General features: G+C 37.1%; 3 protein-coding genes and 1 long non-coding RNA gene across 6 annotated transcripts in view; 2 read left to right on the top strand and 2 right to left on the bottom strand.

Annotated features, from left to right (window-relative positions):
• Positions 1-14,682: 14,682 nt before the first annotated feature.
• On the top strand, positions 14,683-87,584 carry opn7b (opsin 7, group member b). Its single transcript, XM_008413897.3, has 7 exons — positions 14,683-15,911; positions 52,473-52,650; positions 68,166-68,253; positions 68,343-68,505; positions 70,728-70,855; positions 77,681-78,015; positions 78,109-87,584. Exons 2-7 carry the CDS (start codon positions 52,624-52,626, stop codon positions 78,607-78,609), a joined length of 1,242 nt encoding a protein of 413 aa, XP_008412119.1. The 5' UTR covers positions 14,683-15,911; positions 52,473-52,623; the 3' UTR covers positions 78,610-87,584.
• Positions 63,615-66,762, bottom strand: LOC145552250 (uncharacterized). 2 transcript variants are annotated; one of them, XR_014088229.1, is made up of 5 exons: positions 65,810-66,762; positions 65,051-65,125; positions 64,357-64,563; positions 63,940-64,270; positions 63,615-63,697 (listed from the first exon to the last, which is right to left on the bottom strand). It is a non-coding gene; the product is annotated as an uncharacterized LOC145552250 (long non-coding RNA). The 2 variants fall into 2 exon arrangements; XR_014088228.1 differs by having other exon boundaries at positions 65,051-66,762.
• A 34,429-nt stretch (positions 87,585-122,013) lies between the features above and the next one.
• On the bottom strand, positions 122,014-130,468 carry spata2 (spermatogenesis associated 2). Of its 2 annotated transcripts, none has more exons than XM_008413895.2 (3): positions 130,335-130,468; positions 128,541-129,345; positions 122,014-127,550 (listed from the first exon to the last, which is right to left on the bottom strand). In XM_008413895.2, exons 2-3 carry the CDS (start codon positions 128,883-128,885, stop codon positions 126,201-126,203), a joined length of 1,695 nt encoding a protein of 564 aa, XP_008412117.1. In that variant the 5' UTR covers positions 128,886-129,345; positions 130,335-130,468; the 3' UTR covers positions 122,014-126,200. The 2 variants fall into 2 exon arrangements, with proteins under 2 accessions (XP_008412117.1, XP_008412118.1); XM_008413896.2 differs by having other exon boundaries at positions 130,257-130,345.
• Positions 130,469-131,647: 1,179 nt separating this feature from the next.
• rnf114 (ring finger protein 114) overlaps positions 131,648-136,089 on the top strand; it is a 7,494-nt gene continuing 3,052 nt past the window's right edge. Inside the window, exons 1-3 of the mRNA XM_008413894.2 lie at positions 131,648-131,836; positions 132,391-132,541; positions 132,732-132,838. Coding sequence (XP_008412116.1) covers positions 131,700-131,836; positions 132,391-132,541; positions 132,732-132,838 — 395 coding nt within the window. The 5' untranslated portion in view covers positions 131,648-131,699. The remainder of the gene's footprint in view (positions 131,837-132,390; positions 132,542-132,731; positions 132,839-136,089) is intronic.

Raw genomic sequence — 136,089 nt, 5'->3', positions numbered from 1 at the left:
TATTTATAAAGCACTTTAAAACAGCCATAGCTGATACAAAGTGTTGTACATTGAAACACAGCATAACAAAAAAAATAAAATACAATAAAAACTCTTACAGTTTAAAAACAAACAAACATACAATTTAAAACTAGATCCTGTTGGAGTTGAAAGCCAAATAAAATAGATGTGTTTTAAGACGAGCTTTAAAAGTCAGACAAAGAAAGATGAGCTTAGGCAACAGCACTCGCTGCAACGACAGAGCCAGAGAAAATGAAAACACATGAACAAAAGAAACTGAAACAAGATATCACGATAGACCACTTAAACTGTTGGTTTCATCTCGTTCACGGGAACGAATGTAAACTAAATATCAGGCTGTGTGAGCATTCGAATGAAGGAAACACATTACATTTAATAAAGGGAATGCTAATAAACCGAATCTTGCAGGCCTTGTTACAGATTGTTGGCTCAATCGCCTCCTGGCATAAGGATTTTGTTGCTAAACACTAAAAAGTGAAGGCTTTTGTAAAACCAGAGAGAGCTGAAAAAAAGGAAACACATTTTCACACAAAAAGAAACAGAAACAGTGCTCTTGTAAACACCGCAAATATTCACATGTGCCATGGCAACAAAGCTTGTATAATTACAGCAGTGTTGCATAACTATGCCAGTGCTGTCAGAGAAAATTGTTTGGCTGCGGCAGAGAATTTGGCCCAATGTTTCTTTGAACCACTCTCAATCATTTTGGCTCAAAGATTCAGGAACAATGTTTGTGCCGAACAAGGCGAAAGGGCTCTTTTCACGGAGGAACATTCTGTTCAATCAGGGCAAATTGCATGTTTTTAACTTAATCACTATTTGATTTTCACCATCGCTTAGAATAAGGTAATAAAACAGCTACACAACACAATAGCTCCCGAAATCCCCACCAAACAATAAAAATTACAATATTAGCCTTTTGGTTGCAGCTTGATTGCTTTAGTTTTAAAACGGGATAAAATGAGGCTGAATACCTGTGGAGAGTGCAACACAGTAGCGTCTTGTAGCAGAGCACGCATCAGGATCTGATTAGCCAGACTCTGCTAAAGGCAGTTGTGTGGTTAAGTGCTGTGAATTGGCTCAGTTTGTCCTTGTTGCAAAAATAATAAATTAAGGTTTATTCCGTAAAGCATTTTTTTGAGATGTTCTGTTGAGAAAAATGATTATTTTTAGTGTTTAACTGAGTTTAATATTTTTTGAACGAATTTCTTAATCTTGAACAGGTTTGTGTTAGTGATTTAAAACCCAAAGAACTATTGCTGGGTTAAGTATTTAAAGTACAAAGGAGAATAGAGATCTGCAGGAGAATTTCGGCTCAGACCCCTGGGGTCTTATCATTAAAGACAGGAGGTCATAAAATTAACATATGCAGGAAGGTGGAGGACAGTATCACTTGAATTACTGTGAGAAAGGGAACTTTGGTCGGTTCACGTAACCAGGATGAGAAGTCTTCCAGAACTAACATCTGACATGGTGCAAAAACTGAATATAACATAAAATGTTTTAAATCACTAACATTTAATTTGTTAGATATTTTTCTTAGTTATTAATAACATGCTTTGATTGAAAATTGTATTATTGTGTTTTAGAATTAATTTAGTTAATGATGAATGTATTTGAAATGGTATTATTTCTGACTATATTAGAATCAAATGAAAATGTTTTGTTTAGTATTAGAAAAATACTTAGGTTTATGGTGAATGAATGTTTTAATTCTTATTTTGAATATCATATTGGGTTAGAAACAGGAATTGTACTTCATTATTTTCTGTTGATATTATCTATTGCTTTTATTTGATATCAGGACTAAACTTTGAAGATGCTGAGTGCAGAAGAACAAAGTTGGGTTTTTGGAGATAACTTTTCATTTAATTAAAATACAGTATTAAAGGTTTGTTCCTGGCAGAGCAGGAGAGAAACCAGAATTTCACAGCTACCTGTGAGGTTCCTTCATCTGTTTCTCTTTGCCCAGATGGCTGTAGAGCCGCAGGAGGCCGGATAGTGTTATGAAAATAAATTTAAAATAAGTTAGTTTTAAAATTTATTATGACTTGGTTGAAATACTCTAATATAGTTTTAAAAGTTATAACTAATTCTGGCATATTGACCTTTATTTTACCTGTAGTTAAATAGTTTGTCAAGATCTCTGATTTGCCCTTTGTCTGTCTGGGAAACGATCAGTAGGAAGTTCTAGCTTTTCACACTGATCTGTGAAAGCCATAAACCACCAGGAATTCGGAGAGTCTGCTTCCACCTTATTTAACAAAAGGTGTTTGATCTTGTGAACAAATTGCAGGGACTTTCTAAATTCAAAAAGGGTCAGAGATGCCTTCCAGTTGGTCAACTAGAGATACGCCTATTGAATACATTAAAGAGAAAAACGCCTACAGGTTTAAAGTTTGTGCACAAGGAAACGATCAGAAAGCTGATTTATTTACTTCTGCACCAGCTCTTTCTCCAAGGACGTCCTTGATATTTTTCTGTCTTCTTGTCTCAGGTAACAATGTTTATATATGTGTTTCTCCAGTTTCCTGTTCTATCTTGTACTTTCTTATGATTGGATTAAATTCTGTAGTTCTGTGACGTCAACACCCATTGTTGTGTTTCTGTCCCCACACGTGGCCACGCGAGAGAACCCGGAATCAACAGGAAGAATCAGAGTCAGATTTTTTTGCAAAATTTAATTGTATAAAAATTCTTCCTTAACAGTTCCCATCCAGTTCCTGTTTAATGTTTTGGAGCTACAATTTTATCTAATAAATTACAGCTCAGATGTTTTTTATACACTCATAAGCATGAGTGTCATTAATTTTAGGCTTCTAAAAATGCAACGATTATTAGAAACTGAACCAGGCTGAATGACCATAAAACAAAATATTTTAAGATTTTTTTTTAAAAAGATAACTTCACTACGTAAGTTTGGCTCGGTTGCATTTTTTCCATAATCAAAGCGGGTTCACAATTACACATTATCGGATTTAAATGCTCCTCCACTGATGTTTGGTTAGCAAGCAGGCCTTAAATAGCCGTCCTCAAGCTTCAGTGGTTCTGGTTGGAGATTTAAATGCTTTTCTTGGCAGCGTTGGTAGAGTTCATCAAAACTGAATGCTTTTCTGGCACAGATATGGTTTTGAATCACCACAGTCCAAAGCCCAACTCCATCGTATACAGAAAACTGCTTTAACTCCAGCGTAATACACAACGGTGTCCTCTCAGTCCATGGTGATGAAGCAAGGAAGAATCCCCAGATCCAACACCAGCAGGGCATTTTTTTAAACATACAGAAAGTGCTGGTTCCTTTAAATTAGTGCTGAAAATATTTTTTTGTTTATTGCAGCATTTGATCAAACGGTCTGTTTAAAACATTAGGCTCTGTTTTATGTGCATTTTAACATCTTATTATTTTATGCAATGCTTTTATGATTCATTTTTGGTCTTCCTTTTGATGCACTTTGGATTGCTTTGTGTCTGCTTGCCGGCAAGGAGGAGAGGCCCAAAGTTCATCCTCAATGACTGCAGACTGTGAAGGTATTTCTGGTGCAAAACTTTGTGCATTGCAATTGTGACTTTGACGTCACATAGAACGCTGTATTGTATTAGTTGCGTAATTGTAAATTTTCTCCTTTTTCTCAAGCACAAAACATCTCCAGACAGTTCTGCAGATTCTTACGTACAAATACAGAAATTGTTTTCTATGAGTCACACATCAAAACCTCTTACATTCATAGTTTTTGCTCCCATTGATCCAAAGCAAAATGTTCTGAAAATCACAAAGTATGAAACTCATGACTCATAGAACACAATTTCTGAACTTGTACTTAAAAATCTGAAAGGGTGTAACTGTTGTTTTGTATTTGTGGAAGGCTGGAAGAAAAACACAGTAACACAACTCCAACAGCAGCTTCTCTGCGAATTCAAGTTCACATGTATGAATGCAGTTGGTGTACGAAACCAGAAGTTTACATACACAAAGTAAAGAGACATTTTTTTCTCACTGTTTGATATTAAATCTTTAGGTTAGTTAGAATGATCAACATTTATAATTGCTAATTGATACAATCATGACATATGGAATATATCAGAGATTTGTTTTTTAATGTCTTCAAAATGTGAAATTCACAGAATGATTTAAGTCTCTTGAAACAGTAAGGGAAAGCCCATATGATGATGTCATGGATTAATCTGGAGACTTCTGACAGGTTTTCAGATACATTTGAGTAAACTGTTGGCATTCTTGTGGATGTTTTTTTCTTCTTTTTTTAAGGCCATGCCTTAAACACGCTGCTTTCTTGCCAGAATGGAATAGTCAATAGAAATCAGCCAAGATATCAGAAAGAGAATTGTGGAGCTACACCAGTCTAGATCATCCTTGAGAACAATTTCCAGATGACATAGGGTGCTGTGTTCATCTGTTCAGATAAAGTATAGGCATGATAGAAATGTCTAATCATCATACGCCTTAGTAAGATGACAACAATGTTATTATCCACAGGGAAATGTACCAACATGGACTAAAAGGTGCGACTGTGGCTCTGTGGGTAGAGTAGTTGTCTTGCCATCGGAAGGTTATAGGTTTGATTCCAGCTTCCTCCTGCCACGTGTTGATGTGCCCTTGGGCAAGGCATTTAACCCCAAATTGCCTACCGAGCTGCGTATCGGTGTATAAATGTGTGAGCGTTTGTGAGTGCGAAAAGTGCTTTGAGTGGTCAAAAATGATTGGATAAAGCGCTATAAGTTCAGTCCATTTACCATTTTGATTTAAAGGGTGCTTTCCTCTCTATAAAACAAATCTATGCTTAATAATTTCTAGGTGCTTTTCTTGAACAGTGAACATCCACCCATCGACGCCCTGACCTGCAGCAAGCCACCCACAGGCACTAATGAAGTTCTAGATCCATGCAAAGCAGTCCTACCAGAGAGCACCATTCAGTTAGTCCCTCCAAAAAAAAAAAAAATGTTTGGAAACAACCACATATCATGTCATGACTACTTTAGTCCTAAAAATCTTATTGAGACTTTATAGAAACATCCACTGCTAAAGAAACACTGGAAACATTATAAATTTGCAAAATGTATTTTGATCCCCCTGCTCTGCATAAAATGACTCATCATCTGATCTAATCCCATGTTTAATTACAGAGGTAGCACTCCAGTGGTGTGTGAGGTTGGAGCAATAGTAGCTCATCATTACTCACCCACATCATTAAGCAACATCTACAGATCATCTGAAAGGTTCTGTCCCTGGGCCGTTCCATGCCAACTTCTGTTACCTGTTTGCATGCCAAGATTTGTATCTCTGCCTTTCCTGCAGGAACATGACCTTGCTGCTGAATGGTGCCTGCAGGGATGAGAGATGGCTGAGATGAAGAAGAGAATCTCCACATTAAAGAGTCAAGAACCGTAAAAGAAAAGTTCTCAGCATCGTTGCATGTTAGGCTATGATGAGTAAAGCCGGGATCACTTAGTGCCATGCACACACAAAGATGAGAACTGTATGTTTTTGTAAACAAGAAAAAAATGTGCGTCCAACAAGATGAAGCACTACAGAAAGGTTTGCTGCACCAATCAGAGGCACCGTAACACTCCCAGAGAATGGCACAAAAAACACCAAAGGGCACAAATGTTTATTTGTGAGAGGGAATATAGAGAGATGGAGTTTCGACGTCATCGTTTAAACACGGCCACACGGAAACATGAAACTGGTGCTGCGAAAGTTTTCCTCTCCAGAACGTAGTTTCACAAATTGTTTCTGGCCTCCCGAGATGCCAAATCCATGTGGATACTCAGCCTAAGCAACTAAAACGTTTTGAAAAATTCACCTAAACTTTTCTCTGTGTGAACGGGGATTTAGTGTCACCAAACATTTGTATTACCTCTCTTTGCTCTTTTTGATATCCTAAAACTAAATTTACTTCCAAGTCAGGTTCTATATCCATCAAAAATGTCTTCAAGATAATTGTCTTTTTCTAAGTCTACCTTTTGACACAATTTTATATCTAAATCTTGTTTACACAACTCAGATCAATCACAGTGACTGTAATTAACCAAAAATATATATATTTTTTGCTTTCTTTAGCTAAAGTCATAATTAGCAAAAAAGGATGTCATTGAACAGAGATAAAGAGAGAAACTGACACTTTAGTCATGGAAAGAGGCTCTTATTCTTTCATGTGGTTCATCTGAATATGTAGCCTGCCAGTAAATAATAAAATAGTTCTTAGATAATTGTATCTTGCTCATTAAGAAAGTCAAAAACCTTTTATATCTATTGACTTCAAACATTGATTCCTGAATTGTTAAAACTTTGAATGAGGACATGTCTTATTAAATTAAATCACTGCATGTTTTAGAAAAAATAGTAACTCTAAAACACTGCATTAGATAGTTGCTGCTGCCACAATGTCAGATTGTCTTTGCATTTGATACTTAGAGATGCCTCTCTTTTTGAGAGAGGGAGAAATTGAGACAGAGAGAGCCGGAGATTTCTTGTACAGATTTCTGGTTCTGTTTAGTCTTAATACATCCACATATTAAACGAAAATCAGCAGAGGGCAGCGAATAGAAAGGTTTCAAAAGAATGTAGGTGGAAAACTGATATCCAGATAGTTGCTCAACAGAGCAGACATGCTTATTTTGGTGGCTCTTGGCTTGATAGCTGAGCAGTACATCAGTCACTGGAAGGATTACAGCATAACTCAATAGTTTTGTATTACCTGGCAGGTGGGCAGGTGCTGCTCTTTCCACATTTCAGTCTCACAATCATAAAAGTTGAACTCGGACTAAACCATAGGCGGATACGATGAAAGGGATTAAACTTGGAAACACAGGTGCCTATAGGGATTAATGCTTAATTATCCAATATTGAACACAATTTTTTACATTCAGTGAAATGTAGTAATTAACTAAATCACCAATTAGATTGAATTAACAGTTCAGCACATTTGTCTTTGTCATTAATCATCTTTATTTTTGCAGCACCTTTCCAGTGCCGAGGCACGCAGTCACCTACGTGTAAAATATGCTGTCTGGGCACGAATCAAACAAGCTGCAGTTTTTACAGTCATTTTAATACATTTTGAAAGTCGTAAACTGCAAATTGTTTTAAAAAAAATTATAAAATTTTTGACCTTTTCATCCAGCTGTAATAAAAATCTTGAGCTCATCGATGAGGTATTGCTTTTGGCCACCTACCACAGAGTTTGTTTAAAGTGCCTTGCCAGCGTTCATTTTCTTTCATCTTTTCAAAACTGAGACGGAAAGTGCCTCCGAGACAAGGAATAGATTAAGTCAATCTGAAAAAAAACAAACTGAAAAGGGTATTTTCTCTTCACTTTTTGAATTTTTGTCAGGTTCTTTGCCCAGAGATTTTAAGGTTACTTTACAAATCTGGAAGATGAATTGGTGTTTGCAACACCGGTTGACGATACAGGTGGAAAATTAGCAATTTAAGTGATCGAGTGACGCCAGTAATGCCATTCGACCATGAAAGAAGAGTGAAACAGGCAACATAAAGAGTATGCAGCCATGCATGTAATGCAGTTTCTGTACAAACAGGTAACAGAAGCACATGTAACAAAATAAAGATTGCACAGAAGAAAAATTATTACAGAATTCAAATTAGCAATGGGTCTTTCCCTGTCTTGCACAGTTCATAAAATAAGTAATAGAATATCTTAAATAAAAGATTACACAGAAGTTTTGAATAACTCTTAAATACAAAACTCATTCATCCTATCTTTGAAGTATGAGTAACAACACCTTGGCTTTTAGCAAAGATGGATGAGAACGCATATTCAATCTGACCGTCAAACCGACACACCGCTGCATACTGCCAAGTCACACATTGCGCCACATAAGTGTTTGAAAAAAATGAAAAATAAATAAATAAATAAATTGCATAGACAAAGATTTGCTGTGTCTTTCATTGCAAACGAGGTCTTGTGTTTGCAGAGATAATTATGGAGCGATTAGTGGCTTTTTGAACAAACCTGGAGCAAACGTACGCAGTCTGTTTACTCCTGCCCAAGGTCACTGTCTTTGCTTTGTCAAGTTGTAAAACTCAATTAGACATTAATCGCTTCGTTTCTGTTGGCTGAGTAGATAAGCTGCTTCTGAGGGATTTGACTGGAATGGACATGCAAATTCCTCACTGCCATAACTAAAGCATGTGGATTGAGCTTCATCTTTAAATCAAAAAGAAAAGCTCATCTCTTCACAGCACAGAGAGGCTCTCCAGTATCTGTTTATTGAAGTTAGTCATTTCTCCCTCTGCTTTATGCAAATAGGTTGAGGATGAAAATATATATTTTTTTCCATGTTCTGACCTTGCTCATCAAAACCATGCGTTAAAGCTGCTGTAGGTGATTTTTTATAAAAGTATGTCTTTTACATTTGTTAAAACTGTCTCCATGTCATGGTGTTATAATATGAGACAGATACTCTGTGAGAAAAAAATTCTAGCTCCTCTGTCTTCTCCCCATCGCCATCTGCAAAAATGCACCGCTCCCAGGTCAGAAACAACCAATCAAAGCCAGGACTGTGTCAGCACTGTCAATCAAGCTCATGCATGCTGCAGCTGTGCTAATGGTGGAGAAACATGCTGACATTACAGGAAATCTTTTTTTTTCTGCTGTGGTGACAAAAAAAAACAACTTTGGCTTATTTACTGAGGGAAACCCGAACCTGGTAACAGAAGTTTTCTGAGAAGTTGTCTTTTTGAACTCATGAGTCGTTGTCCAAGGTCACACAGCTGCTGTGCCGAAGATGTGAAAAGACCGTCTTCTTTGTTAAGCTGATGGGAAGGCCTGTGTTTACGTAACTGGTGGATATTAAAAAGCGATGTGTCTATTTATTTATTTACTCTTGGATTTGCAGAGAGTCTTAAAGGTCATTTCCTTTTCTTTGACTCTTGAACAAAATAATGACAGGATGCATTCTGTGTTTCTTGATTTGTTCTTAAGTGGAACAGTGTGTCACATTAAAATAAGATAAATTAATAAATCTCCTTATCACTGCCATTATCGGTGGCCATGCTTACCAGCCTGAGTATTCATTGTGTTCTCTGGAGCTGTAGAGCAGCCGAGAAGCATGGTTATTAAAATTACAAAGAAAGGGCACCACCTGATTATCAGAAAATTTACATCACTACCTGATGGAAGGTTGGTCCTTGCAAGCTCCTTGAACAACAACATCTCAAACACTGTGGACAAGCGGACATGGCGTCTGCAATCACAGAGCTGCTCAGTGTGAAGGATGTAATCATGGTGCGCTGGGAGCACATGCAACTTTTGGAGCAGAATGATTTCACAGCCATGGAAGCAGCACATGGTGACACAATGAACACGCAAGGAACAGTGCAGCTCTGATCAACAGTCTGTCAAAGCGAGTTACGATTTTGCGTCGCCCACTGACGATACATGCCATTAGTTTGCAGTGATGTGCGTTTGTTTCTTTGGAGTTTTTTCCTTTTCAAAAACGTTAATGTGTTCTGAGTGTCGTTGCAAGTGACATCATTGGTGCATTGACCACACCTCTCGCATGATCATGGCCTGTCCACACATTTACACATGCAAAAGTGAGGAACACACTGCCAATGGAGACACACCCGACTGGGCTTGGACGAAGCCAGATATGAACCAAATGTGTTAGTTCAACTTCATTTATTGAGGTTGTTCCAATTTAAAGCAAATGTGTTGGCTCAAAAAAATTTTTTAAGGTTGATTCAACTCATTTACTACAGTTGGACCCAATGCAATTTAATAGATCCAGCCCAACTAATTTGCAATGTTTTGGATTGACTTTACTTGATTAAGATGAATGCAAATTTAGTTGATACCAACTTATTTTACAGCGATACCTTCACACTACTTAAGTTGATCCAACTTATAAAAATTAAGTTAGCTCAATAAACATGCTTCATGCTGAAAGAAAGCTATTTAATCTTGTGGAAATACTTTCCATGATTGAATTACATTAACTCATACCTTTTTTAAGTGCTATTAAATTAAGTGTTTTAAGACAGCGCTGGGTGAAAGGATAGAATGAAAACTCAACAATTAGAAAAGGTACAACAGAACTGTATTTTCAAAATCAATTTTCTTTTGCATGTGCAGTGCAGGCACTTTACTACAAAAGGTATAAACTCTTGCCATATGGCAACCCATTTGAACATGCATTTAAGATAGCTTAAATTAATAGTTTAAACAAAACCTTTAAAGTCAGTGTTTAATTAGTAACAAGAAACTTCTAAATAGTTCAGCCTACCACAGTTCTTAAGTGCTAGTGTCCTGCAGAGAAAAACAAATAACACAGCACAAAAACAGCCCTCTCGACTACCAGGAAAAAAAATCACCATTTTTTTTAATTTCACAATCTTTCACCAGCTCTGCGACACCTTGACGCATGTGTTTCGTCCATCATCTCTGGAAGATGGATGGCACCGTAGCGTCTCAGAGCTGCATTTGGCTGTGGTTTCCGTGGAGGAGTGAAGTCATCTTCACTGTCACTTCCGATTCCTGCTTGGGCCCAAGTAATCAACTCCTCACCAAGGAGCAGTTTGAAGTTAAGAAACTTCAGTGGTTTCTTCCCCAGAAACTGGCAGTCACTCTTATCCTGAAGCCATAAGTTGGTGATTGCCAGGTCAAAAAAGTGTAAAACTGCACGCACTGTCCATTTCCGAGTGCGAGAAGCCATGCTGTAGAAACTCAACATTCAGTCAACCAAGTCCAAGCCACCCATGTTGATGTTGTACTCAGCAATTGCCAGTGGCATTGATACCTGGACAAATCTTTTGTCTTTCTTGGACCATCTTCTGCGTGTGTCCTGAGGTTTAATACCATAGGCAGAGGATGCCATGACAACTGGCTTGTTGTCCAACCATTTTATGACAGCAACTTCAGGAGGGCTTCGTCTGACAACCATCTCTGATTCACCATCTTCCCCTTCTTCATCAGACAACTCAATATCTGAGTCTCCATCAATAATTCACAGTAAAATTCTCTCTGCATCTGAGAACGACTCCATTTCTTGTCATTTAAAAAAAAACAGAACAAAATAAAGAAAATAACTTGTGCTTTGTTGGATAGTTTGTTTCTATCCAATTGCAGAACAATTTTCTACAGAACTTCAAAAGTATACTTGAGCTCCTCAAGTATACTTATCTTATTACTATGTCATACTCATCTCAAGTATAGTTTCTGTATACAATCTTACCTTTTTCAAATTAACTAGATCTCCCCGCTTCTCTTGAAAAACCGCCCTTGAAGTTTTCCCAGGCGCAAAACGGTTATGTCGCGTGATCTTCACTTCTTGTGATGCTAGCACATGTTAGCCACTGACTTGAGTACATCAATTACATAGAAACGTGACCAAACATATATGCACAATGCTGCCAGGAAAATTTAGTCTTCTCATAACTGCCGCTGGAGTTTTCACGGCACGCAAAAACGATTATCTCGCGTGGCCTCATGTGATTTCCCATGATCTCGCATGTTCTCACTCGTCTTCGTCTCAAAGACAAAAATCCAGAAAGTAGCTCCAGATGTTACATCTGGAGCAGAAACAGAGTTTAGAAGAGGCTTGAAACAGCATTAGGAGAATTAACCAGAGACACAGAGGGTTAGAGATACCAGTAAGGTTGATACTCAGGCATCAAATGATCGGCAGCCGGCTCCTGTTAAGCTCCTGCTGATGGACTAGTTAAGAGCAGGTGTGCAGGAGCGAACTGCTCAGTCCTGCCCTCCAGTGTAAACACACCACACAAACACAACAAACCCAGATCCCTGCCATCAGTTAAAATACTTTAATCGACAAACTTGCTAAGTTAGTAACAATCAACTACACTACTAGAGAAAAATGAAAGAAGAATGAAAACTAATAAACCACCATAGGTAAAACAGTAAAAATGAATAAATTAGAAAAAAAAAAAAAACAATGATGTCACAGTGCATTTGGGAAAACGTGTTTCTTTTTACAGATCTCTTTGTTCTCTGCAGACCAGTTCTTATTGGCTTGACCCCGACACGTGAACATTAAATGTCAACACCTGTGGTTGGAATTTTGGACACTATAATTTGTACAACAATGAAGATGATACGTTTCTGTATTTTTTTTTTCCAGATAGTTATTTGGAAAGGATTTGATCTGTCAACAACTGATGTAGTTGGAAATCGCTCAGCTGAGAAAACAGATACAAACAATAATCTCCCATGAAAGTGTGGACATTTATTATCAACTCACATAATGGCAGCCTTGAGTCTGCAGCAGGAGGGAACGCCTTCCTTTCAACAGCAGAACCAGACTCAGATTGAACAGTTTTCTGCCACAATCAACTGGGGGTTGAGGCGAGAGGTAAGAAAGAAAAAAAAAAAAAAACAGAAACACTGAGCCAGGAGTACTTTCTGTGTTGAAGAAAAAGTACGTAAAGTAAAATTTGCTTCTACAAAGTTCTCAAATGGGTGAATATAAATGTTTTAACTAATTGTGCCACTATGCTGATTACACCCATATTCCCTTTCTCTCTCAAATATGGAGCTGACAATCCATCACCTCAAATAGTTAATTTATCATAATAGCGTTGTAAAACAATGCTGTCAACATAATATTTTTTTCTTATCTCTGAAATCACACTACATTATGACACCTTTTTGAAGCAGTAAACAGCTGGGCATACGCTGTTGTTCAGAATCAGAACAGTAACATAAGTGGCCCATATCAGCCACTATGAGTCTCTATTGCCACACTGAGTTTCTCTATTCCTAAAACTCTTAATTTCCTCGGCTTTAATACAATAAAGCACAGAATATAGTGAACCACATATTGGAAGGGTTGCTTTTCCCCAACTCATGAATAAGACAATGAGAGGATGAAGCAACAGGGACTCAGTGAGACACAATTTCCAGGAATGAGCATGCCCTGTGCTCAACTATTTAAGCAATTGTATGTCGTTATAGCAACTAAAGCATCTACATAGAGATGATTTAGAGAGGAAATTCATGAAGCACAAATAATGTAATACTAACACAAAATACCTGATGCTACATGCGTTAAAGAATGTCTGTGTTTGAATAAGCATCAGGAAAGATCAGATTGAACTTGTACAACCTGCATGGTCACTTACAAAGACGATGCATTGTTAATCATTGTCTATGAATATGTTATGAAGCTCCTAATATTGTCATTAATTTGTTTTGTGTTTAATTTTTGAATGTCTGGTTGAAACTCAGGAACTGGTTAATTTGATCAAAAAGTAGGCTGGAATGGCTTTTTCAACAACTGAACCGTTACATTCATTCACACAAAGTTCATGTAGGTTCCTATAATGTCAAAGTCAGAACACATCACAGTCTGCTAGGCTGGATGAGAACCTACAAGCTTTTTCCTTCATCTCCATGATGGAATTTTAAAATGACTTATTTCCAGTGCTTTCGTTACTGGTCTCAGGCAGGACTGGAGCGCTCAATTAAAAAAAACAAAACACCCACACCACCAAACATGTTATCGGATGATGTCGGACTGGTAAGAATGACATAATAAATTCTTGATATTTGTGATAATTAGGTTTTCTGGCATTTATTACTTAAAGATCAAATATTGCGGTGATCTATGATTCATGCAAGTTATGTAATTGCAGTTCCTTGCAACTTATGCAGGTCAACAAAAAAAAAAAATCATATTTTGAAACCACAAAACTTCAAATATTTCATTTAATTCTTAATGAACCTTTCTAAACTGTTTTCTTAAAGCATTTTAAACACCTTTTTTCTGACACAAAAAGAGTACTTTAGTAAAACTGGAAAAGCACAATATTGAACTGTTTCACAGTCTTCATTTATGAAGAGAACAGATTGTTTCTTTACAAAAACAAAACAAAAACATAATAGGGGTATGTTAAATGTGTGTAGTATTTAAATAGTATGATAAATTAATGACAAAAACAGGATCAGTTTAAGAAGGACTTATGCAGGAAATGTATCAATAAACAGGTAAAAAAAGACAAATCTTTTGTCTATTAAACCGTTTCTCTGTTGGAATTATGTTTTGTCCCAATATTATAAATTAATTAAAATGTAGCAAAGGATAAACGCAAAGCTGATAAAAGACAATAAAACACAGTTCAGCGCTTAAGTTTTTCCAAGTGAATTTATTTTAACAGTTCTTCCAAGTTTCTGATTAAACAAACACAAAGAAGTGAAAGGAATGCGCCCAGTTTTCATCATTTTGAAAGTAAAATGCATGTTAATAAAAAGAGATGCAATAAAATCCTAGTGCGTCAATATACTTATATAGCCTTCAAGAGTCTCCCAGCGATGAGAACATCAGGGCCAAATTGGGACAGATCTCCGCCCAAGGACACCAAACCATGTTGTCTTGGCACGTACGGCGTTGACGTCACATCTGCATGAGCCAATGCGGCTCACTTGTTTCGCTTTGACAGCTAGAAGAGACTAAGTCGTATTTAAGAGCACAAAAAGCAATACTATGAACATTGTTGTCTTCCAAACATAATGGGATTTTAAGTTTTCATTAGTTTCCAAGCGATCCCGAAATAAGAAGATGGTGGCTTGTAAATATTTGTCACTACCAGTTAAAGCTAACGCTGCACAGCAAAGTTTGTAGCCTTCACTCCAGATCAGCTTTTTCAGCCTAAAACTACATGGAGGGGGCAACGGCTGATAAATAAAGGAGCCGTCCCTGAGTTATTTCCATGGAATCACTTCTGTATTCAGCCTGAAGGTTTACTGATGATTCTGGGAGAATCAAGGTATTGTCGCCAAGACTGAACAGGTGGTCAGGAGTTTGATGCAAAGACAACATAGACAGACTGGAGATAACCGGATGGGAAATGCTGCGTTACTTTTAAACAGCTTTGTCGTGAAAGGTTTCATATTTTACAGTTGTGTGCTCGGCTAGACAAACCAGAACAGAATATATGGGGTGTATTAATTCTTTGATGTAACACACGTCTTCATTCCATTATCTGCCTTTCTGTCTTTCTTTTTTTTTTAATCTTTTTTTTTTATTGTTGCTGGCATTAGATCTTCTGACACAGATTTACCGGTAGTGAATTTACCGGTAGATTCAGATAATCTGCAGAGCAAAGGCACATGCTGCGATGCCTTTGCTGGTGGCAATAAACTGCTTGTTGGCAAAGATTAACAATGACGTTTTGCACTTCAAAGTCTCAATCCCTCCGTGCAGAGAACTCGCCCGGGCATCTTTCTATTCCACCGTTCTCTCCTTGCATCTTTCATTCTGAATCTTTGCCTCGTCAGTGTTTTGTAGTGCCTGATATGCAGCACAATCCTCGCTGAAACCTCATAATAGAAATTAAATCTTATTATAGATGAGAGAAAAAAAAAAACAACAGTTTTTGAAACCACAGCAGTGGGCAACAAAGAGGGCATGAGGTGTGAAGCAAAAAAAATGTGGAGCATGAAGTGCTGAGACTGACAGTGCTGTGTGCTTTAGGTCTGTTTCTGCGAGAGAGGGAGGAGATGCAGTGTGGAGAATTCGTGTGCTGGAAGGAGATTTAAGTGGAGAGCGAGAGCAGAGAGGCAGAGAAGGGACTGGGGCGAGAGTGGGAGCTGAAGACTGAGAGAGAAACAGGCAAGGGGGAAAGAGGAGTAAGGGAGCATCGGAGTCGAGTCTGCTCCCGACCACCGCCTGTCGGATCTCCATGAGTTGACGGGCTGCTGCTGCTGCTGACTGGAGACTGGATCCTTTTGCAGCACACACACCAGAGTTTCTCCGTGGCTATGCGTTCAGCTTCCATTAACCTCTGCTTGCTCCGGCGCTGGCACACGAGTGAAGGTTTGACCAGCTTTGCTCTGGACCTGACTCAATACCCATGAAACCCTGCCAACTCTGGCATACCCTCCCCTCTCATTAAGGTAAGGGAATAAAGACTTTTCTGACTCTTAACTGGTGTTCGAGCAGCATTTGACCTATTCAGTCATTAATCTGCATTTTAATTGAGGAAACTGCTCTAAAACTAGTGAGACGTTTTCTATGCATGCAACATTTGTCAACAAGAAACAAGGCAGTAGTTAGGTCAAGCTGTCACTGTTTTCAATCTTTTCTAATGAATATTAATCACTGACCTCAGAGTTACTCTACATATCGCTGGTTCTTGTGCTTTCACATTTAATACAAGTGAGATTAGCTCCACTCCATGTCTGTTTCCTGCAGGACTTCAATAAATTGTGATGTTTAGATGAGATGTAATGAATGTGTTGGCCCTAGTACCTATATCACAAGCACTCAATATAGGTCACCTGAACCAGATCTTAATTCTGTTTGTTGTGCAGGAGAAACTGATTGAGTTAAAGCCCTGTCCTTTGGAGTCTTATAGCTCTGAGAGACTTGCTTTATGGAAAGTTTAAGGAAAACAAGTTAATGCGCATGCTGAGTCCCTTTTAGTCACTCTGGTTTGTTAGATTTTGCAATGAACATGTTCACAACTGGAATCTCTACAGCACAAACAGACGCCCCACAACCTCCTAAAGCAGCTGCCTAAATATACATGTCTCTGTAACGTGAGCTTTAACTACCAGAAACTAATTCTGTTGCTGCTGTTTTGTTTTATGTTTATGCTCAGTTTGTATTTTTTTAAATGGATCTCTTTCTACACCAGCCTTAACAAGTTAAAGACTATGAAAGAAAGAACACACTCAGTCTAAATTCTAGGATTTTAGTTCTTTTTTTTTAAATCAAACGCATAAAGTCATGGTGTAATAATCTAGTTTTGAATGACTGATGTTTGATCTACAGAGCCTGATGATGATTTTTACATGAAAAGTCTAGAATTGATGGCGTACATCGAGTACTTTTGTAACCATTCTTGTTCAGAATGACATGATCACATTTTATAAATACAACATTAAAGACTTGCTGTATAAAGACTGCCTGAGCTCAAAATATTCTACAGTTTTGAGGCAACTTTCTTAAAGCACTGCACAACACAACTGCAAAGACGTCAGTGAATCAAAAGTAATAACCTTCAAGCTTTTTTGCACTCATAATTAATAAGAGTTAGATGAAATCTGTATTATATGGAGTGCTGATGTAAGGATGAGGATTTCAACTACTTGTGTTGGGGGTATCAAAGAAACGGCATGTATGGTTGCAGCAGATGCACTTTGAGATGTGATCATTTTAAGAGGATGAGCAGCACACGTCAAGTGAAGTTTGGCAGAGCAGACGTCCAAAATATTCTGTATTATGTTCCCAGCTGTAATAATAATTAGACAGGCCGTGTCTAAAATCCAACATTAGGACACCAAGCTTAGCTGTTGCCTGCTGTCATTATTGCTGCGGGGGAAATCTGTAATACCCATTGCTCCACGGCAAATTTATTTTAGAGTCACATGACGGTCAGGACCAGAGTGGGTGCACAGCTGAGAAACTGCATGTCAAAGCAAGAGACAAAGATGCCTTTGTAACATCCAGATTTTTTTCTATTATTATTATTTTAATGAAAAATTGAGAGAAAGCAGGAAAATGTCACAATACCAAAAGTAAATTTTCCTGAAGTGGTTTTGAATTTTCTATATTTTTACCCAATGATCCTCTGGACATATATGGAGGAAAATGTTCATCAGGAGTTCAAATAACTGGACAGAAAAATACCTTTGCCCAAGAAGATTCCTCCACTTTTCCCTCTGTGAAAAGAAAAATAATTTGATTAATTGGAAGCACTTCTGTTCAAGAGAACTCCCACAGTCACTCCGTAAAAACTAAGGGAGCCCTACATCTGTCTTATTATGGTAATGCGGGACACTGAATTATGAAAAAAATGATAATATTCTGCATAAAATGTACATTTAGTTTTTAAAAAGAATAAACTTAGCTGGTGTTTGTTCAGTCTTTTTCACCCTACTGTCTTAAAAAAAACAGTGTATTAGTGATGCAGATAACATGATTATAACCAATTAAGCAGTTAGACTGATTTTGCAGCAGTATACTTGTTTTATTACTGTTTTAAACAAAGCAGTTACATTGTACACCGGGAACTATTCACAGATTGTCACCTGGAAAACAGAGATGTATATTTTCTTAAATAAATCATTTCTTACAAAAAAATCTACCAAAGAAAGGAAGAAGAAATGCAGCAATGTTCAACTGAAGGCATCCTTTTCATCTGGCGAATTGTGATTTTGCTTTTCTAACAATTTTTTAATTTTTTTTGGCAGCCGGCTGCATGTGTCTGTGTGGCAGGGCTCGGTGAAAGTGTCCCTGTGCATGCCTCTGTCTTTTTTATAAAGTAGGCACAGGCATTTTACTTTATATAAATAACCCATGACATAACCCATAAAGACCCACTCTGACACCACAGAGTCAGTGCCTTGCCCAGTATGTTGAAAGGTCTGAACCCACAATTAATCAGGTTTATGGAGCAGCTGAAGGAGAAGTCCCTTTTGAATTGGAAAGGTGATGTTTTATTGGACTCAGTCCACTAGCTAAGCCTGTTTTTGCTGCCTGGTAGTTGCATCGCATCTGTGCCGTTATCTCTTCAGGTAATGCTCCTTTATATTATTTTTTAAAATCCTTTTTACTTTCATTATGGAAAAGGCTTGTATTCTTATTTTCGTTGGAAAAAAAATGGAAGCGTTGTAGGAACGAATAAAGCTCTGATTTATTTTGTAGTAGAATATGGAGAAACATGATTGTACGCAGATTTCAGTGGAAGAGGTCACCGACTTAGCGTGGGAGTGCATAATGAATGGAGGTTTATCATTGTTCCCTTGTGGGCACTTACTCATGCATCTACCTGTTAAATACATACTCAACTTTACACAGAGCAGCAGCAGTCAGCCTATGTTTAAACCAGCTGTACCTCGCACTTCCACCGATTTATTCATATTAACTGGCACAATACGTACTATCTAAGCGTCGCCTTTTATTAAGGAAATAACAGAATGGTTTTAAAGTTGAGAGGAGAGGTCTAAAATTGGAATCAACACCACAGTTGCATAGTAAAACCCTCCAAACCCGTGGACATCTTTTTATCCCAGTAGCTGCATTGCATGTATTGTTTTTTATTCCCAATAGTCAAAGATTTGCTTTGCACTACTTTACAAAAAATAGCAACAAGGGCTATGAAGTAAACCTAAACAAAGACATTTTAATAATCTCAGAAACATTGTTAGGACTGAAGTATTCAAGGTGACATGCTACCAGAGTAAATACTAGACAGGTGTGATTAAAGGTTTTGCATTTGCATATTTGATCCCTTTATTTACTATGTTTCTCTACACTTACAGCAGCCATTGGGTGTTTAAATTATCTTTTTACACAAAGCATGTAGAGGAGATCATCAGAGAACTCGCATCGTTTGTGAAAATAATAGCGATCCCTCTCAGTCTCCAAAAAGAACAATTTAATGTGCCTTGATAAGAACGTAGCTTGATAGTGCTCCATGCAGGCATAAAAATAGGTTAATTAAACTATGAGGGCTCATACAGCTAAAGCTGTATAGTGTTTCAATAAAGTAGAATTTTATTGAAAAATGTATTTATTTCAGTTACTAAGCGAAGCTCATTATTTAGATTAATTATAGACTGGTGTTTTCAAACTTTAATTATGATAATTTTTCCACTTACAGCTGATGAAAATACAACATTTAAGATTAGAACATGAAAGCATTTTAATGCAGAAATATAAGACTAATGAAAATGCAGTTCAAAACCTGCTTTATGCTTGTTATTTTCAATAAGTACTTTCAGCTTGACAAATGAACCTCACATGAACATATAGTATAATTGTATACTGTATACAATGTATAATAGTATACTGTGAACTTTTGGTCAGTTTCCCGTTCTTACTGAAAGACAATGCAGGTGGAGTTAAATAGTTTTTCTCTGTAATTGTACTGAAAATAAAGAGTTTGATTGTGGGATACCAGGTATCTCAGGGTTATAGAAAGGGCATCATGAACAGAGGCTACAGATCTCGATGCAGAGGTCCCTGGTTCGAATCCCAGCCTCGTGCCATTAGCTGCATGTCTTCTATTTTTCTTTCTTCCCCACTTCCTGTTGAGCTACCAGTGAACAGAGGTCACAAGTGCCAAAAAATATTTGAAAATATAGTTTGGTTCACTATATGCATTACATGTCGAGCATAAAACTAAATGTAACAACTTTTTGTAATTCTTAAAACACACATCAAATGCAGATAGCTTATTGTTTGCCCATCTTGCTCCAGTCTGCCCATTTTGCAAAACGGTCAAATTTGCAAACCATATAAATAATATTTGTAATGAAACTCTCTCAATTTAAAATAATCTACTGAAAAAAATAAAATAGTGAAAAAGTTATTTTAAAATTAAGCACACTGGAAAACATAATAATTGATAAATCATTTTTCACCTCTTCCTATGAAGGTTTGTGTTAAAAATCCTTCCCACTTGGATGCCATCTTTGCAGTCTCTGGTTGTGGCTGTATAATAGGGAACAGTACTTCTGCACTGAGGACCCTCAGCAAAGCAAAACTGCTGTTTAACAAAGGAGCCTTGCATTTTAAAACCACTTATCCTCCACGGGGAGAAGAAATTGTACAGTCCATTCACAAACCTGATTGCACCAAATCATCATGATTTCATTTCGTTCTGCCATGATCTCTTTTTCCTACACTGTGTGGTTGAATATGAGGTCAAGCACACAAAGCTGCCATTGAAAAATCATCAGTGTTTTTCCCCCTAACATTGATGATGCTGTAATTTATCATCTTCTGCTGAGACCTCAGAGTTTGGCAAGAGATGTTTGTGCTTTTGTTCTCTTGTCAGTATACTGGCTATATTCTGTTCACCTCTGGGTATGTAGGGAGTGTCCTGCAGTTTTTTGCAAACATATAACTGTGTAAATATATCCTGCAGAAGAAGCGTCAGTCAGAATCTAATCATTTTTTTTTCTTTTTTTCCCACCCTATAGGTCATGGAAATTTCTTTTTTTTCATTTACATTTACTGCTGTCCAATAAAGTCATTGCTATGTATGAATTTCAAAATTTGCTGACATATTTTCTTTTTTTTTTCTTTTTTTTTACAAGTAGGAAACATGTTGGGATCAGTTAAATATCTTGTCAAAAATCTAACGCTCATTTAGTAAAATGCATAAACTATTAATGTTTAATTTATAAATAATATTCAGACTGGAGTCTGGAGCAGACGGCGGGACTCAACATCAGCAGCATTTTAATAACGGGTGATGGATTCTCCATCTATGTGCGGTTTATCCGAACTGGATCCAGTTTTTAACCAGCAAACTGCTGTGTGCGAAGCTTTCACCACATCATTCATTAACCCTGTCACGACTTCATCATGAGGGAAAAGCCTGTTTGCTTCCACACAGGGTGCTAGAACAACACAGTGGAAATACAAATTAACTTTGCTCTTTAGTTAGCATTACACAAGCAAAATGAAAGCGTTGCTCACTGAACAGCGAGTGCCGCGCCGCTGCAGCTCAGTGGGATCCAGCGCTTTTCCTATTCTCAAGTAATTGAAAATACCATGTTGTTAAAAGAAGTGCTTCGCTGCGGGACGTATCTTGTAAAAATAATTAAAGAAGACGCACATTATCTGTGTTGGCTGGAAGAGCCCAGCGTACGGCCGGGAGGCTGTACTTTGGACAGCTTATTGTACCAAAACAGTCTGAAATTAAAGCTGTGATGTTTGCTGTGATAGAAACTTAACTGCTAAATTCCTGTTCAGTTAAATAACAGCAACATAATATGCATGTTTTCACTATGTTATCAGAAATCTGACACTACTGCTCACAACCAAGTGAACATTCATTTAATAACAAATATTGGTATGACAGTCTCATTCAGAGATCTCATGATGTTAAAACGCCTCAATGTGGGAAGAGAAGTCGAGGCGCTTTTACCACAGGCTTACAGCATGTGTAGAGTAATAAGCAAAAGATTTTATTAGGAGACACAGATACGATGAAGTGTGCCCCCTTGAACACCTCACTAGGCATAAGTGGTCATCAGCTGGGGTCCACTAGTCATTAATGCCTTGCTCCTTTAACCCCAATACATCTCCTTGTGGAGGAGAGTCTGGAATCTGTACCTACAACCCCTTTGCTTATTTGGCCCACAACTCCTATCATCTTCAGCTATTCTCTAATGGCTTTCTGACACCCTTTTTTAGCAGCACTCGCAACTAAAATAAGAAGACTTTGCCAGGAATTAATACTATGCAACTGAACCAAATATATGTCTGTATACTCTAATACATATAACACACACACGCACACACACTTATTTACGCATAGAGTCTAAGAAATCTTATCCATGTCATGTCAAATTGCACCAGTAGAAAGGACGTGCAGTATTTATGATTTACAACTTCTGAGTATTCCTTGTTATGAATAGACAGATAAAATATCAAAATGAGGCTGTAAGCAAAAATCCTTTAAATATTCAGATCAGATGATGAAAGTCTGAGAGTAAAGGCAGGGTAAGGAAAGAAATGATGAAACTGTGGCAACAACCCTCGAAGGATGCAAACAATTTGAAGGCAACTATTGATAAACAGTGACAATTCTGCCATAGAAAAACATTCACTAATGATTGTTGATGGTGTACACAAGAGAGATGCATTATTATATATCTTGTGTAAAGTATGAAACAGCATGAAGAGTTTTGGCAGAGATCTACAAAGATTATAAGTTGGAGAGTTAATTTCTTCCAAAAAAAAAAAAAAGGCCCATCAGAAGGCAGGACATTATTGCTTTATTCTTATGTTTGAAATACCTGACTTTATCACAGAATATCATCTGTAGCTAATCATAGAAGATCATAAGAGAGGAGAAAATTCAACTCTTGTGTATGTTAGCTCCTCTAAGTACAGTAAATGTAATTTTCTTGTCATCCAGTGGCAACGTGTTGGAGTAGCTCTGTTACGTTATTTCTGATATGTTTTCTCTAGACTTTTGTTCATAATGTTTTGGTTATTGCCTCATCCAGAACAGTCATTGCATGTTCTGGCTTTCTATCCTGGATTTTGATGCTGTGCAGGTGGAAGGACTATCGGTCTGCTGCCTGCACTTTGAGCAGCTAACACGTCATAAAGCAGTAGTGTCTTCAGTCAGAGGACTCCTGGGATTTGTTGCAAGACTGACTGCTACCAGAAATTCTTCCTCCCCATAGCATCGCCATCTATGTCACTGAAGAAACTTCTTTGGGATAAACATTTTCTTTGTATATAATTTTTCCTAAATATGTTTACCATAGAAGAAAATATATACATCTTCTTATTTGTAAAAGTTTTATGTTGTTCTTAAACTATTCAGTTACACATAGATTGGTGGTTATTTAAAAATTTGGATTTTCTTACAGTAGATAATTATTAAAATTTGGCTTTTTTTAAAATCAGGGACTCTAAAGTTTTAGCTACCCACTGAGACTAAATATGACCTCTTTGGATTGTGAAGTTTCAAAATCCTGCTCAACAAAAAGTAAAAACAGATATCATCAGCCAACTCAGCCAGGTGTGTCAAGATGGCAAGAAAATAGTTACAAAAGGTTTATTATAAGAGATTTTTAAAAATTTGGAAAAGGAAGTGCTGCTCAAGCGAATAAAAGTCAAATGCAAATCTTTCTTAGTACAGCAGAGCTAGTCTAACTACTGAAAATAAAATAACAAAAAAAACCTAAAAATGTAATTAATCCAAACCAGAATCACCACCAAATTTGCACTTATTACATGATTAAAACAGGGGGGGGGGAGGTCTAACGTAGCTTCCTATGTTGTTCAGGATTTAGTTTTAGCACAAACAACGTTTTGACTGTCAGGCCTCAAAGTCTCAATAACCCTCACTAAACACAGACTTTAATAAGCAACAAGGAACAAGCTCCAAATTCAGTCCAAGTCTGTCCCATGAATATGCTTCCCTCAGAGCCTTTTGAAGGTGCAAGGTCTAATCCTCTGCTGTGATTGGTGCCGTGTCCCACAGCTGGTCCAATGGGCTTTCCACAGGAGGGAGGCAGGCCAAAGGCTCCAAACAGCCAAATGTCAGTGTGTGTGTTGCCACGCTCAAATGTGCATGAAGAAAGGCCGCCCCACTTCTTCCAAGGCTAGGTCATTCAATAAATTACAATGTGTAATACTCAGAAATTTCCCTGTTGTGGGACAACAAATGATATTTCAATTCATCTGAAAGATTAAAAGAACCTTTTAAAAATAACAAGCTTTAAGCAGGTATTAAACATGATTTTCAGGCCCCATTTTACCATATATATGGTAAATATATATGGTAAAATATATATTTTACCATATAGACCGATAACATTACATCTTATCGGTCTGATGTAACATTGTAATTTTAAATGTGTTTTCATTTGTTGTAAGCAGACAATCATTATGATAATTTAAAATTCTGACTTAAAAAAAACCTAAAACGTTTGTGTATAATTAACCTGTAGAATGAGCTGGACTCAGTGAACTGAGTTATGAAAATAAAACATTTCAAATTTATTAAGTAGGATTGTTGAACTAAACAAAACACGACCAAAGCCAAAGATGAGAAAGAAATATTTACTAAAAGTGAGAAAATAGATCAAGGAAAACGGAAAGCAGCAGGACACAGAGAACGTAGAATATTAAAATAAAACAGGAACTGCACTCAAGTGAAAAGTCAAAAGTCCAAAACCAAAGCATAAAATGTCACAGAACTTAAGAACAATGGAACAAACACAGCCAGACTGCTTCACTGAGCGAAAATGAAGATTGATTTAAAATATACTTTTCAAAAGAAAAGATCTTTAGGGCCGCTGTTTGTGATCTATGGAAATGTTTTTGCATGAATCACTTGTTCCTCTTTTTGCACATTGAGAACTGCCTCTATCTTTGCATCTCTACTTAATATTTATGGGGAAACCATTTATGAATGAAAAATGTCTAGAAAGATTAATAGCTAACAATTTCAGTCTGGTTCAGGAGAACTGTTAAGCTTCCCAGCTGCAGCTGTGCAGCAGTAGCAGCATCAAAGCAATTTGAACAAAATCTACAGAAATAAGAGCCTGTCCAACACACGTCAGCTCTCACTGCCACTATGTAGTGATTCATTGTTGTTCATGATTTACTCAATGAGTTTTATCATGCTGGTTAAGCTAGGGCTTGACTTTTACTCCATGTGTTTAAAATCATTTTGAGTTCTTTTTAAAATACAACCCATTGTTGAACTTTATCAGAGACATTGTTCTGGTTATATTCTTTCTAAAAGAGACCCACTTTAGAGCTAAAGCTAAATCTATCCAGCTGGCAGAGGGCCAAGCATCACTTTGCTGCCACAGCTCGCATAAAATAGTTTCCTGCAAGTGCAAAGAAGACCTCTACATTAATTATCCTCTCAGCCAACTTTTCAACTTTCACTTTCAGGCTTAATGCATATCGAATGAGACACTTTAACATGGATCTCGTCTCTGCTTTGAAATGTATTAAAGGGCATAGGCATTAATTTTCACATTGACTTAAATATTCACAGTTTTGTCGAATGGAGATGGTTCAGGTTAAGTTTAAGATCAAGGGAACATGGGGCTGAATATGAATCATTTTAATGACTCACTAGGCTAATGTTTGATTTTAACTTTCTCTTAATCCACATATGAATCCTAACTTATTTTAAACACTATTTTGTGCGCAAACCCCATTCAAATCTCCAGCTTGAGACACTGTGGAGGTCTGAGGACAGAAGAGGCTGATGTGTTTGTGAGTTCTAGTTAATGCTGCAGTGTGACAGCAGTGAATATAATTAGACAAACTGGATAAAATGTCCACTGACATGTGACACTAATATGAGATGAATAATGGTGTAGATCATCAGGTTATGAAAGACTTATCAAAACAAAAACATATCCTGGTACTCCTTGAATTATGATGACTGTCAAACAAATACGGTTGAGCGGCATTATTAAAGGGAAAATGAGGGCTGTCATTGAGAAACAGTTCTAAAAGCTAAACAATTTCTTTAAAGAAGCTTCGTTGTGACAGGTTCATGTCATTCTTGTCATTTGGTCTGATCTCACTGAAGTGACACAAACTGCCAGTTTAAAAATAAAAGTGTGACTGCAACAGTATGCTGCCATCCAGACTGAGCAGCTGCCTTCTCCACAACTTTGTTGTAACCAGAGTTGTATGTATTTATGGCTTTGGTTTCCTAAATGGTCAAGGGACTGGTTCTCAATTTTATTATTATTATTATTATTATTATTATTATTATTATTATTATTATTATTATTATTATTTTAAATCCAAGTAAATATGCAATGATGTTTAAAAGTTGCTTGTAATCTTTGCAGTTTGTGACTGAATCAAAGTCTTAGAAGTGGAAGACATCTTTCATTGACACCAAGCTAAGGACAGACATTTATTGGTTTAAGTGCCGTATGTATATGGGTCAATGAGCCAGCGTGATTATCGGATAATGTGGTCATTCTCTCAGGGGTAATGATTCCTGAATGACAAGAAACCAAATGCCAGCCATTTTTCCCATTATCTACTTCATGCCTTTTGTATGAGGATGTCTCTCCCAGCTTAGACGGTATAAACAACTCTAATGTGATATTCTACACAGACATAGAAATCACAAGAAATTTTACAGGGAAGTTCAGTTATAAGGGTAAATTCATCAAATGAATGTCTGAAAAGTGTGACCTGCATATGTACTTTGCCCTGCCGAGTCAATACTTTGTTGAACCATCTTTTTTTTTCCTATCAGTTTTGCACAAGCAGAGACCAAAATTGTTCCTCTATAAATTATAGCAAAACTTAAAAACTGAAACAGAGAACTTGCTCTTTACCCCAACGTTGGATAAATGATCAAAAGGCAATAGATGCATGCATGGAAGGAGTTTTACACTTTTAATTGTTTTAATGTTGTCTAAGATTTTGATTATAGTTTGTGCTTGTTTTGCCTTTCGTTTTCGTAATGTCATCAGGATCAAGCGCTGAATCTACTTCTTCAAGTTTAGGTTTGCATAGTTCCAATTCACAACAAATGTCATCTTAAGGTACTTTTACAAACATGTCATGTGAATTCCATCACACATACATTCAACTTAATTCTATCTATCAAACAATCTAGTTCAGTTCAAATTATTTAAAAATGTTTTTAAAGGAAATCAAACAGATTGCTTCGAGTCATTAAATTACAGCAAAACGAAAATACTTTTTCTTGTTTCATCTTTATAAAGTGCTCATTAGCAGCATCCAATTTACACAAAGAGAAACCTGTGACTGTTTCCAAAAGTAATTTTTTAACAGCTTTCTGATAGACCTGATGCTTTGCAAACACGACAGAGGAAAAGATTTCGATCTCTGCAAATCTATGTGGGACTAAAAAAAAAAGTATCCATGGCAACAAATTCACTGTACACATTTTTCTCTTATTCTTATTTATATTTTAAAACTCCACAAATGGTTGTTTTCATCACTCGCTCCATAACAATGCTCAACGTAATATTCAACATTTAAAAATTTTAACTTTAAAGTGCCTTATGTATTTTACCCGTATTTGTGCACTTGTATTAACTTTGTACTTACTCATTTAAAAACAACTCTTATTTATCCTCCTGACTTTGGCTTTGAAGTTAGCAGAACATGTTTGATCCTTCGGTGTCTCAGCTTCTCATCTCATGACTTTGAGGTTTGAAAGATTACATCGGGTCTGTGTTGCATTCCCTCTGAAACCGAGCCTCTTACGTCTGTCTGATGCAGAGCTTGATTCACTGCCACCTTTCCTTTCTCAACATGTGTAATTACGTCGCTGTGTGTGGTCTGCGGATGGCACAGCAAGAAGTTGTTTAAGGGGTGAAGGAAAATGGATGCCCAGCTCTTCAGGATGACATTTAAAATGGGTAACAAAAGCAGGGTGGAGGCTGGAAAGCGAGGCGAGTGCATCAGGTATTCGGATCACTGTTGTTGTTGATAAAACCGTCAGACTGGGATCAGATTTATGTTGTTCTACAACAACAACTCATGCTGTGTTCCCGCCTTGACCACTGCTATGTGTTTACAACTCTGTAGCATGTCCTGCTGTAAAGAGTAAAAAATAATGCCAAGGTGAGGAAATCTCTGTCGTTGATGCTGCTTTCACTGATTGGTGTGCCGACTTGAAAATGTGTCCCAAGAGTTTGATGAGAAGGTGGATGAGACAAGGTATTTTCATGCGAAGTGCAATGTTGAACTAAGTCAGCAACCTATTTTGTTTCCTGTGGGTAATTCATTTGTTACAATAAGCTAGAGTGTTTGTCTCAACAAATCTTTCACAGAGATTATTTTATTTCCTCTCTTGAACATTAAGTTCATATTAAAATATCCTAAAAACAATGTGAAAACAAAAAAGTCTAAAGAAAGTGTTATAAAGAAACATAATTTTAGTCCTTGTCATCAAAGGAAGATGAGAACGGTTTAAAACTTCAGCTTCATTTTACGTAGGTTCCCGGTTTTGCAAAGTTGTGCATTATATGTAAACTATACTATGATTATTTTTATCAATAAGGGCAAAAACAAGTAAAGATGATCACTAAGAAATACAGTAAAAGCCAGCTAGACCCAATTAGCCACAGGTCTATAGAAACAAGTCCTGAAACTCTCTTTCACACAGATGTTACGCTCTCGGGGGAACAAAATCAGTCTGTCGTCCTAGTTTCATAAGCATGAAGTAACAGACCGTGTGGATGGCTATGCCAAATAAACACAATATATTTGGGTCGAGGAAGCTGTTTGTACAGTCTTCTGACCTCTGACCCCACTCGTGATTATTTGGGAAGTTTCCTGTTGCTGGAACATCCAATCAGTGCTACTTTGTTTCTTGGAATAGCTATTTGCTTGTGAAGTCTGAAAGACTTAAATCACCCTGGGCTTATTTTATTTCCGGTGTTGAACATTAAAATTCATGTTAAAAACTACTGGAAACAAAAAGAGTCTAAATGAAGTGTCACAAAGAAACAGAATACAGGTCATATGTAAAATTTTAAAGATGATTTGCGACTTTGGTCTTCTCTAGTTACATTTCCAACAAAGCAAAGGAAAACGAGATTGGTTTAAAACTTAAGTCTCATGTGAGGTGCTATATAAAAGGCTGTGTGTAAAGTTAGTGTTATATGTACATCTTCTAGCTTATTGCGCATGCAACATCCTCTCTTTATTACATATTACATAGCTGTCCCAGTTTTATTTATTTATTTTTTTCTAATTTAATTATTTGCCCAGTTCTCTAAACAATGCCTGAAGGTTTCAATCTGCTTAATATTTTTTCCACAACTTGGAATTAAACGTAATAATATATTGTTGTTGTTGTTGTTTTTGTCTGAGCAATATGGTTTAGTGCCACTTTAAAGGTTCAACATGTTATTTGGAAAATATCAGGGCAATACAATACAAATTATTTAATACTGCTCTGGTATTCAATTCCCAAGATTATAACTTCACATAGCATTTTTACAGCGTCTTTTACCCGTGCACAAATTTTTAATTAGATTGAAGTCTGATATTTTTAAGCTCATCCTTTGATCATTTGATTATTGCCTTTAAAATATTATTTGTTGTCAATTTAAAAGAGAATTTCCCGTCTTAGTCTAAAATAATTTTTTACTATTCTGCCTGCATTTCAGCCATTGCTAATTTCTTGGTCCTGGAACTAAAAATCATCTTTAAAACTCTCATTTTTCATCTAGGCCTACCTTGGACATTGTTTTATGGTCTCAATAATATTTTTTTGGTTTGTTGCACACACAGTGATTTACTTCATTGGTTCAATAAACAAATCTCGGTTTTATTCAACCCAGTACCTGTAGTACTGAAGAGATTATACTACATCAGTTTATGATGTGTTGACATAGAAATTGTCCCTTGGATCAGTTCATTTTTTTCCCTTCACGGTTTTATTTTAACAGTTAATTAAAAATGAAGGTGTTTTCAGCTTCAACCATATATAGATAAGAGCACAGTTTTCATCTGCTAGTTAAGAGCTCTGAAGCACTGGAGCTCAGGAGCTGCAAGAGGCTATTTGGCTCACGTAAAACTATGAAATATTGGTCTATTTTTTGGTTTTCTCCAATTATTCTATATTCCCATGAAAATACACTGGCCCCACTTTGAAACTCGTGGTAAATTTTAGACATTCTTATGTTTTTTGCAGTTTTTAAACTATACATTTTGTTTTTCTTTATTTATTTATTAGAGGTGTGCCGATCGATCGGCCACCGATCATAATTGGCCAATTATGTGTATGATCGGTGATCGCCGATCACGGTCTCTTGTTGCCAATCACACAAACCGATGACCTGCATCTCCTTTCGCAGCCTGCCTTTGCAGCTGGTCTCCTCTTTCCTTCACACTGCGCAAACCCGCAGCAACAAGCTTCAGAAGCTTGTTGCTGCGGACGAAGCTGCTTCAGACGAAGCTTCGCTTCTGCTCCACCTGGTAGTGACTCTCACACCAAACCTCTGCTTAAAGCTGCAACGTATAACATAAAAAAATACATTTTGCATACGTATTAAAACTTTCGCTGTCCTAACATGAGACAGAAAATCTCTAAAAAAATAATCGATCTCCTCCCTGCTCTGCATAATTACTCCGATCAGTCAGAAACAGCCAATCACAACTAGCAGTAATCAGCTAGCCGCCATGCTATCAGGAAGTTTTCATTCAGTAACTCTGGATTGTTTATTGTAGTGGATCCTGTATTTCCCTTTGAATGCTAAGTTTTATACTTGAATTTTTTGGCAATGTTGAGAGGTTTTATTTTGGCTCTTTGCATTTTTTAGCCTCTTCAGAGCCTTCAGATGTTATCAGTCTGTTAAAGATAGTATTACCGATAGCAGTACAATTTGCACAATGTTTGATTTGTTTAGTTTTCTTGGAAAAAGTTATTAAAACCAGGTTTTTGTCTAAATTAAGGTGAATTTATGGTTCCTTTTTCCACATAATGTAACCGTAGTGCTTATGATTTAAAAAATAATAATTATGTGATCGGTATCGGTGATCGGCCCTCATGGGTGATCGGAATCGGCACACCTTTATTATTTATTTATTTATTTTTTGCCTTTTCTTTTAACATCCAGTTTTACATCTTTCCTAATCAGTTTTATAGCCAAATTCAAAGAAAATATATTCTCACATTAGGATCATGCCACATTCATGCTTCTCTGGAAGCTTAAAAATACCCAAGGTAACTTTCAATTATTGATTTTTTTTCTTTTACAAATGGTGTTGGACATTATAGATAGTTCAGCCATAAACTAATCAAACTAAAGTAACTCTCAAGGTCAGAGAATTGTCCAAATGTCTTTTGGCAAATTCCCAGTAGGTTCCCAAATGACTTTCATTCAGGAATGGCTTCTGTCTCACTAGTTACCCACAAATCCATGACCTGAATGATTAGATGTTGCAGAAGTAAATTGACAGATAAACAATTCCTTCTACGCACAATTAAACTACTTTAGATGGTAATCTGAGAAACAAAAAACTAATATTTATTGTTCAGTTCAGCCAAACCTAAAGAGAGGCAGTCTTATGTAAAATTTACTTTTTTGAGCTTTGCATCATGTCATAATGTTATTCCCACACGTTCCACGTGCGGCTCCTCCATGGAGCTGCAGTTTCCAAGCCAACTTTCAGCCTCACAGAGCACTACTTCCCCCTAACTCCACTCTGCTCCTTCAAACTAGCAGCAGAAATTAGCAAACACCATGGAACTTGAAATGTTGAGTGGTTAATAGAGGAGCACTGGTTTGATGACTTCCTGAAGTCTGACTGTGAGAGAGTTTCTCAAAGAGACAGAGTCTCAATTTCAAGACATTGTTACAAAGTCAGCAATAATCATCATACTTTCATTCTGTACTGATTTAGATTCACTCACCGCAGCATGTCGACTGCTTAAGGGGAAACATGACAAGGGAGTCTGACATTTTCTAGAGAATTCAGCAAAATTTGAACAATTTGCTCTATCCGTAGTCGTCTTGTTTCAGATATGATTCATACTTTCCTCAATAATAGTCAGGACAAAACTGTTTTTTTTCTTTTCTTCAAAAGGTACCATTAAAATGCAGCCAATAAAATTGTCTACTTTGATCAATTTTGATGCTGTCTCACTATGAATGTTATGTTTTCAACTTGTTTATTTTTGCATTTGTTGCAGTTTCATTGGGGACACATCCGCCTGACAAGGTTTAAATGTTTCTTCATCAGACACTTATTTGAAATGGCTTATGATGCATCACTGTGAACGTTTTTAGTTCTGAATGTTTCAAAAATATTTGACCATCTTTACCAACACACTCAAGAAAAATCAAAAACTATTTGCTTTGCTATTACGAAGCACTCTGAAGACTGATGAGAAAAAAAATTAAATATTTTTTTCAGACTGCCTGTCAAAAATAATAATAATAATAATAAAAAAACTTTAACATTGTGAAAACTTAATGTATAAATATACAATTTGTTTGGACTCTGAAGGGTATTAAAAGTGAGCATTGTTATGATTTTGTAAATGACTTTGAAGAACAACAGTCTGAAGGCTGTCAAATTTGGAAGCAAAAACTTCATGAGCAGGACTAGCATCTCCTGATTAGATGCAAATGATGAATGGGGCACTGACAAGGTGCAGAGGGGCTTGAAAGCATAGCAAGCAAAAAAAAAGAAGGAAGGAAGGAAAAAGAAATAAATAGAACATGGAGAGTGTCCTTCAGATAATTATCCAGTAACCTGAAAGCCTTCACCTCGATGATCACACATGGAAGAAAGCAGTTAATTACACTAGTAATACATTTAATTACAAAAGTCCTGACTCTAAAGTCTTATGGTGGCACAGCAGCCTCCTCCACTCCACATCTGCATGCATACGGACATGGCAGGAATTTTACACTGCATGCGGTTCCTGGCACATCTCTGATCATCCTCAAACCAGAAACCTCCAGATTCGCGGCCACTTGCTCTACCAACTGAGCCACTGTCTCCATCACACCCAGATACAATAATCTGCCACTTTATTCGGTATGCCTATTCAATTGCTTGTTAACACACATAGTGAAACAGGAAATTGTATGGCAGAAACTCCTGACTTACAATGAGATGTAACCCTGGATTTTGTCTTCATTAGTCTGAAGACTAATTGAGTCAAATTTGCTTTGACTCAATTAGTACCAGTTTTCATGGTCCTAGAGCTAGAGCTTAATGCAGTGGGAATACAAAAAATGGTAAGAATAACCACAAGCATGAGGTAAGCACTGAAACATCTTTGCATATTCTGCTAATTATGTTGGTTGCAAAATGGACAACCCACACTAAAGTGCACCAAGGCAATAGGATTCAGTCAGACATTTATGTTGCACTCATGTTTAAAACAGAACAAAATCCATAAGAGTCAAAAAAGATGAAGTTCAATAGTAGTTTAATAAAAGATTGAAATCAATGTTGAACAATTGCATATTTATAAACATTTTCTGTTTTTTATTTTCTCTACTACAACTTTTCATCATTTTGTCCTTCTACTTGTAGCGGTATGATAAATTAGTCTGAGGTGCATCCAGACTGTGCATTAGTACTGCTTGAAAATAAGTAAGTAAATATCAAGAAAATGTGTTATGAATGCCTAGAGCCAACTTACAGAAGGGTTCGTCTTTGCAGATGTCGCCCAGTGTATTTTGTTTTTTAAACTTGTACCCAATATTAATGCAGTTATTAATACAAAATGATATCCCTCCCAGTACCAGCAAAGAATACATAATAAAGTGTCCAGTGTTCCTGTCAGGTTGTTACTGACCCTTAAATTTACATCCTTAAGTGAACAAAGACAAAAGACTTTGAACCCAAAGGACAAAAAACATTTCTTGTGGAAAAAGAGTCCACTTTAGGCTTTTTAATTTCAACTTGAGAGATCATAACAGTGAGACGGAGGTCAACTAATCCTTTTCCCTCATACCGTCTTTCTTTAATTCAACCATGCTTTGATCCTGTGTGTCTGAATAAACAAAGAATAAAGAAAATTGTTAATTGGCTGGTTAATTTTACTCACCTACATTTTGCAAACATTCTTGCCATTACTGTATGTATTTTTCTTTTTTTTTTTTGCCTGGAATTCAATGTAAAGGACCAGATTAAAATGCTTTCATGCAGGCAGACATAAAAACAATAATCCCTTCCTACAACACTGCAGTCAGATCATCTAGCAAGAGCTGCTAATAAGAAAAGGGGAAGCCCCATGTGAAATGGCAAAAACAATCAGGGTGTAGTGGGAGTGGTGAGGGGGTTTAATCATTTGTCTTTTATCTCGCTCCCTGTAGCCATGTGATTAACCAACATTAGGATTAGATTGTTTGGTATAAACTCTTTCTTAGTTCAATGAATGAAAGCAGAGACATAATGGCAATCTGCTCAGGATCAAAAATACTCCGCTGTCACGAACAGGACAGACTCTGGAGAAATCTGCGGGTTTTGTCTGACATGTCCACACTTTACTGTGTTTCATGTATATGTTTTTCACTCCTCTAAAATGCAACAGTTTATGTAAATGTAGTCAGAGTAAAAGTTGATGTGAATCAGATAAAGAATGCAAGATTTTACTTTAAATCTGAAAATGTTATTTTAATCTTAATCAATGTATGGTTCTGTGGAAGAAAACTTTAGTAATTTGGAAGAGTTGAGTAGCTACTAGATATTAGGGGTGAAACACTATCCAAAAAAAAAAAATAATAATAGTCATGGTTCGGTACATATTCAGGATTTAAAAATTACAGTTTGGTAAGTTGTCAGTGCATTTTAATGAAGAACAAATAAATAAAAGCATTGCTTTCTTTGCTTTAGTCAGCAGTAAGTAAATAATATTTGTCAGTTTCAGAAATTAATTTGATTTTATTGTGCTCTGAAACTTAAACGACTTGTAGAATGCAATAACTAACTGGAGATTTAGTTGGATTTTATTTTATAGCACAATCAATATGTTACCTTCACTTGTTCTAAAAATGATGTCAAACATAACTTAAATAAATTTAGCTTTGCAATCTGATGTCTTGAAATTGGCTTCTGTCTTTTTAGGAAAGGTCATCAGGGTTTTTTTTTTTTGTTTTGTTTTGTTTTCAGCAGGATAACATTCCTAAACATCTAGCCGAATCACCAAAGAAATGGTCACAAAATCAACCTTCTTTAATGGCCATCTCAGTTCCTTCACACAAATCTGTTAAAATACCTTCGGGGAAAGCTGAAGACATGAGAACATAATGAAAAAAGCCCAAGACAAATTGTGCAAAAAGTAATTGCCAAAGAGCCCTCTCTCTGTGTACTCCAACTTTCTGAGATTATAGGAATTATATGTGCAGTTCTACTGGGACAAGAGGCTTGTGCAAAATATTAATAGCAGTGATACTAAAATACTAACAGTTGTGTCAACAGTGATTTTGTTAAAAAAAATAATTATTTCTTAGCATAACATTTTTCCTTTTTTTTTTAACATAATTTTGTTACCATCTGAAAGGTTTTTGTTGGCACAGGGCAACCTTGCAGTTTAAAAATGACCCCCAATTGGTCTGCGCTGTTCGTATTAACTGGTGGGCTTCAGTAGTTCTGGTTAAAGTTGATTAAGCTTTGAATTTATTGTTCAGAGAAATCTTAGGATTTCCTTCATACTGGGACTACTGGATCTCTATAAACATCTTAGATTATAGAGAAGATGATATCTACCGACGTATCTACATCATCTTCGGTGATGCAGATATCTTGTCTGACAGTGTGGAGAAAGAGCTGTGGAGAAAGAGCTCTGCCAAAAGATCAGAAAGCTGTTGAACAGGGAATTCACCTCCAGCTTGCACTGGGCTGCAGATCCACAACCCCAGGTGAATTTTGCCCTCTATATCTATGGCTCCCTTGATCTTTTCACAGCACTGGTCTTCTGGACTCTTCATAAACTTAAACTTAGTCCTGCCAGCTTTCCCATGTCAACAATTCAACAATAAGATCACCTACACATTCTTTATTTATGTAAAAACATTTTGTCTTTGGAGTAATACAATATCTCTCATTGCTGTGAAAGTATAACGTGATGTTGGACGGCTTATTGTTTCATGCTGTGCCATATCTGTGTTTTATACTGTAATTATATATGAAAATGGTTCTTATTTATATTACAGCATCACAATTCCTTACATCTGAAAATGACTACATTAGAAATGGTGAAAGAATGTCAGTGCTTCATAATTTACATCAACACCTTTATTCAGTACATACTCACACCTACAGCAGTGATCTTCATTAAACCATTTAACTAACACATAGGTTCTGATTATTTTTCTCTGTAATATGAATGTGAATAAGATTGTTTATTTAATTCTTACCAGAGCTAATTGTTCTACGTAAAACAAAATAAGTGTGCTAAATGAATTGGGGGGGGTGGGTGGGAGCCATGCTGCAGCAACTCTGTTGCTCGTTAGTTTTTTGTTGTTAGAATCCTGAACTTTCCCAGATACACGCAGGTCAAAAATGTTAATATAAGGATTTGAATTTAAGTACAAATGAAAACAGGAAAACAAAGTGTGGCTTGCATGTTCTGTAATGAGTTTCAAGAGAAAAATTAGAGAGGGAAATCAAACCTCGTTTTGATAGCAACAGTGGCATAGAAAATTTACAAAATACTTGTTTTATGGAGGAAGAATGAAATATTTAAGAATATATTTTTGTATGCTTTATTGCTATAAAACACAAGAGAGCTGTTATGCGTGACGTGAATTACAAATAGCTTTACAGAACAAAAATAATAATTTGGCAAAAGAAGGACATTGTTGCAGAGAAATTACAGAGTGAAACTATAAAATGCATGCATAAAAAGTTTAAAAAAAGTTAAATCTAGGCATGAGAAAAATGCTCATTTATTGTTTGTTCTTACATGCTCACTGAATGACGGAAAAGGAAAATATTTAGATGTTAAATATGTTTCCAAAGATGAATAAAAGATGGAATAAGCAGATCTAATATTTATCTTACTTTAAGAAGTTCTCCATATAACAAATTATTTTATACAAATAACATACAAACGTGGAAGGATTTGTTGGGTAGCCCTAAATCAGACAGCAGAGAAACCATATTCCAGTGATTCAGACTGGAACTGGTCCATATCAGTGATTTCTGCTGCAGAGAGCCAGCTGCTACTCATCATGTCAAGCACATAACAACGATATGAAAAAAATAATAATTTTCTCAGATGAATATATAAAAGCTTTACTTACTGACTGGTTTAGAGAAACAATTGGCTCATTATGGTCAGTCTTACACAATACTGTCTTACTAGACAACCTTTATGTGATCAGTGTGTTTTGGTTCCTGTAGCAATGGTCAGTTCAGCAGTTCACAGTGAGAAGAGGAACAACTCCACCATTGTTTGCTTTGTGTTTATTCCCTTTTGATGGCATCCTCGTGCAGAGCGGCTGGCCAAATGGTTAATTTGTTGTGTGCTCTTGTGAGATTAGAACAAAGCCTTGATCAGAATTGTTCACTTTTTGCCATTTAACCAGATGACAGGACCCCCGGCTCCGCCTGCAGTTATAAGCTCTTTCTGGATCCACTCAGTGAGTTAACGTGTTTGTGTTTTTTTTTAGGACTTGTGTTCATTCATTTTTATTCTACAAATGCCATCCTTCATTTGAGAGATGTTTCATAAAAAAAATAAAATAAAAAATCTGAAGTTTTCATTTTATTTTGAATAAATTGTCCTCTATCTCATAATTCAAAGTGACAAATACTCTATTTATATTTTCAGGAGAAGAGTGAAAGTGTAGTGACGGACAAGGTGTTTACCACAAGTTGTGGACTAGGTTTAATGTGCTGAATAACTTAATGTGGTTATTCATGTTGTATTTTAATTCACATGTTTAAAGATGCAGAATGTGCTCTTCTCTTATGTTAAGTTCTTGGATTTAATTACTTCAGTTTAAGCGATCATTTAAAATAGAGCTGTCTATAATTATAATTGTGGAGTGAGGCAATTTTCTTCAGATAACTTTGTTCGTGAGCAAAGTGACACAAAATCCAGGGTTACATCTCATTTTCCTGTGTTCCTATTTGACATTTTTTACTTTTAAACCATGACTATAATATCAATTCGATAATGGCGATAATCAGACTCTAATGTCAATTTGTTGTGCATATAGTTGTAGAGGAGCAAACTGAAAGGCAAAAAAAAAGAAGTCAAACAAAAGACAAAGAAAAAGAGACAAAGAAAAAATCTGCCCATCTGAATCTGTTTGTATATGTGGCCTTTTTCCTGTTCCAAATGCATTCAGAGGAGAGAAATTACTTTTCAGTCTGCCTTCAGACAAATCTGAGTGACAGACAGCTTCTTCTTCTAATACTGCAGACAGAACAGATTATTGACTAGACCAGTCATTTGACTGGAAATCCTTGACTGTAGTGCATTTGCTAGAATTGCTCGATATCTTGGTTTCTTGTGTGGATCCCAACCATAGTTTTCTGAAGCAGCATTTTCTTAAGTGTTGTGTCTCTTTTTGGTGATACAAAGTGGTTTTATAATGGGGCAGAAAAAGGTGTCGCTGATGATAAACAGTGCTGCACAGGCTTTGTGGATTGACAGATGTCACTGTGTATTTCTGCATCTTTCTCTTGCAGATGTATTTAAACTGATTGTCATGGATCAGATTAAATGGGAATCCAGCATGATGCGAGGATGTGGCCTGAAGGTATTAAGAAGTTTCCATAATGATATTTTTAACCAAAACTAATTATTTGAGATTAAGTAATTTAATAGAGCGTTTTTCCAGAGTTGGATCTAATGTTTTAACCAGAATCATCTTATTAGATTTCTAAATTGTTTTATCCTTTAACATTTATGAGGGAATAAATACTGCTACGTGAAATAGAGTCTAACAATAATATTGTTAATTTGATCATGGGTTTATTTTTGCATTGTTATTTTTCTTAAAATATGAATGGAAGGGTGGTCAGATAGATATGAGGATTCTAGAATTTGGCCTTTGCTGCATTAACAGTGTGTTAAATGCATCTCCACAGCTGAATGGGCACAGCATATTTAATAAAGTGCTGGTTTTTACATTCGACAGATGACCTTAAACAAGTCTAATGGCTTTCAGAGTGGAGAAATATCACCTTTGTTCAAGCTGTCACACATTCTGTCTCTCTGCTGCAGTCTTGTGACTTTTTAGAGAGATGTAATACAAAATAGGTATTTGGTTGTAACACTTTGCTGAAATGGTCTGTTCTGATTTTGTTTTTAATTTATTGATAAAGTCAAAACTGTTTTAAAACAGTTGGCAGAAAAGATAACTCAATGCAAAGGCTTTGGAGCAACAATGACAGAATTAAAAGTGATTCAGGTTTTACATGTCTTCAGTGTTCATTATGCCGGAATTTACAATCAATCATTTGTTTTATTAAAATTATTTATTTAAACATGTATTTAAATAAAAGTAAAAAAAAAAAAAAAAAGTAATGACCAGCTGTGGTCTTATAAGGGAAATTTGCTTCCAATCACTTTGTGGCTTAGATTTTATAGCGGACAATGGGAGGCTCTGAAGCTGCCCAGTGGCTGCAGAGGAGTGGAGGGCAAAATATGAAGCATTCACATAAAATAAGTGAAAGTTTGTCTCTTCTCAAACCTAGTTCTCAATCTAGTTTCTTTCCTGAACAGGGAGCTGTGACCAAGCTTAAGGTAGTTCCTGAGTTTCACCAATTGGAATTGATACATTTAGCCTGAGACAAAGAAGTGTAAATGTTGCAGGTAACCACAATGGTACAAAAATCTAAAAAGTTGCAGTTTCTTTCTTTGAAATGTGTTCCTTCTATTGAGAAACACTCCTGTAGCAGCCACTCTTTCCTCAAGTGTTAGTGGTGGAGAAGGAATTAGGATGTTATTACATATGAGGCTCATGATGCCTGGAAGCGAACATCCCTGCTGGAAGTAATTTATTGTACTGCAGTCAGCCTTTCCCACAATCTTGATTAAAAATAAAAAATAAAAATCTACTCCTGAAAATGGCTTTTTGCTGTTTGCTTCGGAAACTGACATAAAAAAAAAAGAAAACCTTTGTTTCTTTACCAGCTCCTTCACGAGGGAAGTGCTGCCAAGGGGCCGTTTACAGTCTTTGGATTTATTTATTTTTTTTGTGACTTCCAACACAATTTCATGACCGGTTTTAGGGGTGGATCTAGAAAAATATTTATGGGATGGCAAGAGGGGAACAGGGATTTTTTCAGGGGTGGCAGCATATGCCAGTGTGTGTGTGTATATTAGGGGTTGAACGACTACATTTTTTTTAAGGTCGACTACATCATGATAATAGACGAGTCGATGTCGTCGCGGTGATGTCATAGCGAAGTGAGCGCAAAAACCCTTCACAACTGAGGCTTTATCAGCTATTTTTACTGCAAATATTGACACCGCCTCCCATTCTCCCGCTTTTACTATGTCTATTATGCAGAATTAAAAGCAATAAATACATCATTCTTCGTGAGCAGCGGAGAAAAGTTCGTTGCCAAGGTCGGATCTGACTTTTTTTTTTTTTTTCCACAAACACCGGCTGATACTGATGATCTCTGGATAGCTACTCGTATAGGAGTCAAATTATCACACTGACCACAATGGTGCTTTTGGAACATCACAAGCCAAACATATTATGAACGGATCCCGTTTGGTTACAGTTGAATTCAACGAAGCCAACTGCTGCTTTTCCGCCCGATGCGCAGCAGGAAGCTCTGCTGACAGAGTCGGAACCGACATGCAGACGGTGGCAGAGATCGCCTCTATCAGACCCTCAGGATGAACCTTGGACTTAGTTTCCAGATGCAGTCAAACCATATCTTTATAAGAGCGTAAAGCTGCCAGGTTAGAAGCTTCCATACGCAGGGTGACGCTGATCAGTTGAGGGTAGTTGAGGGATAAAAAAGCCTGACATCTCACATTTAGCTTACACATTTAGCTGTGTAAGCTAAATGTGAGATTGAGACATATATATATATATATATATATATATATATATATATATATATATATATATATATATATATATATATATATATATATATATACAGTCACTTGCTAAATGTGAGATGTTTCAATCTCACATTTAGCTTACACAGACCTAACATTGGACTTAATTTACTTGTTGCAAAATGTTTTCAACTTGCATTGTTTCAAAATGAGCTTCATGAAGCACTGAGGATTGCATACAATTTGTTAGTTAATTATTTTTTGTCTTTCATACTCCTGCTAATTGATATGTATTACTGGATTGGACAGCACCTATAAGTCGCTGTGTGATTCATTGAGTTATGTGCAGAAAACCATTTTATCCCAATGCAGGACGAGCAGAAATCTGTCACAAATATTTGTAGCGCCATCATTTGTTATCAGACGACTTAAACTATAGAGGAGAAAACTGATTTGATAAATTCTCTGTGATACAAATCTATAAACAATTTTGTTTCTGTTCTTTCAAGATGCAAGAAGGGGCAAATTTATTTAATATTCATCAGTCGTTTTATTTCAAATATGCTGTAGGAGCCGTAATTAGATGATTAGTTCAGTTTTTGTCGCTTAACTTTTAGGAATTGCAGCGGCTGCAGTGTGCCACAATAAAGCTGATAAACAGGTGAAGAACCAAACACCACTTCTATTCTGCCCTTTTTCGCTCTGCGTGTCGACTTTACGCAGACCCGTTGCCATGGAAACCGACAGACAACAGCTCAACAAGCTGTTGTCTGTCGGTTGCCGCCGTCCGTATTATTATAGTGGGAGAAACAAAGACGTACGCACCCTGCAGCGGCCCGCCCAACTATAAAGGCGTTTGCCCCGCCCACCAATCAACGGTGCCCGGTGCAGAGTGGGGGAGGGTGGAACACCATCCCACCACAATAACATTGGGTCTGTTACATTATGCTGTCAGGCTTGATGTCGATATTGTCATTATTAATAAGTTTTCGCCTGAGCACAGCAGTGGTTGATTAGCTCATTTAAACACCTGCTCTACTGATGACTTGGTGGGCGGGTTGACCTGTTTTAGTGCCAACGGAACCAAAACACACCGAACTGCGCAGCACATGCTAAGGTTATCAAAGTCAATGGGAGGCTAGCAACAGTTAGGCTAGCATAACTGACCCACTGCTCACTTGTTAAGTGTTTTCTTTAAGTTAAAACTTTTTCCTCACCTGTTAAATCTGAAGCCCTTGTTATCCAATTCATAGGGTTGAATTAACCGCTAAATATTGCGTCCATTTTTCAGATTCTTTGCGTGACTGTGGTATTTTCTGACCACCCATAATGTTCACTCAATGGACATCTGTGGCACACGATAAGTCACGTAATGTCCAGTCCAGTAACATATATCCACCCTATCAATGCTGCTGCCTCATGCTCTGTCCTGGCAATTGCCACCCCAGTAGATCCGCCCCAGACTGGTTCAAATCTGACCCCCAGCAAACAGTGCTGATGCAGATGGCCACCATTTGGAACTTCTTAGGATGAGATTTGTAATGCCAAATGTGTCTTCGTAAATGGAAAGACACAACACAACCTATTTTACTTTTATTAGTTTTATTTTTAATATTATACAGTAACGGGGGCCACAACAATCAATCTTTTTTGTTCTAAAATGGACTTGGGGACATTCATTCATTATAACTAGACTAACAAAATAGAAGACACTCTACTCAAAAAGTTAAGAAAATGTTTTGTGTGAGATTTGACCTGGAGTGCCAAATATTTGAAGACAAGCATGAATGGTGTTTAGAAAGCTTTGATTTCAGCAGTTCTAGTAGCTTTAACCTATCATGACAGATGATAATCACTATATAAAATGGGTTCTTTATTATTGACTATTATCCACCTACTTTATGCACTCACAAAGACGAGCTTTTTAACTCAATGAATACACTGTTACTTCAATGCTCTCATACGTCAAAGCTAGAGATAACATCAAACAACAACCTTGAACTCACCTGACTCAGCAATGTCTTAAAGCTGTTTAGTCTATTACTCTTATAGATGTGATCTCCCCCTTTTGAGTTTGATATATGTATTTGTCATCAGCAGATCAGATTAATGGTAATAAAAGTATCCTATTGGATGTATTTTTTGTTCATTGTGACCAAACAGAAAATGACTTAATTAGATAAATTATAGGTTAGGTTGTGAGAGTCTGAAATTGTTTTAAGGGCAAGTGACTGTGAACTATGTGAACACAATAATTACATCCCCTGATTCTTGACTTGCATCACTCATGGTGGTAGCTCTGTTTCTGATTTGTTCATTTTGTAGACATTGGTTCATAATTTTTTTGGCTGAGGCGTTTCATGTTAAGTTATTCCCTTTGGTTTGAGATGCTGTGCAGCTGGAAGGATTTTTGCTGTTATTAGGGTTAAACAGTTATTTTTAACTTTTGGGGAGTTGCTCCCAGTTTTTTCTTGCAACTGGGAGCAGCTGCATCTCAAGACCTCAAATAACACCTGAACTATGAACCCCAAATCCCACGGGAGTTGAAAAGGAGACTTTATGGATACAGAGCAAAAAGAGAGGGATGAATTTAAAAGAAGCTCTTCCATTGTTCATAGAAGAAAAGAATCATAACCCCAATTTCAATGTCTCTCTTTCTGGCTTTCTGACCATTACTCAAAACGATAAACTTGGCACTTTTTGAGTAATGGTCAAACAACAACAACTGTTTGTTTTCATGAAAGCCTTTTGTGTCTTTCTGATCATATTGTCAGAAAGAGTGCCATACGCAAACAAAATTAATTTAGCACCATTTGCTGACAACTAATGGTGCCATTTAGAACATGTTAAAGTGGAATATTGCCCATGTTACCTGGAAATTGAGCTGGTAGCATGTCATGACAGCCATGATACTCTCATACAGTAAGAGGCTACAGTCCTCTTCAGATTTGTTGCAAAACTGACTGGATCCTTTCTGCCTTCAGCATCACCATCCGCAATGATTCTTTGAAGATACTTGGATGATATATTTTTCCATTTTTGAATACAATTGACTGACTAATTGTTTTTCACCCATTACAGAAATTTGGCCAAAAGACTATCATGGAAACAAACAGTTGTGGATGAACTACAGGGATGCCAAGTGTATTTTTTTAGTTCCCTCAGACTCTGAGATAAGGACTGCAGAGCATCCAGCCAAAAGAGGGTTTTTACACCTAAATTACTGAGAGTCTTCATAATAACTTATTATCAGACTTAGACTTGTAAACCTGTCAAAACGTCATGCTTTTATAGCACACCTTATTCACAGTGCATAAAAAGTGTATATGTGCATGTGTCGAGGCATGGGGATGTGTGCTGTGAGAGTGTGAGGCCTTGCGTTTAGTGTATTGTAAGGAGCATTTTTCCAACAAATGTGTTGTGAGGACCTACTGCTCTTTCTACGGCTCAAAGCCCAGACCCCATAAGAACAGGTGTTATTTTTGGGGCAGGGGTTATGACTAAGATGTGAATTGAGTGTAGCTTAGGTTTAGGTTTAGGCATATACTGGTAATGTTAAGGTCCATGTTTAGGCTTTAGAAATTAATGAAAAGTGAATGGAAGTCAATGCAAAAGTCCCTGTTACAAAAGAAAGATATACTGTGTGCAGCGCATGTGTGTGTTTATCAAGAGAGATCTGGTCATCACTTCAGTGGGTTATAAGATTTCCACATTATAGAGAGAAGCCCAAAGGTCAGCTGAAAAAACTGCAACTTTATTTAGAAAAATGTGTTTATTCTTTCCACAAGTTGCACAGCTGTGTTATTTTTTGTGTTGCTGCAACAAAACGGACTGGTTGATTTAACAGTAAATATCATTTAGGTTTCAGTAAGGCTGAAAGGAGGCATCAAGAGACTCTTCTGTTCTTCAGATAATCTATTTACTTTGCTCCTTTACCAAGTTATCTGATTTAATTATGAATAATTCAGTTTATATTAGCAACAAGAAATAGGATAGAATATGCTGCAATCTAATGTCTAATCAGTACATGTAATTTTTTTTAAGGGTCAGTTCATCTAATTGCTATCTTAGGACTTTTATTCTTTATAGAAGAACCAAAACCTTTTTAATATTTAGTGGAACATTTAATGTGTTATGATTAAGCAACTGAAGAGAAAGTTTCCTTAGCTGCCACTAAGCTAGACTGCTTGAGGTAAAGACTCAGCAAGACAAAAAAGTCGAAAATGAGGCAATATTTCGCATTTATCATTAGCTCAAAGTACAGAGACTATAGTGCACATTCTTCTTATTTTTAAAGCATTATTCAACGATGACATAAATATGAAATGACGGAAAAAGATTAAGAGTATATATGTGGTGCTCAGTGCATCATAGAAACTCCCCGAAGAGCCTGGACGTATAGCAACGTAATTAAAGGATGATTCATTGTCTGAGCCAGCTGTACGCTTTATTGAAAAAGACATCCACTTTACTTTTAATGCTGGATCATCAGGCTACCAAGAAGAGGAAAAGAATGTATGCTACAATAACTCAAACTGTGGAATAAAAACCTCACTAATGAACACTTGAATCTATGACGAGTCAAAAATACCTCTGCTCACTAAGAGTGAAGTGTTCTGTTAGTATTATATAAGGCAGCAAGAGGTCTTCAAGGTTTGATGAAGTGTGTCATGATGGGTTTTAGATGTGCAATGTTGGATCTTCTAAGAAGACAATAATGTAGAAAAATATATTCTTTCAGTGCTGCAGCGGCAGATGGGAGTGATCTTTATAGCCATGTAACTATATTCAGTATTTTGTAAGAAAAAAAAGTACATGTATCCCTATGTACTTCTAAAGTATTGCTGAAGTGAGTGACTCTCTATCTGAAAAAAAAAAAAAAAGAAAAACTATGATTTTATGCCAATAAAAACATTTTAGTTTGTGGTTGTACTGTTTTAAAATCCAAATAACAGCAGGCAATTAACTAGAGATCCCAACTTGAAACACCAAGCCTGTAGAAAAGCCATGGATAATGCCCTCCATTTCCTAAGCATAGCCTAATCCATCAGCAGCATGTAATTATTGTAATTATACTTCCATATTTTACCTGTTTTATCAAAATAAATGGGGAATTTTTAATTGTACAAAGTTCCACTGGCAGAGTACAAATAGACTACCCTTAAAGCATTCAACATCAAAGACTCTTAAACAAAAGCACAGTGTAGCTACAACAGGGAAGTCAGTTGACTCAACCACAACTAAAGATTTTGCCCCTCCTGTCGTCGCTGAAACCCTCAGCTTCAACAAGAGCCTACTAAACAGAGCTGAACAATCATTAGCCTGGGGGCATCTGGTGTCCTACATGTTATAAATGTGTTTCTGTTCCAGCACAACTGATTCAAATATATTTTAAACCAATTCCGTGGATGATTAAATGAATCATAAATTCATTTAAATGCTGGAAATACCCACCTTTGTTAAAAGTTACTCCAAGTAGGCTTTTGTTAATGGTTTATGATGGATTAACTTACGGAGGACATTTTAAGTCATGTTTACTACTACAGTATCACATCCTTGACCGAATCAATCAGTCAAGGATGTCCTGAATGGTGAGATCTATAAGCAACCTTTTATTCTTACTTTGAACCTTCTACTTCTGTAGCTTTTTATTTATTTACCAACCTTGAGTTCACTGAGAGTTGCTTCTTGTTTTTCTTGGTTTCAACGTTAGTGCGCTTATCTAGATTAATGTTAAGAAAGCACCTGTGTGAACACAATACATGCAAATCAACCATAAGGATAAGAAAATATGCATAAGCATAAGACTTCATCTAAATGAGGAAATAAAAGCAAAAAGTTTTTACCTCTGAAGTAATTCAAGTGTGGGCGCTACAGGAATGGGATAATGGATATTGTAATAGTAATACAGTAATATATATGTATGATGCTTCCTAACATCATACATGTAGTGGTGGTGATGGTTGGGATTCAGTCATTAACAACCTTGCAGTCTATGCTAAGCATGAACCTGTTTGAGGCATAAAAGGAGGTTCCTGCAAAAAAGGAATAATGTAGAGAACAATTAATAGTCCTTACTATTTAAAGTCTTATACAAACTTTAAACAGTGCATTTTATGTCAAATGTCTTTCTTAAATTCATTCACCTTGCCACATACAGTGTTGCAAGAGTCTCCTCTTTTTCATTGAAGTGAGAAAGAAGAAGAATAACCATATCTTTCAAATTTTCTGAGCAGCCTTGATCCTGTCCTCAGAATGTTCAGTTTTATAACGGTTTGAAGAACCATTTGGACTTGTGTGCAGAGATGGTTCTTAAAAAGTCCAGAAGTCGTTTTCCCTTGTTTTCAAAACTGGTTAGAAAAGTCTCTATTGGAGCTACTCTGGTAAGCCACCGCTTCTTTACCATGGTTTGCAAATCTGTTCCTTGGTTTATGTATTTTCTTTGAGAGTAGTATGTACACTTCATAAGATTTTTTTTTTACCTCGTCTGATCTTCACTGAGCATCTTCGTTTGGAGTTTCTTCTCCTCTTAGGTTTCTGTTGTCTCAGTTACTGCCATGAATTTCATGTCCCACTTTAAACAGCCTGAACAGCTGCATTTTGTTCAAGTGGGACTGTGTCATCTTCATCAGACACCTTTTTCCACTGCCTTATTTTTGGTGCTGGTGACCGTTTCACATTTTCAGTTCGAGTTTGTAACTGACTGACCAGTGAGTAATAATCAGGCCCCACATCACCTTCTCTTACAGTGATTGTGGATCTTTGGCCATCACTTTTTGGCCATTTCTGTTTTGGCTTACTTAGCAGACCTCCATCATGTTCCATAGGTTCTGTTATCTTTCACATACCAGGTTTGATTTCTTGTTTGCACAATAGTTAGTTCTCCAGCTTAATGTACTTCCTGTTAGCTTAGCTCATGTTTTTTACCTGTATTTCCTGATCATTTACTCCCCTCACCCGTCTCACATAATATTTAAGTTTGAGTATTGCCTTTGTTTGGTGCGGGATTCTTGTGTGTATTGCGTGTTATTTGATGAACGCTCATGTCTTCTCAAGTCAAGTCGAGTCTCTAGGTTTAAATAAATCTACGTTACGCCATGCCTGTCATAATGTTTTGTTTGTGTGGGGTTTTTGTGTTTTATTTTGTGTTCTCCGTCTAGTATGGGTTTATTTCTAGGTTCGAAAGCGTTTGTTATTTGTGTACTGCCGATTTTCCTATGTTCCTTATTGTCCATTAATTAGTGATTTTCTACACCTGTTTTTGAGTTATTTAGGATTGATGCACCGCAGGTTTTGTGCAGCAGTCTCATCTGGGCTTGGTCTGAGTTTGGGTCTGAGTTTTTGTGGGCGCTCTGTTTAAGTCTGAGTTTATTGCATGAGTGTCATCCGGTGAGTCTGTCTTGTAATACTTAACAAAATGAAGATTAAAACAAAATGACGAAAAGGAGAGAGCCTGTTAGTTCTTGTCAGCAACAACCAACACAATTCCTGACAATGCCGCTGTTTGCGTTTTGGCACACCTTTATTTCCTTCGTCACAAAACCTGACAGAAGAATCCTACCAGTACCCAAGCCAAGCAAACGGTTCCTGCGGACCAGGGTGGAAGTCCAGGCATCTCGCTGAGGTGGTGGGTATGACCTTTGGCATGGAGAGGCAGTTGGGAACCTGGAATCTGGTCTCAGGTTTGAGTCGCCTCCTCGTTTGAAAGAGGAGGACTTGAAGGACTTTTTTTTATGAGGACCAGGATGATCTCTTTGCCTGGATCATTCCTTGTCACCAGAAGGGAAGATGTTCTCCTCAACAATCTATGTCTCTCTCGGTTTCTCCGCCCTCTGTGTACCCATCTCACAGTCGTCTCTATGAGCTGAAGGATCATAAATTTATCTATGGGGGAACCAGGCTGGCAATGTGCCCTCCAGGTGTAGGCCCAAGATGCCTAGAGAAACAAGCCGCTCTGATGCTGCATGATCCTCCTGAACCACTGGTCGACGGCATCCCAGGGCCCAAGTGCTGCAGTCACACACAGCAACACTCGCTGGGTCTTCTACTCAGCCAACTGCAGATGCCCTGCACCAGTCCAGCGTGGGTCGGGTAACTCCGGCTCCGAGCTAAATGATGCCATCAACTGCTCCAAGTCATTCTTCACCAATACTGGATTGCCAGCTCAGCAGACTCCCGAAGCCCTGCATCATTCTAGCATGGTTTGGGCTCTGATGTCACACACCTGATCCACATTGCATCAGGTGCTGGCTCTTTTGCACCTCTCTCCATCTCCATGCCCACAGCTAGGATCTGCGAGTCTGCCTTTGTCTCCACGTCGAGCTCCGCACCACCCTAACGCCTTGCTGGCCTCTGGTCCCAACATCTCGCACAATTGTCGCGAGAAACCGTGTGAGGCATAACAGTGTTGAGTTATGGCAATTCCATGTATGTTCTACAGTAATATAATGCTTTAGATATAACAGTCAGTACATTTTTTACTGTACATTTGATAGTGGGTTTTGTTTTTACAGCGTATAATTAAAATTTGTATGAAGGTTAAAAAGTTACACATATTAGGAGCATCATCATACCAATACTGATGTTTATTAAATATACAGTTCTTATTAATATAGTCAGTCCATTGCTAAAAAAGATCTTCATAAACAAATTTTTGTTACCTTTGCCTTTGTTATGTAAATCCCATTTGTGCAAATCTAATAAAGTTGGATGAACATAGGTATGTGCAAAAAGTCTATTATTTAGCTACAGAAGTAAAGATTTAAAAACAATATAATAAAAAGTAGACTGGGGACTAGCTGAATGAAAGGAGAGAACAAGAAAATGAAAGCTGAAGACATGAGATGGTGGTGTGATCAGTGGAGAGATGACTCCACTCCATTTTCTATTTTACTTTGTTATATCAACTTGTTCACTAAAAATCCAAAAAGCTGTAACTCTGATACCAGGACTGGAAGAAGGAAGAAAAAAAACACAATGCAGGCGTTCTGAGAAATGGGAATGTTGTTGATGAAGTGACCTTCTAAGAGGTGATTTGTAACAAGTGTGAAATACAACAGACAGCTGAAATGTTCTGGCTCTGCGGTGAGTGAAAAAACCGCCACTGACTGTCACTGCAAGTAATGACGTCCTTCATACTCACATTTTGAGAGTCTAACTCCCCTGCTGTGTTTTTCAAGTTGTTCCAGCATAGGGCACCTTCCAGATTTTAAATTACTTTCTCAACAACTCTGTGCCTATCTAACTTTCTGCATAACATCTGAGACACGTCTCTCAAGAACAGTGAAGGAATGTATGTATCAGAGTTTACAGTTGAAACCAGAAGTTTACATACACTAAATAAAATTACATATTTTCTCACAATTTGAAGATAAGTCCAAATTTCTCTTGTATTTAAATTTACCACAAATATTTTTATTTGCTAAATGCTGCAATAATTACATAAATGTCAGTGATTTACTTCATCAATGTCTTGAAAATCACATGACAGACATTTCTCCAGTATTTGGTAGCATTGCCTTTCAAATGTACAGTAATAGTTGGCTAAGCTTCTCACAGTTGTTTGCCGAAGTTCTGGTTGCTTTTTGAGTCCCTCACCGCTGAGTGGCTTTCAGCCCATGTCAGTATCGGACATGCTTCACTGTGAATAGTGAAACTATTTTACTAGCTTTAGTCAGCATCTTCACAAGGTCTTTGGGTTTTGCTCTGGGGTTAATTTGCCCATTTTGGACCAAAACACATTTATGTCATTGTTTAACTTGTGCTAATCTTTGTGTGGCAACATCTGATTTTGATGTTAATCCACAAATCTCTGGCATATTATTTTCCTCGTGGCAACATTTTTCAAATAGAGTCTTTGTTACTGACCTAAACAAGAGAAGCTTAGCCTGGTTTAATTTCAGTCATGTCTAGCCCCTGATTGGTCCTAGCTGTCTCTTGTTTACCTGATTATCCCATATATTAACCTCACTTGTGTCTCCTGCTCCCAGCTTGTTATAGTTATCCTATGTCATGTCATAGTTCCTGTGATGGACCGGTGACCTCTCCAAGGTGTACCCCACCTCTTGAACGAAATGTCTCACTGGAGATAGGCACCAGCACCCCTCGCGACCCCACTAGGGTCAAGGGTGTAAGAAAATGGATGGATGGATGGATGGATGGATGGATGGATGGATGGATGGATGGATGGATGGATGGATGGATGGATGGATGGATGGATGGATGGATGGATGGATGGATGGATGGATGGATGGATGGATGTCATAATTTGTGTGATAATCCTGTCGTTGGTCATCATTGTACGTCTTCCTGAGTTTGATGATTTGGTGATCTGATTCCTGACCTGGGTTTCCTGGTGTTGTGAACATTGTGGACATCATTAAACTCATTCCTTCACCTTACCCTGGGTCTTACCGTGCCTAAGTCCTCTTCAACAAACTACACTAAATGACAGAAGATAAAATTCTTTATTCCAAATCTTTCACATTTGTTATATATTCAGTAAAAAAAGAGAGAAAAATAGTCAAGTAAAATAGAAAATGTTTTTAAGAGTCATCTCTCCACTGATCTCACCACCATCTCATGTCTTCAGCTTTCATTTTCTTGTTCTCTCCTTGAGGCTTTCATTCAGCTAGTCCCCAGTCTACTTTTTATTATATTGTTTTTAAATCTTTACTTCTGTAGCTAAATAATAGACTTTTTGCACATACCTATGTTCATCCAACTTTATTAGATTTGCACAAATGGGATTTACATAACTGTTCATATGATCATGCTTCTATGTTTTGCAATTAACTCATAATTCCTTCTTATTTTATTTTGTTAAAATTTTCCCACCATTCAATTAAGAATTAGTATCTCAGCCACCAACATCATCACTTTACAGATATTTTGTTAAATCTTGGTGCAACATTTATTTTGAATTTACTTATATAACCATTATTTTGCCTCAAAGTCCCTTGGGATATGTCTTCTTCGAAAGACATGGCCGAGAGACACACTGGTGTATAGCACCGACAATTAAGTGAGGTCTAGTCATCCAATATCAAGGGACACAAGACAGTGTTAGATCTTTATGTCACAGCTGAACAAAGCTAGACTTTCTTGAATAATTAATCAACTGTGAAAGCAGTTTAAGAATCTGGCAGAGTGCAGAGGCTGAAATGTGGTATTAATAAAGACAATGAAGACGACTAAAGACACATAGCTGGTCTTGCAAACAAGAAAGCAAAGACTGTAATCAGGCAAAAATAAGGAAGGGTTGAGTTCTGCTATTACTTCTGCAGTAGCAGAACTATTTCTACAGAACCCTATTAGTAAGGTGTTAGATCCCTTTTTGCCTTGAGATCTGACATAATTCTTCACAGCACAGATTCATGAAATTGTTGAAAATATGCTTCAGATGTTTTGTTTCATGTTGACATGATAGAATCCTGCAACTGCGTCAAACTTTTGATTCTACATTCATGATGTGAATTCCCTGTTTCACCACTTTCTCAAGGTGCCCAGTTGGACTCCGGAGGCTGTTGCAGAACAGTGAATTAATTTATCTGTTCGGGAAACCAGCTTGAAATTATATGAACATTGAGAAATGGCACACTGTCCTGCCGGAAGCAGCCATCTGAAAATGGGTTCATTGTGGTCATAAAGGAATGGACATGGTCAACAACAACACTCAGGTAGGTAGAAGTGTTTAAATTATACTTATTGTTGTTTATAAAGCTGACAGTGGTGGCACCATTGTAGTCTGTTACTACTTATAGTCCATCTGCTGTAAGATCCTTCAGCGATGGCAATCTGCATAATTTGTAACTAGTGGATGTTTGAGGAGTTGTTGACTTTCTAACTTCTCAAACCAATCTGCCCTATTTTGCACATTAGCTTATTTGAAGTAGCAGCTCACCTGATGCCATCATCCATGTCACTTCTAAAGTTCTGATGCTCTGTCTGAACTTCAGCAAGTCATCTTGACTACATGGCATTGCATAAGTGCATGTAGTTGCTTCAATGTGACTGGCTGATTTGCTATTAGTATTGAGAATTGAGAAGGTGAACCTAATAAAAAAAATGGCAATTTAGTGTATATGAGATGTGAGCATCACTCGTGATGAGTCTATCTATGTTGATGCATAGCTCTTGAATTTGGCATGTCAAATATTTGGACTATTTGACATGCCAAAAAGTCCAAATAAAACATCTTTTGTCACTGCGATTTTGCATTTACTATGCAATTGCCAATATAATAGATGGTGCAGCTCTGGTTCACCACTTAGGTTAAATACAGAAGTCAGCTGTGGCACAGAAATACCTCAGTAACAAAGAGGAAAGTTTATTTCTTTAAATTATGCCTAAACTACCGTGGGATGAAGCTTCAAGCTGGATCTCAAATGCACGGATCAGTTGATGAGCCAAAGGCTCCATGAGGACAAAACAAGCTATTCTGAGATTTTGCATAGAGCTTTGAAAATTTAAATACTGTTCTGTGTGTGAGTTTACTGTGGTATGTTACAATCAAACAATGCTCCTACAGATTAGTATTTGCTTTGTCTTTCAAAAGAATATATTTATATATTTTTCTTTATGTTTTTACAGATGTAAGTATTGATGTTGTAGATGAAATGTGTTTAGTTTCTGTCCAGTCTGCAAATAGATGCTTTTTCCTGCTTGCATGTTGCGGAGAGGTGATTTTAAACAAGGTTTATTAAATGTGAGAGGTTTTGTATTCATTTTACAAGCATGTCTTTTTGTATTTTTTTTTCTTCTGTATTTGTCTTTTTAATTGTTTCCTGTTTTGGGACTTACTATACCTGTTTTCTGGCCTTAAATCAAAACATTTCAGATGTAATCACAGTGTGGCTTTGTTGCTGGTATCTGCAGTGTTCAGGGAAATTATTAAGTACAACAACAGATTACCAAACAACTCAGAGCTCTCAGTCAGGATGTTTAATTCTGTTAAAGTTGTACAGATAAACAGAAAGGGCACCAGAGGCCCTTTACCCTGAGAAAGACAAAAAAGAATAAAGGACTACTTATAACAAACATAAAATTAGAAGCATTCTAAATGTTTTATTAGCATCACATACTCTGAGGGAAAATATTTGAGTTTTTATTTTTTTATTATTGTTATGTTGTGTTTTAATGTACAGCACTTTGTATCAGCTGTGGTTGTTTTTAAAGTGCTTTATAAATAAAGTTGGTATGGTATGGTATGGTATTTAATTGGTAAAGAAGAGTGGGCAAATGCAAAGTCAGAAGTATAGTAAAGAGAAAAGAGGTGTGTGTAACCTCCATAGATTAACACTACTGCTTGATTTGCGTGTTTGTAACATGGCAACAGCTGTGCTGATATATTGACCTGCAGCATCAGCAGTGCATGCAAAAACAACGGGGGAATTTATGTGCTAACAGATTTTAAAGTTCAGTTTCCATGCTGCACTGCTGCGCCATCTAGAATCAATTCCTTTCAGGTATTGCGAGTTGTACTCTATAATAAATTACTCTTTATTTGAATACATTTTTGCATGGTACAATGACCTTTAGAGGGATTTACATACAAATTCTTTCCTAGTTATTCATGACATGCATTACAGGTGAATGACACCCATGACTCTTCACACTGTGGTGATGCCCCGCAGACCGGGTCCCCTGTAGTTCACCATAAAATTCATTTGTGCCTCGTTTTCCCCCTGTCTGTCTGTCTGTCTGTCTGTCTGTCTGTCTGTCTGTCTGTCTGTCTGTCTGTCTTCCCGCTGGTCACTGTCTGTGTTCCCCAGACTAGATTGAAGGATGACTTCAAAACTTCTCAGTTCTGACCCCTGAACACGACCTCTGGAATATGGTATAATCCTGTCCTACTTATTGACAAATCCTATTTTTATTGGAAAGAAGAATGGAAGTACTTCATGACCTTTAGATAGGACATGACCTACAATCTTTTCATGACTCACAGCCCAAAGCGATCACGTCAGAGAATGCAAATTCATTTTTTTACTAAAGCAAATGCGACATTATAATAGCATCATTTATTTTCCTTTGCCTTACAATTAATATTATGTTCTCTAAAAATGTAAAGAAAACCGGTCATGACTGTGTCTGTAACTGCATTAGTTCAATGAATAATTTAATTAGGTACATTTCTATTTAAAATTATGTCAAGAATGCATCACTTGATCTTACAGGAGTAGCTTGATTTTTTTTACTGCATTTCTTTTGAAATTTTGACAGCAGGTAATATCTTACCTTCATTGGGTAATTCTGTTGCTCTCTTCATTTAGCATAAAGCCTTAATATTTGGTCTTGGAGGCTGAACTAATGGTTAGTGTAGAGGGGATAAAGTGGTGCCCTAAGTTTGTAAAATAACCCATCTCAAAAAACCTGAGCTGTTGGTATAAACACCATTTTAAAACCCTGATCATAATTACACTGGCAATGATTACACAAGGAATGGAGGAAGGAGTTGATGCACCACCACTAATCTTCCTATACGAAACACAATCATGATCCTGGACTGTGTGTTATTTTGTTTTTGTTCTTTCTTCTCTCTATTCTTCCCTCTCCTGAGGAATAAATCTCCTCTTTGGACCGGGTTAACCTGCTGTCAGCAGTCACACCTTTTTAAGTGATTGATTTATTACCTGCTGGATTCAGACCTCCTCGCCTCCCCTGTCTCATTGTTTTGTTGGTCAAGGTACTCAAGCCTTTTTCACGTTATGTCCCCATTTAAATTTAACTAATGAATAAACCCCTGTGTAACGCTAGATGTTTTGGGACTCACATTGAGGTACCTCAGTGTTCAACGCCTGCTTCATGAAATCCGGTCATCTCCAGAATATCTACCTGGAGAGTTACCTTTGGCAGAGGAGCTGCTGTATCTTATCTGGTTTTCAAGCAACTTTCCTGCAAGAAAAAGAACAAATGAACAAAATACTTACCTCCCAAAACAGATCTTTTCTTCCCTGATCTACATCATTATTGACCCACCTGAACAAATGCTGCCAACAGGATTCCAGCGCCAGTGCTTTTACCCACAGCATGCAACACTTCATAAAACAAATAAGACTTGTATCCATACACTTACCTGCAAAACCTGAGCCAAATCAACCCCCATGACTCTCTTCTACAGAAAACTGCTGATCGCAATTACTAGAAGCCAAGACTTGTCAGATAACATTTAAAATAAATCACTAATCTCTTACTCTGCTGCTTCTCTTATGTTTTCTGTGACTGAGTGACATAATTAATCAGAATATAACAACCATGTACTCAGCATTAAAAAAGTGTTTGATATTAAAGGGAAGCGGTGTAAAAAAACGAAAACTATTATAGGACAGTTTGACATAGGACACTTTTAAACTTTTGTGGTTGCAAATGGTTGTGTGTTTTAAGGAAGCATTTCACACTAGAAAATCAATGTTGATTCTCCTGCCTCCATTTCCCATGAAAATAATCATCAGTTCTGGGTAAATAAATCTCCCAATGCAAACCTGACAACACCGTAATGGCTCATAAAATAACTTTTGAAGATGCATCTTCTATAGAAAGATGCTATGGTCCTTGCCCCTTATGGACTAGTTATTAGCTTTAGCTTTCAGGAATAACTAACCTGGATTCATACAAAATTAAGATTGGTAGAAAGTTACCTGCTGCAGATAGATTAGTTACTGCTCATAACTTGTTCATTTTTTTTTCTTTCAGCTAATAATGTATGCAGCCGCTCAACGTCATAATCAAAAATCCCAGTGGGGTCACACCAGTCATGGTTTATGATGATTACAGGCCAAATTTAGGTTATTTAAATCTTTGAGGTTCACACAAAATTATCTTTAAAACTATTATTAAGCCATGATTCTACCTCACTAGGTCTGGCTTCATATTTGCAAATTTTGCCTTTGTAAACTTTTGCTCAGGAACTGTTGCACCTTTTGCCAGAAGACAGATTCGGTTCTATGTGTGCCGTAGTTGCAGATAACCTGCTCGACTGTCCTCTAATCATACCGAGAAGACAAAAAGTATGAATAAATATGTTTTCATAGCTCAGTAGTTAAAAAGTGGTTAAAGGTCTAAATGCTTTGTAATTTAAATGAAAATTACAACTCATATCGTTCCTTCAGGCAACACACACACTCTTCAAATATGCATCTGCTAACTTAACAGCTTCTATAATGTGCTGACTGCAAATTGAGAGATTGCTTCTGAAGAATAATGATGATGAAAATCGCATAAAAGCAGGCACACAGTGATAAATTAGGATTTTAAATTGAAGACGACGTATGACAGCTGAATGAAAAATGACTGCAATGAATGATCTGCATTTAGTCACAGAGGCATTAGTATTTGAATAGAATGTCTGAACAGCAGTAGTGAATAGCAAACATATTTAAATCAATAAATCAAGATAAGTTTCATTTTAATAAAAAAAAGTGTAAATTGAAAAAACTTTCATTCATTGTCATTGAACTGAAGCAGAACAATGTAATTTGGAGTTTCATCCTGAATGTTGCTGTGCTGTCAATAAAGGCTTTCATTTCATGTCATTTTTCACTCATGTTTTGGTCATTTCTTGATCAGCTAAGGAACTGATAGGAAGTCAGATGAAAACAACTCATAATGTACAATGATTTATGAACTACCTAAGCAGATTGAATAGACTTATCCAGTCCTATAGGTTTGACATATCAAAACTTTCTTTGAGAGATCACACTTAACGAAACTTAACAATGAAAATCAAAATTGCATCGCAAGTGAATCAAGGAGTGTGCATAGTCATGTTAAACACAGAGTGTTAGATTTAGAGACTCAGTATCACAGAAAGTTTCAGAGATTTTAATCTTTAAAATCTAGGAGTGAGAAACTTCGGAGAATCAATCTTTGTTTTAGATACACAACCATCAATTGTGCTAAGGCATCTCTCACAAAGATATAGTGGGGAACAGAAGTGCAAGCTGGTCATACACTGTTAACTGATCAATTATGTGAGAAAGATGTTAAGATCTGTCAGCATTTTCTACCATGCTGACAGATCCAGGTGTAAGTTAAACCAGCATGGTGATAATGAGAATCCCAAACTGAACCCGAAGCTACTTCTATCCGCCACTATTTCTGTTTTGAAGCTCAGATCCCAGTTCTTTAGTTGACTTTCACCCATGTTTGTGTAAGCATGTAGTTAAAAACAAACCTTAATCTTTAACTATTAACAGATTTGAGCTGCCAAATTGAAGTTGACAGCGATTATAACTGAGTTTTGCAGAAATAAAACCAGGTGCTCCTTTGATTACTAAAATAATTCCTTCACTTATCCATACTTTTACTTTTTCAACATATCTACAAATATCTTGACAACCTTAAAGAGATTTATATATTTGACATAAACTCTGTACTTGTGCAAAAAGATCTGTAGCTGAGATGATAACCATTAACAAGGAAAATAAACTCACTTTCTAACATTCACATAACATTGAAGTTACCTGTTTGCAAAGCGACTTTTCTGTCATAACCATGATGACAAGGAGACCTTTTCGCTCATTAGCTACATTTTGTAAAGAACTTGAGTTGAGATTTTTTTCTTTGAGTGCTTTTAGCTTAAAGTACATTATCTAATTATGACACAATTTAATGAACAAACTATGCTGTGAAGATGATTCTTGTGAAAAAACAGGATACAGCTCAGACATTGTTTTACTCAGCTGTTTTTGCCAACTTGCCAACTGCTATGTTTGAACTGGGGATCTGTAAATTGAAATGTGGGTGTAAACTCATACCCAGGGGGTCTTGAAATATTGCTGTTTTCCAAATATATTCAGTGGAAAAATCACCCTTGTTTTTGATTTTCACAATGGCTTTGCTGTCTTTAGGGTGTTCACTCATCTGTGTGCACTGGTTGGATGCTTTCAGTTCTGCTTTATTGTTCCTCTGTCCCATTTTCCTTGCGGGTAATCTCCATCATTCTGCCTTCAATTCTATGCTTTTGACAGTTTCAGTTATGGGATTTGTCTCATCTCTCACTAGTCTTCTCCTATTTGTTACAGCCTCAAATGATTTTTACAACATCCCTATCTCCCTCAACTTCTCTCTGCAATATTGCCCCTTGCCCTAGGTTCCATTCATATGACAGCAAGGCTTAAGTTGTCACTGGTGTCCTCTCCGATGATTACCCTCAATTCCACAATTCAGCACCGGGTTGACAGCCACTTTATGACTTTCAGCCTCTCTTTGTGCCACTTTTCCCCTCTTGAACAAATCAGCATGAGCATGGGTTCTTCACTTCTCTTGAGCCCTGCCTCACTGCTCCACCTCACACTTATTCAAAGTGTCTCTCTCTAGACTTCATCCTCTCAAACTGTTAATCCAGCCATGCCCTTTGCACCGCTGACACTGCAGAGGGAGGACGAGGGTGCATGAGGGGATGTGGTCAACAGTCACACAAGATGGCAGATAAAGTATTTAAAGTCGTGGTTTCCAAATGTTTTCCGTATCAAACTAGCAAAGTGAGAGCAGAAGAGTACATGCATTATTGTCAGTTAAGGAGTAAATTAAAGCACAAACACATCACTGCTTATATGATGTTGGTAGTCATCCATCCCTTATCCACGCTGACAAAATCCTTACAGGGTCATGGGCATGGACGTCAGTGGATAGTTTATGGCAGGAGAAAACTTAGGCAAACAACTATGCAAACAAACTCATTCCTTTAGGGCAATGTAGAGAGACCAATTACTCTAACATTCATGTTATTGGACAGAGGGAGGAAGCCAGATTACCCAAAGAGAATCCATGCTCAATGCAGAAAAGCCCCCCAGTTTAAATGTGACTAATCTGATTATTTGTTTTTAGTCAGTTGACAGCACTAGTTGAATGTAAAGACCAGGGCGGGGCTATAAATGTTAGTTTCCTGGTTTGGGACCCTAAAAATCTGTGATGATCATAAAGTTTCTCATTATGGTGTTGGTAATGAAACATACTATATCAATTTATTTTTCAGTCTAACAGTGATGAGGCAGTAAAGAATATCATCTCATGTATGTCTGTATGTACGTACATAAAAGGAACAATATTTCTTCTTTGGCATATAAGTGTGAATTGTGTTAATGACCCCAACTTTCAGAAGCAAAAGTTAAATGGGATAGAGAAAAAAATAATGGCTTATTTTTTTATAAGTGTGAAAGCAAACGCTTACAGGTCAGTGTTCATTGCAAGGTTCGCTTATTCTTTCACAGATGAGCCGCTGGATTTTCAAAGAACCGAGTCCAGTCTGTTTTGCTCAGGTAACACTGGGAACCACTTTAGGAGCCACTTAAATAGGCAGACTGACTTCGATTGATAACTTACAAAGTTTCGGATCTGTAGTTACAGATCATCTTAGAATACAATTTTGCACAAATCAGTTATTTTTTCCTTGGTTTCTTTTCCTGTTTGTGGTAAGCATGAATCCCTTTTGATTAAGATGATGGATTGGCTTAAATTACAAGCATCTCCTACGAAGATGCCTTCATGAAAATATGTCATGTGATTGACAGCAGCTGCAAAAAACATGCTGAAGACTGAGGATGTTCCACTGAACAGTAATGTCATGATGTAATTGCATTTTTTATGGATTTTCTGCTAAGGATTTTTAAGTAGGGTGGAATCAAGACTTCATGACAGCAAAGTAGAAATGCAAACTATTCTTTTCAATTTGTTTTGCATATTTATAACTAGTATTATAAATATGCAAAACACATTTGTTTCAAACTGGCTGACAATGCTGTCCAACTGTATTTTACTAGCTAGCCAACTGCTTTGCTTTTTTCAACAGTAATAATGCATCTTTCTCAAGTGGTGCATGTCAGCATTTAAAGATTGATCAGCCCCATTAAGTGGAAACAGAAAAAAAACTGTTACAAATTCTGCACAGCACTTAAAAGAATCTAAAAAAAAAAGGCTTGGTGAATTACAATAACAATATTTACCAGATATTACAGAAATGCATGTGCATAACTATAGTTATTATTGTTACCCTTTGTTTCAACAAGATTCTAATTTATGTTTTATGGGTATTTCCTGGGGCTGCACAGTGGCGCAGTTGGTAGAGCTGTTGCCTTGCAGCAAGAAGGTTCTAGGTTCAATTCCCAGCCCCGGTCTTTCTGCATGGAGTTTGCATGTTCTCCCTGTGCATGCGTGGGTTTTCTCCGGGTACTCTGGTTTCCTCCCACAGTCCAAAAACATGACTGTCAGGTTAATTGGCCTCTCCAAATTGTCCCTAGGTGTGAGTGTGTGTGTGCATGGTTGTTTGTCCTGTGTGTCTCTGTGTTGCCCTGCGACAGGCTGGCGACCTGTCCAGGGTGACCCCGCCTCTCGCCCGAAACGTTAGCTGGAGATGGGTACCAGCAACCCTCCTGACCCCATTAAGGGACAAGGGTGCAAGAAAATGGATGGATGGGTATTTTCTGTGTTGCAGCTTTTACTAGATTTCTTGATGACTCATAAACATATTGTAGATTTGTTAGTACATTTTCCAAAACTTGGTGACTGGAAGTATAATTGTTTATGAATATATTTTAAAGTAATTTGCATGCTGGTATTCCTGCATATGAACTTTTAAGTATTTACTCAACTGCCAACTTATCGCATGTAATTTCGCCTGCTGTCAAAATAGTACACAGTAAAATTCATGAGGCTAATTTTCTACATGTTGATAATGTTCCCACATTATTAATACTTTTGGATGCTGTTCATTTTATTACAAAATAAGTGATGTCAATGTCCACATCTGAAACTCATCTCTCTGTAGTCATGTGTTGAACTTCTTTCTGGTCTTCTTAAAGTTCCATCACGTCCCATCTGTTTTCTTTAGAGTCACCAGACCTCCCCAAACATCAGAGGAAACACATTAAAAATCTAAAAGGCAGAAGTACGATAACATCACAAGATGCTTTTTTGTGAGATATTTGAAGAGTGGTGCCAGGATGGCCCAGAGTCTTACAGAGTCTCACAGTCAGCTGTAGTTCAGAGGAAAACATATGCGGTCATGACGATAAAGCCCCAAACAGGATACACGGCGTATTGGTTTTCTTTTACATAAACCCATTTGTGTCTGTTTCAGAGCTACATAGAGACTACACTGTAAAAAAAATTCTGTTGTTTTTACAAAAAAAATCTGGCAGCTGTGGTTGCCAGAATAATTCTGTAGAAAACACAGTGAACATGTAAACTGTTTTACTGACCAAACAGTAATTATAACAGTGTTAAATTGTGAAATAAACAGATTATCCCATAGTTTTGCACAAATTTTAACTGTGATTTGAAAAGGTTTATTTTGGTAATAAAACAGTTTTATCAAGTAATTTTAACCAACTTTTTCTGATGAATTATCATAATAATGCTGTTATTTTACACTTTTTTCCAGTAAGATTTACTCAGTTTTTGTTTGTTGTACAAAAAAAACTTCATTTAGTCCTACTGATAAATTACCTTTAAATAACGGATTAGAACTGTTAAAATGTCAATTTAAAACATTGTATTAATACTTTCTGAAAAACTGAAATTTGCTTTAATTTTTTACTTTTTACTAAGAATTATATATTTAAATATCTATAAGCATGAAATTTCAACAAACATTTCTCACTTAAAGGAAACTTTAAAACACAAGGAAGCCCAATATAAATTGTATCTATGATAACCTTAAAAAAATAAACATACACTTGCATGCCTTTGAAATATTTATTTTCAATGAAGTTCTCATTTGTCTTTTCTGAACATCATGAAGCACATGCACCTGCTGAATACATATAAATTTCTTCAACGTTTTTAACTTTATCAGAAACAGTATGAGAGCCAACTTTCACCCCCTTTTTTTTGGAGGGGGGGGGGGCTTGAAGATTATAACATACAATAAATTTCTATTTCCAGTATACATTTTAATAATAATGTTTGTTTGCTTCAAAAGTTTTCCTTTTTTAGAAGCAATTCTATTTTCAAATATCTATAAATAATCAAATTTCAACAAACATTTACCAGTTACATGCAAATTTAAAACACAAGGAAGCCCAATATAAACTGTATCTATAATGATAATTCAATATATTTTTTAGAAACAAATAAACATTTTAATTGAAAACATATTTTCAATGAAATTCTCATTTGCCCTTTCTGACATGGAACAAAATTCAGCCACTGAACAAATATAAATATGTCTTTTCTACTTTCTTAACTTCAGAAGACACTGTGTGAGATGCAACATACATTTAGAAATCTATTCAGCTCTGTTAAGATTAAACACTGTCTTGATAACTCACTGACTTTATTCCTTTCTCAAACATCACGCCACTCATGATCCGCAAGTTCCCGGATCAAGGTGAGGACACGGGGGTTCACACGCAGTCTGGGTTTACGGGTTTCTTCCACCTTACTGCCCATGTCTGGGTTGATTGAGAAGAAACACCTTAAGATAAAGAGGACAAACAGAAAACTACATCAAAATGTGCTTCACAAAGACATAAACATTTTATTCAAGATATAAAAGTTGTCAAAAGTCAAATTTAACTGCCTACAATTTAAAAAAAACAAACAAAAAAACAAGAACTCATACCTCTGCAGAAACTCCAGTGAAGACGCCAGCCCAGATGGATAATGTATGTTAAAACAATAATAGCTCCCAAACATCATGCAGAGAAATAAAACAGGAGATGTTGTTGTTTCCAATCTGTTGATCCACACTCAGCATGAATCGTTTGGCATGGAAGCAGGATTGACCTAAGGAGAAAGAACAAATACATTTAGACTCCTGATACAACAAAACAATGACATTTATATGAAAAATAACAAATTAAGTAAAAAGTATGAAAATAATATTAGTATAGTAAAAGCTTAAGAAAATAATTGGAATAAAAAAAACTATTAAAGAAAATGTCAGATGGACAAAAGTGCAAAGAAAGGGGACAAGACAACAAAAAGACAACAGGTCAAAGAAACTGGAAAAACAAAAATGAACTCACCACACACAATGATAGTGGGAGTCAAGGAGACATTCTCCATCTGTACTTCTTCAGCTAGGCATGTGTCCTCCACACAGAAGAACACTGCTTCTTCATTTTCATTGAAGTAGCAGAGAAGTAAGAGCATCAACTCTTTAACACTCTAATGCCTGCATCAGTTCTTCTGAGAACTTTTCCCATGGTATCTCAAAGGTGTCCACCCAGTCTGCTGCAGATGTCTGGTTGCTGCTGTAGGAGTTTGATGACACACTTAGCGGGGACAAAGACTGCTGTGATGGAGGAGTATCTCGTGATGCATTACTTGAGGACCTGCTGGTTTCAGGGGTCCTGCCTTCAAAAACACAAAACAAAAATAAGTTATCAGAACTGAATATGAATATCAGTGTTTAATGGTTGATTTTCTAGAATTTTACTTACATCTGAATTTCCAAGCAGCAAGTGCCTTTCTGGCTTGAATTGGTCTTAATGCTGACAGCAAGTCTTTCTCAACAATGAGCTGGAAGTCATCATACGTTTCTACTCCAATTGACTGTAAAGTCTCCTCGAGAATGTCTTTTGAAGCCTCTGCAAGATCGGGCAACACTTCATTGATAGCACTACGTAAAAATGTTTGCTCAGCCATTTCTGGAATAAAATCAGACAAAATAATGGTAAAAACACAAGATCACCGTAATATAACATGTATTCAACTATGTACAAATTAAAGAGAGTCATACTTGGTGTCAAACAAAATATCGTGCCTGATTCACACTTTTTATTCATGTACATCCTTAAATTTTTAGTCAAACTTCTCTCCCGGTATCTTGTCACCAATAATTACTGGCAACAATCTCAGCAAGTTCCAGTTTTGAACAGCTTGACCTGAAAGCCTGATTGCCTCAGAGTTGACAGGGCATGGCTTTGTGAGAGCATCTGATCCTTTGTACTTGAATTGCTTGATTCTACGGTTGAACTGGGAATATGTAAACCATTTCTTTGTTTTAACGAAATATTTCAAGTATAGTGCAAGATCATAGGATACGACACCCTCAAATAAGTCATGGCCTAAGCAAGGCGGAAGACCAGGTTGGCAAACATGAAAAGACTTTAGTGAGTTGAAGTCAGAGTTTACCTTGACACCTTTGATGTCTTGAATGCTTCCAGTCTCTCGATGATGGACTGCCAAATTGTAAGCTTCAGGGGTTCGCTGTGGACCACAAGCATTTGGATCATTAAGAAAGTCTTTTCTTGTGATTTCACAGTACCTACAAAAGTACTGAGAAGTACTAAAGTTTTCAGTAAACCCACCAATGCTGTGTTATGTTATGTTTATCTTATGTTTACGGGACATATGAGCTGTGAATGATGATTTGACGCTGAAAACTTTTTGCAGGCTTTCACTGGACATGCTACCGGCCGCCCCTCCATTATATGCTCCTTTAAATGAGCAACGACTTCTTTCACAGTTTGGCTTTGGTGCCCACACAATGAAATGGTGCATTTCAATTTAGCAGCAATGACTTTGGCTAATTCGGGTTGTGAAGCCACGTTGTGAACTCGGTAAAAATGAGTTTTAAAGGCTGCATATGTACAAAATGTCCGCTTACATTCTGTGCCGAGGCATTTGAATACACAACTGGGCTCGTTTCTGTGCACTCTACAATGCAACACATAGCCCCTCAATGATTCTAGTGTTTTACAGCAAAATGTACATATAATCATGTTTAAACAATTTCAACCTACCCAACAAGTTACACGTGTTGCAGGTGTAGCAAAAAATGATTCTACTGCATATTGTTCCAAGAAGCAATATGACGCCTTAAAAACAAAATGTAATCTCCCCAGAAACACAAATTACCGTTACGTTTGAAGAAAACAAAGCTTAACTTACATTTGCTGAAAGCTGACGAGGTCCAAACAGCGCTCTTTTCTTTGTCAAGGTTTGAGCACAATTCAGCTTCTTCTGAGATGAGAACCGTTGTACGAACTTGTTCAAAACAGCTTTCAGGCGCCAGGTAAGCGAACCAATCAGAGAGCAGAACAGACCGGAAGTTGAGCACAAAGCGGTGTTCTCTGTCTTTCTCGCAGTAGCCGAACTTTGAGCTTATAATGGCAACGGTGACGGTAAAAAATCCAGTGTTAGCAAAAATAATAAATAAAATAAAATACATGTACCAATAAGCAAGTACATGACTTCCTTGTTGATTCAGATGTTTCCTCCACGTTAGACGTGAAATATGAAGAAATGATCCAATCAAAATTGACAGAGAATAAGTAAATGAATTAAAGAGGAAATGACAATCTAAAGAAGTGGGAAAATACAAGTGAATATAAATAGATAACTAGTGAACAAAATTGGAAGTAAACAATGCGGAATCATAATTACTTAATTCCACATTAATTTCCAAATCTATTAATTTATTCATTTATTTCATTGTCCATCCATCCGTCCATCTTCTACTTATCTGGAGTTGGGTCTCAGGGGCAACAGCTTAAACAGGGAAGCCCAAACTTACTTCTCCCTAGCAAAAAAAAATGGTAAGCTAGCTTCCAATTCATTTGGATTTAATCATCACAGAATGTAAATGTTAGTTTTACGCTGCTGAAATGTTGTGAAGGATCCAACTTTTTTTATTAACAATACAAAATTTGTGTTTTCTACAACTAAATACAATATTATTTACAATTTCACATTTTAAAATTTACAATAATTTTCTGTTCTACGTTATACAACATTATACTGGTAAATGAACAAAATATAATTGTGTTTTTCTTTACAAAATTTTTCTGTCATGATTTCACAGATTTTTACTGTTGATTTTACGGACTTTTTTTACAGTGTACATAAAGTCATATTTGAAGAAGATCCACACTAACTCTTGTCGTGTTTGAAGATTAGACACACTCTGTGTGGAGATACCGATTTATCCAAAAGCTGCTCCTGTTTAACCCCCAGGTGATTTAATTTGTCTCTTTCCTTTAATATGTAAATACAGGTAAAATCTTTGGGTAAATAGAAAGGCTATGAATACATTTTCTCCCCCCAAAAAATAACAATTCAGAAAGACTGCCTCAGCACCTTGTCTTGTTCACTATGAATTCTGTATTAGCAGTGGGTCATGCAGCAGGTCACGCTGGGTATGCAAATCCCTCACAGGTTTCTGAGCTGACACTGATGTTGAAGTGAAGGATGGCATTTAATTTCGTCCCCCGTTTCTTTCTTAGTTTGGTGGGACAATTACTGGTCAAGATGATGAAAACAGAATAGGTCTGAGAAGTGTCCAATGTTAAGTATAACCAAGTGAGATATGTCATGACAAGATGTATCTATTGGTGTGACTGTAAACTATGTAAACACTTTAAAGATTGTAATCCTCTCTTTAAGTATGAAGTCTGCCAGTTCGATATCCTGTAGGACAACCCATAAACTATTCCAACCTGGAAACTTTGCTAGTGCCACGGTACTTTAGGGAGGATGTGCAGAACTATTCTTCCTCCATCATGGTGTTTGCAATGAGTTTATCTTTGGACTCATCTGACGAGACTTTATTCTCACAGTATTTTACTGGCTTATCCAACTACCCTGCAGAAATTTTTGAACAAGCTTCATTAGACTTTTTCTACAACATTTACTTTTTAGTGTGCATGGAGGCCATTATGGTTGATTACATTGCTTACTATTTTCATGGGGAAAAGTACAGCTGCTGTGTCCAGGTTTTTCTGACGCTGCCTAAAATTTGCTTCTTGACTTTTGAACCAATTACTTTGATGATTCTTTTGACTTTTCTCAAAAATTTCCTGTTGGGTTGGAAAGTTTAGAAATATAACTACAACCAATGTCATTACTATGTTTTACAAGAGAGATATTTTATGAAGGTCTTTTTTCCTTTATTTATCATGCACTCTACTTGGATATGGAAAAGTTAATACTAAATTAGCTTATATTGTTTAGCACGTAGCAGCACGAATGACAGAAATTAGTATTTTAGTCATGTTTGGATTTATTTGTATTTTTAGATTACTTGGATTGTCATTGACATCTGGTGTTATTTTTTATATTGATATAGAAATTGAAAATATATTTACTTAGAAACATTTTGATGCATTCAAACCTTTTTTTTACCAGCTGTATGTTAGTTGTGACAAACAAATCGGCTTAGTTTTCAGATCTCCTTGACCTTAATACTGTTGTAGATTTTTATTTACTGTAATTTCTTCTATTCTGTTTCTTATTTCTTTCGCTCAAGATGGGAAATGCCTCCGAAATTTTTCTGTTCGTGTCCAGAATATCAAAAGACAATGACTTCGTCATGGGAACACTCTACACCATATTTGGTAACTAGATTGAACTCCTCACCTTTCAGTAAACATAATGAAGGTCAAAATGCTACTTTCCCTGTTATTTCACCTCTCTTATGTTTCAGGTGTGTTGTCCGTACTGGGGAACGGGATCTTGCTGTTTGTGGCCTATAGAAAGAAATCCTCTCTGAAGCCGGCAGAGTTCTTTGTCGTCAATCTGGCCATCAGTGACTTGACCATGACTATAACTCTGTTTCCACTGGCCATTCCCTCAGCCTACGCTCACATGTGAGTGACCTTTGAGGTGCAAACCAGGGATGTTTTTCAGTACATTAAATCTGGCTGGTGTTAAGAAATGTACATGTACTTATAAAAATTAATGTCATGTTATTTTGGATTCATAATGATGCATTTTGAACCTGTCTTTTTTGGGGTGATTTGATCAAATGTCAATGATTTTTTTTATTTTTTAAATCAATAATTGAGTACACCAATTTAACCTTACCAACAACATTTATCACTATAACAACATTTTTATGTAATTATCATCAGTCTTCTGGATTAATTATTTCTTAATAATTGACAATTTTCTCATCAGAAACAGTATTTGTTTAAATAGATCAGCTTCCTAGAGCCGACCAAGCTTTTTAGAAGAGTATACAAATTTCATTAAGATTGAGCTCTGGGATTTGGGGACCCTATTTTGTTTCATTCATTTCAAAACCAGTGATTATGTGTATTTGGGAATATTGTTCTACTGGAACACAAAAAGAAGAAAAGGAAGAAAGCATGAAAGAACCAGGGTAAGGAAATGGAAGACAACAGTGAAGAACAATGTAAAATGATGAGCTAAAATACAGAGGAAGTGGTGAACGTGAATATCCACACAGAAAAACTCTCCATCCATTATCTTTATTCGCTTATCCCTGCTGGGTCTCAGGGGGGGCTGGTGCCTATCTCCATCGATCATTGGGCGGGCATACCCTGGACAGGTCCCACGCACCAGAATAACTAATTACTGTAGAGGCAAAAGGGAAAAAAAGCTGAAGGAGAGTGCAGGCGGTGAGAGCCAGGTGACAAGGACCAGTTTTGAAGGGGAGGAAGAAGACCAGCTAAAGGAAGGTTGTTGTATAACAGACAACTTGAACTGGAACCACGGGAGTAAAAATCATTTTTGCCAGAGAACAAAATTCAAAGCAAAAAGCGAAAATAAATAAACTTATACAAAGAAATGAACTAATAAGGCAGGATTTAAAAAAAAGTAAACGAATGATCAAAACAGAATCTAATTGAAAAAACAACTCCAACACCAATGAGTCATAACTATTTATTATATATCTCAATCTTTCCATCTATTCATGTACCTATGAATACATTGTCGGAGTTGGTGGTTTTAGACATTTTCCATGTGTGATTATTATAATTCAAACAGCCTGATTCCAGTTTAGGGGTCAATATTTTCTCTTGCATCCATAGGTGTCAATAGAACTAACTAATTTCATAAACTGCAGAAAAAAATTGTAGATTTCAATTTTTTCAGCAGATAGAAATCTTCATTGGCATTATCCAGTACTGGAAAGTATTAACATTTTTACTCGTTCTTTGTTGACAGTCTATACTCTCTAGTCACTGTCCAGTCAGTGTAAAATGAAATTACCCTCAGTTACAAAGTTTAAATCTATTGAATCAAGCTTTTTACTTAACATGACTGTTTTTGCCTAAGAGACACAAGGACCAAAACAAAATAATACAAAAAAAAAACTAGTTGGCATTCAAGTAGAGCAACACTGTGTCTCCATCTTTAAAGGTGATTATCAACCCCACTCTTTGAAAAACACTGTCCAGCATTTTTTTTCTTCTCTTTTTCTTTTTTTGCTCCAACAAACCATAATTGAAACAACTGAAGTTTTTCAGGAGCCTATTAAATGCACTGAAGGAGACATTTAAAACAAGAAGTGCAGTTTACCTCAATGTTCAGTGAAAGACATCGTTTTGCAAATTGATCAAATTAAATGAATTTGCCATCATTTTTATTGCAGTTGTAATTCAACAGTAAAACCAAAACTAGCTGCCAAGGTACTCCAAGAGCCTTTTAAGTGGTTGAAACTGCCAGCCACAAGACCTGATTGATATAATGGCACCAACTTATAGATTCACAACCCAGTTGTGTTGAGCATAAAAAAAAGAACTAAAAATGTCACAAGAATTGCAGTTTTTGTTATCCATATGTTTCCCACTTCAGCTGGTGACCTTCTCCAATATTTTCGTCTGACCCTCTGAGGATCTTTGGATGCAAGATGTCAAAGCGACCAGCGTTGAGTCAACGTATGTCGCTGTCTGCCAGTAGTGTGACCAGACAGCGACACACATGACCAGTAGAAAGGCATTAAATTTATTGCCTCACTCTTGTTGTCTATAAATGTTTCCAGAGAGAGTTTTCACATACATATTTGTTTAACCAAGATGTTATTCAGTGACATGTGCTCTTTTCTGCTTTTCTTTCTTTCCAGGTGGTTGTTTAACCTGACAACCTGCACTGTCTATGCCTTTTGTGGTGTTTTGTTTGGCCTGTGCAGTCTGTCCAATCTCACGGTGCTCTCTTGCGTTTGTTGGCTCAAGGTCTGCTGTCCAAACTACGGTAACCAAAGCATTTTGTTTATACTGTTTATTATTATTCCATGCGAAACCAACCATAATCACAGAAACACAATATAAAGCGTGATCATCAGTATGTTTTAAAGATAGAAATGATCAAATAGAACAAATGAAATTAACAGACATCAGAAGTTTTGATTATAATTTTGGGCAAAAAATATGTCATGAAAATTATTATTATTGTTTTGCATTTTGAGTGAAACTTTGCTTATCCTTATCATCTGATAAATGTTGCTGCAAGAGGACAAGGTAATAAAACAACAACACAAATGACGTCATTAGATAAGTGTTTGTCTTCTGTTTTAAGTCTGAAGTGCCAAGAAGTCCAGGGACAGCTCAGCTCATCTGCTTTGTTGGGTTTTCTCTTTAATCTTCCTCTTGACAATACTTAGACATACAGTGTGTGTTTGGGGTTTAGATGAGGCGTGTTTCGAGCACAGTAACACCATGATTTTATTTCCAGTCAGCTTTCCATTAATTTGGCGAGATGGAGCACTCTGTGAACAGCTTTGTTTTCAATGCTCTTTGTGGCTTTTCCTCCTGTTGCAGGATGTCAACGACTGCAAGACAGCTGCCAAGTCAGCAGTTTCCCCTATTGTGTGGCCCATAGCATTTCAATATTAAACATCCTTTTTATTAGTTGCATATATTTGTTTATTTCACAAGAGGTAATCATTAATATGTGCATTATAAGGCCATGTGAGTTTCATTTTAACAAAAAAAAGTTAACTTATTGACAATATCATGTTTTATTATTAGATATTCAGTTTTTTCAGATACTATTAACATGGAACAGCATGCAAAATTCATAATGGAAGACTCTGACCTGACTGGGATTTGAACCCATGACATTTTTTTGCTGTGAACCAACAGAGGCAATAACTTGAGTTAAAAAAAAAATTAATATAAAAAGTTTGTTGCATAAATTAACCCCATTTTCTAGGCAGCAAAGGGCACAGTGTTAATAGTTAGCATAAAATATACATATAATAGCATGACCTGAAAGACTTTGCCTCCAGACCTGAAAGGTCTTGTTGTTTCTTTGGGTTTCTGCTCTAACTCTTATCTGTTATACAAAAAAAAAAATCCAGAATATAAGATTGAAATGATAACATTTTCACTGTTTGTTGGAATAAAACTTGGATTCTTTAGTTTGCATAGACATGGTGTGAAGGTAAATTATCTAAGTAGTGGGATTTTCCAAATGCACAATTCATCCGTTTGGCCCGTTAATTATTCAGCTTTTATTTGCATAATTACATCTTTCTGTTCCAAATCTTTCAGCAGCACATACAGTTGAGGTCTTTTCGTAATACTCTGTGGGGACTTCCAAGGACACTTCCAAAGGCCACATGTTTCTGTGTCAGATTTTCCAAGAGACTAACTCAGAGTCATTTTTTTTATGACTCATCAGCTTGTTTCCAAATTGCTCGTTAAACCTTTCCACCAGCATTTCAGGTTTATTTGAGGAGCTGTGATGGTTTGTTACTGCGCTACTTAGCTGCAAGCCTTTATTCACTAATCATGATGGACACCTGAAACATGGATCATCATCTAACCATCATCATATGTGTATAATCTAATTTTGCTTACTAAAGTATATGAAGTATGTAAACAAATTACATTTATTTAAACACTGTCATTTATACTTTTGTGAACGACAGGAATTTGGCAGGAATATTTGATCCTGAATAAGATCCAGCTAGATTGTCTCCAGCCATAACTTAGTTTAAGAGTAATTGAATAAAACGACATCTCTGTCTCGGGCTCCTGTCATTGTATTAGCCAACTCTCTATAATTCTGCTTTATAATTCCCATCTCTCTAATCTAATATAGCTAAAAGGTCTGGTTTTCCTTTCTGTCAAAGAGCTTTCAGAAAGAGTTTCTAACGTTCAGTAAAATGGCTGTGATAACACACAGAGTAGATTTTTATGAGCTGGGTCCTCTAATAATAAGGCAGAGTTCATGCACAAGAATCCAAAACCCCATCTAAACTTGGAGGATATTTTTTTATTGTGCTTGGGGTCACTCTGTCAGGAGAGTAGTTGTCTTCCAACTGCAAGGTTGTAGGTTTGAGCCCAGCTCCCTCCCATCACTTCAATGTGTCATCGGCCAAGGCACTGAGCCCCAAGTAGCCAATTGATCTGCGCATTGGTGTATAAATGTGAATGTGGCTCTAGTATAAGTCAGTCAGTATGTAAGTAAGCACTATATGAGTTCAGTCCATTTATTAGGATCCATTTAACATGAAAGGTCTAAAAGTACAGCCATGCTGGATTAAAGTAACGTTTGGCAAAAACTAAGAATCCAACTTATTTTTTTCAAAAACTTGCTTTACACAATTAATTAATCAGTGCCGAATAACTAATTCCAGGCTTGACTAGTCCATGTATTGTTTCTCTGATTAGTATTAAATTCTATGCATCATAATACTTTGTTGAAGTAGTAATAAAATTACTATAAAAACAGTTTAGAAAAAATCCTTAATATTTGTGCAAATACATCTGTCAGAGCCAGCAGTATAAAAGTTATTGCTAAATAAAAACAACTTAACCATTATTAAATGGAATACTTCAATACACCAATTGCATTAAGTTGTGTGATTGCACCACTAAATAGTATGTAATAATGTTCACTAATATTTTCAAATATACTGTTGTTATTGTTCGAAGCCCATATTCAATTAAAGTTTATTAGGTATCAACTGATAACTTATTAATATCACAATATTTACATGTCCTAATAATAGTAAATGAGATAATGATTGCCAGTTCCTATCTTAATGTTATAAAGCATAGGAAATACCAAATTATTATCTTTTCACTCACACACACAAATAAAAGATGCATTAATCTCAGGCTATGCTATTTAAAATCTCTGTTCAGTATAAAATGAACAGGTTCAGTTTTAACCACTAAATGTTCCAACTTTAGTGTCATTTGCTAAAGATAAGCTTGTTGTGTTACTCTGGTGATGCTTATAAATTGTTAAACTTTGATGGTTAAAAAATGGCCACAGCTTGTCTGTTATTCTGTCCCTTTTTTTTTATATTCCTGCTGGGATCCCAAAAATCTGCCAGGAACTCTGAGTGGCAGCAGCTCGTTATGTAGCCGAGTCCTGGTGTCGAGTCTGACATGCAGCGTTTGATAGCTGACTCCATGCTACTTAAGCCACTCACCTACATGTCCAGGGTAATAACACCTTGCACTTTTTGCAGCAGGGCAGAACTGTTTTGGGACAGGCTGTACTTTGACCAGATAAATTATACCATCATATTTCAACAGGCCAGCTTTGCTTGGAACCAGGGCAGAAAAATCTCAGATGGGCACAATTAAATAGAAATTCCTAATTTATTATTCAATATGTTTGTGAAACTGGTGAATCTAATTAAAATTTAAATTGTACATATAAAATGTCAGTTTTTTTTTTGTTTTTTGTTGTTGCTGCTGAACTAAAAACCAAACATCTGATTGGTTAACCTGCACCAAAACTCAGCCAAAGACTAATCACCTTTCAATAAAGTTTGTCATTTCTTTAGATAAACCAGCTTGATTCATGTTTCTCAGATGAAAGTCGTGGTATTTTGTCTTTATACCAAAGTGATGGAGGCTGGCTAAAGTTAAAACAGCCTGTTGTCCTCTTTGTGTCTGTTCCACACCAAGTCATTTCCTCCTAATTCACTACTGCAAGTACAATTAGGAAGAACGATAAAATATAGGTACATTAGGCTTCTTTTTTTATTAAGCTGCAGACCTTTTTCAAAATCTTGATCATAGTTTGGGGGCCCAATGTGTTTACCAACAACAGTATTTTAAAGTTTATTCTCTGAGCTATAGGGAGTCAGTGTAGGGACTTTGAAACTGGGGCAATGTGCTCTATCTTCCTGGGGAATTATGGGGGATAATTTGAATGCTATGTGGTCTTTTGATTAGCGTTTGATGAAGCTAATATTTTTGATATCCCAGAAAGCTAAACTGGATCAAAGCAATCCAAGGACAAGTCAAGCTCTACATCAATCAAGTCAATCAAATTTTATTTGTATAGCACATTTCAGCAGCAAGACATTTCAAAGTGCTTTACATAATTAAAATAAAAACAGCATGTGACAGTGAATAAACAGACAAAGAGTTTTTTTTTTTAAAGAAAAAGAAAAAAAGGTTAAAAATGATCAAACCATTAAAACCCTCACCCCTTGTAGGACTTCAGTTAAACGCCATTCACACCTCAGAGTTTTAGTTAAGATGTCATTTAACAAGGATTCTCACACCCGATATAGATTCATTTAACTTGGACGTTTTCTGGGGGAGCTTTACATAGACAGTGTGAAGCCCCCCCGCCCCGCTGAAATGCATGAAATACATGTTTGTATTTCAGTGGTTTTATGGTATTTGGTCCTGCACCCAAAACATTACAACTAACTGAGACAGAGATGTTTCTGTTATGCCAGTCTATTTGTACCACAGGGGTTCGCAGAAGAGGAAATTCTGGACATAATTTATCAGCTTGCATTATCAGTGCTTGACAGACACTGGATATCGCTTCACAAAATATAATTACTGCAGCAAAAGCCTGCATTGGTTAGAGAAGACACAAAAATCTAGAGAAGCAGACCTAACTGCAATGATGCAACAGAATGTATGTTTGTATCTTCTCATATTGTGGACAATTTGTTCTTGTCAAAACAGAATCAATTTCACCTCGTCTTCATGCAACTCAGCATAATTACAATAGAGTGTAATATGCTTTCTGCCCTTAATGAGGTTTAACTTTTGCTCGCTGTAATTGAAGTCTGTGTTTTCAAAGAGCTCCTCTTGTTTAGTTGCAGGTAAACACGAAGTGTGTAAAACACAAGAGACATCCAGCCTTATAAATAGTGTCTGAAGTGCAAATGAGCTCAAATTATTCCACTTTTATGAGACTTCAGGCCAAGGAACTCCGTGCCATCCTGTTGCCTCCAAGTTATGTTTAGTTAAAAAATTATAACACATCTTATTTAGGGTAATTTTGAAATAAATGACCTTCATGGCAAAACAAAAAAACATGCTTTAACAGAAAATTATAGTAAACAAATATATCCTCTTTTAAACGCATTTCAGTGTGAAAAAAACAAAATTAAGTATTTATTTAATTAACGCAAACATGAAAGATGTCATTTAAATAGAATGAACATAACAGGGCATTTATTTCTTTATTTTGCTCTTCCTTTTTTACTTAACTTTTATATTTGTATTTATTTTATTATTTTAATATAATTTTAATTTCTTATTTGTCATCTTGCAGATATTGGAGTCGATATGTTGATATGTGTAGATAGGAGGACATCACTGCTGGATCTTTAGACAGAAAAAAAACAAAGAAAATCTACAGCCTTCCATTAATTTTTATGTGGCCATTTCCCATTTTTTCACGTAGGCTGTCAAAATGGCTAATTTAATAAAAGGACAAAATAAAACATCACTGTTACAAATGCAGTCCAAATATGTTTTCATCCGATGACAATATGAATGATTCTCACTTCAAACTGACAAATTATCTGAGTTTGTCACAATAGCTTCTTTCATCTCATTAATTTAATGTTTCTCCTAATACAATTCCAAATGTTTATTACAATGTTAATCTGAGAAAACAGACTATTGGCACTGTGTAATCATTTTAACTTGCTAGCATTTCAATATTGCAATTAGAAAATGTGCTGAAAATGTTGGAGCAAAAATGTGTGGATTTTTCTCTGAACCGGTGTTCAGCTCAGTTTGAAAAGAGATTAAGCCTTGATGTGTCACTTGGATAGTTGGAGTTTTGTTCTCTGGAGTAATGTTCCACCACAGATAAAAGCTATCCATCTGTAATGGCTATACCCTTCCCACAAGTCCACACAGCTCTGCGAGGGCCACTGGGTGTAATCGCCTCCCCCACCCTCAGCTTGAAGAGTAAGAGGGGTTGACATCCTGCTGAAGAGGCTGTGCGGTGCCAGATAAGACTGTCCGTGTTCTCCTTCTCATTGAATGTGCTCTGAAAAAGCTCTTGCCTAAATCAATTATAGCAGAATGTGGTGAGGGCTGTTGCAGTATTTCTTACAGAGCCTCTTACTCCAATTCTGGCGCGAGAGCTGCAGCAGAAGTTCTGCGCAACTTCTCATATAACATTATGGAAAATTAGTTGCAAAAGCTCAAGGTGGACCCTGCAGAACCTGAGCATGTGGTTTCACGTTGGCAAAAAAAAAAAAGACCTTCATAAAAATTGTGTTGAAAATATCTTGCTTTTTGTGGCTTGTGTTCTGCCAGACTTAGAATGTCTCTATTTTGCTGAATGCTTTGCAAGCTGAATAAACAAGTACCATTACAAGCAAACTACATCGGAAAAACACTGAAAGGATTTGACTACTCTATGATTATTGATGGTTTTAATCAGCCACTTAAAGTTTGTAACTTCATCGCTTCAAAAGCCACATTTTGTAGCCCCAGTTTAAGGTCTTTGTACAGATAAAACAAATATTAGACAATCTGTTGGATGTAGCTGTAATTATTGTGAATTGGTGCAGAGTACCTTAAAGTTGTTCTTTTTTCAAGTGATTTTCAAATCACATCTACCCACATTAGCTAAACGTAAATTTGCATGAACTATTATTCACCACACATGTGCTGCCATTTGTGTGCTGAAAAACCTTTCAAAATTCAAAACAATGTACTTTAGTTGGGATAAAAATGTATTTGTCGTATCAAACTACCACTTAACTAAATGCTTTTTCACACCTTTACCACATTTTGTCTTCTTAATAGCCACTGATTTATCCTCCGTCTCCCATTACAGGTAACAAATTCTCATACTGCCATGCCTCCCTACTCGTCGCGGGCATCTGGTGCTACGCCGGAGTGTTTGCCGTGGGCCCACTGTCAGGTTGGGGAGAGTATGGGGCTGAACCTTATGGGACTGCTTGCTGCATCAACTGGCACGCTCCCAACCACAGTTCTGCAGCGATGAGCTACATCATCTGTCTCTTCTTCTTCTGCTACATCGTTCCCTGTACTATTATATTTCTGTCCTACACCTTCATCTTGGTGACAGTGCGAGGCTCGCGGCAGGCCGTGCAGCAGCACATGTCTCCACAGAACAAGATCACCAATGCACATGCACTTATAGTTAAGGTAACTCCATAAGCTTACTTATTTTGTCTTAATTAGCACTTATTTTTTTCCCATGAGGAATGTCTTTTAAGTATTGTGATGTTTACTTTTCAGCTTTCCGTGGCAGTTTGCATCGGTTTCCTCACGGCTTGGAGTCCATATGCGATTGTTTCCATGTGGGCAGCCTTTGGGAACGCAACAGACATACCACCAATGGCTTTTGCTTTGGCAGCCATATTTGCCAAGTCCTCCACCCTTTACAATCCCATTGTCTATCTGGTCTTCAAGCCCAATTTCCGCAAGTCTCTGTGTCGGGATGTAGCTCACTGCAGAAGCACATTCTGCAGATGTTTTTGTCAACACAGCTCTGCACAGAAGGGAACTTGCAGGCAATCTCATCACATTGACGAGTGCAACTCTACAAGGTTGTCTAACGGACTGCCAGAGAACCACCGGACCTGCAGACATTGTCCTTACGCTGAAACGGTCTCCGGTGCCAAGGAAAATTTCACAGATTACAGTCCTCAACAGACTGCCAGAATACTGAAAGGATCTGTGCAAACCGAGGTCGCTGTCAGTCAGCTCTCCAATGAGCTGCAGAGTGACTTTCTTTAAAGAGAGAAAAACGCCGCCTCAAAAACAAAAGCTGCCAAAAGAAACCAGCAACAAAAAACTGCAAGACGTTGGATAAAAAAAAAAAAAGAAGCTAATTGCAATTTCAGGAATAGTCAAAGGCTCAAGAATTACTCACTGATGAAAAAGACTATTATTCAGTATTATCAAGTTTCAAGCTTGTTCTATGCCTCAAATATTTAATACTGCCAATAGAAAAGAAAAAACGATTTAAAAAAAAATCAAGATTTGATCATGCAGTTACAGTAAACAATGTAAAATAAGCAAGCTAACCAGTTCAGATGGTAAATTTGTCAGGTCAAAGTTACAAGCATCAACTATTGTATTGCTCTGAACAATCAACATCAAGGAAGCAAGACTGAAGAGTCAAAATGCAAAATCAATTTACGCTGGATTTAGAGGGAGGAACTGATACTGAAACTGACTACTCCCTAATCAACCCTTTATGTGTTTTTACAAGTACTGTACATTGGGATATTTGTATTTATTAACACATGCCTCAGACTGAAGGACAACAGGGTTGCTGCTCTTACCTAAAAGTAAGTAAAAATCGTGTCCCGATTGCTGTCGGAGAACAACGTTTTCAAAGCCTCAATTAATTTACCTACAATTTGTCGAACTTGAGGTTCACCTTTTAAAAGTAGGTTTATCAAATAAATAAAGAACAATTCAAGCTCAACAGAGCTTCTTATTGCCCTCATTAAAATGAACATCCTAGTAACAGAGTAGCTTTCGTTACTCTGCAGTGTTATGTCTCATTGTCTAGGAAAAATGTTTGGATGGTTGGTTTAACAGCTCCTTTGGACCAAGTAGCTCAATATGGATTGAAAATGCCAACTTTACATGATTTTATAAATTATGATAATTTAACGCAAAGTTGGCATTTTTAATGGACTTTCAATGCAACTTTTAGAGAAACTTTGCATTAAAAGAGTCATTATTTACTCAATGACACTTCATGACAACTGTCATAAACATTCATAAAGACTTCTTTATGTTCTTGACAGGTGTTATGTCATGTTTATGACAATGTCATGTCAGTCTTATGCACACCCCTTCAAATGAAGTGTTACCAATAAGGATATCAATTCTATCTGAGCTAGAACAGGTTTTGCTGTTTAGTCTGAGAATAAAAACAAGTATTTTTTATAGGGTCTGGTAATTCCTTGTTTCAGTTTTACAGTAAACCCCACAGTTGAGTAGACTTTTTTTCCCACTTTATCTTTAAAAAATAATTTTAAAAAACCACAAGGTTGTCTAAGTCGTAGCTTGAAGTGCTTCAGGTATTTGCCAGTAAGATGCTGTCCACTAAACAATACTTTAGATGCTTTGATTAAAACATTTCAGACATTTCCTTTAAAAACAAAAAGGAGCTCTTTTTTTTATATTTTACTTATTTTCCCTTTACTAAACAGCTCCATGTCATTAAATGAGGCTAACCAATGAAGAGTTCAAACAGCTATGTGATTTTAAACAGTCGGTTTTAACCTGCTTTTGGAAGAGGTCAAATCTTCATCACTCACAAGATCAGCAAAAAATAAATATCCTCATTCATAATGTGTAATTACTTTGAGAAAAAAAAAGATATTTCGGTTATTTTCCCCTTGAGAAAAAAAAATACATTCAAGAGGGTCCTGATTTATTTAACCCTTGTGTGTGCGAGGACTTAGGCAAACGTGGAGGACTGTGGCAAATGATATAAGTTTTACGGGTGTGTGGTCAGTTGGACCCCATTGGTAAACACAAGGGTTAATTAAAATAAAACAGAAGAAAATGTCTATGCTTGTGCATGAATATGGATATATTTTCTTCATTGCTTCTCTTGCCAACTATTAAAAAAAAATAGTTGGTAACATGAGACCTAAAATCCTGTGCCTCAGCAGATACCAACATTATCTGAATAAAAATGCTCACTGAGCATAGCTGAGCACTGTTTGCCTAACAGGCAGTTTTGTTCTTTTCTCCTGGCAGCAAAGGTCATCAACCGAAGTCAAAAATGACACGCAATGTACAAGATAAATTAGATCTGCTCGAGTGTGTGTTTTTGTTGAGTGGCGTAGCTTCTGTGATATCTTCACTCATTATGTGGGGAAGGCTCCGGCTCTTTCTAGTTTTCACAGATTACCCGACAACAAAAGCAGCTCATATTTGATGTTTGCTGTTTCACATAATCACCTTATGTTCTGCTTGAGGTGATACAACAATCAGGCGACATGTTGCAGATAATCTCCTGAAATGATCTCAACTCCCTAATGACTCAGTAAGAAGTGAAATCTAACAAATTCAAAAAATAAAAAATAAAAAATCAGCAATAAAAATACTCTGCCATCTTGCATTTTTATATTTTTGTTTTTGTAGTTTTTACATTTAGCCATGGGTTTGTGAGACGCCTCTTATTGAAGGGTTACTGCCTTTTAATAGCTAAGGCTACGACTACACATAGCCTTAGCACATACTCAACACATATAAAGAAAATACAACTAACCTATCCCTAAGTCACTTTTTGAGAAATAAAGTGCAGAGCATGTTGATCCCACAGAAAAAGAGAAGGGGGAAAAAATTCTAAGAATCCAAGAAAACTGCTCTGTTTTTATTTGCCATCCCGTTTCCTATTAGTCCAAATTAACTCGGCTGGTTTAGTCCAAGTTGATGGTGTATAAGAAGGATTTTCATTACCGAGGTAAAGACCCCATGCAAAAGGCTCTGTAAGATTGCTTACAGAGGTATTATTAAACTTAGAAATTTCCCAGTGACCACAACCCATGACACTGAAGAGGAAACAATAAAACTTCAACATAAAACAATCTTAACCAAATGTTCCTCACTAGATTTCTGACGAAAGAGTCAAAAGAAATAATCAGAAGAGATCAAAATAATCAGGTGCTTAAGGCCAATCATGAAGAGATTCAGAGAGATCTGGAATTAACAAGTACGGTTTTTCTCTTTAAGTAATTAACTGAATCACAAAGATTTCTTTGCACAGTTACTGCACAAGACTCCCTTTCAGAAGAAAAAGGTTTTTTTTAAAGCTGTTAAGGGTTTTCTCTAAACCTTTTAGACCAACCTGAAAAACTGTGGGTTAATCTAGTCTGGTTGGTTGGTTGGGAACAAAATTTAGGTCTTTGAATGTAATTGTTTTTGCCACCATATTGGAAGGAAAAAACGAATAACACCTCATCCCAAAAACACCATACAAAAGGTGAAGTTTGCAAGTGGGAGCATCATTTCCTTGGATTGTTTCAATTTTATCACTTGATGTGATTGAATGATCTGGCTTTAAATAGTAGATATGTAAATAGGACCAAAAACATAAAGACACAATAATTGGGTAACAAGAACAAAATCAAGGTTGTTAAAATGTCCCAGTTAATCTCTGGCTTAAAGGGAATGTATTATGCAAAATCAACTGTTTTGAGCTTTATACCATGTTAACAATGTTATTCCCTCATCAAACGCATAACCAAACTGTTGCTTTAACTCATTTATGCATATCTGAGAAAACCTTGAATCTCGGGTGGCAGCCGTTTGGCGGCGCCTTAATGCCTGGTCATGCAATGCGCTGCCTCTTTCCCCAAAGCTTCACACTGGAGTTTCAGTCCCCAGCTGAGCTCCACAATAGCAACACCTGGTGGAACTGTGAATCTGCTGAGCTAATCACACAAACTACAACATTCTTTCTTCTGGCTGTAAACAGCATCAATGGTCGGCATGGGGAGGCATTATCTGGATGACGTACTGAAGGGGAGGTTCTTAAAGGAACAGAGGCAGATTTCAAAGTGTTAGAAACGGCTTTGACATCAAGTCAAATTTCTTAAGTTGTTCTCAAATAATTTTTAAGATATTCAGAATTTTTATAACAATTGAATGTAACTGATTGTGCCATAAAGCGGCTCTGCATGTCTGAAAAATATATATTATACCCCCCATTTAAATTACATTTGAAAACTTGTGAAAGAACTGAACCAAGCAGTTTAGACAGAGAGAAGTTTCCCTGAACCTGAAAGATTTGGAGACAGTTGGTTTTGAGAAATCGGTTGCATCACAACAATGCATGTTTCTAGTTTCGTCATTAAAAAAACAGATCTCATGTCATGATACACTTTTCTAACTATATATAAAAAATAAGTAAGGTGTTTAATCCTAATTCTTTATATAATTTCACTTACTGTTTTTACTTTTTGATTTATTTGTTTCTAAGTAACTTGGGTTGTGTCTCACATATGGTCAATAGGAACATTAAAGACCGGGAAAAACAATACATGAAATTCATCTTTCTGCAGGTGTTTGTCCATTTAGTTGGACGATGATGTGTAACTATACTTACAAATTCCTGGTAACTCAAGATGTTCATTTCTACCTCTTTACTTTCAAAGTGGAGGATATAGACTAATGCTGCTATGACAACTTTTAAAAGTTGTTATAGTGTGTCTTAAAACAAAATAAACAGCTGTGCTGTCACTATGAAAGTGTTTTTGTTATATTTTATGACTATATATATATTTTAACAATGTTTCAGTGAATCTAATTCTCACAGTGAAGCCTATGATTTTTTTTTCTATCAGTAAATACGTTTGATGATTGTAGTTGTTTTAGTAAAACACGTCCACAGACGTGTTTTAACAGGGTAGGTCCATGTTAGTAGCATAACATGGACCTACCCTAACATAAATTATTGCTGCATTCAAAAGTAGACTTGGAGCAACACTCTGCAACTCTTTACATTAGAAACAACTGTGCTGTGTTTTGTACGAATGCCTACTTCAAACCCTCAGTGTGGCATATCCCCAGGCAGGTTTTTGCTTCCTAACCCCTTAACTAAAGTCAATATACTTATTCATAAGTTTGTGAATGCTATGTTAAAAGAAACTGTGACAGAAGAACAAAGGCCAATGAGCATCTGTGGTCTTTAAATTAGACGAGTTTATTCTATGAGTGTTCTACCGTTTGTGGGGCTTGAGTGTGAATCCTTTCACACTGAGCAGTAAGATGAAATGAACGACGCCTCGGGCTATCTGTAGCCTGAGTTTATTTCAGCTGACACGTGTAGCTTCATGTGAAAACCTTGTAGTTGTAAAAAAAAAAAAAAGGAGAAAAAAAAGAAATAAAGAAACACCATTTGCAAAGTCAAGTTTTTCTAAAGCTCTTATAAAGATGCTGCTGAAAGTCCTTTCATCCACAGCTTTTACTTTACAGTGTTTATCGATCAACTCCTACATGTGCAGGGTGGCATCTCATTACTTTATCTTGTTCTGTAACCTCCAGAATGAAGTGGGGGGACAAATTAAAGCGTGGCTTGGTATAGCATTCATTTCCAGAAAAAAAAACAACAACTAACAACTAAATGATTGTACTTCTGTGATGTTTTCACACCGACGGTGGTTCGCTTGTTGCTGGGACATTATAAAAGAAGGAAACGATTGTTAAGACCTGAGGATCAGTGAAGGCATTTAAAGCTCGTCTGCAGCAACCAAAGGGTACAGTCACTTTCAGACTCTCCGTCAAAGACAAAATGCTGTTTTCAACGCTCATATTTTTCTACCAATATGCAGATGAACATGAGAAGAATATACATATCAGAGACTCGGCTTCAAGCCGTGAGCTGAGGAGGTTTGTTTGTTTGGCCCCACATTTTGTGGGCAAAGATGGACACTGAAACCATGAAATACAACTGTGAAAATCTGCTTCTGATGTCTCTTTTCTACTGTTTTTTTTCCTTTTCTTCAATATTAAATGCTACAACTCCATCTGTGTTTATTCTGTATCATGAGCCATTCCCTCCTGGGTCATTTACACTGGCTTTACTCATAAGGATAATATAGTGTACATACTGTATAGAGCTGCATGTGTGTATATACATGTGTATATATGTGTTTGTAAAGATGCCAACTGTAGATAAAATACCATTCATGAACATCAGCCAAATTGTATAAATAAGAAGGAAAATGTCTCTTCCAGTGTCTTGAAATGGGGATGAAGGATTTTTTAATTCTTTTTATATTTTTTTTTTGTAGTTTGAGCTTTAGCAGAGTCACATTCAAAGTGTTTCCATAAATGTCTGTCATTAAGAGATTGGGGTGCGTGTAAGCTGTCGGATTAGTGGGTTCATTCTCTGCAGCTGGATCTATTTTACTTAAGCTTGTCTAAAATTTCCAAGAGACTGCTAAGACGACGCCTCCATAAATGGAGGCAAATGGCATATTTGTAAAAGGCTGTCTGTCGGACAAGTCTTACACAAATATGGCGTAATTGGTCAGTTCCAAAGGTTTTGGTACGCCCAACCCATTGTTCCTCACCAGGTGCCGACATGTTGTAGTGTAAATGTACTATGTCGAGAAAGAAACACTTCTGAATGGCAATGGTCTAAAATAACTCAAGCAATGACACAGATGTCAACGTCTTTTATTGGGGGTTTTCAGTGACATAGAAACATTAACCAGTGTCTTATTCTGAATTAAAATTAACACAATGATGTGTGGCATGCATTTTAATTTCGCCCCACTGAGTTTTTACTAGAATTATATCCATTAAGGGCCTCACTGTGGTGTAGTAGTACAGCAGTCTGTCTGCGGTTTGATTAAAGACAACAGAAGCTTTCCTTTATGTCTTTACCATTCTCTCTTAGCCCAACACTTGCCTGTAACTCTGTAAATGAATGCCACTAGTGCCACAACATCTTTAGAAAAAAGTTATCAATTACAACTCCATGCTTTTGAGAAATGTCTCCATCTGCTTTCTCTTCTAAAGATTTGCTACCATCATTTTTTTTTTTATTTTTTTATTTTTTTTAGTTTTGCCACAGATTCTGAATTGGTATGGACTTTGTTTGGGCCCTTCAAACACATACACAAATATGTTTGGGTGTAATTATTTCCATTTTAGTTCTGGCTGTTCTTTTCCATCTTTTCAGCATCTTCTTTTCCAGGGCCATCCTGTATTTAGCTCCATCCATCTTCACACCAACTTTGACCAGCTCCCCTGTACCGGCTGTAGAAAAGCGTCCTCACTACTCTGCCAAGCAAAGTACCTCCTTCATGATTGATTGTCTTTTACTTTTACAAAACCTCAAAGCGGCTGGTACTCGATTGGTTTGACGTTCATTCCTTAATGAACTATAGGGTGTGTTCACTGGTCTTCATGATGTTGTTTGTTCACCTTTGTTGATAGATAAAACTGTGAAGTAGAGGTGGGCGGATCAATCCATAATATCGATACCAAGTTGGTGTCACTTTCAGAAAGATAATATTGGGGTAAAATTGATACTTCAGTTTCAGATTGCCCCTTAAAATGTATTTTATGTTTGTATTTTAGTTTCTAAGCTTTACCTAAAAGAAACATTTGATTTGCTCTCAATTTTAATTTTTTGCACTTTATTTATTTAAGAAAAACAAGCTTTTATTTTGTTTTGCTTTTCTATTTCTGCTTATTGTGTTGATATGTTTAAAACATATTTTTAATCAACGTTATTAAAATTAGTGCCTAGGTTTTAACAAAATTACTCAAAGGAAAAACCGCAAAAACATCTAATGTTCAGATGCTTGGTGATGTAACAAAATTAAATTATAAGATATATTGGTATCAGCAGTGGTGTCTGTGATGCAGGCCCTGTATTTACTTGGTATCAGATTGACACCAAAATATGCAGCTTCGCACACCTTTACTGCGAAGCCTTCGCAGAAAAGCCATAAATATTTTGCAATTAAGAAAAATATATTTATTTTTATTAATGACATGGCTTTTGAAAGCATTTTGATTGCATTGCATATTTGTAGAGGTATCGGAATGCAGAGTGCTGAATACTAATGCATGCCACAACTTTTACATTTTTATTTTGATTTTTTTATTTTGTGCAGGTAAAAGACATAAAATCCTCTGCAAAAACACATTAAGGTTTTAGTTGTAGCATGACAAAATCTGAAAGGGGGTGTTTGAAGACATTTTAAAGCTGTGTTCCACAATGTTCCTTGCACTAAGTCCACAGAGTGACAATATTCATATGAGAAATATGCCTCTGTGCCATTGAATAACAATGAGAGATTTTTCTTGACTGTATGTAGTTTGAAACATACATCATCTGTAGCTGAATTTGAATTCAAAGAGCTTTCATTGTTAGGAAATCCAGGTAGCAAAAGTGCAAACATTTTATTACACTTGCTTGGGTGAGCTGTTTACTGCACAGAAGCCTAATTACAGCAAAATCAGAGTGCTGATATAGCAGCGTTCACGGAGAGCCTCAGGCTCTGTGGAGCAGTCATTACTCCCTGCATTATGAATTCAGCTGTTTTCAGCAGTTTCCCTCAAGGCACCAAATCGATACTTTTGTTAAGCATGTTTTTTTCTGAACGTTGAATCTTATCTGGAAAGATGGGAATATGAGAACGTGACAAACCTGATTCCCCTAGTTCCTTACTGGCTGTGGGATTATGAATCAGCATATTTAGCAAAACTAAAGAGTTGTCTATTTTTCAATGTGTATGTACTCTAAGCACCTCTTTAGTCTCATGACAAATCCGGGATGATCGGTGTTTTTGAAAAAGAATAACTACCGTACAAAAGCAGAAACTCGAAAATAGAAAAGTCACATCTGGGGAAACAAAACAATTGGATGAGCTTTGCACATGTACTAGGATAAAATAACACATCAGATGTTATGCGGACCTTCTTCCCCAATTTCAAAGACACAATCAAGGGTGAATGTGACGTGTTGTACATTTATGTCTGTTTGTATAAGAAAATAATTATCTATATAGAGTTTCAAATTATATCACTTTGCATTTAATAAATTATTATGATTGTTGTCAGTGGAGTAACAAATGCACTGTCAAAATGTTTACATCTATTTTTCTGTTGAAATAAATATAAAGAATTGTATGAAAAGTGTAGATATATATCCAACCAAGGGCAAATTGTTTGTTCTTGAATAGAATAAAAATGCTAAATAAAGACAAATGGGAAATGAATTTATGCAAATTCCTTCTTTTACTATGAAAGGGCCTCAATTGTGAGTAATGATGCTGAAGAGAAGAGCTTGGCTGATCAGGTAATTTATGTTTGATTATAATAATTACGGGCAGCTGCACACCTTTGTTGCTTGAATTTGATTTGATAATCAGCATAGTTCAGTCGGAGGTTTATATCAATGTCCCCTGAAAATTTGTTTTCCACTCGTTTGTGTTTCATTGGATGTGCACTAAGAGCGGAACATCATCGTTTTAACAGTACGCGGATTAGAAGCGTGATTTTATAATTACGTTCTCTGCTTGATTTGAAAAATACTAATCAGGATTTTGGTGGGGGGTATTTTTCATAAAGGCTAGATGTTAACCTGCTGGATTAAATAGTTCAACTGATCATGATCCCAATAGAGACATTTTTAAATGATCAATATTGGAGTACCTGACTAGATTCAGTGCAAAATATTTGTTGTTTTTCGGATTGCCTTTGTCAGCTGAATCCATGAAACAGATCCATGTGGTTTTAATTTGCAAGGCCATTTTCTTCTTAATTGCTGCCTATTTTCATGTACCAAAGAACTGTATAATGTGAACATTATCTTACTAATCCCACAAGAAATTCTATCTTATACTTTACCTCCCAAAAATGTCTGAACACAATTAACTCAAAATGATGTAAAACAAAACAAAAAAAAAACTCAAGAACTAGATTTGAAGACTCCTGTTTTAGGAACTGCAGATGCTCTAATTTCAGTAGGACTAATTCTCTGTATTAAAACAACTTTTTTTTGTAGGTGTGACACAATTTATCTATTTTTCAGGACGCCCATCTCAAAGGAAAACAAAATCTTAATTTGGTGTCTCACTGTGCAGCCTTGAGACGACCGTTTTCCTCGCTTTTCATTTCTCAACAGAGGGTCTTTGAAGTCTTCTTCAACTGCTGCGAGATTAGTTTGAACAATGCGAATGCAAGGGAGCAAGCTTGAAAGCAAGTGTCTCACACTAAAGCCTGAAAGTTGGCAAGCCTTCTGCAAGCCTTCAGATTGTTTTTTCTTGCTAACAATTTTATTTAGCTTACTCCCTTTTTTCCTGAGCTTCACAGGCTTCAACAGTTGTCAGAACCTCGAGCCTCAGCAAGGTGCTCTGGACAGCACAGACATCTGAATCAAAATTTCCCGGAACTCTGGGAAAAAAAAAAAAAGAAAAAGTTGTGTATACAATTCTAAGACTGACTGGGAAATCAAACTGAAACCACCAACATTACGTAACAGGCTTTAATCCAATATGCATGAAAAAAAGGATATTCTGTTCTGAAGTTAATCTTTAATCTTCAGTTTAGTAACATCTCTGACCTTCCCACAACAGTAAACTCATTCGCACACTTTTTAGCAAAGCTTTTTTTTGATGATTGGATACTGCCCTACGTAATGTACTTCCTCTTCCTATTTTGTCCTCGCTTACCTGGCCAACTGCATTAATCCTCCAGATTTGGATGTAGCTGGGCGAGTTGCACCATATGCAGACAGATGGGTGAGATCTGCCTGCTTCACCTTAACAAGATGTCCCTGCTGAACACCATCTGCCAAAATATTTTCACTCTGCCCGGTCTGCACCTGGGTGGGATGGATGGTAATGTGTGTAAGTGAGCTGACTGCAGCACAGTGTCATAATCTGGTTGTCGTCAAATTATCAGTTGGTGCATTGCAGATCAAGTTTATTATAACCTGCCACAAGAATCTAAGAATCAAAAACTGTAAAGTGGGAAAACTGACAAGAGATGAGAAGCACTAAAAACAGAATTGGATCTATTGTAAATTACCTAAATAAAAAACAGAGGAGCGATCTACAGAGAGATTAGTAGCCTGAAGTTCACTCTGAGATATGTGTGCTTCACTACACCTGTATTATGAGTTTGTAAAAATCAGCTCCTGGGACAGCTGGCACTTTACATATATTGTTAGTCGGGAACATACTTTTTCATCATTACTCATTAAGGACCTTGTAACTCACTGGTTAATCATCAAACAAAGCAATTACTGAAGGCTTTCCTGTGGATTTATTATTCAACCTTCACCTCTGAGGTATTATTTCTAGTGTGACACAACTGCAGTGTATTTGTGCAATACAAACTTCCTTTCTGTTGTTTTCTTAAGTCCTTGGGTGAATCATCTTTTGTTCTCTTAGTTTATTTTGTTATTTTTTATAAAGTGCAACAATCATTCTAATTTAGCTTATTCTGCTTACTTTCTCCAAAAAATAAGTAAATGAATGAATGGGTTACCAGCACAGGGATATTTCTGTCAGAACCAAATACCCTCCTGGTCGAAGCTCAGGGACCCAGTGGATTCAATTTGTGAGGAAATAATCAGGAAGGATCAAGCAGATTTTTTCCCCAAATACCCAACAAAAGTTGACTTTCTCTCAAAAACAGCTCAGTAAAATGCTTCTACCTGCCACTGGTTTAGTGGGTTTGGGTTATTTTCCAATAAGTCCTGTTGAGATAGTTACTGAGTGAAATAAATGCATTTAGCAAATGCATTCAATTGTATAGTTCTGCTCTAAATGCAAAAATTATTAATAACATTTTATTGATAATTGGTTTGTTTATTAAATGAAATGGTGCAATGGCATTGTTATCATTTAATGAGCATTTTTTCAGTACTTGGTTTAAAATAAGTTAAGTTTAATACATTTTACAAATTGTAATACTATCACATATGTTGACATTATTTTTCTGTACATAAATGCCAGGGGAAGGGAAGCTTGTTTTTGTGTGGCCAAGTGAGAAACTACTTAGCTGATTTATTTTTTATAAAATACTTTGCATACAAACCACTTCATTATTAATCAAATGATTAACCTTCTGCCTCGCAGGTTTTCATTTCTTACCGACACAGATCTTTTAGTAAAAGTTTTACTGACCTCACCCTGCTCACCCTTACCTTTGCAGTAAAACATAGAAACACAGGGACACCCAAAAATCCTAAATTTAGAACGTGATCCATTCCTTTGGGCAGAAATGTCGCTCTTCTGTGTCTGGTTTTTTACATTTTGCTGACGTTATACTCTCAGCTGACATTCCTCATGGTGGATTTAATAATCTAAGAAGTGCATATTTAACTGGATTAAACCCTTGAGGCATCTCAAAACAGAGACTCGTGAACTCAAACAAATGTGTGAATGTTTACTTGTGCAACTCTTTTTGAGTGGACATTCTGTGGGCATTCTGTGACATAAATGACCAGAGGACTGAAAGAAAGAGCTTAGAAAAATGACTGATGAAGGTATAGATTTCTTTGCTGGGAACTAGGTATGCCTATGTCATTGATGAAATACTTTTTTTTTATCTTGTCACTTCACCTTATAACGTTGAAGGGTTTTTTTTCTACTGAATCCAGGAATTACTCAGTTTCCTTACGTTCATGTACTTCTCCTTACACTTCTCCCTAAACCTGTACACTTCAACAGTTCAAATTAAAACTCACATGCATTTCAACCACTAAGCTCCTACAGAAAAAATTACACTCAATTTATTTTCTCTCTGTATAACATATTTAACTCTTGATTAAAATATGCTTAACAGTTATTTTTTTCCAAACTTGTGTTATGTTTTCCCAAAATGGCATTTGCTGATAATTTGACTAATTAATCTTCACCTCTACGCCGAGCTAATTTCACTCATTTATTAATACACAACTCTGGTCTGAGTGAATCCTCAGTTCTGATTGGCTGCAGGGTGCCCCATTAATTCCTAATAAAGTGCACCCGCTGACTAGCTTAAATTAAAATGTCTGTTCACCATTTTAAATAAATATGTTGGCTCAGTCTGCGTCTAAAAGCCTGGGATGGTAATGGGGATGGAGGAAAAGCATTGATCTATGCTTACACTCCAGTTCTATTCCATTTTAATATTTAAATATTTAGATTTATTTCCATTGCTTCAAAGGCCAGTGGTCCTATTTATTTAGATTATTGCATCTAAATAAGCCTCATTCTCATTGCATTTAGGTCATTTCAGAAGCAAAGTTCATGAATAAATAACTAACTTTAAATGTCACCTGAAGGCCTTTTCAATAGTTTTGGTAAAGAAAGTTAAATGGTTGGTTCAGTAGGTCAAAGATAGTTTTTTTGTGTGCATTTCATACATAAGAATAGGTATGTTATGATTATTTACAAAGAAATTAATAATGTGATATAATGTAATAACCGGCAAAGGTGAAACATAGTTTATGTTATGACATTGCAAAATCAACATCTACAAAGATTACATGCACCTGACTGCAATGACAAGAAATATTGGCTGAAGATATTTCTATGACAACACTGTGACAATGCTGATGTTGAACAGTATCAAAGATTTCTGTAGGAGCAACAACAACAAAAAAAAAAAGACATGCCTGAAATGCTTTCTAATTCAATGTCCTGGTGTGAAAGTTGTATAAACTGATGGAAGCTTTACAGAAATGTACAATATTTTCTGCAGTGTAGAAATGAATTGCAGTGGATGTTTCCCTGAGGGCTGTTAGAAATAAAAATGGCTACGCCCTGTTTCTGGAGTCATCTGAAATAAGAACACTTTGTTTCAAATGACAGACTGCATCGCAGGTGCCAAGAAAATTATGCAGTTCATACAGAATGACATGACTTTATATTTTTTGAATAATTGAGTTTGCCCACTCTGATGGTGTGAGCTGCTGAAAAGGGCAGTGGAAAACAGTTCATGCTGTTGTTTGGTCCCCTGAGACTATCACACGTTTGGTTTTGCTTCAGTACCTTTATTGTATATTTTTAGGTTTCCTGAAGATGTACACATGACTGTCACACTCTCTGGTGAATGGAGGACACACACATACAAGAACAAGTATGCTGAAGAGAGGTAGATAATGAAAATTGAGAACATTGTCACACCTCACTGCAACTGGGAATCTGACTTTGATTAATAGAAACCAAAGGAGCATGCAGGCAGGGTGGAACGACTAAGCAAGTAGATGGAGGGAGATAAATGAGAAAGAAAAGGCATACTGTGAAGACATGACAATCTGCGCTCGAGTTATGGGGAAGTTTAAGTTTGTCACACAGAAGAGCATTAGAAATTATGATTAAAAAATATAGAAAATAAGGATTTGACCAAACAACCTAACAAGGTAAACGAAAGGCAACATAAGAAAATCTAAATTTATTCTAACCAAATGTACTAAGTTCTACTTTGTTCAGTGTCACTGTAGGTGATTTGTCATTTCATATAAAGTTTTAAATATAATGCAATTGTAATACTTTTGTCTAAAAGTATATCAACAAAGCTACATTTTCATATAAACCTGGAACCTATCCTTGACTGGAAAGGACAGAGATGTATGTAAAAGCATGATAGATTTGAACAAAAACAGAAACGGTTTCTGTTGCTCTTTATATATAAAAGCACGTCTGAAATATTTACTGCAAAATGCAAGAAGCCTTTTGAAAAATTCAAGGCTCTACAGAGGTGTCAAAGGTCAATGCTTGAGGGTTGGTGTCCTGCAATGTTAGATTCTTATTCAGTAACATTACATTAATCCTTATGGGGAAAATCTCAACATTACAAAATCAAGACACCTGAAAGCCAGAAAAAGACTGAAGATTTTTAAAAAAAGGGATTTTCACGTTAAAGTAATCGATTAGTGTAGAAGAGTTCTGTTTTACAGGGGATACACATGAATGATTTCCAATGTTGTGGCAGTCAGTCTGCTGTTTCACCTGTCCATCATATAATGGGGAGGAAGTGAAGAATATTCTTTAACATTGTTTTCATTTTGGACATTTTTTTTATCTCTACTATTGATCAGGATACTGCGTCTTTAATAAAGATTTATTAATTGAATCTCCTCTCCAACTAGAGTCTAGTTCCTTTCCTATGACACAACTGGCCTTCCTGATGATTTTGTTGATCATTTTGATGTGGATCAACAAGATGATAATTGACTTTTCCAAATAAAATAATAATTTAAAAAATGTTTATATCTTCACCTAAAACTAACTTTTCATTTCTCGGCATCAGCTCCTCATTTTCCTAAAACGCACCATTTACTTGTACTCAGACGATTCAGCTGTGGTGTTAAACTAAATTTAAAACAAAGTCAAACAAAGTGACTTGAAAGTTGCCACCTAGTCAAAAAAACAAAACAAAAAAACCAAGAAAAAACAGAAAACCTGTCTCCTCGCTTTTACACCTACACAGCCTCACCACCACCTCCACAGGTCAGCACCTGATGCCTTCTGTTTTTCTTCTTTGTTTCAGAAATAAACAACAACACCTCCCACATGACTGCATAAACACACACACACACACACACACACACACACACACACACACACACGCACGCACACGCACACACACACACCCTTGTAAATGGTTGTTCTCATAAATTACGTTTTTTCATTAACCTCGTGTTTTTTGCTTATTTCTTTCAAAAATTGATTCGAAGTTATTGCTTTTAGTGCAATAATCTTTTGTTTATCCTCTGCTGCTGAAATGCTCCGAAAAGGCTTTTTTTTTACGTACATTTCTAATTAGTACAATTTGTTATTGCAAAAAGATAATCCTTTTAATCACTGATGCTTTAGACGGTTGATCTTTCAACAGGTTTTAAAATCTCACATTCATGACTAAGCTATCTTGAGTAATCCCCTTTCCTCTGAAGCTTGAACATGGCTTTTAAATGTTAGTTTTCCATCTGACAATTAGCTTTAGTTCACAAAATCCCCAAAGTTCTTATAAATATTTTCATGAGTTTCTCAAGTTTACTTAGGCTAAGCTCAGCTGCCAAGTGTTTGCACCACTTAAAACCACACAATGGAAAAAAAAACAAACTACTTGTTATTCCTTAAGTAGAAGTGCCAGTGGATAGATGGAAAGCCAACTCATGGACAGGGAATGTGTCCACTTTAGTTGCCAGACACTCGCAGAAATCAGATGACTCCCAGCTATCAGTTATCCATCAGCCGCTGCTTTAAGTACTTGAGTAAATGCGGTTGAGCTAAATTGACAGAACAAAACTTGTGTGCGTGCCAGGACATGAAACAAGAAACTGTTTTATGCCGCTCAAATGTAATTTACTGTTGGCAGAGTGGCGTTTTCCAAATGAGCAGTTAGCATTTATCTCAGCCTCGTGAAGGATGTGTTTTAGTGTACATGAAAACAAAGTTTACACGGGGTTTATACCTCACTCTGCTGAAATTGCTGTCTTCCCGGGACAGGAACTACTTGAAAGATTTAATATGTTTTAATCGGCACTTGGGGCTCTCCAAAGAAAAAACAACAACAACAACAACAAAAAACACACTTATTGAGGTTTATTTTCTTCAGCTTGGGTAGTATTTACAACTCTTAATGACCATAGGAAGCCAAACGTCTTTCTAGATGTCCTTATTTGGATATATCTCAGAGAAAATAATACTGTGACAGAGATTGTGATCACAGGGGAAACAAGGGTCACCCACTCTACACTGGCTAACAAAGTGTGGACAAAAAACAACAAATATTTTTTAAAGTGATGTACATGTTTGGCAGCTGTTGCTGGAGACATGCCTGAAGCAAAACTGCCTGACAAGCTTGGGGAGACTGTGGTGTCTCCTGTGATGTGACACTGACATGCTTACATATCAGGCTTCCCACTGGCAATGTCAGCAGCTTCCATCTCTCCATTAGTCCTTCCTGTGTGAGAGCAGCAGGGCTGGAAAGGCAGCAGCTAACTTCATCCAACATTTCTTCTGTTTTTTTTTTGTTTTTTGTTTTTTTAGAAAACAGCTAAGTCTTCCTTTGGAAAAGCAATTTCTCAGTCAAACCAACTTTATTTCTAGAATATTTTTCATAAAGCCACATGTTTTATGAAAAGTGCTATGTACTGTTTATTATGGGAATTCAAAGGTTATGTTTTCAAAAGAACAGTTTGTGTAGTGTCTTTTAGCTGTATTCACAGAAGGTGAATACAGCTGTGAATTCACCTTCACATCTGTATTCACAGCTGTGAATACAGCTGTGAATACAGCTGTGAATAAAGCTGTATTCACAGCTGTATGTGAATACAGCTTGGACATTTCCAAGAAATGTCTTGGAAATGTCCAAGACATTTCTTGGACATCTTGGAAATGTCCAAGACATTTCCAAGAATGTCTTGGAAACATTCTTGGAAATGAATGTTTCTCCAAGACATTCATTCCATAAAGTTGCCCATCCTGCTGGTTTTCACTTAACAATTCAGCTAAGCAATCAAAACGATTGCATTTATTTGTACCCTGTTTTACAATGGAAAATATGGTTCAAAAACTGGAAACAAATGTGGCTGATGCCTATCTCCAGCAGTCATTACATGTTGGACAGATCATCTCTCCTCTACTGGACAAAAAAAAATGCCTCATTTCCATTTGCAGTACAGATCGAGTCTGTGCAGTTTGGTTTGGTTTTGGTTTTCTAGGTATACTAACTTCACTATGGACAGAAGGTTAATTGCTAAATTAAAAAAATATATATCTTAAAAATTCTCTGTCTGATACAACAGAAGTAATTGGTAATTGCAGTGTCTTTCTTTTTTTTCTTCTTTTTTTTACATGTATGCTTCATTAGGACATTAGGAATCAGTATTGCTATTTCTAGTGTGATACAGCTGAGGGAAAATAGCTATTAAATTTCCGACAGAGTCCAGAGACACATGAGCAGGCACACAATGAGGAAAATGAAAATATTTTTAGAAGTGAATGGATCTTGAACAAACACGAGAACAATGGAGGACTATAAAGCACCCACATGGGGGGTGCAGACAAAAACACAGACTAGTGTCTGACAAAGGGCAACTGAAAACCCCGGATTAAATGTGCAGAGGGAGCTGAAGAGTGAAGTTGTACAATTAGTGAATGAGACTCAAACAGGGCGACTGAAAAGCAACTGTCTGAGAAAATATACTTACCGTGAAGACAAATATTGGCCAAACGGAAATAAAAATACAATCCAAAAATATTATAAGGAAGTTTTGTAAAACAAGAATCTAAAAGTTTGAATATTGCATACATGTGCAGATGCTAAATTTAAAATGTGAATAACATGACTTGTGAATTTGAGGGCAGGTATATTTGGTGTGTATCCCCATTTTAATAATCCTTTTAATAATTTGTGAACTAAATAATGTTAATAATATATATTTAGGGTTTATTTTGTGTCGTAGTACTGATTATCACATATCCTCGTTGCTTTCAAAACGCTCAATGTAATGAAGCTCCGAGAATGATCGAAACAATCTCAGTAAAATACTGTGAGGATCAACTATGTTTCTGTTTTTAATGGCATCACTCTTTATGTAGACAGATGTGAGTTTCTCTTTCCATGTTTAATTGCTAAAATAAATGACATTTCGCAGTTAATAAGAGTAGAAATATGACCACAATAGGTTAACATATCAGTGTAGAAGATTTGCTGTGGTGAGGGTGGGAGAGTCCTCTTCATTAAAGACGTGAAGATAGATGAGCTGCCTGCTAATCTCTTTATCACCACACTTCCTTACTTACGTCACAGCTGAAAGAGTGTTGTTATAAGAAGAGCCCTGACTACAGATTGAAAAATGAAAATAGTCGCACATTCATTTGGCTATCATCTCACAGAAAAAGGACGATGACTCTTTCAAATTAATGCAAGCCTATGAAATCAACAGGAGTTTGTCTTGTAGAGTTTGTAAGCAAGTAGGATATTTTCTCATTCAGTGTATTTTTGGTGTCAACTGCTGAGCATGAATTTTGTGAAGGTCCTCGTATTAACACAGTACCCTCTTTCTCTTCTGTTATTTGAACAGCATCATTTGTCTCTTTTTATCATTTTTTTATCCACCCTCCATTCAGTATCTACAACTTCTAAAGGTGCAATGATCTTAAATCAATTTTAAAAAACACTATTAATTACGTTGCGAATCCTTGTTTTAAATTTCTTGATTCTTCTATTTTGATCAAGCCTTATTTATTTTATACAGGTAATTTGACTTGCCCATCCTTGCCCAAGGCAGGATGGGCAAACCTAGACAAAAGAAAAACTGGACACACTCTTCATTAGTGAAGTGGTTGTATGTTCCTACATACAGCTAAAGCACTGAACTTACATTGATTAATGCAGCAATGCAACATTGATCATTTTTTATTTATTGACAGTTTAATCAAGCCCACCAGCCGAACATTTATTTATTCCCACAAAACGACTCTGTTTTTTTGTGTTGTTTTTTTGTTTTTGTTTGTTTGTTTGTGATATCAAAATGGAAGTACAGAAACAGGAAAAAGGTGAATAATAGTCCAATTTACAATGGTGGACCTTTAATGTTTTTTTTAACCTTTGTGAACTTAACTTATTCTTAATTTTTGTTTTTGGTGAACCACCATAACATTATGGTCAACACTGTTTCTGCCTCAACAATTCACAGCAAATTAGCTTAATAAAATTACAAACAATAGAACTATTGATCAAGACAACTTAAAAACAAATCTAATACTTTGACCATTAGGAGAGGTTTGAAACCTTTGCAAACTGGTGTGTTTCACAATGTTAAAGGTTGAAAAAAGATCAAAATCAGTGCGATAAAATCTATCACATCTCATTTTGTGTCAAAGAAATTCAGATGAGGTTGAAGAGAGAGAAGTGGGGTGCTTCAGACCTATTGGTGCTGATCACGTATTCTTTTTTTTAAATAATATTTATTTTTTTTACTTTCAGTTTGATCTGCACAAACGATTTTTAAAGAGATCATTACCTGTCTATAAACCTGAACATTTAGACTCGATCTCAAATAAGCTTGTGCAATCCAGCAAGAAATACCCAATTAGTGAACTTTAGTGTTCAGCACAGGCCTCTTTCCAGAGATGCTGTCCAAGCACTTTTCCTGACAACAAATTAGGTGTAGGAGCATAATGAGGAGAAACTGTTATTTATACTAAAAGTAAACTGAAAATTCTCAAAGGGTATGTGTTTTCAGCCTTCATGTATACTTTAAAAAGTTTCCTGTCATTATTATGCAACATTGATATGATAGGATTTCCAACTGTCTGTCAGACAGACTGTAGCTAATCTCCCAGACTCGGATCTACAGCTTCACGGTGAAGGGATTCCTGCCCCTAATCTCTTTACTCACTTATCAAGATAAAGCTTATCTTAGTATTGCCTAACTTCCAGATGCCTACATCCATCATTACATCTGACTTAGCTACTCAGGCACACGCGAGACATGACTGACATGTTAAGGGGAAAACAGGACAAGGATGAGTGAAAGTGGGGAAAACAGAGGAAAGTTAAACATATCAAAGTTATTTGTTTAATGACAGGAAATTTAAACAATATTTTGCATGATTTCTATGCTGTGATTCACATTGAAGGGGTGTTTTATAGTTGTCACCTAACTCAGGAGTTGTGGCTATTATTTACAGTCTTTCTTATTTCCAGCCTTGTGGGTACGGTTAATTCGTGCCAAGGAAAATAAATCGTGCTACTGGATTGGTTGCTTTGGAAACACCTGTCAAGTAGCTTTGCGGCTAGGTATTTTAGCTTCCTGAGTTGCATTTTCTTTCAAATTTTTATATATACTCTACAAAAAATATATATGAACAGGCTAATTTTCCACAAATAATTTGGAATCATTCGAATAGGCCAATGAGAGAATTCTGAACCGTGAATAGTTGGGGTCCTCTGTAAATCAGAAAGTGGGTTGAACTGTGGGAAACTGTAGCTCCTCCTAGCATCCAGCATGTCGAGGTGAGTGAATTTGCATCAGCCCAAGGTAAATAAATTATTAATGTGTTTTCATTGTTTTTATTTCTGTGCTTTCTAAGTTTATTTTTCATTTTCTGCAACAGTATTTACTGATATAATTCATATTTATTTTATAGACAATGGTAGCCGTATGACTTGATGTTTTTTTGCATAGTTAAATATCAAAGAAACAAACAAGCATCCATTCCAATTTGGCATGTAAAATCACACACCAAACCATCACAGAGAATAATAATATAATCTTCCAAAGTAAAGTAATTATCTGCCCTTTGCAAAGTACTGAATGCAGACACTCACACTGAATAATGCCTTTAAATTATCTGTAAACCTGACTGACCTGAATTGTCCTGCTGGGAACTAACAGCAGTCATGCAACAGCAGCTACTGAAGAGAAGATAATGACACCAAGCAGAGCTTCCACCATTCCAGCGAGGAAATACAAGTCTGTCACTCTGAGAGTTACATCATGGCGCTCATTAGTAGTCACAAGGTGTCACTAAGGGTATTAAATTAAAGCTGCTCCTCTCAGACAGTTACTCTTAGGTTCATCCTTTTTCTCCACAAAATCTGCTGGAGAGAAAAAAGATGGCATGACGGCAGACTGGGCCGCATAGAAACTACTTTCTTCTATAATGAATTTCCTAAACATTTTTTGAAAACCTTAAAAATATATACATTTAGAGAAGAAATATAGTTTACTGTGAATCGATCTAAGGTGTTAGATGAAGAACTGAAATAGAAAAAGGTTCTGATTTGAAACAAAAAAATGTTCTGCAATTACTAAGCTTAGAATTCAGTGCATGTCTCTTTGCAGTGCATCGCAGAGCCTTCTCTCAGCATGATTTCTAGATAATTTGATAAAAAAAAAGGTTTATGATTAAGTGAAATTCCATTAAAATACCATCACGCAGTAAAAAATATTTCAAAGAAAAGCTTAATAATTCAAGAAAATACACAAATATTTCATAACTATATGACCGGGAATCTGATAAAGTTCACTTTTTGCCATTCATCTATTTCTTACCCACACAGGGAAGGTCTTACCACACAGTTTTCTTCCCTTTCTTTCCTATAAACTTTGCAGTTTTAGCTTTTTCTTCCATTGAAAGTCTTTCAAAGCCTTTTTCTTTGCTCCTTTTTCCATTTATTTTCACTTCGGTCAATGTTGCTGACCATTTTAACACGTTCCTATAATATATTCACACATATAAAAGATTGCAACAATTTTAAGGGATTAAGCAGTTGTGTTTCAGCATCATTAAAAATATTTGACTTTGTATAGAAGTTAATTATTATTTAAAGCCGAATTAATGAAACTCCTGCATCTTCATTTTGCCAAGGGGAAAGAATGGTTACTGATATGTTTAATTACCTCTTATTATCATGCACTTCACTTAATCTTCCCTGAACTTTTTCTGTTGGAGAAAATATAAAAGTAAAAAAATATATTGAAAAAAATTACGTGTCAACTGAAATCAGAGGCCAAAACTTTGCAGTTCTTAGAAAATGTTTTGAAGACAACATATTTTCATGCATAGCAACAGCAACATACGGTACGCACTCATATCCCCGTAAGAACGGAGGAATGTGTTCTTTTATTCAAGACTGGAAGAACTTGAACAGAGTTCTTTCTGTCTAAGATATTTTATATTTCACAAGAACTCCAGTGCAGAACTATGGAGAAATCCTCAAAGGTCCCTCCAACCAGGGGTGAAAATAAGGGGATACGGTAGGGTACTGCGTACCCCTAAAAGATTTAGCGGGTGTACGCAGTACCTCCAATATTGGAGAGAGTCACATTCGTCCCCCCCAATAATTTCACCTCAGTTGCGAAGAATTTTAAAATCTTATTATTATTATATATATTTTTTGTTTATTCAACTCAAGTAATGTGTGCAATGTACATGTTTGGCCTGAGAAAAGTACAAGACTACGTTATTTTGAGTAAACTGGATTTGACTGTTTGTCACTGTAGTGAATGCTTCAGCTCAGCGGTGCTGGAAGCTTCCATTGGAAGAAACAGAGCTTCTTTAAAGGTGAGTTATTCGTCTTCAGTATATTTTCATGTGCCATGTAGGCCTTTGCTACTCGCATATATGGTTACAGGTTAATTTTTCTTTGAAAAAATGACACATAAAAGTCTTTGCAGGCTAATATGCTAATGTTAGCATTGGCTCATGGGTCCAACATTAGCTAAAACTGCCACGCCTTTTACTTGAGAACCTTTAATGTTTTTGTCCATTGTTGTGGAAAAAAAACTTACCAAGCACTGTTCAGGTAAAATCACTCAATCAGGTTTATTTATGAATTATGCACAATACAGAGAGATTGTAGGACAATCAATCATGAAGCAATTCTGGATGGAAAGCTCTGCCAGGCAGAGACAACGCATGAGTCTTTTACACACATTAAAGTTAATTTTAAATTGACTTCTCTTATGTCTAGAAGAATGAATTTCAAAACTCTTAAACATCCTTAGGAGTCAAACAACTAAGAATGATCATAATTAAGTTACCCAATTTCATGTGTTTTCTAGGAAACCCAACAAAACAAAAATATTACATTAGTGCAGTGCAGGTATAGATAAGTGTCCGTTCAAAACCCAACAAGAAAGTCCAGATTTTCCATCTGGAAAGTAGGTAAAGCGTAGAAACAGGAACACTGATCGCCTGCTCAGGAGGATTTGTTACCTCCTGTCATAAAAGTATAAATCTTCACTCTCTGCTTTGGTCAGTGGACCAGCAATAGTTCTTTGAGTGGAGAGCCTTTCAGAAACATCCAAACTAGCTGTTGCTCTGGACATTGTCCTCTTTGGTGTCAAAAGTTGAAGTACTTGATACTTGGTAGAGTGAGGTTTTGCTGCTTTTTCAGCTTTCAGTCCAAATACCCAACAGGAGACTGACAGTTGTCCCCTGGAGGTGATGGAGGTCTTTTCTGTCTTCTTGATCCTCCAGATCTTCTCGATCCTACAAAATGGATGTCCCTCCATTTTGTAGGAGGGACATCATCTGGTCCATGGGAGGAGTTGAGGTCAGAGGTCAGATGCACCGTGCGAGGCTCAGACAGAGGGAAAGAGAAAAAGCAAATAGAAATCAATTAGGGTTCGTTTTGTCATTTTCCTTGTTGTTTTCTATACGTATATATTTATGAATCTTATTTTAACCTTTTACATGATCATATAGTTTTAGTCATTTATTATCCATCCAGTATTATGGCTCTTTTTTGTGGAACAGTTTGTCAGAGAAACCTGAGGGCTAATTGTTCGTACAGCCCTAGTGTGAGGATCTGTTTTTCTGTGTATTTAGTTTTGAGGTTTTTCTGTGTCTGGATCTGTTTTCCCCTGTGAGCCTCTGTGCCGTCTTGATTGTTCCCAGATATGTCTAGTCTCCCTAATTACCCTCTGTGTATTTAAGCCCACCTGTTGTCCTGGCTCTGCCTCTTAATCCTCTAAGAAGGTTATTTATTTCCAATAAAGGTCTTTAGGATTCCAAAAAGGTTTGGTTCCCTCAATTTAGAAAATTCAAGCAATCACCTGCCTTATTTACCTTCCCTATGACTCGTGTTTAGTCAGAATGTTGGATTTGGGGTGAAACCCTCCATGCATGGTCAGTAGTTTCCGAGTGTCTTAACAGTGGTCTTCATCTCCTCCTTTGGCCAGCTGATTATTCCTGCAGGGTCTCTGATTACTGGGAAGGCGTAGCTGTTTATCGCACGGATCTTGTTCTTGCCATTAAGCTGGCTTCTCAGGACTTGCCTTATTCGTTGGAGGTATTTGGTTGTGGCTCCTTTCCTTGTGACTTCATTAAGGTTGCCATTTGCTTGTGGTATTCCCAGGTACTTGTAACTGTCCTCAATGTCTGCTATTGTTCCTTCTGGGAGTGAAAACCCTTCTGTGTGGATGACCTTCCCTCTCTTTGTAATCATCCACCACACTTCTCTAGTCCGAATAACATCCCAATGTCAGTGCTGTAGGTCCTGGTGGTGCGGATCAGTGAGTCGATGTCTCGCTCGCTCTTGGCGTACAGCTTGATGCCATCCATGTAGAGGAGGAGACTTTTGGTGGCTGCATTCTTGAGTCGGTATCCGTGGCCAGTCTGGTTGAAGTTTGGAGCCATCCCGTTCTTCCAAACAGCGATGGTGCTCAGAGGGGCTTTCCTCCCCCATTGCTCCTTCCCACCTGCCTCACCCGGAGAGCCAGGCCGCCGCTGCTGGGACCTCTGTCCGTGGAGCGCCTGCTCCTTCGTCCAAAGAGGTGCAGGCGATTCTTCTTTGTGCCTGTGTCCTTGAGCTACAGGCGCCACCTGTAGCTTTGTATGATTTTCTTTTTTTTGCCACCATTCAGATCACAGCCATGGGGCGGAGGCATCTGCCTGCGCCTGCTTACCAGCAAGTTTCTGGAGGCCCTATGGTGGCTAGGGTGAGCCACATCTCCATGAAGTCTTTTTTTGCTGTTTTCCGGTGGCTCACCCCATGCAGCACTAGCTGCGTGTCGAGGACCTCCCTTGCTGGCAAGTATGGGAATTGCAAGGAGCCGGCCTTTGCCCACAGGTCCACAGCAGCGCTGCACTCCCACAGAAGGTGCCTAACCGACTCCAGGTTGGGGGCAGATGTCGCAGGACTGCATGACTGCTCTGACCGGGAGGATCCCATGAGCCACCATCCTGGAGTCTGTTTGGAAGGACGGGATGGCTCGCGTTGATGATTTGGCTGAGGGGATTCATACTTATGCAGAACTGCAGTGGGGGCAGAGAGTTTCCTGGAAAGAATTATGATTCTTTCCAGAGTTTTTGATTTCTGCCCCATTTGATTGACATTTGTGCAAGTGGTTTGCGGTTGCAAGTTGTTTTTTTTTTGTTTTGTTTTTTTATATATATATACTGCAAACTGCACAATTGGTTTGCAGTTGTAGTTTTTTATCCATCCATCCATTTTCTTACACCCTTGTCCCTTAGTGGGATTGGGAAGGGTTGCTGGTGCCTATCTCCAGCTAACGTTCTGGGTGAGAGGCGGGTACACCCTGGACAGGTCGCCAGTCTGTCGCAGGGCAGTGTTTTTAATTTATTTATTTTATTTTTTTTAAATATATACTGCAAGCCACTTGCACAATTTGTTTGCAGTTGCAGTTATGTTTATTTTATTTTTTAATTTATATATAATGCAAACTGCAAACCACTTGCACAAGTGTCCACTGCTGTTCTGCATCTGAACCCCTCAGCCAAATCACCAACAAGACTGGCTACGGATACCGACTCAAGAATGGGGCCACCATTAATGTTACCCTAACCCTCCTCTACATGGATGACATTAAGCTGTACGCCAGGAGCGAGCGAGACATCGACTCACTAATACACACCATCAGAATCTACAGCACTGACATTGAGATGTCATTCGGACTAGAGAAGTGTGGTCGGATGGAGGGAAGGTCGTCCACACAGAAGGGGTCTCACTCCCAGAAGGAACAATAGCAGACATTGAGGACAGTTACAAGTACCTGGGAATACCACAAGCAAATGGCAACCTTAATGAAGTCACAAGGAAAGGAGCCACAGCCAAATACGTCCAACGAGTAAGGCAAAGTCCTGAGAAGCCAGCTCAATGGCAAGAACAAGATCAGTGCAATAAATAAAATCACTCAAGGTGATTTATTGAGTTTTCTAAATTGAGGGAACCGAACCTTGTTGGAATCCTTTACTGTGGCGATTTAAAATAAAACCTATTGGGCTTATGTACAGTAAAAAGAGGAGTGGGCCCAAAACTGAACCCTGGGGAACCCAAGCTGAGCAACAAGGTCCCAGAATAATGAAATATTAAAACTGTGCAATTTATGTTTAAGGTCAGAAATCAGCAACTTCCACCCAATATACAGAAAATGTTTTATGACAGAGAGGGGGGTTATAATTTAAGAGGTGAAGGACATTTTAAAAAACAATGTATTAGAACAACCATGCAGAGTTTATGTTTATCGATATGTGGAGTAGATGTATAGAATGGATTGAATGATGAGTTCAAAAACGTAGAAATATAAACCAGCTTAAACACACATTCAACACAAAAGTAAAAATCTCGATTTATACTTCGTGGCAGTTCGTTACCAGAAAAACCCCCGCTTATCTCTTAAAACCGAATTAATAACAAGTCGTTTATAAAACAAAAACTTCATCCCTGACCTGTCTGCTGTGTTGCTTTGTATTCATGATGCCCTTTGTTTTCTAATGTCCTCTTACAAACCGGAAGAGGCCTTCGTTGAACAGATGTATGAACACTGACAGTGCATTTTTATGCATGAGTTGCTTACAGATGTGCAAATTTAGGGATTTCTGATGTAAGTAAGTTTGTATTAAAATAAAGTCTAGAAATACTTTTTTTTTTTTAAATATGTCAAAACAAGGAAGTAATGACCACAGAGCTAAAATAGATTGTTAGAGCTGTCAACTGAAACACTTTGCGTTAAGGTTAAACTGGTTAAACTCAAGGCAGAAAATAAACAAACAGAACTGCTGTAAGCCTCGAATAGTTGATGAGTTTTTTAACTTGCAGGAAAAGTCATTGCAATGATGAAGAAATAAATCCTAAATAATTATCCTGTCTCTCAATCAAATGCCACTCAGAACTTAAATAATCCAATTATTATTGAAACTATTGAAAAAAATTTGAAAATGTAATATATTATTGTCTAGAATCTATATAAAATATTGATAGGTATTTTTCTGAACCTACATAAAGAACCACAAACAACTTATATGAGTTTTATGGCCAAACTTTTGCAAGAGGAGAAGATTCAGAAACTGCTCCTCCAAGCCGTTCACAGAGTGTTCTGCCCTCTCTCTGCTAGAGCAGGCCTTTTATTTAGGAAAACAAGAGTGTGAAAAGATAAACAGCAAAGACTATCTACACACACAGGTCATCTAGCCCTTTCCCTTGAGAGCGATTTCTCTCAGGGGTGGAGGGAACGATCAGTTCTCAGGAACACAAATACTTGGTGTCAAAAGTATTCAACACAGCAATTAAAAAGGTTTTAGCACAGACAAGAAAATCACGTCACTACTCCTCACTACTGATTAATATAAGACTGGTTAATAATCTAAAGTAATAATAAATGGTTGATATATAAATGTAAAAATGATCCACCAATGAAACAATGTGAAACAATGAAAATGACAAAAAAAAATCCCAACAAATATACTGCATGATTTTCATGATATTCCTTCTATATGGTTCAGCAGCACTATAATATGTGCAAACATTTGCAGGAATATTTGCAGTTTAAACGTTTCATGTTGAACTAATATCACATTTTTTAAAAAAGTTTAAAAAAATAAATAAAAATCACCCCCAAAAATTTTCTTTTTGCAAATTTTTAAGATAATTGTCAGAAGGATTTTTTGTGTGTGTGCGGTGAATCTATTAACGCTCAATTATGTTTGCTGTGTAGTCCCTCAAGCAGGATTGCCTAAATTATAGCTTGCCTAAATAGGGAGCGCAACAGGAATTACCATCTCTGTTTTGTCTAGAGAATAGATCTGGGCCATCGTTTGTTTTACAGAATAATAGCTTCATGCATCAAGAATTAGCTACCAGTTTTGAACCTCCATCTTTCCGCCACGCTTCTCTTCCTGCCCCTCAATCTCTCGCTCTCCTTACTTCAGGCGTCTCCACTGTCATCTCTTGTCTCACTTGTCTCTCTCTCTCTCTCTGTCTGTCAACACATCTGTCCGTCATCGTTTCATATCCTCAGATTCCTCATTCCTTTAAGCTCTCTTGCTGACTGCTCTCATTGATCTTCATCTCCTCCCAGCTCGCCGTCTCTCACTTCTGTCTCATTTCCCTGAGTATTCCTCAAGTTCCATTTTCTCTCCACTGCACCGTTGAATTTCATCCATCTTATTATTTCCCATCACTTCATTCTCATCTGCAAATGTCTGTCTTTAGCGTTTTACCCATCAGTAAATCTAAAACCATACTTTGTCTCGGTGTTGGATATAAATATATATACAAATGTTCATAAAAGTCACTCCAGTGTTTATTCTTTACACACTTGGTTCTTCTTTAACTAACCTGGGTTTTTCACTCTGGGGTATTCACAAAGGCCCAAACTGGCACACAGCACCGTCTCAGAAAAACTTGCATAATGGACGTCTAATTATAAAATAAATCACCCTTTACATTCACTCACTTAGTTGGGACACTAATTAATCAAAAACCGATCTCTTGTATTGATCACTTCCTGAAAGCATGAAAAAGAAGTCCCATGACCCTTTGAAAAGTCCTGATAAACATTTGATGGAGTTTTCATGTCCAACTCCTGGGACCTACATTACCACACTCTTTGACGAACTAAAAATGATGTTTCCATTGTACCAGTAAAGTTACTCTAACTGATTTAATTTTCCCTGAGTGTAATCAGTAGCTACAAAAGATCTATTTTATCCTCCGTTAAGCATCAGAAGGTGAACGGGCATCCTTTTGGTGCTGCCGTGTGTAAAGGATGATGAATCGAATTCCCTCATTAAACAGACAAGCAGATTGATGGAGACGAAATAAATTAGTTTTTGAAAAGTGTTGAAAAGTTGCGTTGTTTATAGATTTCTCCTGGAAAATGACACTGTGGGAAGCAATTAGCAGCCAACAAAGAAATCTGCTGAATGCAAACCAAAGGCGAAATATGGGGCGTGGGGGCTGCTTGTTATTCAACAGTCCTCTGAAGTAAGCAAAAAGAACAGGGCTTTTGCATTGTAAATATTGTTATTAAGTACATTTTTATGCAACGTCGTCTTTCATTATTTCGACTTTTAAATTTAGCTTAAAGTAATTGGCTTGACCTTTTTTGGTGAGGTAGAGAACACATGTATGATAGGCTCTATTTGGTTCACTGAACAATTTTTTCTTGTTGTTTATACAACATTTTCATAAACATTTATAAGCAGATCATAACTTATGGGAACAAAGTCATTGCTGGATTGAGAAGAAAAGACAAAGGAAATGCCAGTGGTATTTGGGCAGAATCTGAGTCTTTGCATAATGTAACTTTTTGCTTTTATTTTTCAATATGTTCACTATTACTGTTTACTGCTATCTGTCAAATAAATCATAAACTGTGTTGTCAACGCTGGGTTGTCCTTCCATTAAATTCAATAATCCATTTGTTAAATAAACTGAGGCAAAGGTTTTCCAAGCAGGTGCTCATTATGGCCATTTTTAGTGTCTTCGGTAAACCGCTATATATCTGTCAAACAGATTTTTAAATGGTCTTATTTTTTTAAGAAAATGTATTATTTTTACAGTTTAGTGAGCAACGATCTTTAAGACTGAGCCTTAATACATGCTACTTCATTTTTTACATATGATAATGCTTTCCTGTTTTAGAGAGCTTGACTTCAAATGGCCATTTTGTATCAGAAAAGTGTGTTTTAAAGTACATATTGTGATTTATGGAAGTTTCACAATTTCAAGATTTTTAGGTTTTTCTCCATCCATCCATTTTCTTTACACCCTTGTCCCTTAGTAGGGTCGGGAGGGTTGCTGGTGCCTATCTCCAGCTAACGTTCCGGGCGAGAGGCGGGGTCACTCTGGACAGGTTGCCAGTCTGTCGCAGGGCAACATAGAGACACACAACCATGCACACACACACTCACACCTAGGGAAAATTTGGAGAGGCTAATTAACCTGACAGTCATGTTTTTGGACTGTGGGAGGAAACCGGAGTACCCGGAGAAAACCCACACATGCATAGGGAGAACATGCAAACTACATGCAGAAAGACCGGGGCCGGGAATCGAACACAGAACCTTCTTGCTGCAAGGCAACAGCTCTACCAACTGCGCCACTGTGCAGACCATTTTTAGGTATTGTGGCTCTAAAATATAAATTCCCCTTTCCAGTCAGAATATTTTATTCAACCCCCCCCGCAAAAAAAAACCTGAAAGACAGAAACATATTCAACCATAAAACTACCTTCGTTTTATTGCCACATCAGGACACAACACCGGGAAGCAGATGCTTGTCAGAACGCCTATATTTGAAGAATGTGAGACAAACAGACTCACTCTGTGTTACCTTGGCTGAAAACAACAAAGCTTCAGTCAAATATCATTTATATAACAAGGATTATCTCCTGTTTTCTTGAACCCAGGTTTTAGTCCATAAAAAAGTTGACATTTAAGGCATCATTTGACATTTTAGCTAATACTCAATGATTGCTTAAAACCTGACTGGAAAACTCTGCGGTAAATAAGTCAAAAAAGGACATATGCCGGGAACAAAACTTTAAATCTGAGTTAAAGTTAAATGCTTGCTTCACTTCTGCAATTTTATGTATAAATGAATGTTTAACCACTGTTGTATTTTTATTATCATGCTGAATTGGTGCATTTCTTCATGTATTTTTTCTGTACTTTACAGTACTAGCAGCTTTGTGTAAGACGTTCATGTCCAGTGCACTGACTGGTTTAATGTGGAGTATCAGGACAGGAGGTTAGCGAGCATGATTTAGTTTTAGGGCCCAGCATTCTTTCGAAATAGGCAGGCACAGTTACACAGCAGGCTGTGGCTTCTCTAATAGTTAGCACATAAAATCACACCCTGGATGATTTCTCCTCTTTAAATCCTCCTGTCAGCAGCACTTTGTCTCTTTTTATTTTCCTCCGTGGGGTGGGGAGGTAAGCATGGAGTCCAAAAAATACATCAAAAATTAGGTCAACTAGCCCTAAGAGCTTATAAGGATTTTTTTTCTCTTCTTTTTCTCGTCTTGAGTAAGTGTGTATTTGAAAATTAGTCAAATGCAAAACCGTTTTTAAACAAGATTTCAAGGTAAAACAGCCAAATTCATTACATTATGGTTGTTATGGCCTACAGAGGTTCATCTGAGGACTTGAGCAGCACTGGAATGTCTTGAACGGAGCTCACTTCTTGAAATGAGACGAAGAAAAGTAATCGTGTCATCATCCACAAAACTGTGCACTGCAGCTACATTCTGATGCCAAGGATTAGCAGCGGATAAGAGGAATTTTAACTTAACTTTCTTTCCTGCGGCAGTCTTTATGTCAGGACACATAAAAGAAGTATTTTCAAACCGCTAAAAAAAATAATAGTAGTTATGTCCTTTTCACATTCCAGATAGTCAGCTTCATTAGATGCAATTGTTGTGTAGCTAAATTACTATTCTTCAGTGGTTTGCGTATTGCATATATAGGTTACAATGTGTGACATGAATCTGGATGCATGAGAAAAACACACATATTTGCAGTGCAAGGCATTTTTTCAAATGATTTTAATGCACAAGTGTTTATTATTTGACAGCAAAAGGAAAACATTGAAGGGGAACATATGCAGCGAAGTCCCCAAGCTGGACTTAATGTATAAGTTATGCAGTAATCCAGTATGTGTCTGCCTGAACTCTGCACTAATTTGACAAATTTTGATCCCATGTTAGCGTGTGCAACCTAACTGATCAAGATTTCACAAGATGCACTGAAAATCATTGCAAACATGGGACACGGAAAAAACAAGGAATGCACTGAGAAAAACAAACCAGGCAGATTAGCAACAGACTCAAACTTGGCAAAAAAAAAATTAAAATAAATAAATAAATAAATAAATAAATAATGGTTTTAGACGTGGCAGGCCCGAGTTCAACTCCTATCCTTGGTTTCTTTGCTTCTTTCCTTTCGGACTACTGTCACATAAAGGCCACTAGTGCCAAAAAAACGTTAATTTAAAAACATAAAATCAAACTAAATGCCAGAAAATATAAGAAGAGTATAAATGCTTTAGAGTTTTAGGCCGTATAAAATTAAGCATGTCATAGTCAAGTGCAGCTTAATTCAGAGAATGAACCACTACATAGATTTTATGAAAGGGTCAACCTTAATGTTGATGTACTACGCATTGTATAAACACTGAATAACACTATACATATCAGCATGTTCAAAGTAATACACCCACTGTTTTCTGAAGCTCACTTACCTTCATGCACAGTCTAGAGGTGCCTCCAATATTTATTATGTCTGCCTGTGATGAACAGCATCTAAGTCATTTGGGTCAAGTGAGTAAAATTTAAAGGACAAGGCCACAATCAGCAAATTATAATATTTCTTTAAGAAAGCAAGGTGTTGTGTTTCAGAGCCTGATCCTGACGCATGGAAAGGTCACATTGAGCCAAGCAGATATTGGGTTACATCACTGCTGGAGAACCAAACTGTATAGATGTAAGTGAGTACATGAGATAGAACGGACTGTCCAAACAAAGAAGCTGCAGCGTTTACTCCTGCGTATGCTCGGAAGCTTGGAATAAGAACTTGCAGTGGTGCGAGTGTTTTGGGAGTGTGCCAACGCTATAAACCCATTGAGTAGTTCAGATCCAACCAGTGTTCATCATCCAAGTAACCCGTCTACACCTGCTGGGTTACAGATTGGTGGAACTGCTCAGGATGAAATGAAATGTAAGCACAAGCCTCCTGCGGAAAAAGAGAAGTTGGCAGTGTGTAGAATGTGAAAATGAACCAGACAGTCAAACCCGAGAGCACAGCGGAGGGTGAGACTAAATTGGTGAAGCCAAGAGTATTGGAACTACAGAGATCTAATGAGTGTCTTTACACTAAACCTCCTGGTCTTAAAACTCTGCAGGCTCTAATGAGTTGTAGGAATTCTAACACCACTATGGAGCTCATCTTGAGTGCAGGTCAGTCATGGTATTCAGGTTGAATTTCTCTTTATTTAATCATAGAGAAAAAGAAGAGATACGTTTTTTCCTGTCTCCAAAAAATGAGAAACATACAGTCAGTTCAGTGATGCCTTAAAAAGTCACTTATTTCAGCTAAATATTTTTATTTGGATCAGTTTTCATGATCATTTTGCTGATCATGATTGATTTGCAACAGCAATAAAAAGTGTAAAACATCCAATGAGGTGAATACATTTTATAGGGACTGTATCTCATCACTGCAGAAGCACAAAGCGTTCTTTTCACATCAAATCCCATATCATATTATTGTGTACCTGCCTTGCTTGCCAATTGGAAATAAAGATACACAGCTCTAAGAAAACCACATTCCACCATCACCTTTTTATATATCTGATACTGTGGCGTAAGAAATGTCATGCCTGTCCATACCAGGCCACCAAGGATTTTGAACCCACGTTTTTAGATGAGTTGACATCCATGGCAAGATAAGAGAAAATGTAATAGCAGCTTAAAATAGATTGTTTGATTAAATCGCTCGCACTTGGCTTATTAATCTTCCTTATGCCTGGCCAGATGAGCACCAGTGACCTACGGGATCCCAGATACAAGTGTCAGGATTCATATTCCACGTACATCACACACGTTTAGTCATTTTAGATAAAACATTTTTAAATAACTTGATGATGCATACCTGAAAGAAAAGGTTATAAAAAAAAAACAGTTAACCAAAATAAGTAAAAATTGCAACCCTGAACAGAACTGGGCTGGATCTCAAACACAACATATGATTTACTGCATAAAAATATAGTTCTTTTTTTTTTTTACTCTTATTAGTTTATTTACCCCACTGATTTTGTTGACCTATGAAATGCTAAGAAAATAAAAAGCTCAATAAATATTAATTAATGCACTGAATTATTGGAACATATTTACAAAATCCTGTCCATGATTGCGGCTGAAAATGAGCTGAGTCATTTGATTTATCGGGGAGGGAAAAGAAAAGGGAATGTCGAGGCTGCATGAAGTGATGATTCAGTTGACCTTGGCAGGCCATGTGCGATGGGGAAATGCTGCCGTTTGCATTGGCAGACTTCTGAAAGCAGTCCAAGAAGCGATAACCAGCGAGGGAGCCACGAAGGAAAAGAGGGAGATGGTCAAATTAACCACTTACGGAGGTGATGTAATTTTTCATTAAATCATTGGTGATACAATTACAGTGTTTGAAGGACAGGCTAGTTAAGCAAAGGGGCAAGCGTAAATTAAAATAATGAACAGAAGGTAAAATGAAAGAGATATTTATCAAAGGGGCAGCATTATATAAAATTGACTTCTGTGAGCTTTGTGTCATATTGTAATGACATTCCCTAAAAAGATATCTGGAATGTTGCCTTTATTCTTTCATGCATGTTTGACAAATCCGTTAATCTCCAGCTGTGCAGCTGTGCAAATCGCTTGGGCGGACTGCCTTTGAAACGCAGAGTTTCAGTTTCCTAGCTTTCCCCTCACAGAGCGACCCCCCCATACTCAGCTCCTTCAGACTAGCCAGCAGCAATTAGCAAATATCTGTTGGAACTGCGCAATTGCTGAACTCATTATATGAATTACTTGTCAGTACAAAGCTGGTAAAAAAAAAAAAAAAAGAAAGAAAAAAAGAGGAGTGTTAGGTATTTTCTGAAACCTACATGGAAAAAGAGAACCACAGACAACGTATATGAGTTTTTAGCCAAACTTCTGCAGAAGGAGAAAGGCACAGTGAACTGCTCCTCCGAGCCGCTCACAGAGCGTTCTGCCAATCTTTGGATACAGCTTGTCTTTTATTATCAAACTTCAAAGAGGGAGGATAGGCAAGATAAGACAACAGGGAAACAGCAAAGGTCGTAAAACAATTTAACATCTGTCCCATGTTCTGAGCCCGGTTCAAATCTCGGTCAAACTGTTTCACATGAAGACAACAGGCAGCTGTGACTTCTAGGTCAGTTCACACATACAGTTTAAAGAGGAGAACACTTTAAACTGACTAACATTTAGACTGAAAGTAACAACAAAATGATAATACCAAAAATCCCTATCAAGGAGCCCTGTTGAGATTACTTCCTGTAGGCGGAGTTTCAGAAAGAACAGGAGATTTTAAAGAGACAGAGGCTCGATTTCAAGGCTTTAAATTACAGAGTTAAATTTCTTTTTAAATGACGTTTTATATAGAGAGTATTTTTGTAACAGCTGAAGGTAACATAGTTACTTAATTGTGCTATAAAATGGCACTATGTGCCTGGAAAATATAATACTGTCCCTTTAAAACATGGATATGCAATTGCAGATTTTTGGGTAAGAGCGAAGAAGTTTTCATTGTAATGTGTTTTTAATGAGCAACTTACTGAAGCATTCCTTTAGAGAAGCACAGAAAGAACACCTAAAGAATTCAATCTGTGTACTAAGAGTCCAATAATGATGCAGTTATGCAACTGTCCATTAAGTGAAAACTTTCTTTGCAAACAAGTTAAAGAACCCTCAAACGTAAATATTGCACTTTATAAGCTTCTCAACAATCCAATGAGAAAGTCTCTTTTTCTTTTTGGTGGGTTAAGAATCACGATTTCTGTAACAACAGGAAGAGATGTAACAAACATATTTTCAAGGTCAGAGAAGTACAATCCTCATCCCAGACAATGGTGCAGGGACAAACTGCACCAATGTTCACCTTAAAAAGAACACGTTCTTCTCTTCTTCTATTAAATCATGGAAACCTTTCAACGTTTCTACTTTCCCTGTATATTTTGCGCAGTTACTATCATTTTGCTTCTATAAACCAGATGCATTTCAGAGAACTGGATAGCATTTTACACAAAAACATGTATGTTTCTTTGAAAATACTCCATATTACAGCTCTGTATTTGGTTTCACATATTTTCCAAATGAGGACACAAAAGAGAACAAGCGCACACATGTTGCTGAGAGGTTAGCTGTTTTACTGCCAGCTGAGTGAGAACAGCACATCCTAGCTGTTCTTGATTCAGTGGAGCAGCGTCATCTTAAAGCTGGCAGGAGATTAGGAAGTCCATTGGGAAGCGGGAGAACGATGTCTCGCAACACAAAGGGCTTTCTTCTAAAAACACGTCTTCAAAAGTGGGGAAGTGAGACCCCAATGACTCGCTAAGTCTCGAGTCGGAAAACAGAGTTTTCCTGTGAGTTTCTTAAGCAGCGGTTACTGTACCAACATGTGATGCAGCTTGGCGGGATGTTATTGGCAGTGCAATAGTTGTTGCTTTATTTCCTTCCTGCATCCCATGTTTCTCCGCTGTTCCCTGGGTGACTAATTTAGTTAGTTTTGTCATTGTTGCAGAACTTGTTCATCCTCTCAAGCTGCAATATCCAGTTGTGGGTTTTATGCAAATCTATAACTTTTGTTGATACAAGAAAAAAACATTGTATCAAAAACATAAATTAAAAATATATATATTTTTTTCTGTATAAAGTAGTCTTAGTAAATTTCTGTCTCCTTTCTGTCCCTTCAGTCTGCAGTCAGGGTGCTAAGCTAGATGGCTGCTAATACTCAGTGTGGTTCAACTGGAAGCGGTTTCTTCCAGGTTAAAGGGAGTCATTCCTCTCCACAGTCGCCATGTGTTTGCTTTGGATGAAGGATCGCTGCAAAGTCAACAACTGTATTCACCTGATTGGACTTTCTTATTAACTGGCATCAAGTAAGAAACTGAATTTGATTATTGTTTCATAATGTCAAATAAATTGGATTATTTCTAATTGGGTTTGAATTGACTGGGTTTTATTGGAATGAAGGAGCTTGAAATAAAATTAATTTGGGCAGAACTGGATAGTAGCACTGAATATACATTTGACATGTTCATCTATATTTAAATGTTTGCAATTGTTTTGTGTTTGTTTAAAGGTTTTCTTATAACTGGGATTGTAAAAAAAAAAAAAAGATCTGTTGCAATTTTAGTTGTAACAATATATTACAAAAGATTGACATTTTCTAATAGTGGCTTTAATATAATTGAGTTTTTAAGTCATGGTAAAAAAAAGTCAGTCCACCCTATTTATCTCCAAGACTTTTTTCTTAATAAGGTCCTTGGTCCTTATCAAGTCCTACATCCATCCATACATTTTCTGTAACGGCTTCATCCTGTTCAGGGTTGCAGGAGAGCTGGTGCTAATCTCCGGCAGTCAACATGAGCGAGGCTGGATACATCCTGCACAGGTCGCCAGTCCAGCACGGAGCAAATGAAAACATACGGGACAAACGATTATTCATAGTACACACTTGCACACTAGCCAATTTAGCATGCAAGAGTTTGGCCGGGAGCAGAAAAAAACACATTATTCAAAAGAAAAACCATCATACACAGGCAGAGCATTCAATCTCTACGCAGAAAGGATGAGAACAAAGGACAAACAAATATACAAAAAGTGTAGAAGCAGTGTGAAAAAGTCCTTTCCAAAACACTGATGGGATAAATTCAAGTACACATCTCCTGAAATTATTCTGTCACATTGCAGAAGTACTTTTCCTCGCCCATATTCCACTGCTGTAATTCACTGAGGTGTGGCATTTGTTTATGCAGAATCCACCCAAAGTCCTGCAGCAGCATTTTAATCAAGATGAGGTCTGAATCTGAAGCATGCCTGAGCACAACACCATCATTCTTTCTGCTTTGACATTTTCGTTTTAGGAATATCAGCTTGAATACAAGCCTGTTTTAAACATCAACATATAATGGTACATACACTTGTAAAACATCCATCCATCCATCCATCCATCCATCCATCCATCCATCCATCCATCCATCCATCCATCCATCCATCCATCCATCCATCCATCCATCCATCCATCCATCCATCCATCCATCCATCCATCCATCCATCCATCCATCCATCCATCCATCCATCCATCCATCCATCCATCCATTTTCTTGCACCCTTGTCCCTTAGTGGGGTCGGGAGGGTTGCTGGTGCCGATCTCCAGCTGACGTTCCGGGCGAGAGGCGGGGTACACCCTGGACAGGTCGCCAGTCTGTCGCAGGGCATCACAGAGACACACAGGACAAACAACCATCCACACACACACTCACACCTAGGGGCAATTTGGAGAGGCCAATTAACCTGACAGTCATGTTTTTGGACTGTGGGAGGAAGCCGGAGTATTTGTAAAACAATTTCACAAAAAATGTGACTTTTAAATCAGACCTTAAGTTAAGCACCTGAAATAAAAAACCTTTGTACTCTGAACTTGTGGAAATGTCAAAAGCTTTGACTGATTTTTCTTTTTTATATAACTTTAGGAAGTCTTCAGTGATAAAAGAGGCCAAATCCACAAAACAGGAACCAAAGAAAATCCAAATTTTTCATGTTATTTTTTTTTCTTTTTTACACAATGTCTTTCCTTTATATTGAAAGAATGGCAAAGAAAAGAAATGCTTTCAACTGACTCTAATCCAACCTTGAAAATTATATCTGCTATTGAAAAGCTGGCTTTTTGCTGAAAATGAAACAACACTCCATTCTATCTGCTGCTATTCATTGGCTTCTCAGCCAAGTTCCCCCCTTTATTCTAAGTCCTCGAACAAAATTTTTATCATGTAATAAGATGCACAAAAAATAAATCACAATTACAGATGCAAGAGAATTTTCTCTTGTTGGTGTTAAGAGCAAAAATATTTCTAAATTAGCCTGTGGGAAATCAGATATGATGAAGCTGAAGATCTCAGTTCTTTTCACCACATTTATGATCCACTTCTGTAATTTTATAAAACTAAATATATACTACAGGAGGTCATACTTCTTACTGGGACTGAATTTTCTTCAAGAAATTGTGATATTTGTGCTAGTTTAAAAAAAATGTGCTCACTTCAACAATTTTGAAAAATGTAAAAAAATTTTCTTAAATAATTTTGTTCCCTGCGTACATGGATAGAATGTGGTTCATGGTAATCAGTCTTTAAATGTAGGTGATGATACAGCATAGAAAGCAGGCTGGGCCTTTTTGGTTACAAAGCAAAGATTCTGCCAAAGCGGAAGTGGGCGGAGCCTATGACATTTGGTCAAGGACCACTTTGTGATTTTTTGTAAACCAAAACGTGTTGTAAATTGTTATTTTGTCTCTTAGTCAATTGAGGTATTTGAATTTTTAGCGGCCTCATTTTTCTATTTCCTAGACTGTTATATTCACATTTCCCAGCATTTTCTGGTTATTTGTCCACGGCTTACAGAGAAGAAGAATAAAGTGAAAGCAGAACAATTACAAAAGGGTTCCTTGCTGCACTGGGAGAAGGTGAACGGCCATGAATTGTATGGGTTGTTTGTTTAGTGCCACTAGTGTAGAACCCTAAAACCTGCAGTCAACATATAGATTTAAGTTGCTAGGATCAGATCATATTTTCCATCCAGAAACCTGATGAAAAATATGTTAAATATCCAAACCAGAACAACCATTCAGAGCTGAGATCAAATTATTGGTCATCCTTGGATCAAAAAGCTTTATGTTTAGCAGAGTCTTATTTGAGAAAAAAAAAAAAAATTCTCAGCACAATCTATGACTTGCTTGAAAACGTATTTTCATCTGACAAAATATGACAAACAGACCTTGTAGGACAGAAAGAACAGAAAGAAAAATACTTTTCAAGCCTTGACAGGCGAGTACAAGAGCGGATATTAGCCTTGGGTACGCATGAAGTAGAGGCATGGACACATTTGGAAAGCATTTATGTATTATGACTAATATTTTTTTTATGCTTTCCAGCTTCAACGACAATAGCTTGGAGGGGAAAAATGTAAAAGAAAAATTGCCACAGTAGTAGTGTCTCCTTGCAACAAGAAACTCAAGGGTTCAAGTTCTGGCCTTGGTTCTTTTTGCACAGAATTTGCATGTTCTCCGCATGTGTGGGTTCTCTTTGACTCTCCTTAGGTGTGTGTGTGCGCGTGTGTGTGTATGTGTGTGCGCATGAATGCGTGTTCTGTTTGTCTCTGCGTTGCCCTGCAATGGACTGACAACCTCTCCAGGGTGTAACCCTGCCTCTCGCTCATAGGCCGCTGGAGATAAGCACCAAAACCCCTAGCGACCCTGCAAGGATAAGCATGATGGATGGATGGATGGATGGATGGATGGATGGATGGATGGATGGATGGATGGATGGATGGATGGATGGATGGATGGATGGATGGATGGATGGAAATGCGACAGTTGGGTACATTTGGTTTATATACATTCTACTCGGACAAGTGATATTATCACCTATGAAGTATAAAATGTATTCACACTCTGAAATATTCCACAAGTTGTCCTCTGAAGACTACAGCAGCACAATAGATTGTACTTAGGGATCTTCAAAAAAATGGGGTTGATTACTAATCAATGTCGCACTTCTTTGACATAATTTCTCAATTTAATTTTTTCTTCTTATTTCATTTTTTCTTCTTCTTCTACTTCACAATTTTGTACTGCTTTGTGTTGATTGATCACATAAAATTCCAAGAAAATATATTAAAGTTTGTAGCTGTGCTATGACAAGCTGTGATACATTTTAAATGGTATTGATATTTTTGCAAGAAACTGTAGTGAACGTGCTACAAGAAAAGATGTGTGTATTTTAAGATAGCTGTCATAAGACTCCTTAAAATGACTTTAAAAAATGGCTAAGATCTTTTTCCAAGTCCTTATGGGTAAAATCATGACACTGGCTTAACAAACACATTAACATTTTATTAACTCAGAGAATTGTAAAATAAAAATTGTTCTATTTTACTTAGGGGCAAAATACAACAAAATTGTACAACTTTGTTGAAAACAGCTACACGTTCTTATCCTATGTTCTCACTTCATCCTTGTACTTTTAAAAGCTGAAATGTGTGCCTTCAGTCTCTATCTTTCTGTCTTGCTGCTCTGTAATGTTCTCTTCTCAGTATGTCTCTGACTCCCTCAAGGCATGTAAACGCCGTTACTCAGCACACTTCTGACATGTCCCAGAGGAAAGGATGATGCAAGGACACTCCTCATGCCACTTCAGCATTTCAGTTCCTACAGAGATCTCAGTAACATCCATCGCTGCTGTGACCCTAATGGTGAAAACCCCTACTGCTATTGAAAGCTGCTGGAAGCAGGTGCATTATGATTAACAGTTTGTTGTGTTATTATGTTTGGCGGCACAATCCGTACTCCGTTTTTTATTTGCTAAATCTCCCTGAGCCATCTGCAAGTCGATCCAAAGTATGAATACATCCTAAAATGTCTCTCTTAAAGTCAATAAAAATATCCCACATAACCACAGAACAAGATATGTTATGCAGGAATGCAAATATGAGAAAGACTTTATCTGATCCAGGTTGCAAATAAAGTCTTTTCTTTTTTTTTTTACTTTAGTAATGCACAAGAAAAAAAACTGCACTGTAGAGCAGGAAAGTAAAAGTTCCCAAACTGTAGTAGACAAGTTCTCTGTTGATTCTGATGTACATTTGTTTGTTCGCCAATGTCAACTGGGGTAGATTATGATAATAAATTATGAATATCAGTCCTCTTTAACATTCAAACACTGATCTGCATTAATAAGATGCATTACCTTCTAAATACAGCAGTTTCACAGAAGCGCAGGGGGCGTTCCTGAAAGCCTTCTTTAACTCTGTTGTGTAGTATGTTGGAGCAGCAGCTTATCTACAGCTGACAGGAAGCGGTTAGATAAGCAACTCAGGAAGTCCAGCTAGGTTGCCCCCTCGACCCAGTGCAGGTGGTGGGAGACAGGAGGACTCTGGGTAAAATAACATCCATGATGAACAATGTCTCCGACTCCACGCATGAAGCCGGTGCTGAACGGGAGAGCTCCCTCAGTGGCAGATAAAGTCATCCTAAATGCACAAAGGAGAATTACAGGAGATCCTTCCTTCCAGCAGCAGTCAGATTCTACACCCACTACTGGCAGTTGGACAATCATTCAGCCAGTTTCACTCATTTTTAAATAACATTTTTACTGTTATTGCACATCTGTGTTTCTGTACTGCACTCATATACTGCATTGTAAACAGTCTGTCTTTTTAATGTTTAATAACCATGCACATTATAAACATTTAAGACAAAAACACCCTACTCAAATTTCACATCTCTTGGATCATGAGAAATAATTCTGATAATTCTTTCGTTTATATACATTTGTTTTGGTTTTTTTATTACTACTTTTTGATCTTTTGTGTGAACTTGTATGTCTTGGTGCTGATGTTAAACCTGAATTTCTACACCGTGGCACAATAAAGGCTATATCTACTCCACAAAATATATTTGTATTCCACAAAAAGAAAAAAAAAAAGTCTTGTTATCTATCGCCATCTGGTGGTCAAGTTTGGAAAATTAAACAATTGAGCAGTCCAAACACCTAGCAGCAAAAGGTGCTGGGGTAAAAGGTAGATCAATAACCAATTTACTATCTATCCATGAATTTACAGTGATTAGGGCATCCTGAACGTTCCATGGATGCCCTGTTTGAAGGGCTTCAGACTTCATCTTCCATATTTTATGCCATGAGATAGGAAAGCAGTTATTTACACGTTTTTGATTGTTTTAAGTTTTTAAGACTGAAGACGTAATTTTAACTTAATAAAACTGCAGTTCCAACACCTGTAAAATTTTCTGAATATTTTATTCATTTGTGAAGACTACCACTTCCTGTTTCTAACCAATTTTTTTAAGGTAAGGAGGCAAGAGGCCTGAATAAAGCAGAAAGGACTTTACTCTCGTCAAATAAAGGTGAACACTAAGCAGATACACGTCTTCATTCGGGTTTCTTTTTTAGTTCCCTCATCTACTTGGTGGTGCACTTGCTCAGGTCTGATATATACACATAACCATCAACATACAGGTTCTTGAAAAATCATTGCGGTACAGATCTCAGGAGGGATCTCCAGAGATCCCTCCAGGATTGCATTCCATATCCACATGAAGATGAATGACAGACACCAAAATGCAAATAAAGGTCTTCATCAAAGCAATAAACTTGTGTTTTTAGAATTTTATTCTTCAAATTATTTTGCAAAATCTCATTTACATGTCTTTTTCCATATATATATGTATATATTTATATATATATAATATTCACCAATTAACAGTTTTGGCTATTTTCCCTTTCTACCCCATTTATGCCCACACACTGATCCTAAGTTAAATACCCCTTCACATACACATTGTGCGATGATCTTTAGAGCCAAGGTAGGTGGGTGGGTGTTTGGGGATGGATCTGAACAGAGCATGCCAGGAGAAAGGCTACAGAAACAGGGGATGGGAATGAGGCAGCCTAACTACAACACCTGTATGAAAACCAGTAAGATAACCACACAAAAGGTAAAGGGAGTATCTTCTTCCACAATGTCTTAAGTAATTCTGGTGCAAGTCAGACCAATTATGCTAAAGAGATTGATGTATAACATCATAATTTCTTCCCAGAAATCAGTAATTCGTGTTGATAAATGTAAACTCCACAAAGTCAGTTTTTTCAAACTTCTGAAACAGAGCCAACTAATCTAAAGGCAGCCCTCAAGACTGTTTAGCCCTTTGTAGTGACCAACACACGTCATCAGTCTATTGTTTACAGTCAGAGCCACATCAAATGGAGTGTAAGTGGCCATCTATGTTGATTTTCTTCACAGGCTTCTTAAAAAGCCCACAATCTACAGACAAAAACGCAACTTTAGCAAAAGATTTAAAGTAAAAATCACAGATTTATATGTTACATTAGCTTTACATCCAGACAAGCCATACAATGTATTTGTTTCCACTCCAGCGAGAATTGTTCTTCATTTGGCAAAACGATCACTCTTGACTCATGGCTCAATACTTCTGAAAGTCCTCGGTGATGCTGGTTATGAATTGCAAACAGAGCTACTGAAACACAACTACGCTGAAATGTTTAAAAAGGCTTGGCTGGATGGAAAAAAAATTGCACATCTCCCCAAAGGTCACAAGACTTCTTGATACTCCAGTTTAGATAATGTTGACGTCTCTTAAAGAGTCTTCCATCTACATCGAACTGATATCAAAACATCCCTTTTGATCCGTTTTAATATGTTTAAGACAACACCTGACTTTAGCTTTTAAGGAAAGGAACAAAAAGGTTCAAAATTAGACATTGCTTCCTGAATCCAATGTCAGACAAGGTCATTACAACACATTACCCCCTGTACAGGTGTACAATATTCTGCTTAAAAAAAAAAATTAAAAAAAATCAAGATGCACTTTAAAAAATAACTAGAACTTTCTGTACTTTTAATCCATTTGTTCTGAAATCCAGAAATGAATTTTACATTTGGAGCCTGGAGACTAAATAGAAATAACAGAAATAACAGATAAGACATAGTATCTGACAACATTAAAAATAAATCAAAATATTCTATGATAAGAGAGCTATACAGTCTTAAGGCATTCAGAGGTTAATCCTGACAGCACATGAAGGCTCGAGCAGCCCAAGCAGTCTGTCAAAAATAAATCACTCATTTTTTATTTTTTATGAGAAGTGACTGAAAATTAGCCCTTGGTAACTATAGACTTTTTACATGGAGAACGAGAGTAAACACCACACGGACCCATTCAAGCATGGCCTAATGTTAAACCGAAGCAGCATATCTCCAACACCCAGCTATGAAACAGATATAGGAGAGGGGCTCCGAGTGTTTTACAGCAAGCTGAAAGACTTCAACTGGTCAAATCAATGTAAACTTGCAACGAATGTGCTCAAACATTAAATTTCAGTTAGAAATGCGCCAATAAGGCTTTTCCAGGCCAATTCCGTGTTTTCGTCGTTTGACATTTTACCTATAAATTCTGGCAGCTTCCGATTTTTTTTTTTTCTGAACAGCAACAAAAATAAAATGTGCAATAGCTTCTTTGACAGCAGCTGTAGCTTTGAAAACAATGGCAATAAAACATCAATCCTCGATCTTTAATTTGTATTGAGTGCATCAAGCTACATGCTGATTGCTGATGCATTTCTACACTGAATTAACCGATCATTCTTCACAGCGCATCGAGGGAAACTTATCCAGATCTAAACTCTGACCTCATTGATTGGTGCATCCCCAAAAAGTAGTGTAGTAAAAGTCTGCTTTGAAAAGCCATTAACGTTAAATACTTCCATAATAGAAAGCAATAGAGTCTAAATTAATTATGAGACTCTGAGCTGGTATCAGTGCTGAGCTGAACTGCAACATAAGTGGTTTCCGTCTTTTGCCTATCCAACCAAGAGAGAAAAACATAAATGCAACCCAGTTAAGTAAGGAAAAGTAGAAATTTCAAATTAAAATTGTTTTTTGCTACTTCTTAAAATGGAGTCAAGTATGTGTAACAAGAATATTCTACACAATTCCTCCATCACTAAATAAACATCTAAACCTGATTCCATTTTATAATACATTTGGATGGTTTTCTGAGGTTACCGCACCACTTTTTAAACACAGACAACTTGTTAATTAAATGCTTTGTTCCGTTTATTTTTTCCTCTGAATATTGAGGCTAGTTTTAATCCACAATGTCAAACTGGGTGTAAGCTGATGTGAATTGAGGTAGACAGAAACCATTGAGGAGCATAAATCTTCATGCTGCCAAAAACCAACCAACAGTTTTATGTTTGTTAGTCACCAGACTTGTTTACAAGCATTACAAGGTTTCCTGTGACCCCACTTGAAGCTGAACGAGAATCACTCATTTGTGGAGGCATCATGAATCATGTGGGGTTTGTGGGAAGTAATGAGAGGGACGAGGCCTGGAACTGACACCAACGGTCTGACGAAAATCATCTTTAACATCTCGAGTTCACAGCAGCGTTTAAAACTGAGCCAAAGAAAGAAAATTACAAATATTTCAGGGTAAATTTACAAGGCGTAATATTTTAAATAGAACATATGTCTCTTCAGGATATCTTCTACCCCACATCAACATATGTAAGATGTACATCCAGAAAATGCCAGACCTCATGCCCATTTAACAGTCTCGCATAGTCCTAGAGAACAGAGAGTTACTGACTTCCAGTGTGATTACTTTTTTTTTTTTTTTCCCCAACATTGTTCAAGTTTTCTAAAACATTACCTTTAAATATCAGGCAAGCTCAGGTCTTTTCTACACATACATACACACACTCATACATAAATATATACTGTATCTATTTATGTATATACATTAATATATTAGAATAATTTTTAGCTGAGAAGTTAGGCAAAGTGTATAATGTTCGTCAGGGCAGATTTGATTACAATGAGATGAAGTTTAACTAATTTGTCCAGTTTTCACCATGTGGAGAGTAAAAGAAACTAAGAACAGTGGGAAGCGCAACGTCAACGCAGGATGACTGAAAAGCATGTCTTCTGGTAAAACCAATAAATAGAGAAAAGGCTTACAGCTTTACAAGGCAGAGAGTAGGCATGGGCCAGTTGTACTGAGGTATAAAACTGTTACAAAATGGACATTTTAAATCTAAGAAGAAGAAAAAAAAAAAACATTTCCCTCATTCTGTTCCTTCATATTAAATTCAAATTTCAGTTCAAAATACTTTATTAATCCCAATGGTAAATTCAAAGTTGCATTTTATGATAAAGTTCCTATAATGAGATGCCACAGTACATGGAGTAGTGCAGTGCACCCCTTTCATTTTCACCGTATGGTAGCGCCATGTAGCCTGACTAATTTTGTTACTCTAAAGAGCAGAACTGTAAAAATATTGTATTCTGCACAGTCAACACTTAAAAACTACTCAAAAATTTAACAAGTGTAAAAATAAATGTAAAGGCTATAATGACCAATGTCTCATTATTTTATCCACATTGGGAAGAACTAATGCTTCTGTTTTAATTGATTTTAACATGTTTAACATTTTATTGTTTTCATTTTCTGTGTGTGCTCCATCATGATGCGGGTATACCATGACAGAGCTCGGTTTTTTTACCCAAGATCATCACAGCGTGAGAATCTCAAACCGGCCCATGCCTAGCGGAGAGCTGGGTTAATGACACGGCTCTGTGGCATGTGCATTCCGTGGGTCTACTGTCAGCGAGTGAGAATGCACAAGTTGGAGAAGAAACCACCAGATAAAAACAGAAAACAGAGAATGAACTATGTAAGTCAAGCATAAAGCACTAGTGCAAAACTACATTAAATGTTAGGGGATTGTACTGAAGGGGATTATTCCACCTGCCTGCTTCATCGATACACTAGGTGTGATATGGTGCCAGATTTAAAGTTGAGCTGATGGTTGGGCACAAAGTTGTGCTGAGGATTCTTTCGTGTGCACACATCTTTCGCATACAAGCCCATGCAAGAGTCACACGACACCTTGGAGCAATTTACGCAGGTGTGTGATGCGCCTGGCTTGTTGCAAAACCCGCATCGTGACCCCCCAATACTTAAGCGCTCCGTGCTCCCTGCCTTTGGTGTTGTCATAGCAACCGACTTGCTTGGAAACAGTTTGGTGGGCATGAGGGGTTTTTCCAACATCTGGGGGTTAGGATGGGGATGAGAATGGGTCAGGGTTAGAGGGTGTGGATGGAGATGGGGGTGAGACTGGGCGTTAGAGTAGACCGACAGCTTTTCCTTCACGGGAATGTATCCGTCAAGGGGGCGTGGGGATTTCGAGTGGTAGTCTTGGAGGCCACAACAGGGGGACGGATCTATATCGTGGCAGGCGGAGCAAAGAATCATGTCACACCTCTGACAGGATGCCATTGTGGAGCATCCCAGTCCACAACCCTGACACTTCACACTACCATGAGCTTTGAGAAGCCAGCCATCTCTGGCATCACGCGGCTCTCTGGATGGCGGTCGAGACGGAGTTTGCCTTCCTCCCATCCCGACACCACCTCTCTCTGTGTACAAGTCAATGTCATCTAAGGAGGACATGTGGTAGGACGTGTAGGGGTCAACTGGAGGAGGCGACTGCATGGGGAAAAAGTCTGCAACAGGGCTGTAGGAAGGTGGAGCTGCGATAGAGAAAAAAGATGCAGAGGTGTTGGGCCTGATGATCTCATCCTTCATGTCTTCCTCTGTGTCCACAAACAGAGGCTCCTTCCTTAGACTCAGAGATGCCTTCAGGATAGGCTTGTTGACTGCTGGGTGCCAGTGACCTGCCCCATCTGTAACATCCACAGACTTGGACGGTCGGCTTCCTCGTCTCAGGTGGTGGGCATGAGGCCTTTCTATATCCAACGGTCGAACAGACAACCGAGCGATATCTGCCCCGAGGCTGTCTCGTCTGCGCAGCGCCTCAGCACAACCAGCTGCATCATCTCTACAACCCCGGCGGAGCTCCAGAGCTTCCAGCTCCGAGGCGGAACCGCGGGCGAGAGCCACCACCTCCCCTAGTAGACGACACTCTGCCTGGGCCAGGAACAGCTCGAAGGCTAGCTGGCGGAGATGACTGCTGTCCCCTGGGTGGTCCAACAAACGGAATTGCGAATCATGGTCACAGGTATATCCAATGGTACGCATTAGCGTTCGGAGTTCGGCGTCAGAAATGGCAGACTGCAGGTGGTACACATAAGGACCTGTGAAGGTCTAAAAGAGAAAGAAATCTGTCAAACACTGGCACATTATAACATAAAGATCAGCTCATGGTGTGAATTTTATCCTTAATGCAACTGGTCTAAAAATCAGCATGACCGCAGCTCAATCTAAAGATTCATAAATCAATACCACTCAAGCACATTTTTAGGTATAATTTGTAATAAGGAAAGTATTTTATTGCAATACGTGAGCTGAATTTGCATGTGTTAGATGTAAACAAACATACAAGGATAGAAAGAACGTCAAATTATTTCCTAATTCCAGGTTCTTACAATTCTCAGGATACTGATTACATTTCTAAAAAGATTTCTAAAAAAAAATGTAATATTTTATTTGTGTCTCTTTCCAACATTTAGAATGCAAAATCATAATAATTTTAATTACCGAAAAGTTACAGATGTTTGTAAAACAGTTCTTTGATACATTTTCTGGAAACTAATGGATAAAGACAACTACAGTTACCCTTCAAGAGGAAAACACAATCTAAACAGACAAAATCCACATTTTACAACAATTGAAATAAAAATAAATGTTTATAGTTCCTTTTCCTCCTTAAATGCAGGTCTGGGAACTTGCGGGAAGTCTCCAAAACCTCGCTTAGAGTGACGCTTCTGGACACAGCCTAGCACTCCTTAAAGGCTCAAGTATTCAAGTAAAAAGCTAATTATTCTGACTTTATTTTAGATTCACTATCTCAGCAATATCTGCAATAACTAAAATAACAATATGGACTTGAACAAGAAAATATTTTGCAATCAGTGCATTTATGTGATCAGAAATCACCATAAAAAATTATGAGAATAAAAAAGCTCTGAAACATGAAACCTTTGTGGGCTGAAACTTTGAGGTAAGAATCTACCAAAGGTGTAACCCGATGACTGGTATTTATTAATAAGTAGGCTCACACAAGTATTATTCCAATGCTATGTCTTATTATGACACCTGCAATATATAATAAAACCATGTCAATAAATTACTCACCTTTATACATCGAAACTCTTTCTTCCAAGGAAAGAGCAGAAGGTTGGTGCAGATGGTTTCCAGAGTGTGAAAGGCCCTCTCCAGGCTCTTAAGGTTGCCTCCTCTCTGGCATCGCAGCGAGTTCTCCACCATCTCGTAGAAACGGACCATGCGAAATCGCTGTCCAGGATCTGGCTGATAGGCTCCGAGCAGAGCCGTCGCTGTCGAGAGTAGGGACTCGCTGTCCTTGTGTCTGCTTTTGTCTCCCTCCAACGTACTTCCAGTTCCCGAATATCCCCCCTCCGGACGCCTTTCCAGTGCCGTCACATACCTCCGGAACAGGTCCTCTCTCAACTTGGCATCCATTATTTGCAACAGACAATCATTCAGATACCAGAGAGACCCTCAGCTCTTCAGGCACGCCTCGATTGGGGATGCCGCATTCAAGCACCATTTTAGGTGAGCATAATTTACAGTGCACATTGGCACACACTAAATTCCAATATTCTGGAGCGAGAGAGCAGCAGATAGACTCAAAAGCCCATGCTCTAACCACAAAAAACTGTGTTTTGGTAGCTTTCAGTTGGTGGAGCAAGGCAGCAGCCTGTATGGTCGTCTTTGTCTGGACATCTCTTCTTAATCTCAAAGAATAACTTGTTTCAAGACAAATGGGTCGGTGTCACGCAGACAGCAAGGAGGAGACTTGCTCTCTGGTAATTCAAAGTTGGATTTATGGAGTCCCTTTGCTTTAGTATTTGTAGAGTTTGAGGTCACTCATTTGGAAAAGTCATTCTTAACCAAACGGTTGTTTTCAGCAATTTCCAAACTGAAAAAACAAAACAAAACACAAAGGACGATTACAATAAAAGGTAGCTAAATCACACATATCAAACAAGACATGCTATGAGTCTAAATATAGAGCCAATTAGTACAGTCTTGATCTGATTATTGGTTTCAAGGTACAGTTTAAAATCTTTTCAAGGAGAAGACAAAAAAATAGTCCCACAGTATTCTCGTGTATGGAACATAAGTAAGGCAGTACAGATCTGTGGCAGTATCAGTGCTTTGAGTGGGATGCTAAGGATGCACTGCGTGGGTTCCTGAATGTTGGTTAAAACACTGATACAGCTAGAATGATTCAATTACCGTCATGTTTGTATACTGGATAGTTCAAGTATAGATAAGCATATTTAAAGGTAGACAGTGACACACTTATCTGTTTAGATTTGTGCAAGTGAAAATGTGGGCTATGGCAAAGAGCAGCTACCTTTAAGAAGCTATTCACTTACAAACCCCACAGTTATTAATGAAGGAATTCAAATGTGTAGTTTATCTCTTTGCGATCGTGCGACTGTTAACTACAAGGAAGAACGTACTTGTCGTTCTTTCGCAAGCTGGCTATTCCAGTTTCATTACAGATACAGTGAGCATCGTGTAGCCAGCTAGCACGCAGTGTTAACATCCCTTTTCACTGCGTACATCAACTGCGACAGCATCAGTAGCCGTATACAAAGACCAGGAGAAAACACAACAGCTTTTTCGTGGATTATCAATCTCAACCCCTAAAACAACAGACGAGAAAGACCCCAAACTAAACGAAGCAGTGAACGCCCATTTCATCACAGCTGCCTAGCTAACGTTTGCTGCTAGCTAGAAGGGCGTTCCATCGTAACCAGGATCTCTTTATCGGGTTTAGAGTCATTTATCAACACAGGAAGAGCATGAAACAAAACCTACGTGATTTATAGTAAATATGCTTCTCTTAGGGAAACCCGCAGCCTTTTGAACAGAAACCCCGCCACCCGTGTATCTTACCTTAAGCAAATGTTAGCCTGGCTAGTTACGCCTCCTCAGCTGTTGAAAATTCCCTTCATCGCAATGCGCATGCGCTCAGAGCGTCAGCATCGTGTCACCCACGTGCTGAGGAAGAGAGGGCACTGTGAGACACAAAGATAAAACCAGTTTCTAACAAACTATATTATTGATGTTTCTTTTGCTTGTACAGAGCAAAAAAGACATTATATATAATATACAATATACAGTGTTCTTTATTTTATTTACTTTTTAATCTAAAGCTTTATGATAATAGCATCAAGACAGTTGAGAAGAATGTTATGTGAGATGGGGGAAAAAATAGATTTTCTGACTGACTCAGATCAAAACAATATGGAGAGAAGACCAGCACTGGTTGCCACCAGCTGATTATTTGTGTTGCAACAGAATATCTTTAATCTTCCCAGTAGTGTTAAATTAATTCTTCAAGATAAATTATTGAATTTTTTTGAATTTATCAGGCTTGAGAACTACAATAAATTAGTACATTTCAGAAACAGCCTGGACAGCCATCAATTTTAACCAATGTCAAAAAAGGACTTACCAAATACAAAAAAGACAATTTTTGTGTACACCCTTGTACGTCTTATTTTGCTGAGATTCATGTTGACATGTCAAACTAAGAAAATCCCTTATTTTGAATAAATAGCATATTCCGATTCAAAGAAACATACAACTGAGTAGGATCATTTAAAAATGTACAAAATATGAATGTGTAATTCATGAAAAAAGCAACACTGGACTATTTAAAGTGAAAAAAACTGTGCAAACAATTGTGTGCAAAATACCAGCAGGAATGTTATTTGAAATGGAAAAAGCTACATTATGTCCCAGGGATTTAAACGCTCATTGAGTTTGCTAGGAGCAGTGGTTATGTGCCAACAGCTGAATGAGCTACAAAAACACTCTTTTGTTCACATATGCAAAAGTTAGTCAGCGCAGGAGCTCTCCAGTTCACCAAGAGCTTCATGCATGGGGTAGGTAACACTTTTAATTCTACATAATTGATTCCTATAATTTGGATTATTTCTCTTGTTCATATATGTTATACATTTTATGCACATATAATTATTTTTTACATAAAATGTATATCAACAAGTCTCATCTCACCCGCAGATAAGTGAGACCAGGGTTACCTGCTTAATTACGAGCTGTAAATAAACTGGCAGCTTAAACTGTATTACTGTCAGTTGTGATTTATACGTCTACATTAGTGCAATATCTGCTGTGATGTTATCGTGATTGTAATTCACGAAGCTCCGCCCCTCGCGCTTAAAAAAGAACCCCAACCCAGTGACGTTTTGTTACAGTTGGTGTTGCTGGGGACTGACACAGTGAAGAAAAGAAATGGCGATGCTCGGAGGTTTCAGCTCAGCACAGCCCAAGAAGAGTGTCCCTGACGGGGGCAGCGACGTGTCGGATTTCGTTTGTCCAGTTTGCCTTGAAATTTTCGAGAGTCCTCTAACAACACAATGCGGTCATACGTGAGTATTTCGTGCTAATTTTCCATCTCCCTCCCCCCTATCCCACGTCTGCTGCCACCAACGATGCAACGATAGCAGTTAAAAACAATGAGAGAAAAGGGGTAGCGTTAAAGACATTGTTGGATAAAGTCTCAAAACGTCAAGCGTTCCTTTGTCTGCTTTTTGTCGAGACTATGCTGTTCTACTTTGTTTTTAAAATTATGTGGAAAACCCCATTAAAACCTGCTAAATCAGTTTCAGTTTTGTTTACATCAAGAAGGAGGCCTCAGTCGGGACATGTAGTCTTATTTTCCATTACAGTGACTGATAGAAGTGCCATAAAAGACTACAACTCCCTGCGCTTTCTTGAGTTTGGTACTTTCCTTTGGTTTTACGGGAAGCTCATGTCGGTAGCATAAAAAAAAAGAAATGACTCCGCTAACAAAGTGTGTGAATTATTAATAAAAGAATAAACAAAAGCTAGATTTGAATAACAAAACCCTAAAACAAATAATATTCCGTTTATTTCCTTCTGACCTCGCCATTATCACATTCTTTCCTGTGTTTCCTGGCAGGTTCTGCCAGAGCTGTTTGCAAGAATGTTTGCGTCCACAGAAGCCTGTGTGTGCTGTATGTAGGACAGCTCTGACCAACTGGACTAAAGCTGCTGATTTAGAGGCTCTCATCCACTCGTCTGTGGCAGCTTGCAAGGGATGTGGAGTTCAGGTAAGATTAAGTAAAACTCTAGTAAGCCAAGACTATCGCCAGCTTCATGTGAAATGCATTTGACATTTGAGAACACCTGGTGACTACAATTTCTATGTTCAGTTTGAAATTGTAATGATTGTGTTAATTACAACAAAGTCTGGCTTATTATAAACATAACAAAGTGGTATGTTATTTGTTTCCTTACAAGGTTGGCCTTTCTCAGATGAGGAGCCACACAGCTGCCTGTTCAAAATACCAGGAGTATATTGAGGAGGGGGTGAGGAGCACTGCCCAAAGTCAGCCTGCCATTATCAGGTGAGGGAAATGCTGCACAATCTTTGTTGTTTCATGCTGGGGGGGAAATCATACTCCTTCACACTAAATAGAAGAATAAGAAAATGTTTTTTTTATCTAATGATAGCCTTATGTTTGGTTGAATAAATGTAGGACTGCACTGATATAAACTGTGACCTTAATTTAAGAGCATAGTCTTGTTGTAACCCACTTCTACATTACCTGTTGCAACTCCATTGATCAGAATGCCAGAAAAAGTTGCACACACAATGGGGATAACCATAGCCTTGAGAGGATTGTGAAGGATGGGGGAGGTGGGTAAATTCACAAACCTTGGACCGTGGCTGGAGTCCACCACCCAGATGCGTCTGGGACACGGGGTAGCGCTTAACCAGAAACAGGGTCACAAGTGTCCTCTTCTTGGATGAAAGTAAATTTAGCATTTCATTCGGTCCTGGCATCTGGAGAATTGGTAGAGAGACACAGATTCCAAATTTGTAGAGGTCCAGTGTGAAGTTCCCACAGTGAGTAATAAGTTGGGTTGCTGTGTTGTCTATGGGTGTTGGTCCAAAGCCACTGCAGATGGACATTTTAGAGTACTTAATTCATCCTTCTAGTTATCAATACCAATATGTGTTCTGTTGATCACAATATCACAGAGGTTAGTTGATCAGTTGATTCTACTGATGCAAACTATAGAGAGAATCTATATATTGACAAAGATTAGAGACAGCAGGCCCAACAATGCAGACTAGCTGAAGGCAGCTATTGGAGCAGCCAGGGCTTCCTGAACATCTCAACACAGCCACAGGCTGATTACCTTCATGCAGCACTGCACTGGGACATTAATTCGTCCAAAAGGAGCCCCTAACCGCGTAATCTTGTGTGATGAGATATTCTAATGTTCTGAGAAACTGAATTTTATGTCTTATTAGCTGCAAACTGTAATCGACATTAAACAAGTAAACACTTGAAATGTATCACTATACTGCATGTAAAGAATTTGAGTTTCAGCTTTTTAGCTGATTTACTGGAATAACTGTTCAATGACATTCCAATTCAGTAAGATATCCTGTCAGACATTTACTGTCTCCATGCCCTGCGTGTTAAAGACAGTCAGCAGGAGGAGTTATAACCGAGCCATATCACAACTGTGTGAAAGGACAATACTGCAAACACACTCAACTGCAACGGAGATTATGTAATAAGACGTCTATGGCTCCAGTAAGCTGTTAAGTTATCTGAGGGTGTATAAAAAAAAAACTGGAATTATTTTTTTGTTTTTAATCTTGGAAGAAACATTGACATGGATGTCTATAGGATAAATAACACCACCGGTTAAATTGTTTGCACAAGTGATTCCCTCACTGGTACTGTTTTAACTTTTAATGTTGAAGAATTCAGTACTGAATAAGCAAATATTTTGCTTATTCGGATAGAACAGGCAATATTCAGCTTCTTGCCTGTTCTATAGGCAGTATTCGTTATCTTGGTTGGTGAGGCATCAACATTATTCCAAAGTAGTATTTTGATTCTTTTTCTCTCTGTTTTATGATTAATTTTTTCTAAATAAATGGTTAAAAATATTCACCTCGGATTTTATGAGCAAGAGTTTGTATTTTATGTTGATATGGGTCAGGATACAGTGGTGACAATTTAATGTAAATGTTACAGATATACCAATTTATTGAGTACACTGATTGTAAACTTCAAGAAAAACTGATGATAGTTGAAGTAGTTGCTCTTCTTTTTCTACAGTCAATTCACTGACACCATAAATAAAAGCTGCATTTTTGTATTTATTGGAAACATTATTATTATTTGTGTTTTCACTGCACAGTTGTGCTATTTAATTAATCCTTAGAATAACCACATTGAAAGTCTCTATTTTACAGGCTTGAATTAGATTTTTTTGGGTGTAGAATGTATGCAAAGAGAGATTTAAAAATAGAGGTAGAAAGTGCTGCTACTAGAGAAACCTGCCCCGAAAAGGGAATTTGAAACAAAGTTCTTGACAAACTGGTATTGTTGCTTACAGTTAAATATTTGGGGAGTGAAGAAACCAATAAGCTTAAGGCATGGAAGTTTCAGAATGTATTGCAGAGTAAAAAGTAAATAGGAAAATACACAGTATTTACATTTAAATCCCTTTTTGGTTGAAGCAAAATGTAAAATGTGCATTATAACAAAAGTGAAAGAAAATCTGCTTTATTTTCTGAGGTTATATAATAATCTGCTGGTGTTGTTAAGTGGCCATCTTTGAAAGTGCATTCGCTCAGGCAAGTGACTAAAGTTTAACAAGCACCGGTTATCTTACTGTATCCTGCTTATTTAAAATGCTTCTTTTAAATGATCCATTATTTATGTTAGAATTACTGAGGTATAGAGTTGCTAATGAAGTATTTATTTAGGTCATTTGGTAACAAAGACAAAAAATACTATAAAACAAAGCAGACTCATGTCTATAGCACAATTCACAAGTATACAATTTACCAGGAAAAAATGAATAGCATATAAAGAAAACGACAAAAGGAGTATATTGGAAGCATAAAAGTATAATCTTTAATTAAATGGGTATAGTGATTCTTCTTAGTGTGGAAAAGTATGACATTTGATTTGAAGTATTTTCCAGGTCTGGATAAAGTATGGAAAAGAAAATAGTCTAAGAAAAAATATTTGTATTTCTAGGTTCTATCCCCCATCCTAAAGTCTCTGACTTTGTTTGATCAGCCCTTTCCTTTTGTCTCCTTTTCTTCCTCCTTCTTGCATGACGTTCCCTGTGACTCCTGTTTCTTCCTCTCCCTACTTTCCTCTTTTTCTTCATTTATTTAGGCTTTCCTTGCATTTCTTCCTGTCTTTCTTTCCCCACCTGACTTTCTTTGTTGAGTCCTTCCTTCCTCGCTATCGCCCTTCCTTGTTTTCTTCTGTCCGTCAATGCCCTCTACCCTTGTCATTCTTTTATTGCCTTTATCTTTAGCCCATTAATTGTGCCCATCCTTTCTAGCATTTGTTCTTCTTTCCTTCTGTCTTTCTCTTTCCTGTCTTCCTTGCATCCTCCTTGTCTCATTCTGTGTCTTTGTTCCTTCACTTCTATTGCCTCTTTATATTCTTGGTGATTGTCCTTCTGTTTCTTCTTCCTCTCTTTCTTTTCTCTCTTATGTCATTCCTTTTATCCGTCTGTCTATACATTTTCCCTTGTTCTTCCTTCCTCACTCCCATTTTTTGTGTCTGTCTTGTGTCTTCCATTCCTTCCTTTCTGTCTGGTCTATACC

The sequence above is a fragment of the Poecilia reticulata genome, chromosome 7, assembly GCF_904066995.2.
Source record: "Poecilia reticulata chromosome 7, P_reticulata-male-v2, whole genome shotgun sequence".
Classification (NCBI taxonomy): domain Eukaryota; kingdom Metazoa; phylum Chordata; class Actinopteri; order Cyprinodontiformes; family Poeciliidae; genus Poecilia; species Poecilia reticulata.
The sequence above is the reverse complement of the archived record's forward strand: the minus strand, read 5'-3'. Positions and strand labels throughout refer to the sequence as shown.

Bases quoted from the DNA above. Each gene is read 5' to 3' on its own strand.
- opn7b (XM_008413897.3), top strand. From the start codon at position 52,624: ATGGACATGGTCAACAACAACACTCAG. The intron at 52,651-68,165 runs GTAGGTAGAAGT...CTTTCGCTCAAG, and splicing joins TGGTCAACAACAACACTCAG to ATGGGAAATGCCTCCGAAAT. The intron at 68,506-70,727 runs GTGAGTGACCTT...CTTTCTTTCCAG, and splicing joins CCCTCAGCCTACGCTCACAT to GTGGTTGTTTAACCTGACAA.
- spata2 (XM_008413895.2), bottom strand. From the start codon at position 128,885: ATGGATGCCAAGTTGAGAGAGGACCTGTTCCGGAGGTATGTGACGGCA. The intron at 127,551-128,540 runs GTGAGTAATTTA...TTTCTCTTTTAG, and splicing joins AAGAGTTTCGATGTATAAAG to ACCTTCACAGGTCCTTATGT.